The sequence below is a fragment of the Neovison vison genome, chromosome 1, assembly GCF_020171115.1.
Source record: "Neovison vison isolate M4711 chromosome 1, ASM_NN_V1, whole genome shotgun sequence".
Taxonomy (NCBI): domain Eukaryota; kingdom Metazoa; phylum Chordata; class Mammalia; order Carnivora; family Mustelidae; genus Neogale; species Neogale vison.
In genome coordinates, this window is record NC_058091.1 from 178,986,803 (window position 1) to 179,112,243 (window position 125,441).

At 41.4% G+C, this 125,441-nt stretch overlaps 1 protein-coding gene across 4 annotated transcripts; it reads right to left on the minus strand.

Moving 5' to 3' along the window:
• Nucleotides 1-16,542: 16,542 nt before the first annotated feature.
• CEP120 (centrosomal protein 120) lies at nt 16,543-97,309 on the minus strand. 4 transcript variants are annotated; one of them, XM_044263841.1, is made up of 21 exons: nt 97,208-97,307; nt 96,874-96,951; nt 92,925-93,081; nt 91,254-91,368; nt 88,194-88,335; nt 70,447-70,595; nt 65,749-65,946; nt 64,701-64,928; nt 63,220-63,436; nt 61,958-62,135; nt 58,569-58,718; nt 57,653-57,835; nt 55,397-55,493; nt 55,144-55,296; nt 54,553-54,642; nt 46,852-46,944; nt 45,252-45,413; nt 41,655-41,777; nt 35,235-35,333; nt 21,349-21,494; nt 16,543-18,340 (listed from the first exon to the last, which is right to left on the minus strand). In XM_044263841.1, the coding sequence occupies exons 2-21, from the start codon at nt 96,920-96,922 to the stop codon at nt 18,106-18,108; spliced, it is 2,964 nt and encodes a 987-aa protein (XP_044119776.1). In that variant the 5' UTR covers nt 96,923-96,951; nt 97,208-97,307; the 3' UTR covers nt 16,543-18,105. The 4 variants fall into 4 exon arrangements, with proteins under 4 accessions (XP_044119776.1, XP_044119794.1, XP_044119785.1 ...); XM_044263859.1 differs by having other exon boundaries at nt 96,874-96,954; XM_044263850.1 differs by lacking the exon at nt 97,208-97,307 and adding an exon at nt 97,039-97,098.
• Nucleotides 97,310-125,441: the final 28,132 nt, after the last annotated feature.

The window sequence follows — 125,441 nt, forward strand, 5'->3', positions numbered from 1 at the left end:
TTCTGACCTGCAAAGTTCCTGTTGAAAAAATCAGCTGATTGTCTTCTGGGGTTTCCCTTGTACTTTTCTTTTTTATTTGACAGAGAGACAGACAGAGACAGAGGTGTGTAAGGGCAGAGGGAGAGGGGAAGAGAGAATATCAAGCAGTTTCCACACTGAGATCATGACCTGAGCCGAAGGCAGAGGCTTAACCCTGAGCCACACAGGTGCCCTGACATTTTATTTTTTAAAGGACTTATTTAACCACTTGAGAGAGAGAGAGAGAGAGGGAGAGAGACTGACCAAGAGAGCACAAGCAGGAGTAGAGGTAGAGAAAGAGGGAAGCAGACCCCCTACAGAGTGGGGACCCTGACTTGGGGCTCGATCCCAGTACCTGGGGATCACAACTTGAGCTGATGGCAGATGCTTAATCATCTGAGCCACCCAGATGCCCCTTTAATCGTAGACATTTTAAATCTGAAATATGGTTTGGACCTCCTTGGGTTCATCTTACTTGTACTTTCATGCTTCTTGAACACGGATGTCTATTTCTTTCCTCAAGTTAAATAAGTTTTCAGCTATTATTTCTTAAAATAAGTTTTATGCCCCGTTCTCTCTCTGTTCTCCTGGAATTCCTATAATGTGAATGTTTGATATTGTCCAAGAGACTCCTAACCCATTCCGTGCGATTTTCCCCCCTCTTTTCTATAAGCTATGGTGCTTTCCATTACCCTATCTCCCAGATTGGTGATCCATTTTCGTGTATCCTTTGTTGAGTCTGTCTAGTGTATTTTTCATTTTCCATAGTATATTGTAGTCTTCAGCTTTTATTGGTTCTTTTTAATATTTTTTAAATCTCTTTTTGGAAGTCATTCTCTCCGGTTCGTCCAGTCTTCTCTCCAGCCTGGTAAGCATCTTCATGACCGTTACCGTGAACTCTGTACTAAGTAGATTGGTTATCTCTGTCCCTTTTAGGTCTTTTTCTGAGCCTTTGTCTTGTCTATTTTTTTTTTTTTTTTGGCCCACATTCTTGTCTCCTCATTTTGCTTGACTTTCTGTGCTTATTTCTATGAATTAGAAAAGACAGATACTTTCCTAAACTTGGAGGAGTGACCCTGTATATGGTGGTCCCCTGTCTAGACTGTGTATGCCTGGTGGCTTTGACTGGCTGGTCGGAGCTGTGGCTGGTGGGAACTGGGGGTCCTGGGACAGTCCATGTGGGGTTGTCCTAGTGGGATGATTGCACCTATGATGGACATGGGCCAGGGCCTTCCTGGGGCTCTCTGCACAAAGGACACTCTGGCAGGACAGTTGAAGCTGACGTGGGAGCAAATTGGGGTGCCCCAGGATGGTCCTCTCAGGGAGCACCCTGGCAGTGGGAGTGGAGCAGAGGTGAGCCCGGGCTGGGGTGTCTTGGAGTGCTCTGTGGAGGGGGTACCATAGTAAGTTATCTGGATTATTCTGGGGTACTTGGTGCCTATGTCACCTTGGCAAGATAGCTAGAGCTGTAGTGAGCCCTGACCAGGGTGTTCCAGTGTGTACCATGCTGAGGTCAGGTTGGCAGATGGGATGGCTTGGGCTGGTGTGGGCTAAAGACCTGGGACTCACCCAGGTGGAGGGGGCAAGCAAGATATGGGGCTTACCAACTCCTCTGATCCAGAGAGATTTCCAACACTTCCCCTGCCATTTGGCAGGGTCTTGGTGTGGTTCTTGGATATTCCAGTTACCCTTTTAAACCATGGGGTATTTTTTTGCTCTGCCCCAGGGCAGCCAAATATGCTCAGTGTCTCTCTGTACTATCCCCTCCCCACTGCAGTTGGCAGCATCGAGGTGAGTGTTCTCCCCGTTACTGTGTCTCCATCTCTCCTGCTATTCTCTCTGGGGTCTCTCTTTTGTTTTTCAGAAGCTGTTCAGTGACTCTTCAGTTCTTCCTCAGGAGGATTTTCTCTATAATAAATGGGTGTACATTTGGTGCGTTGGTGGAAGAGGTAAACTTTTCCTTTGCATTTTGATAGAAATTTTAGATTCAGTTTTTCAATTTCAGCAACAAAAAACACGATGGGATTTTGGTAAGGGTTTCACTAAACCTATACATCAATTTGGGGAAAGTAATACCTTAGCAATATTGACTCTTTTGACCTATGAATACCCTGTGTCTTTACTTACTTAGGTTGTCTCCACAGTGTTTTAGAGATGTATGTGTGTAGGTCTTTGGCATTTTTGTCCCATTTAGACCTAAATGTTGCATATTTAAATGCTTTGGGATTGATTGTTGGCAGTACACAGAAATACAACTGATGTTTGTGTATTTTACATGTTGATCTTGTTGAGTTTTTCAACTTTGCCAAATGGACTTGTGAATCCTTAGATTCTGTTGGGTATTTTTTAGGTGATCAATTATGTGATCTGTAAATAGATACCCAGTCTTTGAAATTTGGATGACTTTCTTTTTCTTCCCAGTTTCATTGAGTTATAATTGACAAAATTGTATGTATGTCATGTACAGTGTAATGATTTGATAGATACAAACATTGTGAAGTGATTACCATAATGAAGTAACAATATCCTTCACCTCAGTTACCGAGTGTGTGTGTGTGTGTGTGTGTGTGTGTGTAAGAATGTGGATGATACACTATTTGAGCAAATTTTTAGTATACAGTACAGTATTACCAAGTATAGTTGCCATGCAGTGCATTGTATCCTGAGAGATTATTCATCTTCAAATTAAGTTTGACCCTTAGAACATCTCTCCATTTCGCCTAACCCCCAGTCCCTGCTGACATTCTGTTGTTTCTTGTGTGTGTGCACATGTGTGTGTGTGTGTGTGTTTACTGTTTTTTCTTTTCTTTCCTTTTTTTTTTATTATGTTATGTTGGTCACCATTCAGTAAAGCATTAATTTTTGAAGTGTGTTCCAGGAGTCATTGTTTGCAGGTAACACCCAGTGCTCTATGCAATCTGTGCCCTCCATAATACCTACCACCAGGCTCACCCAACCCCCACCCTCTTCCCCTCCAAAACCCTCAGTTTGTTTCTTGGAGTCCACAAGAAGAGGTGAATCCAGAACAGGAGGAATCTCATGATTCCTCTTCCCCACTGATTCTCCCCCTTCATTTTCCCTTCCTTCTCCTACTGTCCTCCATGCTCCTTATGCTCCACAAATAAGTGAAACCATATGATAATTGACTTTCTCTGCCTGACTTATTTCACTCAGCATAATCTTGTCCATTCTCATCAATGTTGATGCAAAAATTGGGTATTCATCCTTTCTGATGGCTGAGTAATATTCCATTGCATATGTGGACCAAATCTTTATCTATTTTTCTGTCAAAGGACATCTCAGCTCTTTCTATGGTTTGGCTATTGTGGACATTGCTGCTATGAACATTGGGGTGCATTATGACCTTTCTTTTCACTACATCTGTATCTTTGGGGTAAATACCCAGTAGTGCAATTGCAGGGTCATAGGGTAGCTCTATTTTTAATTTTTTGAGGAACCTCCACACTATTTTCCAAAGTGGCTGCACTGACTTGCACTGACTTGCATTCCCACCAACAATGTAAGAGGGTTCCCCTTTCTCCATATCCTCTTTAACATTTGTTTCCTGCCTTGTCAATTTTTGCCATCCTGACTGGTGTAAGGTGGTATCTCAATGTGGTTTTGATTTGAATCTCCCTGATGGCTAATGATGATGAGGATTTTTTCATGTGTCTGTTAGCCATTTGTATGTGTTCATTGTAGAAGTGTCTGTTCCTGTCTTCTGCCCATTTTTTGACATGATTATCTGTTTTGTGTGTGTTGCGTTTGAGAAAATCATCATAGATCTTGGATATCAGCTCTTTGTCTATAGTGTCATTTGTGAATAACTTCTCCCATTCCATGGGTTGCCTCTTTGTTTTGTTGACTGTTTACCTTGCTGTGCGGAAGCTTTTGATCTTGATGAAGTCCCAAAAGTTCATTTTCACATTTGTTTCCCTTGCCTTTGGAGACTTGTCTTGAAAGAAGTTGCTGAGGGTGATGTTGAAGAGGTTACTGCCTGTGTTCTTCTCTACGATTTTGATAGATCCTGTCTCACATTGAGGTCTTTCATCCATTTTGAGTTTATCTTTGTGTTTGGTGTAAGAGAATGGTCGAGTTTCATTCTTCTCTATATAGCTGCCAATTTTCCCAGCACCATTTATTGAAGAGACTGCTTTTTTTCATTGGAGGTTTTTTTCCTGCTTTGTCAAAGTTTTTTGACCATAGAGCTGAGGGTCCATATCAGGGCCTCTATTCTGTTCCATTTGTCTATGTGTCTGTTTTTGTGCCAGTACCATGCTGTCTTGGTGCTTGGTGATCACAGCTTTGTAATATAGCTTAAAATCAGGCAACATGATGCCTCCTGCTTTGTTTTTCTTTTTCAACATTTCCTTTGCAATTCAGGGTCTCTTCTGGTTCCATACACATTTTAGGATTGTTTGTTTCAGCACTTTGAAAAATGCTGGGGGAATTTTGATCGGAATGGCATTGAAAGTATAGATTGCTCTAGGCAGTATAGACATTTTAACAATGTTTATTCTTCCAATCCATGAGCATGGAATATTTTCCCATCATTCTGTGTCTTCTTCGATTTCTTTCATGAGTATTCTGTAGTTACTCGAGTACAGATCCTTTACCTCATTGATGAAGTTTATTCCAAGGTATCTTATAGTTTTTGATGCTACTGTAAATGGTACCAATTCTCTAATTTCTCTGTCTACGGTTACATTGTTAGTGTATAGGAAAGGAAAGAAACTGATTTCTGTGCATTCTTTTTGTATCCTGCCACATTACTGAATTACTGTATGAGTTCTAGTAATTTGGGAGTGGAATCTTGTGGGTTTTCCACATAAAGTATCATGTGCTCTGTGAAGAGAGAGAGTTTGACTTCTTCTTTGCCAATCTGGACACCTTTTATTTCTTTTTGTTGTCTGATTGCCATTGCTAGGACTTCTAGTACAGTGTTGAACAATAGTGGCAAGAATGGGCAACCTTGTCCTGTTCCTGATCTTAAGGGAAAGGCTTTCAACTTTTCCCATTGAGACTGATATTCACTGTAGGGTTTTCATAAATGGATTTTTCTGAAGCTGAGGGATGTTCCCTCTATCCATATACTCTGAAGTGTTTTAATGAGGAAAGGATCCTGTTTTTGTCAAGTGCTTTCTTTGCATCCATTGAGAGGACCATGTGGTTCTTGTCTTATTAATGTGTTCTATCACATTAGTTGATTTGGGAATGTTGAACTACCCTTGCATCCCAGGAATAAATTGGAATCGAGCCCCGCATTGGGCTCTCTGCTCAGCGGGAAGCCTGCTTCCTCCTCTTGCTCTCTGCCTGACTCTCTGCCTACTTGTGATCTCTGGCAAATAAATAAAGTCTTTTAAAAAATTTTTTTAAAAAGAATCCTCAACTGCATATTCTTCTCATTTAGTGCCCTAAATATGTCTTGCCAGCCCTTTCTGGTTTGCGAGGTCTCTGTGGACAGGTCTGATGTTATTCTGATGTTCCTCCCTCTGTACGTAAGGAATCTCTTCCCATAATTGCCCTTAAGATGGTTTCCCCGGTTTTAAGATTTGCAAGCTTTACTACTACATGCTTGGGTGCTAGTCTCTTCTCCTTGATCTTGGGAGGGGGCCCTCTCTGCCTCTAGAAGACGAATGCTTGCTTTAGTCCCCAGATTAAGGAAATTCTCAGCCCTATTTGCTCATATATTTCTTCTCGTCCTCTCTCTCTCCACTCCCTTATGGATCCTAATAATTCTAACATTGGAACATTTCATGGCGTCATTGATTTCCCTAATTCTGTTTTCATGGCTTCTAAGCTGTTTATTCCAGGCCTCCTCCTGATCCTTCTTTTCTATCAGCTTGTCTTCTAGATCACTAATTTGTTCTTCTTCCTTCTTTACCCTAGCTGTATCTAGATTAGGTTGGCTCTCACTGATAGCATTTTTCAGTTCTGCCAGATCAGCTCTCACTTCTACCCTTAGAGAATCCATGTTGCCATTAATGGTTTTCTGCATCCTAGCTATTATCTGCATAACTGCTACCCTGAAGTCTATTCCGACATCTTGCTCATATCCATATCCATTAGTTCTGTGGCAGAGGTCACAGTCTCTGAGTCTTTCCTAGGTTGGGGGTTCCTCCTCTGAGTCATTCTGTTGAGGGGTGGTTGAGGGAATTTACAGAGTCCAGATTATTGACCACGATCCAAGCAAGATGCACCTGTTTTATAGGGACCTTAGGGTTGTTGGCCTCTTGTTCTTCCAGCCTGTCTACTGGGGGAGGGGCCTTTTGCATGATTACTCAGGCAACCCTGTTAGGGCAGAATTGCCCTGTACCCTATGTGTGTGTGTTGGGGTGGGGGGTGGGCTCAGTGAAAACCGGTTTTGAGGGGCTTTTGTTCTGTGGCTTTCTGCATCTCTCCCAAGAGTCTAAGCTGAAGTGACCATATCCAAACCTCTGTCTCAGAACGGAGATAGCAGTCTGGTCTCCAGAGAGCCCTCCAGGCCACACTGACTCCGTTTCTGTCTGTGCTGCTAAACACCGGAGCGTCCTGGGTTGTGTGCCCCAGAGTGGCACTTCCAGCCCTCATTTCCAGATCTAGGCACACCTCTGCCCTTTGTGCTTTTAAGACTATCAGCCACCCCCAGTTTGGACGTGCACCCCAGCAGCTCCAGGTTTCGGTCTGGGGGCTGCCCTAAAGTCCTTTCCCCACCACTATCGGTCTGCAAGTCTGTTCCCAGGCCCCAGCGCAGGAAGCTTTTGCCTTCCCAGTGCAAGATCACAGAGGATCCCCCCTCTTCCATTTATCTTCCAATATCTGTCTGTAGAATTATGGCTCCCACTTCATACCTCAAGGCCAAACGCCGGAGATATTCTGTTTGTAGAGATCTGGATAGATCTTACAGCACAGGCTGGTTTCGTGGGTGTTCAGAGTGGTCTGCTAGATATCCAGCTCAATTCAGCAGACTGGCTGGAATAGAGTCCTTTATTCTTCCACCATCTTTGTCCCTCTGTTGATTCTGTTGTTTCTGTGAGTTCAAATTTTTTATGATTCCAGATATAAGTGATCCCATAGCATTTATACTTTTTATGGCTGAGTAACTCCAACGTGTGTGTGTGCATATGCTTATATTTATATTTATATTTATATTCTGTTTACCTTTATTCATTTGTTGACAGGCACTTAGATTGTTTTCATTTTGGATATTGTGAATAATGTTGCAGTGAACATGGGAGTGCAGTATCTCTGTAAGATACTACTTTTTTCCTTTTGATGAACACCCAGAAGTGGGATTGGCAGATCACAGGATAGATGTATTTTTAACAGCTCTTGTGACAATCATAGAATTTTTGTCCTTCCTTTTGTTAATGTGGTATATCACGTTTATTTATATACGTGATATTTATATTTATTTATGTATATATTTATATATTATATATTATTTATATATGTGATATCCTAGCATTCCAGAGATAAATCCCACTTGACTGTGGAGTATGGTCCTTATAATATGGTGTTGAATTTGGTCTGCTAGTCTTTTGTTGACAATTTTTGCATCTAGGTTCATCAGAGATATTGGCTTGCAATTTTCTTGTGGTATCTTTGTTTTTGCTGTCAGGGTTAAAGCTGGCCTTTTATAAAATGAATTTGGAAGTGTTCTATTTTGGAGGAGTTTGAGCAAGACTGGTATTAATTCTTCTTTAAATGTTCTGTAGAATTTGCAAGTGAAAACATCTGGTTTCAGACTTCAGTTTTTTGGCAGGTTTTTGATTACTGATTCAATATCCTGTTCATATTTTCTATTTGTTCATGATTTAGTCTTGGTAGGTTTTATTTTTCTAGAAATGTATCCACGCCTAGGTTATCCAATTTGTTGGCAATAATTGTTCAGTAGTAATCTGTTGTGGTGAACAACAGATTACTGAATCCTTTGTGCAGAATCAGTTGTAATGCTGCTTCTTTCATTCCTGATTTTATTTGGGTCTTTTCTTGCTTTTCATAGTTTAAGTGTCTGTCAGTTTTATCGTTTTTTAAAAAACAGCTCTTAATTTCATTGATCTTTTTTGTCTTTTTACTCTCTATTTCTGCTTGCTCTTTGTTCCTGCCTTCTGCTAACTTTGGCCTACTCTTTCTTCTTTTTCTAGTTCCTTGAGATACAAAGTTAGTTCATTTCTTTGAGATCCTTATTTAATGCAGGTTTCTACTGCTATAAATTGCCATCTTAAAACTCTTTGAGCTCCATCCCATACACTTTGGTGTGTTGTTTTTCCATTTATATCTCATTTCTTATTTCCCTTTTGACTTATTTTTTGATCCATTGAATGTTTGGGAATGTGTTTAATTGCTACATTATTTGCAATATTAACCAACTTTCTTCCTGATGGTGATTTCTAGTTTATACTCTTGTGGTTGGAGAAGATACTTGATATGATTTTGGTCTTCTTAAGACTCATTTTGACCTAACATATGATCTATCATGGAGACTGTTCTGTGTGTGCTTGGGTAGAATGTGTGTCCTGTTCCTGTTGAATGGTAGGTTATTAATAAGTCTGTTAGCTCCATTTGGTCTGTGGTGTAGTTCAAGTACAACGTTTCATTACTGATCTTCTGTCCAGGTGATAGACCCATTGTTAACGATATTGAGGTCCCTTATTTTTGCATTGCTGTCTAATTATGCCTTCAACTCTACTAATATTTGCTCAGTATATTTAGGTGCTCCAATATTGAGTAAATATATACTTAATATTCCTATATCTTCTTGACAAATTGACCTCTTTTTTCATTAAATAATGACCTTCTTTCTTTAATTACAGTATTTGACTTAAAGCCTATTTTGTCTGATAGCATTACAACTACCACCTGATCTCTTTTGGTTTACATTTGTATGAAATATCTTTTTCAGTCTCTTCATTTTCAACCTATTTGTATCCTTAAAACTGAAGACAGGCTCTTGAGGACAGCCTATAGTTGGATGTCTTTGGGCCGCCCCCATTCAGCCATTTTATGTCTTTTGATAGAATTTAATCCATTTGCATTTGAAGTAATTATAGAAATAAATTAACTGTCTTGTTAGTTGTTATCTGGCTGTTTTTATAGTTTCCTTGTTCCTCTGTGATCTGATGATCTTCTGTAGCGATATGCCCTAATTTCTTTTTCCTTACCTTGTGTGTAAGTACTGTAGGTTTTCGCTTTGACACAGAGCTTACACAGAATATCTTACAACAGTCTGTTTTAAATTGATAACAACTTGACTTTGATCAGATACAAAAACCCTATCCTTTTCCTCCCCCCACATGTTGTTTCTGAAGTCACAATTTATATCATTTTACACAGTGTATCCATTAATAAATTATCATACCTATAATTACTTTTTTAACTTTTGTCTTTTAACTTTTATACTAGAGTTAAATTCTTCACACACCCCTTCACACACCCCTACTAAGATATTGAAATACTTTGCTCCTGGCTCTCTGGATGCCTCAGCTACATCAATCTCCCTAGATGGGAGCCTGGGTGGCTCAGTGGGTTAAAGCCTCTGCCTTCAGCTCAGGTCATGATCCCAGGGTCCTGGGATTGAGCCCCGCATCCGGCTCTCTGCTCAGCAGGGAGCCTGCTTCCTCCTCTCTCTCTCTACCTGCCTCTCTGCCTACTTGTGATCTCTGCCAAATAAATAAATAAAATCTTTAAAAAAAATTTTTTTTAAAAATCTCCCTAGAGATCCTTCGTATGTGGTTATTCTACTTGTGGGCTCTACAGTGTTGCTGTAGGTTTCTAATTGGACTCTTCGAGTCCTCCCAGGGTGATTTTCATTCATGGACTCTCGTTTACTTTTTTTTTTTTTTTGTGGTGGGGAATGAAGACTGGTCTGATTCTGCCATCTTCTTCTCTTCTGCCTTATCAAACTGGTTATGAACCTCCCATATAATATCGAATGGAGATACTGAGAACAGATGCTGTTTTTGTTATTCATCTTAGGGAAATTCCTCACCTTTTATCATGAACTATGTTACCTGCAGGATTTTTATAGATTTTTTTTTTTTTTTAAATAGATGTTCTGTATCAGGTTGAGGAAGTTCCCTTCTTAGTTTCCTGGGCTCCTTTATCAGGAATGAATGTCAGTTTCTGATAAATATTTTTCTCACTTGATGACCATTTTCATTTGTACCCCAAACTGCCTATCACCGTGTTCTATACAAAGGTTTGGACCCTATGGATTTGAAGGCCATCTTAGATTCTGAGTTTGCCATGTTCCAGCCCCGCCCCCCCCCATTTCAGAGCACACGCTTATAAACTGGTTGTGTTTTTTCCATTTTTCTCCCAAGTTAACTTGGCACTTTCAATGTGACTAGGAGCTAAGTGGAGGGAGTTTATGACTAAGCTGAGCAGGTGTTTCCAACAGGCTTGATATTACTCTTAGTATCAAAAAACTCTGACTCAATCTGAGAAAAGTCTCTTTTGACCTAAACAGGCCTTACTAGAGCTTTTTTTTTTTTTTTTAAAGATTTTATTTATTTATTTGAGAGAGAGAGAGACAGTGAGAGAGAGCACGAGCGAGGAGAAGGTCAGAGAGCGAAGCAGACTCCCCATGGAGCTGGGAGCCCGATGCGGGACTCGATCCCGGGACTCCAGGATCACGCCCTGAGCCTAAGGCAGTCGTCCAACCAACTGAGCCACCCAGGCGTCCCCTTACTAGAGCTTTGACTAATAGTCCTGCACTAAGAATCTTTTTCGTTACCTTGGATGGCTAGGATGCAAAGTAATCACAGGAAAGGTACAATATAAGTATAGACAAGAGATGAGAAGAAAAAGGGCAGAAATGGTCTTTTGTTCACTCTTTGCTGTTGGTTTGTAAGAGAAGAGAGGCCCACTATCACCTACCTCCATTCGCTGATAACGGTGGGTGTAATTTCTAAGATACTATAATAGGAAGTGCAGCATGAGTGATTTATATATGACTAAAGAGAATCCCATACTAAACAAAGGAGTTCCAGTTGATACATATGTAAACACAATATTATATAAATATAAAAATTATAAATGTATATAATCATGATGAATACCTCAGTTCACTGATCTCAGTAGAATGGGCAGCTTACTCTCTCTCATCTGGTAGGACATGCCCGAGGGATTGGTCAGTGAATGCACACACTGGAGGGCACATTACAATGACCGGGTGAATGCCGCAAGTTTCAAGTGGGGCTTCAGGCAGCAACAGACTAGGCTGACATCTGCTCCTCCTGCGTATGTGGGCCGCTAGATTCACAGACACCTTGTCGATCGGGACAGTGACAATAAGGTTCAAACCGTAAGAGCCGACGAATAGCAAAACCAAATGGCACCTTACAGCCTTTAGGAAGGGAAAAGGTGGATTGAAGGACAAAACTGGGGTGTGGGCTATTCTTTCTACTCTCTCTCTTTCTCCTTTTCTTTTTTGTGGGTTTCTAAAAGAATGTTTGGAACACACATTTTGCGCATCATTTGTTCCTGGTAAACACGCGCACAGAGGGAGAAGGGAGAGGAGTGTGAGTTGAGAACAGAGCGACTGATGGAAGGCCACATGTGGGCGGGCCGGTACAGTTTTTATCAGCAGAGTGAGTCTGTGGGCTACATTACTTCTGAAGACTATTTATGAAACGATTTCCTATTTGGTACCTTCATTTTCTTCGTGCAGATTTGACAGATTTCAGCTGGTTACCTAAATAAACATCTGTCAGAGACCAAGACAAGACCATTAAGCTCATCTGCCGACAATGGAGCTAAGTCAGGACTGAAATTTCCTTCCTCGAGGCCACAATAAGGTGAAGACGCCACACACTGACTGGCTCGTCCAACCTAAACAGCATCAAGACAGGTGCTCAGTATTTACGCCCCAAGTTCTTGATTTGCCGTACTTTCTTCAGGGCATCAGATTTTTTACAAAATCTAACTGAACTCAAGGAGGACAGTACCAGGTCTTGCCTGGCAACCCAGAATTTCTATCAGGTGAACAGATGGAAATGTCAGCGACCCAATGCTGCCTTTTCAGGTTACAGAAAGAAGTCCTAGCAAGGGGACGCCTGGGTGGCTCAGTTGGTTAAGCAGCTGCCTTCGGCTCAGGTCATGATCCCAGCGTTCTGGGATCGAGTCCCACATCGGGCTCCTTGCTCGGCAGGGAGCCTGCTTCTCCCTCTGCCTCTGCCTGCCTCTCTGTCTGCCTGTGCTCGCTCTCTCTCCCTCTCTCTCTGACAAATAAATAAATAAAATCTTTAAAAAAAAAAAAAAGAAGTCCTAGCAAGGGAACCAGTTCTTGGATGCCTTAATCCTGTTCAGTCTATTCACTAAGGGGAGAATTTGCTTAAAATACTGCAAACCTACCAGGCACAGACTTTCTTGGTGTTGGGTTGGCATTCACTAAAATTTACAATAATGTCCAAGTAAGATTTTGCGGTAATACTTCTTTTTCTCTAGCCAAGTTTTAATATAAAATATTTAGGACAACTCAGCATTCATCCAATGCATCTGCATGCTTTCAACTAGTTAACATGTTACTCAAGAAAAGGAGTGTGCTGTCCAACTATTAGATGGGTTATTTGGAAAAGAAAAAATATTTGTCTATGAATTTGTGGCTGAAATGTTTCCAAGAAGAAATTATAAATGAGCCTTATTTTAGTTCTCTCCTGTTATGAATGACAGGTTTAACATTCTTAGAAACCTTAAGAATATAATGACTACATCTTTAAAAGCCTCTGGGGATCCTTGCACATTAGTGTATCAGTCAGTAAATTATTTATCTATAAATTAATCTTTCTAAACAGATTTCCACCGCCCTTTAATTTGAAAGCTAAACTTCTGAGTCTCCACTTCAGCAACTTTATATCTGAAGAGCCTCCATCTGTAAAAACATTTCTAATGAAAACATGAAGACAACCCCCAGAGAAGCAAATAAAATGAGATTTAAGTATATAGCAGCCTTTCTACAGTTACATTCCTAACAAGAGTGGATTTGACCTTGATGCCAAATCAAGGTTATATAATAGAATCTGTGAACACTCTGGGTCTTTTGGTTTATGTGAAAAATGCAGGTGCTTACGCTATACTGTCTGAATTTCCCACGTACACCAAGAGAGAGAGGTTACATCTTGGTTTCCCTGAGTCACAGAAGCCAAGGGGAGAAAAGAGGAAGAAGCAAGGGTAAGCAGTGCTCCAGAGCGGGCAGCAGAAAAGGGAATGTGGGAAAGTCTGGGCTCCAGAGCCTGTTACAGTTGCCAAAACACAAGTATCAAGGATGAGTTTACATTTTCACATCGTACCATATGAACAATTATTCAGGCAGACCATCCAGCGCTCCCACACAAATCACTTCATCACTTGGTAGGACCACCAACCGACAGTAAGACTATGAAGCCTACTTTCGGCAACTTGAAACCCACTGTGGAAAATTCTCTATCCACTTTATGTCCACAGTCTGGACTATCTGCTCAATGACACAGCGCTGGTCATGGATTTTGTCCGTCTGGGTTTTTGTTGTTGTTCAACAACAAGACCTTAATTTTATAAAGCACGGGTATGTTAGGCAAGTTTCAAGGTTCCTGCAATTCACCTCCAGAAGTCAGGAATGAAAAAGTAGCCACTAATTTTCAGGAACTCTGGTTTTGTTAACAAAGGTCCAACAAACATCTAATGAAGTGATTGATCCGTTCCTACTGTCAGGGAATGAGAAGATAGGATCTTCCAGAAAGTCTTGACAGGCAAAAAAAGCAAGCTTTTTTAAATTTGTGGTAAAACACATGCACATAAAGTTATAACCATTTTAAGTGCCTAATTTACCGGCATTAAATACTTTCACAGGGCTGTGCAACCATTTCCACTATCCCTGATCTGGAACTTTTTCATCATCCTCAACAAATTCTGTCCCCACTCAGCACTCACTCATTCTCACTCCCCACCCCAGCCCCTGGTCATTGGTACTCATTCCATCTCCAAGCATTTGACAATATTTATTTAGTTAGTTATTTAGTACTTATTCGTCGGAGAGAGCACAGCAGGGATTGGGGCAGGGAGCCCGATGTGGGGCGCAATCCCAGAACCCTAGGATCATGACCCGAACTCAGGGCAGATGCTTAATGACTGAAGCGCCCCAAAAGTGCAGGTGCCCCAAAGCACAATTTATTTTAATTTTTTATTATTTTTTTTATAAACATAGAATATATTTTTATCCCCAGGGGTACAGGTCTGTGAATCGCCAGGTTTACACACTTCACAGCACTCACCAAAGCACATACCCTCCCCAATGTCCATAATCCCACCCCCCTTCTCCCAACCACCCTCCCCCCAGCAACCCTGTTTGTTTTGTGAGATTAAGAGTCACTTATGGTTTGTCTCCCTCCCAATCCCATCTTGTTTCATTTATTCTTCTCCTACCCCCTTAAGCCCCCATGTTGCATCACCACTTCCTCATATCAGGGAGATCATATGATAGTTGTCTTTCTCCGATTGACTTATTTCGCTAAGCATGATACCCTCTAGTTCCATCCACATCATCACAAATGGCAAGATTTCATTTCTTTTGATGGCTGCATAGTATTCCATTGTGTGTATATATATACCACATCTTCCTTATCCATCTGTTGATGGACATCTAGGTTCTTTCCATAGTTTGGCTATTGTGGACATTCCAAAGCACAATTTTTAAAGGCAGGACAGTGCAACAAAGGCAGCTTCAACTTCAGTAGGACCTGGGTGGTAAGGTCAAGAGAGCCTGTTTTCCTAGCATCTCCATCATCGTTAATTTTTTATGTCTTTGGACCGAGAGACCATACATGATAGACCATACATGAGAGACCTTATGAATCCACCAACTACTGAGTGCCCACACGTGGCAGGCACTATTTCAGTCCTGGCACGTGGCAGAAAGGGAACTAGACCTATTCTCTGTCCTCCCTGACCTGCTCTGTGGTCACCCATGCTTCTCATTATTGCCGACCTCGGCAGAACATGGGGATGGCTTGCGATGCAGGGAAGGTTCCGGGGCCTGACACTTGTACCAGTCATCACTGCCAGCAGCATGGGAATGCTCGGAGATGGTACAGCAGAACATTTTTCACCTCTCGCTGTTCATGCTCATCGCGGCCTTGGTCAGGAATGGAGAGTCAGAGTCGAGCTATGTTTAACTTGACACATTACACCCTTAGTGTGGCCTTCTACATCTCCATATCCCTTCATTCAACACGTAATAAAACGTTGTATACCATAGGAACTGCTGCTTATGGAGAATTACTTCAGGCTTTCTCTTATTTCTGGTTTTAAATAGAGAATCTGGGATGTCATTTATATGAAATGTCCAGAATCGCCAAAGCCACAGAAACAGAAAGCAGGTTAGCGGTCACCAGGCTGGGCAGAGGGGAGAATGGGGACTGACATCCCTACAGAGCTTCCTTTGAGCATGACAAAAGGGCTTTAGAATTACATAGTGGTGATGGCTGTAGGACATCTGTAGGATGAGAATATACTAAATATACTAGAATATACTAAAACCCCCTGAACTGTATTCTTTGAAAAGGTGGGCGCCTGAGTGGCTCAGTGGGTTAATGCCTTTGCCTTCAGCTCAGGTCATGATCCCAGGGTCCTGGGATTGAGCCCCGCATTGGGCTCCCTGCTCAGTGGGGATCCTGCTTCCTCCTCTCTCTCTGCCTGCCTCTCTGCCTGCTTGTGATCTCTGTCAAATTAAAAAAAAAAGGGGGGGGGTAGGTTTTATCGTTGTGAATTTTATCGATAAAAGCAGTCAAGTCAGCTATTCCATGAATGTGGACACAATGGCAGTGAGAGGCCAGACTGTAAAATTCTGCTCGGAGCTAGCAGAGGACTGGTCTTCGGACTGGAAGAACAAGAGGTATGTTTTGTGAACTGATACCTGACATTCATGCTGGGCAGCAGTGGACAGAGCAGTAGGTGGTCCAACCAAATTGTTCTCTCCCCCAGATGTTTCTGTGGTGCCCCAATCCGTCCTTAAGTCACACTCAGACTCCCCCATCTGCAGGTCTGCAGGTCTGGTCTAAATCACGGGCTGCAGCAGTAAAAGAGCTCTCCAGGTCTCCAGACCCTGCACAGCCCTGACTTGGCCCATACCAGGCACAGCCCTGCTGCCCCTTTCCCACGTAGCAGGCACCAGCCTCAGACGTGGAAACTGGGCTTCCTCTGTGTCAAGGAACCCCAGACATCTTGGAGGGGAATTTTGTTTCACAGAGAAATACACGACAAGAGGTCTGCCGTTCGGTGTGGTAATGAGGAAGCCACCTCCCTCAGCGCACACCCCCCTTCCTTCACCTACTGTGCAGACACTCAGCTTTCCGACCCTGGGAGGGTCATCAAATGACCCTTATGCACGAATTGGCTGTTGCTGAAAAGACTGCAAAAGGTGGCGCAATTTCAGATGTTCCCCAGTGCCAGACCTATGAAAGCACGGGTAATGTACGCCCCTAAAAACCCAGCCCACAGAGCGACAGGAGGCGCCGATCACGGGCCTGCTCTGTGGAGGCACAGAAGAGACTGCTGGGGCACTCCGTGTTCGCAGGATTCTGGTTTTTATTGCTGAAGCTACAGAGCCAGAAGCTGGCTTTACAGAGGGCGAAGTGAACCACACACCGGAGGAGAAAAGTCCTTTTCGTTTCTCTAAATCTGAGGCCCCCTCTAGTGTCGGAGGACAGTCAGGCGCCGCACACCAACCCCCCGAAGGCCCAGGGGCTGGATTTCACCAGCGCCCTCCTGCAACAGAAATGCCTGGTTCCACGCGTGTGGCCCCTGTGGCCGGAGAATCAGTGAGAGAAATGTCTAACCATAACGAAGTTCACATTCCTGCTGGGAGTCAGAGTCGTTAGTCTCTCATTCAGTCATTTTGGTCTCTGTCATTGTACTGCTGGGGTGTTTTTTAGAAGATTAATACTTTGTTATTAAGGAAACAAAACAAAACATAGACTGCAGCCGGGGCTTTGCTCTCCCCCCAAAAATACACCTTCTTGAAAACAATAGAAAATTTTCTTGTTTCCAGCCTATTCTGCTTTTAGGGAAGTACTTGGTAAACACTATATATTTCCTAAAATCTACTTAAATGTATTATATCTGGGAATCAGAAATTGCAAACTACTTCTATTTTAAGACTCGCATAATCTGTGAATTGGCTAACAGACTCTGGAAAAGGAGGTGGAAAGTGCTGCCCTAAGGGCCAAGACGGGCTATGAAGCCGAGCCGTGTAGGAATTCTCAGAAGTTCGCAGGGGAGGGCACTCCAGAGCGAACCCCCAGTGACTGCATCTAGTGTACTTTAACATCCAACTGATCAAAATTAGGGGAGTAAAAAATAGTTGTTTCTCCCTCTTCTTTCTCAGCAGAAGCCTTTGTATCTGTTATATTACAGAGGGTTTGGGTTTTCAAGAAATCAAAATACAATCTGGGGCATGGATGGGCAGACAAGTATCTTTTTAAACTGTGACTTGCATCTTCCTAAAAGTTAGGAGCACAGTGAAAATTTGGAAATTCAATGGGTGTGGAAACCAGCTTATTCTGTATTAACTTTATTTAAATAAATGCCTAGGTTGTCATTCAATAGAGCCTAGCGCTTCTCTGCATTGATCTTGCTTTCTGTTTTCAAACTTGTCCAATATTACAAGTTAAAAACACAGGCTGTCTAAAGTAAAATAAAATTGTTTACAATTGGCCTCAACTTTCAAGATAGCCATATTCAAATGAATAGGATGCAGCATTTTTAAAGTGCAACATATACTCTTTCGGCTCAATGTGAAAAATTATACAACTGGAAATTACTGCAGTCATTTCTCTAAGGACAAATCTCAGGAAAAGCTGCTGGGAAAGTTAGCCAGGAAATTATAAATTATGAGAAACACTGAAAAGTCATTTAAAATGAGTATATAAAATGCAATTACAAATAAAACCAGAGTGGGAGAGGTAGCATAAAGTAAATAAAATCAAATAAATACTGTACAGTAACATACAAAATTTTGCTTATAAAAAATTGAAAATTGGTTTTAAAATATCCATTTTCCCTTCTTTCGAGGGTTTTACAATGAAATTAATATTCAGGCCCAGAGTCTCTGTAAAGATTTTCCAAATGGTATTAGTTACTGGCATTGTTTTTTGCCAAAACCTCTCTGATCTGTCGGTCTAGTTCACTTATTATTCGATCCTCGTGATTATACACACCCGTCCTCATCAAAGTATCCCTTTCTTCTATGAGTCGAGTCAAATAATCATCCAAACCCTCTTCCAGGGCATTGCCACGCGGGCTGTCCAGTTTTCCGCTCGCAATCTCTCTGGAATCCTGGTACTGTTTCTGTTCTTGTTGCCTTAACCTGAGAAGTCAAGAACAGACGCCACTCTAAGCAGGCAATAAATGCTGTTTTGGGTTTTGAATTTTTTTTTTTTTTTAAGTTAACAAAACACCGTTTCAAAAAACGATTTAATGGGAAATTATGCCTGTAGCATTATTTTCAGGAAGATAACAAAAACCAGTATTCCACTTGGCCAGCCAGAGTGAACATGCTCATAAAAGACAGTTTTGAAAACAATACTTGTTTTTCTAATTATAAAATATGTAAGAACTGTAGCAGTTCTAGAAATGTGAAATTCTAGAAAAAGGAAAGGAAATCACGATGATCTTATCTAAAGATAACCAATCTAAGTAATAATTTTCTGTATTTCTTTTCAATTAAAAATGTGTATGTCTTAAATATTTTTCTAAGAAGCCGATGATAGGATATAGGCAAGGCTGTGTACTACTTTTTTCCACTTACTGATAAAATGTTTTCCTGCATCTTTTAGAGTCTTCTAAAGGGCTTCACAACATTCTCTCACTTGGATGTATTCTTATTTAATCACCCTTTATTGCTGGCCTTTAAGTCGTTGGTAAATCCTTTTGGTTGTTTTAAACAAAATTTTCCCAAGTCATTCAAGCAATACCTCTATGTACCCTACAGTGCTAGGTGTTGGGGATAGCGTTTCGATGCGAATGCCTGGTTTAGACAGCATGTACATTTGAAGATCTTGTATGTTTGTGATGCCTCATCTAGAGGTCAGAGAAGGGACAGCAGGTACCAGCCTGGGACTTGGGTGTTTCCAGTGGAATACTGTTAATCGCGTGACCTTGCGAATGTATACTTTGTATACTTTCCTAAGTGAGAGTAATACCAACTTGGACAGTGGAGTAGGTTTTTAATTGAGAATGTACAATTAAGAGAGAACTTTATACTCCCTTATGCAAGTGGCTATAAAAATGTTTTAATTTGCAACTACTAGATTTTATCTTTATAAAGATGGTGCTGTGACAGTCATGTCACACCACTGGTCGTGGCCCCATGCATCTGCCCAGGCCCCCTCACATCAGTGGTCTGCTCCTGCCTTTCCCATCACTTAGGGCAATCAGGTCTGCCCTGTAATTTATACAGAAGACTCTGCTTTTATTTCTAATGTACTTAGTGGCTTAAGTTCTCAAGATTCAAATGTGCTTGATCTGCAAATTTGATGGCCAGATGGCTTACTGGTATTTCGGCCACCAAAAGAGTGCTTAGCGAACAGCAGAGGCTTAATACCTATATGCTAAAATAAAGTAAAACAAACAAACAAAAGTATATGACTGCAAAGGTCATTTATAACATCCTCCCTGTTTGTAACACATTGCATACTAATTATCTGCTGAATAAAAGGAAAGAGTCAAAACTGACCCCTGTCGCATGGTACTTGACCTTTTCCAAAGGACACGTATACAGCAGTATTGTAAATGCGGTTATTTACTTCAGCTCTGAAATGACCTGATAGTGACTGCAGATGTCAAACGTATGTGCTCTGAACTGAATTTTGTGTCCCGAAAAGTAAGAGGCTGAAGCTCTAACCATAATGTGATGCTATCTGCCAAATGGGTGTTTGGGAGATGATGCAGTTTGGATGAGATCCTGAAGGCAGGGACCTTATTAGAAGCGACACAAGGGAAATTGCTCCCTCTCCCACAGTGTGAGGCAGATGTGAATAAGCCAGTGGGTCCTCACAGAAACTAACCATACTGGTACTTGATCTTGAACTTGCAGCCTCTTGAACTATGAGAAAATGAATTTGTTGTTGAAGCCACCCAATCTACGGTGAAGGCAGTCTACATTAAGAGAGTAGGCTTTGGGGGCGCCTGGGTGGCTCAGTGGGTTAAGCCGCTGCCTTCGGCTCAGGTCATGATCTCAGGGTCCTGGGATCGAGCCCCACATCTGGCTCTCTGGTCAGCAGGGAGCCTGCTTCCCTCTCTCTCTCTCTGCCTGCCTCTCCGTCTACTTGTGGTTTCTCTCTGTTAAATAAATAAATAAAATCTTAAAAAAAAAAAAAAAGAGAGTAGGCTTTGCTGGAACAAAAATACTAGTGTCTTCACAAACTAAGTTAAAAAGCCTTCCCCCAAAACCCCTCCAAAAAGATTTGTTCTTATGTTGTTTTCTAACGATGGCCTTTCTAACATGAAGAGCTGCTGAAATTGTCACTAAGATGAACATGACATTACAGAGAGGCCTGGTGTTGAATGATAATTAAAAATACAGCCACAGGGCCAACTGACTACCAACTGTAGTCAGTTAAGCGCTGGACTCTTGGTTTCAGCTCAGGTCACAATCACATTCCAGTCCTGCCTCGGGCTCTCTACTCTGCGGGGAGTCAGCTTGAGGCTGTTTCCTCTGCCTCTTCCCCAACCTGTGAGCATACTGGCTCTCCCCCTCTCTCTCTCTCTAATAAATAAAGTCTTAAAAAATACACATAGCCATAGAATCACATTTCCATGCTGGCTCTATGATCTACTAGCTATGTGACCTTGGAAAGGGTACGTAAATTTTTAATCAGCAGGTTCCTCATCTCTAAATGGGGTATCTTCCTCAAAAAGTTGTTTTTAAGAGGAAAAAAAAAAAATGAGCAACGAAAGCACTTAGCATAGCTCCTGGCATACAGTAAGGGCTTAATAAGTAAGGGCTATTTTATTTATATTAATAATATAACTAGATTTGAAGTGTCTATTGTTATTAAAAATTCAGTATAATCAATTACCTTGAAGTAGTAACAACAATCCTACATTAGTCACACAAAAATAAAATTTAAAGTGCTAAGTACGAACAGGAACAAACCAGCTAAATACAGCTACATTCATGGCAATAAACGTGAGCAGAACGGTCTTTTGGGTAGACTTGTGGTTGTGGCAGCCCACGTACTACAGCTGACACGGGAAGTCCTTTATTTTGGACAGCCCTGGCCCCATGGCTAATGAAGAGGTTTTCCTACTGGAACTCCCATTTCTGTATGAGGGGCAAAAAAAAAAAAAAAAGGAATTTTTTGGTTATTGTACCTGTTTAATTCATTTCTGATATCCAGCAATTCCTGTCTCTCGGTCTTCACGGTATCTTTTTCCTCAGCAGCCAGGTAGCGTAGTCGCATTTGTTCGAGCTCTTCTTGCTGTTTTTTTAGATGTGCCATTTGACTTTCTTGCTCCCTCTGGAAAGAAAGAAACAAGCCAGAACTTGAATGTGAGGAGTAAATATATTTCATATGACTCTGGCTTGAGATCATAATCCTATCTGACAGGACCCATGATACAGCCATGTGGGCTCATTCCGAATCACACTGTCTAGAAAAGGCCAAGTTCTCCTCAGAAGTCCCGTCTTTGGGTGCCTGGGTGGCTCAGTGGGTCAAGCCTCTACCTTCAGCTCAGGTCATGATCTCAGGGTCCTGGGATCAAGCCCCACATCGGGCTCTCTGCTCAGTGGGTAGCCTGCTTCCCCGTCTCTCTGCCTGCCTCTCTGCCTACTTGTGATCTCTTTCTGTGTCAGATAAATACATAAAATCTTAAAAAAAAGTCCCTTCTTCTTGCGGTCAGCCACAGTCATTCAAGGCCCAGTCAGTACTGAGGTTAGCTAAATACCATAAGAGAACCCAAGATGAAGGAGGGAAGAGTCTTCTGGCAACACAGTGAGTTGCCAAGGGACCGGTGGTAAAAGCATCTAAGAAATGGTAAATTATACAAAGATAAGATACACCGTGAAAACCCAGATGAATGGTCTCTCCACTGGTCACTAAGTTCACGTCCGCCTCAGGTCAGAGTATGCCTTGCCCCTCCTTTCTCTAAGTTCACACAAGAATCTCTGCACACAGGACAGAATGTCTTGGAATAAACTGGGCGAGCTTCCCCAGAATGGCTGGCCCATGACTGAATCAGCCGGTCTCAGGAACGGACGGGTCTGGTACTGCAGGCGGGGCTGTAAACCCCCACCATCAAACAGTTAGCTCAGAGTTCTTTGTACAGATTGCTGTAGGGACGTTTCGTTTGAGGATTGCCATTACTACATAGTATCACGTTAGATGAATATACAACCTGTTCATTCCGCTGCTAAGGGACATGTGGGTTGGTCTGTAGTTTCGTTCTCGAACACTGATGTAAATACTATCGTACACGTCTACAGGCCTATGTTGGTATGCCTTTCTATTGGGGAGATACCTAGGACTTAAACGGAAGGGCCACAGGGTAGGAGAATTTCCGTATTAATAAGTATTGTCCAACAGTTTTCAAAGTAGCAGTACTAATTTATACTTTCCTGTGAGCACTCCAGTGCTCCATATTCTTAGCATAATGTGATTTTTTTTTTTTTCATTTAAACCATTCTGATAGGTTTATGTAGTGGCATCTCGCTGTAAATTTTCCATTGTTTTCCAAGACTAATGAGGTTGAACATGGTTTAGTTTTTTTTTTTTTAAAGATTTTATTTATTTGACAGAGAGAAATCACAAGTAGGCAGAGAGGCAGGCAGAGAGAGAGAGAGAGAGGAGAAAGCAGGTTCCCTGCGGAGCAGAGAGCCCGACGTGGGGCTCGATCCCAGAACCCTGGGATCATGACCTAAGCCAAAGGCAGATGCTTTAACCCACTGAGCCACCCAAGCGCCCCTAACATGGTTTAGTATTTTAATGGCATTCTTCTTTGGTAAAGTTCCTGTTACCATCTGGCGCTTAGGTCTACTTGGTTATGCATTTTTCCTTACTGATATATTCATTGTACCTTGTATATACAGGGGTTAAGTCTTTTGTTGGTTATTTAAATTGCAAATATTTTCCACTAGTTTTGTCTTGCATTTTTTATTCCTGTAATGGTGTTTCTGACTTAATGTTAACATAGTCCAAATTTATCTATTCTATTCTAGCTAGTGCCTTCTATGTCCAATTTAAGGAAGTTTTTGCCTGCCTTAGTCTTAAAGACACTTTTGTATGAAGATGCTGTTTTGTAGCATCTTGAAGCTTCATTTAGATCAATAATTCATATGCACTGGGTTTTGAGTATGTGTGAGGTCAAGTTTCTCCCCCACCCCACCCCCTGCCAAAGAACTCCAACTGACATGGCAACATCTACTTAAAAAATGTCCTCTCCTCCTGCTTGGCAGTAACCACACTCACACACCACTTCTGTCCATATATGTATGGGTTTGTCAATGGGCTCTCTAACCTGATCTATTTCTCTACCCTTGCATTAAATCATATAGCCTTAATACTGTAACTTTTAAAATAATGAATCTTGATAAGGGACAGTCTAAGTCTTCCACATTTTTATATCAATTTCCGTTTCTGTGGCTGAAAAAAAAAAAAAGGCTCCTGGGATTGGATTATGATTACACTTAATCTTCAGACCACCTTGGCCAAACCATTATCTTCACAATATTGATTCTTAAATCAGCGAACAACATTTACTTCTTCAATTATTTAGGTCTTCTTTAATTTCACTGAGTATTTTATACTTTTTATATAGTAAGGGTAACAACTTTCTTAGAATATGCCTCTGGGTATTTCTTCTTTCTGGATGTTATAGTACATGGCAGAGATTTTAAAGTCTCCTTTTCTAACTGGCTCTAGTATAGAGAATTAACTTTGACATTTATATACTGAATTGGTTTCCAGCAAACTTGCTAAACTAATTCTACTTGGTCATCTGTAGATACTTTCTGGTTTTCTAAGTGTAAGTGTCATCTACAAATAACAGCAGTTTTATTTTCACCTTTCCATCTAATAGACCCTCCTGATTTTTTCTCCCTTGTATTTTTTTAAGGTAGTAAACTCCCATGTTTGCTTTTAATTTTTAAAATTTTTTTTTATTTTTAAAGATTTTATTTATTTGACAGACAGAGATCACAAGCAGGCAGAGAGGGAGGCAGAGAGAGGAGGAAGCAGGCTCTCCCAAGGAGAGAGCCTGATGCGTGGCTCGATCCCAGGACCCTGAGATCATGACCTGAGCAAAAGGCAGAGGCTTAACCCACTGAGCCACCCAGGCGCCCCCATGTTTGCTTTTATTTAATAAACTCTGTTGTGATTGTTTTAAGTGGTTTATCAGTGTTCTTGAAACGGTCCCATTTATTTTGTTCTTAAATGTTCTTGTTGATTTGGGGATCAAGAGTATGCTAGTCTCATTTTAAAAAAGAAGTGTTTGGGGCGCCTGGGTGGCTCAGTGGGTTAAGCCGCTGCCTTCGGCTCAGGTCATGATCTCAAGGTCCTGGGATCAAGTCCCACATTGGGGGGGGGTCTCTGCTCAGCAGGGAGCCTGCTTCCTCCTCTCTCTCTGCCTGCCTCTCTGCCTCCTTATAATCTCTCTGTCAAATAAATAAATAAAAATCTTAAAAAAAAAAAAAAAGAAGTGTTCGGACTTTCTACTTTCTGAAACAGTTTGTCTATGATTAGTGGTATTTCTTTCTAATGTTTTTACTAAAATTCAAATGTGAAGCCATCTAGGTCTAGAACCTTTATGTGAAAGTTTTTCATTATAGATTCAATTCAATTTCCTTAATAACTACCCAATTAATATTTTGTTTCTTCTTGTGTCAGCTTTGTAAGTTCTGTTTCTCAAAGTTTACAGAAAAATTGTATTACGATTCTCTTATTTCTTTTAGTGACTATGGGATCAATAGCCCTGTGTCACTCTTTTCTATTCTTGATGCTGGAACTTAGAGCATACTCTTTTTGTCCTTGAATAGTCTGCCACGAAGGAGGTCTTTTTAAGAAAGAACTTTTCATTTTTTTTATTTTGTTGTATATTTTCACCCTATTTCATGAATTTTTATTCATCCCTTTCTTCTAGCTGCCTTAATTTCTTACTCTTACTAACCATCTGAAAGGGGTATTTTAAAAATAATTTTTTTGGGACACCTGGGTGGCTCAGTTGGTTGAACGACTGCCTCCGGCTCAGGGCGTGATCCTGGAGTCCCGGGATCGAGTCCCACATCAGGCTCCCAGCTCCATGGGGAGTCTTTTTCGCTCTCTGACCTTCTCCTCGCTCATTCTCTCTCTCACTGTCTCTCTCTCTCAGATAAATAAAATAAAATCTTTAAAAATAATTTTTTTGCTTTTATTTTTTAAGTGTACTCAAGGTTATAAAATTTCCCACTAAGCACAGCTTGCATTAAATGTCCTGTCTTGATATGCTGTTATTTTTTGGTTCAAAATGTTTTCTAATGTCACTTGTGGTTTTCAGTTTAGCTATAGGTAATCAGAAGTATATTACTTAATTTTCAATCATTTGGGGATATTAACTTTTTGTTATTAATTTTTAGCTTAATCTCACTGTGGACAGAAAATACTCTCAATTACAACCATATGAAATTTGTTGAGAATAGTGTGATCTTGCATGTGAGCAATGTGGCTAAATGTCCTGTGGGCACTAGAATATGTGTATTTTAGACTTCTCTCATGAAATAATTCTATATATACACCAACAGTTGTACTGATTAAATCTTCTAAATCATTACTGATTTTGTTTGCTCTATCACGTCCCAGGAGAGTTATACTAAAATGTACCATTTTTATGAATTTGTCTATTTCTCCTTTTATGTTTTTTTTTAATAGTAAAGTTTATTGAGCAATAGTAGAAAGCTCCCAAAGAGGGAGGGGACCCGAGAGGGTTGCCCCCTTTTAGTGCTCTTGATTTTTTACTTCGTATACATTTGTGGCTGTTGGCAGGTGCATACACAGGTGGAACTGTTGTCATCTTCCAGGTGAACTGACCCTTTGATGATGAGGAACACTACCTACAATAATATCTCTTGCTTTCAAGTCTTTGCCTGACAAAAGTAGTGCTAGACTGGCTTTCTCGTGATTAGGATTAATGTGTAAAATACTTTTCCTTTTTCAAATTTATCCATTCTATATCTTGACATTTAAGCCACATCCCTTCTAAGTAGCATACTGCCGTTGTTTTTAATTTTTCATGTAGCAGTTGTCTCTAATGACAGTATTTCGTCCATTTATATTTAAAGCAACTAGTCATATAATTGGTTTAAATCTTTACATGTTAGGATGCTGTATTTCTTCCATATTTTTTATGTTATTCTCTGCTCTGGTCTTTTCTTAGATTAATCCTTTGTCTTTCCACCCCCACCCCCCAATCAGCTTCTTAGTCATTTTTACTTTTTTTTTTTTTAAGATTTTATTTATTTATTTGACAGACTGAGATCTCGAGTAGGCAGAGAAGCAGGCAGAGAGAGAGAGAGGAGGAAGCAGGCTTCCCACTGAGCAGAGAGCCCAATGCGGAGCTGGATCCCAGAACCCCAGGATCATGACCTGAGCTGAAGGCAGAGGCTTTAACCCACTGAGCCACCCAGGCGCCCCATAATTCTACATATATTTTAAACCCAACAAAGCCTGTGAGGGTTGTTTCCTACAATCAACAACTATTTCTATTTAGTCAGATATTTCTTTCCATTTCTTTTTATTCTCCTGTTTACGTTCTGGGATCATTTTCCTTCTGCCTGAAGAAAACCCAATATTTTTACTTGAGGTCTGTGACAACGTCTCACAATTTTTGTTAGTCTGAAAAGTCCTATGTCACTGTTATTTATGAAGAACACTTTCACTGCATAAAGAAATTGAGGTTAGCAGTTATTTTCTTTCAGTACTTCAAGGATGGTATTCTCATGAATTTCTGCACTGCTGCTGTGAAGTCATCTGTCTGACTGTTGTTCCCGTGAAGGCCATGACTTCCTCTACCCCCATTCCTTATGGTTGTGCTTTTTCTGGGCAATTTTACTATGATGAATCCAGGTATGATTTACTTAGTATTTATTCTGCTTAGAGTTCATAAATACTCTTCTATCTATAAACCGATACCTTTTTTTACTTTGAGAATTCTCACCTAGTATCTCTTCAAATACTGCTTTCTCTCCCATTCTGTTGTCTTCTGAGGGCTTGCTAGAGGCTTAATATTTGTGTCTCTCAAAATGCATACAGGTTTCCCACCTTTTTGAAAGTTGGTATTATACGGCTTCATTGTTCCAAAAAACCTACGTTAGTACCGGCTTTGACTAAACAAATCCAAAGAAGAGTCTGACTACTACTGAAAAAGCCATTACCATACATGTAGGTCTTTTGTAAAAGCCAAATGGAAAAACACCAACTGGGGAAAAGTTGGGGATACTCTCTGCTTTGTGCCATCTCAACTTCCAACAAGTTTCTCAGGAACTCTCTACTTCTGGATAGCTGGGGAAATGTGCCTAATGAAACCCAATTCCCATTTTGAGCTGTTAGGGGATGGGGCCTTTGGGAGGTGATTAGGTCGTGAAGGCGAGCCCTCATAAATGGGATCGCTGCCCCTATAAAAGAGGTCCAGGGAAGCTCCCGGGGGCCTCCACATGAGGACACAGCAAAAAGGTGGTCATTAATGAACTGGGAAGCAGGCTCTCACCAAATGTAGAGCCTGACATGCCAGCACCGTGATCTTGGCCTTCCAGCCTCCACAGCTGTAGAAACCAAACTGTTGTTTAAGTCTGTGATATTCTGTTACGGCGCCCAAACAGACTAAGACAGGGGCACAGATACACACAAATGGAAGTCGGTCTCATATAGTCGATCCCATGTGATGCTCATGTTCTTGGCTACATTTTCCATCCTTTTAAGCCCTCTTTCAGGTTGGATGCTTTTTATTGACTTCGGTTGATATATTCCTGGTTCTGCTCTAACCAATATGCTATTAATTCATCCACTGAAATCTTCCATTGCACTTAAAGTACTTCTCAGTACTAGAATTTCTGTATCATTCAAGATTCCAATTCTCCATCATATCACCTACTTCCTACCACAAGTCTAATTTGAAATAACTATCACTGCTGTAATTTGAAAATCTGGATTACTTGTTGCCTTACTTCTACCTAAAAAGCCATTCCCCGGTGATACCACACAAGTGGTTAATAAAGAAATGAAAACAGGGACGCCTGAGTGGCTCAGTTGGTTAAGCAGCTGCCTTCAGCTCAGGTCATGGTCCTGGGGTCCTGGGATCGAGTCCCACATCGGGCTGCTTGCTCCACGGGGAGCCTGCTTCTCCCTCGGACTCTGCCTGCGCTCGCTCTCGCTCACGCTCTCTCTCTGACAAATAAATAGATAAAATCTTAAAAAAAAAAAAAAAAGAAATGAAAACAATGCTCCAAAGAAGTAATCAGGGATATGAAAATTGAAGCCACAAAGTGATACTATTTCAGACTCACCAAACTGGAAAAAATTAACACGTTATAATAGCCAAGGGCTGGACATGGTATGGAGAATAACAATTAGCACACTTGGGAACTGAAAAGTTGTACCACCACTTTGGAAAGTAATTTGGCCATATTTAGCAGAAGAAACCAGTGAACCCTATTACCAGAAACTCTACTTTTTGGTATAAATACGAGAACAACTCGGGAACATACAAAAATTTTCAGTGTTGTCTTATTCTAAGTTAAAAAAATAAAATCACTGAAAAAGGACTCGATAAATGGTGCGATATTTCATATTTTTTAAGCAATAAAAATTAACTACAGCTAAATCTTAAAAGCAATTCTAAGTCATATAAGGTAGACAACAAAATGATTCCATCTATATAACGTTTAAAAACACACTAAAGAAAAGCAAAGGAAAAATAGCTACCAAATTTAGGCAAGTAGTTGGTCCCCTCTGGAGGGGACACAGTTGAAAGAAGGCACATGGAGAGCTTCCAAAGCCCTGACAATGCTGTTTCTTAAAATATAAAGTTGGAGTTGGGGTGTCTAAGAATCATCATCTTTTCTTTAAGTCCCCTCTTTGGACTGTTAAAAAACAAAGGACAAGAAAGCTCGACCAAAATATACCAAACTCTTAACACTGGCTAAGGAGGGGATATTCTTCTTCTGTGTTAGGCAGTGTTGCATAATTTGCATTATGGTGATTTCGTTCTTCTGTGTTATGCAGTGTTGCAAAATTTGCATTTGTTTACAATAAGCAAGCATAGTTACAAGCAGAAAAAAAAAAAAAAAAAACTAAAGCCAATTATATGATACGAGCTTTACCTACAAAACTGTCATTTTACGAAACTGGAAACATTCTAGTTCTAAAACACTAAAGAAAAGCCTTTAAATGCCTTGCATTTTTCTTCAGGTCTGTGGCATTAATAATCATCGCACATGCACGCACAAAAATTAGAGGTTAGAGCAAGAAATCCTCTCTGTTGCCAGGTGCTCTGGGTTAAAGGCTCCTCCATCAAATGAGTATAATCTTTATTTTGCCTTAGCTGCCTATAAATCCAGAGAGGAGATGTAAACATGCATACACTAGACTAAACAGCGGCTAAAAAGTGGCCACTACTGACTCTCCCACTCACACATACCATGTAAGTCTGTGGGAAAAACTTACAACGAAACTAAGGAACTCAAGTCAAGTTTTCTGAAAATAACCCAGAGCTGACAAGTCAGTAGGAGGGCCTGGATGGTTTCAAGACACAGTTTTTAACCAAGACTTGGACCTCCAACTGTTTTCTTAAACAAAGATTTACATCCCCTCCTTGGCTAAATTACTTATAAATTAATCAAATTAATTACCCCGAGTGGATAAGCAGGAGGCTGGACAAGATAGTGCTGATGTCAGCCAATGAAGTCTGTGTTGTTTTAACTAAATACATCAGAGCTTAGTTTTAAACAGATCTACTGGGCACAAATATGGTAAGAAACCCACACCCTACCCCCAAATCTTCGTTCTGTTTCCTGTCCTGGGAACAAACGTACCTAGTGTTAATGGAGCTGACATAATGAAAATGTTAAATTTTCTCCAGCACCAAATTCACACCTCTTAATGATTTTTTTTTTTAAAGTAGTGGCTTTCATGCTACCTAGACAATTATTTTATAAGGTGACAAGAAATGCTTTTAAGTAAACATATTATTTATAAAACAAAAGTTAAAGCCACAACCTTCAGTATCTGTAGAACAACGAAACTCGAGTGTTTGAGTTTAAAAATAGCTGTAGAGTGTATCTTGGTGGACCTGTGGGAAAAAGAAACTAAATTCCCCCTTAACTGTCTAACAATCAGAATTCTTTAAAGATACGTGCTACACCCTGTAGGAAAGACATCAGATCCAGAATGTCTGGGGCTCATTTCCTTGTTTTCTAAGTTCAGACCCATTTTACATTCCATTTTACAGCTGTTGTCTCCCCCGTTTGCAAAGACCAACAACAGCAACACAAAATTGCAGCTTAGAAACACAGATTTTTATGGGTGTGAGGCAATAGAAAAGATTTTTTCCCCCCTAAATCATTAGAGGAGTATGATTTTTTTAATTCACAAATTGACTACACTGGGTCACCTTTGAGTAATGGAAATCTGTTTAAACATTGTTTTGGCAAAAGGCACCAAGCATTAGATCTTATTTCCAAGCTTTACCAGCTGGGTTTTGTCATTAACATTTATTAACAATCTAAGATATGGCTTTCCCCGTCTAATCCGTACTACACAAATGTTTTGTATGGCCCTCCAGAGGATTTTGCTGTGACAAATTACTGGCAGAGATTAGAGCCCCGTGGCTATTCACCAGAGGCAATGTAAAATTAACATGGTACTAATCCAATTTAAACAAGAAGTTGCACAAACAATCATCTGAACAAAAGCAGAGAGAGGATTCCAATTTTATATTCAAACACAATAAATGTGTTCTTAATAAAAAGTTCTAAAAAATTGTATTTTCACACATACAAATTGTGCTTAGTTGAAGTTATTAATTTTAATCCTGCAAAAACAGTGAGTGGCAGAGCACAGTTCAGTCTGGCTCTTGCCTTTCTTCCTAAGTGCCGAACCTCGAAAGTTGTCTGCAGACCATCAATGATTCCTGCTGACCTCAAAGTTTGTTTACAGTGTTGTTTCCAAAGCAGAAAGTTTGTGGGCTAAGGAAGAGAATTAGTCTGCAAGGAAGATCACTGCACTCCAAGAATGAGATTTTTTTTTTTTTTGGAGCAAATAGTTCCGAGGTAAACCAGCCATGTAGGGCTGTTCTGTCTTAACATAGACACTAAGTCAGAGCAGCGTCTGACTTTTTTTTTTTTTTTTTTTTTTTAATTTATTTGACAGACACAGATCACAAGTAGGCAGAGAGAGGAGGAAGCAGGCTCCCCGCTGAGCAAAAAGCCCGTTGCGGGGCTCGATCCCAGGACCCTGAGATCATGACCTGAGGCGAAGGCAGAGGCCCCAAACCACTGAACCACCCAGGCACCCAGCATCTGACTTTTGTGACAATAACTTCTCTGGAGGAATAAACTGCCAGAATTACTTTGCCAGTGGTTTTTAGGCAAGAGGGTAGAAAAGATGGAGGGATAAAGTGTAACCAGAAAAGAAGGCATTAAATAGGAGGAGCCAGAAAGAGCCAAAGTGTACAAGGATGCCTATGATAAGAAGGAGGGGCAAGGGGGTGGCAGCCTTTCCCTGACAATCCCAATGAAATTCCATTTCAGTACTTAGGGTATTTGCTTTGAAGAAGCAAAAGTCATCCCTAGTCAACAGCTAACCCTTTTCTACCTTTTCATTACGGATTTAGCCCTTCTCGGAGTCTCTGAGCCTTCACTATGTAACTTTCCTTCAGCTACAGGCAGGGTCCTTCCACGTCTTCTCAGTCTACTCACAGTTTTAAGACTGGAAATGACTGCAAATCTAATCGTGGTATTGCAAACACTGTCTTTAAAACATTTCCCCCTTAGCTTTGAAGGACAAAATACAATGGTAAGCCCATTGTCTTCGTACTTTTCTAACAATGTTGTATTATTTTGGCTCACTTCATTCGCATTTTTCACCACCTGGCAAGACCCTGGGGAACGATCAGGGCTCCCAGCTGGACATGGGACTCCACAGGGAAGAGCGCCGCTCAGTGGGGAGCAGTCACTCCTGGGCAAGGGGCACCACAGGCTCCCGGGAATGACATGCTGACAGAGCCACAGCTTCCGTGCACTCTCATCTCTTCATACCCAAACTTTAGGAAGTTCTACAGCCTACCTGGTATATCTGCACTTCAGGATTTTTTTTTTCCTTCTACACAGTTTTCTAAAGAACATCTATAAAGCTACCATATCAATATAAAGTACTGTTACTACTCAAAACTATAACCTGCCCACTTGCCTATTTCTATTATTATATAATCACATCCACCGCTTTTGGAGACTTAAAAATCTAAAATTGTTGAGTAGAACACTGTAATCACAAACCCCTCCAATATTTTTCCCAAAATACCCAAACCTAGCAACCAATTAGGTCCCCAATGACTAAAACTAAGAATGCTCCAGGTTTAGAGCTCATCTCCTTGTAAGAGTTCCCAGGTAGTGGGCATATCCTACAACCAAGCCTTTATTAAATGCTGTATGAGCCACTCGTTCAATTCTCAGAAAAACTTGTGATGAGAGATTAGTCTCCTCATTGGTACGGTGAAAAATCAAGAAGTAGAGCCCAGATTCCGCTCACCTCTTAGGACTCCAGGCCATGTTCTAAACCAACCCTGTGTGCTGCCTCTGAGAGAATTTGAATCCTGTTACCTCTAATAGCTACTCTCAACACATTACTTCCTGTTCCCAATTCCTTGGGACTCCTCCTTCTCATACCGCATGGAACCTAAGGACCTTGAGCTTCCTCCTGTCCAAAGTCCCTGAATTCTCACCATCAGAGCTCTTCTATCTAACATTTTCCTGGCTGGGATGTGCCAAACTGTGACCAGTACCTCAGTCCTTGGTCAGAAATCTCTAAAGCCTTCCCTGGGTCCCTTTGTTCTTCCTGAAATTCTTTTACTATTTGGCTTCTAGGGAATAAAAAGCTGACATTAGGGCCCCGGGGTGGCTCAGTGGGTTAAAGCCTCTGCCTTCAGCTCAGGTCATGATCCCAGGGTCCTGGGGTCGAGCCCCACATCGGGCTCTCTGCCTGGCAGGGAGCCTGCTTCCTCCTCTCTCTCTCTGCCTGCCTCTCTGCCTACCTGTGATCTCTGTCTGTCAAGAAATAAATAAAATCTTAAAAAAAAAAACAAAAACTGACATTATAAAGGGAAAAAAGCCTGGACTCCAGTCCTCAGTCTCTTTATGAGCAGGTGCACCTGACTTGACCTCTAAGTCTCAGTGTCTTTCCTCTGGAAAACAGAAATAAAATGACCTGCTCCGGAAGGATCTTGGTTAGAATGGAATGACAAGTGAGGGGCTAGAAATCAGGATCACTCTCTTTCCAGCTGCTGCCTCCAGGATCAGCTCTCATCTGTCCACTGCAAACCCAAGAATGCTCAGTTCTGCCTGCCCCAGCTTCAGTTCCCACCCCTGTAAGGGAGTCCTTGCTCTGTTCTTCAGCCACGGCATTCTCCCCACGTCGGATCCGCATTTCTGATTGCTCGCTGAATGTCCCTCTGCACGAGTTACAGTGCCCAACGTTGTAAGTCCTTTCTCCTTCTCGTCTTAAATTTCCAGACTGTAAGGCTTAAGTCTTGGACATCATCTTTGACTTTCTACTCCACGTTAAAAATCAAGTAGATGGTGCTATACAGCATCTACCAAAACTATGTGTGTTTTTGTTTTTTTACATGAGTCTGCATGTCATGTTCCCACTGACGTTCCAGTCCTTCTAGCCTCAAATGACTGCTATGAGGGGTCCTCCTCTTGGGGTTCAAGTACAGCCTCTGCTTTCCAATTTGATCCTGTTCGCCATAATCATTTTGGCATTTTTATTTCCAACATTTCCCTCACTACTCTCCTCAATCACTACCCACTCACCAGAGCTGTATCTCACATACCTCCCCTTCCATAAGCCCCTTCTTAAGTGCTGTAAAACAGATGTACTTCCCCTCCTGACTACTCTGGATGGTTCTTCTCAGGGCTCTTAAATATATATGTTATACTTGTAATTTTCTTCCCTACTAGCAAATTGCAAGCTCCCTGAGGGAAAGACTTAAGTTTTACCTACATCAATCAATCTAGGGCAGTACCTTGAATACAGGAGGCCCCCAGTTACACTCATCTATCTTTAGTCCTGCGAACTTTCATAGTCATTCTGTACAATCTCAACTCTTCTAGGAGCTACGTTAAGGCAAACTGTACTATTAATTCTTCTACGGTCTTGGACATAATTCTCTTTGAGGGCAGGAAGTGATGGGTACGATACCATGAATTTGTTTAATAGCATTTAATGGTCATGGAGACAGATTAAAAAGAATACAAATTTGAAAGGCACAAGTGCCAATTTTCCTTCAGAATAAAACTGACTGTTAAAGAAAAGGCAGAAGTTAGAATAAAGCTAACCATTATTGATCCTTAGAAGTGTCAGGTCAAGTAGGTTGAATTCCAAAAAACTTGCTCATATTTTACCTGACCTTCATCATCTGAGGAAATTACACCCCAAAATGAGATTAATTTCTCCTGAGGCTTACGGCATTTGTTACCAAAGGGGAGGGGGAAGGTAACCTAATAAGAATTCAGGAAACCACTATCACCTTTTAAATTCTTGTAAAATTACGCAAAAAATTGTCTCTGATTCCTTTTCTTCACTGAATATAAATGACTATGAATTCTAGGAATAACATTTAAAATAAGCTGTTCAGTTGCAGGACATGTTAAATTTTTAAAGTTATTCTTAAAGTTCTCTTCTGAAAGATACTTTCAGTGGAAGGAATTTCTACTAAGAGAAAAAAAAAATGGCCATTTTAGAAGTGAAAGTAAAATAAATTATTCCCACTTTCTTCCAGGGAGGATAGCTGGCTATTACTTAAAACAAAACAAAACAAAAAACCCTAAAAGTTTTTTTTTTTTAATTAAGAAAAAGCTCTTTAAAAAAGCCCCTAACCTCCTAATGTCAGAAATAGCCCTGACAACTGAAATGAACACATCCGAACATAAGAGATATTGCCAAATACGCATACTTGTAAAGAATCAAGGGGAAAAAGACATAAAACGACCAATCCATCACCAGCTATCAACTACATACCTGTTTAAGTCTGGCAAGTTCTTTCAAAGCTCGTCCCCACTGCTGCTTGTAATGCAGTTTAGACTTAGTTGCAGATTCCAACTTCCTTTCAAGTTCAACCTGACAGTGATTAAAATCGTATCAAGTGAAACACTATACCACTGTGTACAATCACTGAAAGATAATATATACAAAGAGTCTGGCTTAAGAAAAGAGTTTATACAGTGTAACATACGACATCATCTAAAACTGTTATATAATTTACTATAAATATTATGGCACATGAACATTTTCTTGTTTAAAATATAGTCGTATTTTTACTGCCTAACAGCCTATACTAAAAGGAACTGAATCAGTCTTAACCTCCAGACAGTTACTATAAATGTATTAAAACGTGTAGAGAGTGCAAAACACATTCATTTTTTACAAAAAGCAGTGCTTACTGTTAGCATTCCAATTCAGCTGGCACTCTCAATCTGAGAAACCAACTTACTCCTTTTGGAGGCCTCTCATGACATGGAACTTGGTCTTAAAACAAAAAAAGCTAGTAGAGATACTTTTATATTTCGGCAAAAATCAGAAAATGTCGAAAACAGTGAAATGTTTTATCAGAGAAGTTTACGATGCGAGAGTACAAAGTGAAAAATATTTTAAGAATGTTAAAATAAACCCAAGAGTAGGAAAAATAATGCTCCTACTAATACTCATCTAACTCTTATTTTCTGTTTTCCCTCAAATATATAAAGAAAAACATGAAAGTGATTCCATTAAAAAAATGGTTATTTATACTTGCAGCAGGCAATCTGTTGTGCATGAACTCAAGCCAACTTGGCTAAGTTCTGGAATGTACTCTCTCAGTGTTTCAAACCAAGTACCAAACAAATTCATGAAGCCAACAGACAGTTTTACTATTTAAGTGATAATGTAATAATATGCCTGAATTACAGTAAAATACTGTGACTCTAAACGGGTCTAAGTTTTTTTATATCAAGTCTAGTTTTTCCCATACACACAGCTCCTTGTGTTTTGCAGGAAAACAAACCCAAAGGCACTCTCCCAAAATTCAAACTCCAGAAAACTTTTGTTTTATCTTCATGTAAGGAAAAGCTGATTGCCAAATTCCCTTCACAAAAGACCAGAACATTCTCTGCAGTAATATATGACTTCATGGAGTCAAGGTTTTTTCGGCTTTACAAATCCCTGGTGCTTGGATTTAAAGGTGTTGACATTTCACAACTAGACTTACATGTCCTAAGTTGAATAATACTGTGAGATTATCAAAGATGATCTCTTCTACTTATGCCCTCCAGATTTATCCATATTACTTGGTAATTTAACAATAGGGTGTCAGTCAGTGGAATAGCAAAAATCTTTTTATGGCTCTGAGATAAAAGGGTCTTTTTTTTTTTTAAAGGGTAGTATTTAATTATGAATTTTAAAAGTATTAATCATGTCCATGGGTCATGGAGAAGGTGTAGTAGTCTGGATGGGACCAAGGAGGAGAGTCAGGACTGGAGTGAAACCAGAGGGGTCACATAAACCCAGGGGATTGACTCAACAGAAAAAGCGGGATAAGGTTTTATCAGTTTTGCCATGAGTCTCAAAATAATTCCCATTTGAGTAGCTATTCATGCTTAAATAAAAAATTATAGTTATCAAATTTCAGGTTGAAACCTCACTTTTCTGAGTTCATTCCTTTGGCCCAATCAATTATTCCTACCTTTATTTTAAGAATATAGGAGCCTCTGTGATTCTAAAGAAAACGTACCAACCCAAATCCCAGAAACATGCACCCGAGTGAAGATCTGATCTACTTCCAGGACACTCACAGACCTCAAGCTAAGACGTCTCACTGTGAGTAGACGGGAGGCTTGAGCTAGCCCGTACACGTAGATCCTGAGCCCAGTTACAGACCTCTGGTGTGCAAGCTCACTTCAGGACCTGGAGTCGGCTGAGAGGCTAGCATGGCAGTAAGCACAGAGCCGTGCTCATGGCTGCTCCCATCTGCCTGTCTCTCTGCCCACAGCTCGCATCCCCTACAAGACAGAGGGCACTGCCTTCATCACTGCTGCTCTACTCCCTCGTTTGAGTCTGTCACAGACCAACGATTTAGATTTCTTCCTGGAAAACCTTGGTGGTTTTATTCTTCTACTTTCCTACTGCCATTTCCTTAGCCCAAGTTCTTTTCCTCTTCTCTGGTTTCTTTAGCCTGAATCTTTTCTATCTACATGCCCCACTGTCCTCTCTGCTAAGAAGAATCGACCATCACTGCAACTTGCCTATAGTCTGAAGCCTGTTCTCCTCTGTCTAGGTTTCACGGTGTTCCAGAATTGCACCTCTGTCCTCTTGCTGAACCTATCTCCTGGGTTTTCCTCAACAGAAGACCCTCTCCTCCTGCCCTCTGGTCCATGTCCTATACATCACCTCCCCTGCCCCACTAACTTCCTGAGCCGGTTACTTTTCTACTCTAACTTAAAACTTGAAGCTGTCTTAAAACTGTTTCTAAATTGCCAAGAGTTTCTATCACATTCCCTGGTAGTTGATTACACACAATCACTTAAGGCTGAGTCATCTCCCTAATTTCTTTACGAACTCTTTCAAAGTGAGGTCCCAAAGGATAATGTGTTTTTTCCCTTCATGTTTCCCTCTACCTTAAGACACGAGTAGACAGGCAGTAGCTACCAAATAATCTTAAGAAAATTTCAGCATTGGGGTGCCTGGATGGCTCAGTGGGTTAAGCCTCTGCCTTCGGCTTGGGTCATGATCCCAGGATCCTGGAATCGAGCCCCACATCAGGCTCTCTGCTCAGCGGGGAGCCTGCTTCTCCCTCTCTCTCTCTGCCTGCCTCTCTGCCTACTTGTGATCTGTCTGTCAAATAAATAAATAAATAAAAATCTTTAAAAAAAATTTTTAGCATTTATTTTTAACTTCAGTTTGCCCTACTAAATTGTTTTCCATATTTTATTTAAAAACTGGATTATTTTTAAGCCATTGAGGAGACTCCTACCAAAAAGCAAATCATAAACTGACTTCTTACATAACAAAAGGAATCAGGATTGTATTTGGTAAAACTGTATCTTAACTTAATGTTACACCATTTCATGAAAATAGAAATACTTCTTTTACACTGAAGAGAACGGGCAATCAGAAATAAAAAGCTCTCAGTCAGACATAACCAGAAAATTATATGGAGAACTAGATACTTTTTCACTTATGCCTTCCTTTTTGTGCTTTTAGGTCTTTGTAATTATGTAGAAATAACAAATAGGATTCTGCCCTCTTCTGGCTCCAAAAAAAATTTACCAAGAATTTTCACAAGAGCAGAGAAGGCTTGTTTTACTGAACACTTATATATGCTGGGTGAATTTGTTAGGTCTGGTGCTCTGGCAGGTGAACTAGTAATTTCTTCCCTCTTGCTCTTAACTTAGTGTAACACGGTTTACACTTGTATGTTGAGTGATTTTTACCCTTTCGCTATAAGTACAGTTGGAAAAAGAGATTCTGAAAATCACTTAAATGTGTTTCTAAGGTGGAAAATGTCAGGTTTATATTTGGAAAAGATAGTGCTTCTGTTCTAATTTTGAGATAGATAGTGTCTAAAGGGAAAAATGAAAATCCTGACACCTACGTAACAGGGCCTGTGAGAAGGACTGAGAAGCCATGCATGTCACTTGTCCTTGGCAGGTACCACAGAATTCAGAGTGGTCAACATGGAAGTAGCTGAACACTTGGTTTATCAAGAGGGGTTAAGGAGGTCTAGCTGCAGTCAAATTCACTGACAGACAAATGAACAGGCCACCAAATCCAGTGGAAAATTGCAAAGAGTGTCCTGATATGTAAGAAGCAGCATCAACCAGGCTGAGCAGTCAAACTCACGCTGGGTAAGAAAAGGAATACAGCACACCGACGTGGACAGGCCATGAAAACATTTACTGAGTTTGGAAACAGCAGCAAAAACTGTTTAATTAATGTCCACTTCTACTAAAAAACTTGTCTCCAACTTTTCTATGTATTCTCTTTTTCTGCCTCTTAAACAGTGGCTCTATTTCCCAAGAGAAACTCTTTCATGGTCCACTACTCCCCTACTCTGTAAAAGCTGAATTTGTTTTTAATTGCTTATCCTCAATCTAAAAATATGTGTAGATTTTCCTTCTGCCATGTAAGATTTTTTTCACCATTGTGAAGCCCTTGGTTTAGATTGTTTTTTCCTGTGCCCAACTTTTCAATAAGCCCCACCAATCTGGCTTCTCCAAAGTTAGTGATTTCTTACCTGTCAAACCCATGGCCTTCATTCACCATGCTTGACTTGCCCTTCATGAGGGATGATTCTCAAAAGTCCTCTACTACTGATTCTCAAAAGTCCTCCTCTCCTGGCACCGCACTGGACTGTTTTTATTACTCCTCTCAATCTTTTTAGCCTCCTTCTCCCTCACCTTCTGTCCCTGAGGCTGCACGTCCCAGAAGTGTTCAGGGGTCCTTCCTCAGCATGCCTGAGCCCACTGCATCTGCATTATGGTGTTTACTTGATGCCACTGACTCCCCAATCTGTAAGTCTAGTTCTTTTCTCTCTTCCTACTATACTCCCCATTCTTTAACCACTCCATCCACTGTTCCACTTCCCTTCTTCTGCTAGCATCTCAAACGTAGTATGTCTAGAACCATAATTCTCTACAACTTCCACCTCCTCAAAGATCTTCCTGAAAATTCTTCACTTCTATTAACATCCATGAAGCCAACCTGATAAACCTGATTGTCATCTCTGACTTTCCTTACCAGATGAAATACAAATTCTTTAACTTACTATCTAAGGTCTTCCCCTGCCATAGAACCAAAAATTAAAATTCCCAGCGTTCTCTTAGCAGTCCTATTTTTATTTTGAAAATACGACAGTAATGATTAGGTTCTAATAAAGCTATTACCAAAATACTAACAGACTTTCTAACCTTGCTCCTTTGCTTGCATACCTCTTTCCTGGAATATCCTTCCCTACACATTCACCCATTAAGAGGTCATATGTCCTTTAGGTTCCACACTTCATGTGCAAATTTCACTAGAAGTAGCTTTGTCTCCCCTTTACATTCACAGCTTTTAGTAAGACAAAGTCAGACAGTAGGAGCCATCATCTTCCTTTCCACTGTTATGACCACCTAGGCTAAGTTCCCTGCCTCTCTGTATGACTTGCCGTTTAAGTAACTCTATCCTGAATGTTTTTTAATCATTCAGAACAGGATTTACACAGTGTCAGCGTACATCTTTGCTGGATAATGAAAAATCAGTTCTGTCCATCAGGATCCTGCCAGGAAACCAGAAACCACTCTAGGTCTTCCAAAGAGATTATCTTAATACAGGCAACTGGTGAGACAGGTGAAAAGCAGAAATGCGAGAAGGGATGAGCCCCCGCCCCATCCCCTACCCCCCCACCCCATGATGAGCTGCAGCAGCCAGTCCCACCTCTCCCAAGTAGGAGGGACTACAGAAGGAAGGAGCAGGAGTAGTAGTTTTTCCTACCCAGAACCTAGACACAGGGGTTGTCCGTGAGCTAGAGCCCCAGTGGGGATAGTCCAGGGCAAGCTGAGAGAAGGCCTGGCTGTTGGGAGAGGAAACTATAAAGTACACCTACTACCTGAGAAAATATGAAAAGCCCAGGGACTACCCTGGCAACTTCCCAACTTCCATCCTGCCCCCTAGTAGCTTTTAACTTCCACAGATTATTTTCTTCTTTATAACCTGTGCCATTTTCTTATGTAGGCTGTATCTTTTTAATAATGCCCAGAGAACATCTAATGATAAAATGCAAGAGCCTATACTGTCAAACTTAAATTGGCTGTTGGACCTTACAAATTTTTTAATGCCTAGAACCAGAATATACTTCCTGTTCCCTCTATATAAATAGAGGGAGGACCTGGATTCCAACCACAGGAAACAGAAGAGGATGGACGTCCCCCCTCGAGGAGGACATCATCCTAGAGGAGTGTGGGCTCGAAATGAATCCTCCTGTCGGAGAGTAATACACAGAGAGCATTCCCAACAGCAAGACTGGCACCAGAACTGGGGGATACAGAAATCTAGGGACAGGGCCATGATGGCACCAAAAGTAGCAAGAGCGGAGAGTTTTGCGACAGGCCATGCTGTGCTCCCCTGGTTCTTGTTCCTACTCTGAAACCTGTTCTGTAGCCTTCCTCAAAGTTTCGGAGATTCCTTTATTCCTACCATTAGTCACTTCTGTTGTTTGCAACAAACAATTCAGATCAGTACAAGCTAGAACTGAGAAAACTGAGAAAAGCCAAGAAATTCAGGTACTGACAATGTCACAGCTCTAGAATTCTGTTCTTAGTTGACATCAGAACACTACAGTGATATATTATTATATTTTATATTCAAATAATACTTACTGACTTTATAAATTATTAGAATATAATTGCCATGATCTGACATGGGTACCTTTTCCAAGGTGAGAAGATTTATTTCAGACTGTAGACGAATTTCTGGTTTGTTGCTTTGCTGATCCTTGAACTGAAGAAACTCTTTTTCCAAAATCTTATACTTATTTTCAGCATCATTAAGCTGTATTTAACAAAGGAAAAAGTACAGCCATTAAAAAATACCAGTATGCTAAGTTCAATACTACCAAATTCAACAGGGTCATTTTTCCCTTATGCTAAAACATGTTTATAGCAGAAAATTCAGGAAATCCCTAAACTATAATAAGGCAAATTAACAACATATAAAAGCTTTTTGAGAGTATGAAATTTGTTATAAAACCAGTATCACCAGAACATTTTTGGTAAATTTTAGATGGCAAATGAAATTCACTTTACAAGAACACCAATACTACTAGGAGGGCACATATAAGAACATATTGTGCATTATATATATATACTAGCTAATTATGGATGAAAACATAAACTTTTAGTGTGGCATTTATTTTACTTATTATTTGAAGTTAAAAGAACTTCGTAATTCAAATACTATTACAACTTTAGTCATTTCAAGATGATTTGCCCCAATCCCTTCATTTTTGTGGGCCGGGAAGTAGCAGAGACCTAAGTAGTGTCGAATGTCTTCATCCCCTAGAATAATGCTCTGAGGAGAGCAGGCAAATACTCTGTTAAATTAAAAAAGCAAGACCATGGGGTGCTCAGTGGGTTAAGCCTCTGCCTTCAGCTCAGGTCATGATCCCAGGGTCCTGGGGTCGAGCCCCACATCGGGCTCTCTGCCTGGCAGGGAGCCTGCTTCTCTCTCTTTCTCTGCCTGCCTCTCTGCCTACTTGTGATCTCTCTCTCTGTCAAATAAATAAATAAAACCTTTAAAAAAAAGTTAAAAAAAAAAAAAAGCAAGACCACCTGGACTCAAATCTATATATAACTCCCCTCTGACGAGTTTCAGAACTACCAACCCCCACCCCCCCTAAAAAAACAGGATATTAAAATGTTCTTTTTGATTTGATCTGGGTTTTTTTTTTAATGAAATGAAAATAAGCACTGCTAAAGATGCCTTCCAAAACTATGTCACACTATGACTATCAATTATTAGATAAACCCATTTATCTTCTCACTAAGACATAAGACTTAACTGAATTTGAAATACGGAGAAAACTGACAGAAATGGAAATTCAATTATCAATAACAAATTCTTATTTCATGCCAGTCAATACAAATCGTTCTAATTAGGATTTATCTAGCATCTAGGTATTAAGGTATTCTGTTACCTGAAAATTCTTCATATGACTGAAGTTTACCTCTGCATATCTGAACTTTCATTTTTAAACTTGAATCAGAACCTTTCTCAAGCATCTCCATCACACCTATTTCTGTTTTAAACAAAAGCTAACAGACTTGATATTTGTTATTTTTTCCAGCATTCAGAGAACTCATCAATTACTGTGGCTCCAATCAGGTGGTACAAAAGTAAGCTATGAGGCATAAGGGCCTCTTTCTCTAGTGCTAAGTGGTCCCTAAACACAGACGGAGTTGTGCGACTTGCTTTTCTATACAGGCACAGACACTTGACCACCTTTCACTGACAGGGTGTCTTTTTGTCCTTTCTACCTGTTTCGTTAGAACCGTGTGTTGAGTATATGGAACCTGGTTCTGAATCAGGGCCTAGCATGTTTTCTTTTATATGAATTGTGAAATGTTCCCAGGCAAGGGCTGAGCACTTTCAGCTCCCAGACACGTGTGCTGCCCCACAGCTCCCTCCCCACCTCCCCGCTAGATTTTCCCCAGGTCTCAGACTATGTTTTAGGGGAGTGCTTGGGGTAATTTTTCCAAAATACCAGTTTGTGCCAGAAAGGTTCTTCCCACAAAGATGTGAGCTAATTACGTCTGTCTGGGACAAGATAGGAACGGTTTTTTTAAAAAGATCCCCTGATGAGTCTAAGACACATTAGAAGCCTCGATCTTCCTGCAAAGTGGGAGAGGCACTACCCGTGAATCCTAGTCACAACTGCCCACTTACCTAACTCCATCTTTTATATTTTAAGTGAGGCCTCTATAACAATCACATTTGTATTTACAATTGCCTAAACAATGGGACTTTAATTGGCCCTGAACAGCTATGGAAACTATTCTTTATGCCAGAATTTACCGAAGAAGTCTGGAGGCATTCACTGTGCATATTTAACCTATGCTGAAATTTCTGAAGAAAGAGAAGCTGAATTTTTAACAGCTTGATCCTGCTTTTTTTTTTTTCAGCAAACATTAAGCCCCTATTATGTTCTGAAGACTGGCTGGACTCCAGGCATACAGATACAAACCTAAAGAATTTTATGGAGCTAATCATTTGACCCTGATCAAACTATCATGCTAATGAAAATAAAAACAAACTGCTCTAACATCTAATAAAAACTCGACCGAGACTTAGAGAATAAGGATCAGGGAAGATGGCTCTAGGGAAGTGCGCTATAAACCCAAGGAGGAGTGTAGCTCACAAGGCTAAGAGAAGTAGCAGACACCGAGATGCTCTGCGGAAGGCAAGCACAATCGGCCTGAAGACCGAAGGACACCCAGTGTGGCTGGAGAGCCTCCAGCAGAAGTAAAGGACTGGGAGAAGTGGTGAGAGAGGTAGGCTGGGTCCCCAGGGATGCAGAGGTTTGTAGGGCAAGCTTATCACTCTGATCTTTATCCTAGAGCAGGAAGATGACACTGGAGGATGTCGGTGGAGGAGGTCAGGCTTCCCAAGTTTCAAAATTATCACACTAGCTGCAAAAGGAAGACCAGAGCAGAGGAGTCCGTGACTGCAGTGTATGGACAGGGGCGTGAGGGTGGGTTTCCCACGCTTTTAAGAGATCCAAGTACAGAGGCCAAAGAGCGATTAGATATATGGTTCTGGAACGCAAAGCAAAGGGCTGGTACATAAATGTGAAAGTCCCCACGGTGCACAGTGTCTCTGAAGCCACAGGCACGAATAAGACTGTTCAGTACCAACTGAAGCCTGGGCCAGGAGGACATCCAACACTGACTGGCTAGAATAAGGGAAAAGAAGCCCACGGAGGATCTGGAGGGGTGGCCAGCAAAGCAGAGGCAGACCAAGAGACCAATGGTGCGCATGGTGAGGGAAGACAACATACCAACACCAGGACAACAGCGAGGAAGCCACGAGGAAGTGTGAGTCAGAGGACAGGAGTCAGAGGAGAGGTGGCTTCGCAGCACCTGGGCTGACACCTGGCTGCAGCGACAGGGCCACAGAGGGGAGTGGGAGAGGCAGGCAGGGGAATGTAAGGTGACAGAGCACAGACCGTTTGTTCCCCAAGCCTGGCTCGCAACTGAACCAGGTCCAGGGGCACATGAACAATGTACTGGCCCCCACGAAATTTACCAGAAATAACAATCTGGAGTGAAACTTAGTTCCTTCTCATGTCAACAATGGTAAAGGAAGGAACATTATCCCAGTGTCATCTTTTGCTTTGATTTAGGAAGACAAGCTCTGACTTAAAGTATATCTGAATCCCGCCGCAATCAATATGATCAACAGTCGGATTGACTGTGTATCTTTCTAACTTTTCAACGACTACAGCTAAGCTCTGAGCACTGCTCCCACCTGCTGCTGCAGTCGGAGTTTGTCCTCTTCGAGCTGTCTCATCTTCAACCTCTCGAGTTCAACTTGATGCACACAATCCTCTTTGGCTCTCCGGATAGAGTCCTGAAGTTCTTGCAGGTTGCGTTCACGTTCTAATTTCAGTTCCTTTCTTTCTCTTTGAACCTGACAACAGATGCATCCGTCAGAGGTTGGCTTGCTCTGGGCTACATGACACTTGTCCAATACTCTCTTATCCTTATATACAATGTTCGAATATGTACAAATTTATCTCCATGTCCTTTTCCATTATTAGAATTAATGTTTAAACATACTGAAATGCCAAATTTTAATCCATCATCATTTAATTCTAATATAAAAAGTACTTCCAAAACTCCATACATGACTTGCAAAAAACTCAACCAAAAAGGCCCTAATCACTTAAAATTCCTATTTGAATAAAACTCACTGTATTACCTAAGCAAATATGCCCAAGTTTCTTTTCTTCTTTAGCGATTTCTTATATTCTGAGGGTGCCTGGGTGGCTCAGTCGGTTAAGCATCTGACTCAGTCTAAGATTCTTTCTTCCTCTTCCTCTACCCGTTTTTATTTTCACACACTCTTTATCAAATAAATACAAAATCTTTAAAAAAAAACCAGGGCACCTGGGTGGCTCTGCCTTCAGCTCAAGTCATGATCTCAGGGTCCTGAGATCAAGTCCTCCATCGGGTTCTCTGCTCAGCGGGGAGCCTGCTTCCCTCTCTCTCTCTGCCTGCCTCTCTGCTTACTTGTGATCTCTCTCTGTGTGTCAAATAAATAAATAAAATCTTAAAAAAAAAAAAAAAAAAACAAATGGGGCTGCCTGGCTGGCTCAGTCAGTTAAGCAACTGACGTTCAATCTCAACTCAGGTGTTGATTTGCGGGCAAAGACTAGCAAAACGTGGAGCCCACCGAAAACAAACATTCTGCCTAGTAACACAGAAAGTGACTCAGCCTTAGTATTGATGTTTGACCTTAAATATATCAGTTTCCAAATCATTTTAGAAATTCCAGAAAATATATGAGGACAAAGTCAGGGAGATATGCTGAGAAAAATTTTGAGAAACACGTGTGGTTAGGGAAGGGGCATATAAATTTAATGTGGAAGAAATTCTAATTATTTTGAAACTTCTGTAGTAATTTAAATAAATACTTTGGGTAAAATTCAGTAAGACCTAACAAAATGGCTAGGTAGGCATAGCACTAACAGAAGTTTTCATCCATCCTTTGGAGCTAACCTTTAATGGTCAACAAAGAGGGGTATTCCCTTCTTACTGAGAACAAGGGCAGAAGGCTGGGCCACCGAGCTTGTACTACATTTTCTCTATGTGGGAAACTTCACCAAAAGTCTCTACCATTGCAGATGTCAGCCAAAGCTGGCTGAGTAACAACATTTCTGATAAATACTTTGTTATCTACTCCTCCCATTCTGACCTCTTATTGAATAGCACTTTTCTCGATGGAGAAAACGCCCACAAGACCATTTCCATGAAATGGATTTCGTACGAACACAAAGGAAAAGTAATAGCATGTACCTAGAGTGCAGATTCTGGAAAATGAAGACATAAGACAGGAATACAGTTACCTCCGATTCTGCAAGGACAAGCTGCTGCTCTCGCTTCTCTAAGTCAATTAGGGTTTTTTGAAGTTTTCCTTCTAGAACAGTATATTCAGCCACCTACAGTACAATAAAAGAAAAATTACCTTTTCCCCCAAATCAAAACATAAACAAAGCCAACACTGCATACATTTTAACATACTGAAACATATGATGTGGGAACAGGAAAATCATGAATTATATCCACCAATTCAAAGCAGAAATTCTTGCTAGTACTCTACGGAAGGAAGCCCCTCTAGCTTCTGCTTGGCTATCTCAAGAGACATTCAGTTTCCTGAGGAAGCTCGTTCTCCCACTGGACAATTAGACTGCCAGTAAAATCCTATGTTCAGTCAACATCCAGTTCCTTAAAAATCTGCCTTGGTCACTATGCCAGTATTTCTCTGATGCCCCCTTCATCACTTATGCTCCTTCCCTAGAACTACTTCTGTTGCTAGGTCAGCTCATCAGTTTCAAGTCCATCCTCCTCATGGTTCAGATCCAACTCTTCCCTGCAGTTCCAATAACTGACCTCATGATTAGCCTCGTACCCTGGCTGCCGTAGGCCTGCTGTCTTGCTGTGAGTCCCGTTCATAGTAAGAGGTGTGCTAGTACAGCCTACACAGCATGTAGGACTCTTGACAGTTTCCTGTCCTTCATTTCTGACTGATCATTTTCACTAGGACTTTCTGAACCTCACCAATTAGTCTCCACAGCCCAGGCCACATATTAATCTTTTTCCCATAGTCAACAGGAACTCAGTTTTACTCTCCCGAACCTTACTTGTAATCCTTAGAAGAAAAAAATATCTGTCTTCACATATTTGAATCTGGTGATAGCCATCGTATATCCTCTTAGTCTTTTTCTTCTCCAAGATAAACACAAGTTTTAGCAATTATTCACATATGACCATTTTCACATCTAGTATCTTGGATTTAATCTAGAGTCTAGATTGTAGACTAGGTCTTTTCAAAAAAAAATGTGGTACCCGATGTGATCTCACTACTTCAGAAGCCAAAGAATGTTCCCCGCCAGCGACAAGAACAGCAAGTACATTACCTTGGTCTAAATTCACATGTGCTATTTCAGGATCCTAATCACACCATTTGCTATGTCGGAGAAATTCCCCCAAGGCTTTTGTTTTTAAACCTGGGATAACTATACCCACACACCTATTGTCCAGAAGATTGCTGTGACTACAGAATTTGACATCTGTCCTCATTAAACTTTATTTCAGTGACTTGGGCCCAACATACCAACCAATCATGATCACTTACGTAAGAATTCTGTTAATTCTACCACCTACTTTTGGTTTATCTAAAAAACAAAACAAAACAAACAAAAAACCAACTAAGTGTGCCCTACCTCCTTATAAAGTCATACAGAGACAGGGAAACAGGATGGTGAGTCAGAATTCCAATGTTCTGCCCCTGGCAACGCAAATGCGTGAGTTCCCAGAGCTCTGTCTCAGGAGGTGTCCTTTCCTGCTACATGACCTCTGCAGATGACCTGAGGCACCTACCATCATGTATATGAAGAACTCCCAAATCCAGACTGCCAAGTCAAAACCCCCTCCAGAGATTCAGACCTCGAATCTACTGCATATGTCATTACTCCCTAGATATCTCAAACTCAAAAATGTTTAAAAACTGGAAATCACCATTATTTAAATAACGAGTTTTTATGGCAAACCTAGCAGGTATGGGTAAAATAAAGTCCTGTGGTACTTATATTCTGAGGGAAGACCCAACTACGAACAAGGAAGTGGATATTTAAGGTAATCTGAAGTAAATGCCAGGATAAAAATAAGAAGAATGAGTGTCTAGTTGGTGGCCAGGAGCAAAGGAAGAAGGCTTATTTCTGAAAGATTATCCTGAACAGAGACCAGAAAGTACTTCTAACAAAAGGACATTCCATAGATCCTGAGGTGGGGGAAGGCCAGGTTGTTAAGAACAAATTGTAGCAGCAGGCTGACAGAAATCAGGTCACAGAGGCAGCCAGGAGGTAGATCACATAAGGCCTTGAGGCCTTGTAGGACCCAGTAAACCATGGGAGTTTTACTCTATGTGCCAGGAGGAGCATCACAGGTTTTTAAGTCAAGGAGTGCATTGTCTGACTTTTCTGGTACAGAAGTGAGCTACCGGGGTCAGGAAAGAGGAAGGGATACTGAGTTAAGAAGTAAGAAGTAACCAGTCATCTGTGAGACACATAAAGTCATAAAGGAGGGAGCTCAAAGTGGTTTGTTTCCACGATACATATTCAACGTGGAGCCATGAGGATTTGCTAATAAACTAGATGTGGAATCAGAGAGTCAAGGATAGCTTGCCTGTAGCCTGAGGAGCAGAGTAAAAGGTGTCACCATTTATTTATTAAGAGGTGGAATCAACAGGAACAAACTTTTATACAGGAGGGAGATACAGAGCTTGTTTTTAGGCAGGTTACATTTGAGTTGCTTATGAGACAGTCAATGGACAGTGTCAACAGCCAAGTGCAGAGTCCAGGGAAGACACAGGGGATGCAAGCAGGTAAAAGTTATATATAACACATGTGTATTATGTACACTACACATACTTGTACCTAACTTGTATAGGACAGTCAGAAAGTAGATGACATCACCTGAAGAAATGTAAAAACAGAAAAGAGATTCAAGGACTGGGCCTTGGGGCAAGCCAATAAACCCAGCAGAGGCTGAAGGGAAAAATGACCCAGCACAAAAGTGGGGGAGACGGGTGAATTCAGTAGACAGGAGGAGAGGTCAAGCAGAGAAGTGTTTTAGAAAGGGCAAGACCAAACTGGGTGAGGATGAGGGAGGGTTGGTTGAGTATTGTTCTGGAGAGGGAATAGAGTCATCAGGGAAAGCAGGAGGAGTGGAGGGTAGCCGTGAGTATTCCTTAAGTCTTCAGATCGTAAACCTCGTTAATGCCTTTTCTTTAACTCCCATTCCGCTTTTCTCCACCACCTTATCACAGCACTGACTTTTGGGCCTTCATCTCCTTTTATATCTATTATTACCTCCCTGGTCTTCCTGACTTGAGCTTTACCCTCCTCTACTCTCTGCCCACTAGACTTCCACCAAAATAACTGTCTGAAAATGAAAATCTCATTTCCTTGTTCTCTTACATAAAAGTCTTCATTTAAAAAAGTAAGTTTCTCAAATTTCTACCTTTCCCAAGCTGGGTTACCAGCTGAACCACAGAACATAACAAATGATTCAAGTAAGTATTTTCTCTGTCTCTGAAAATGGCACACGACTCTACAACACACAGAAGCACAGGCTAAAATTAATCCATCAGCAACCTTGGATGCTGGCAGGCATTAGGCCTTAATTCTCTCAGGAAACCCTGGCTGAGAAAGTCTGCCGCATCAAGTATAACCTCCTCAAAATGGAACAGAAGAGAATTTATATTCCATAAACCTCTCTATACCTTATTTCTTGATAGAAATATACCCTCTCCTCTCTCCTTCCCACATCAAACTACATACAGTTTTCTTAACGCCAAGCCAATTTCAAACTTCTTTATTTGGAATGTCCCTTGAGTCCACCTAGTAGTATCTGCTAATCTGTATCAAAGTGAAAGCATTATCTTATCCATGAAATACTTCCTCACATTATTCCCTTATGTAGAACTGAGGTCTTCCTTCTTTGTGGGTACACGATAGCAATCTTTTGCTATCTGATGGAAGTCATGCAGAAGACAGAAGAAACATGATGTCAGCTATGTAGAAGGCAGGACAAGACCAGAGTATCATACTCATACAGCATTAGTTTAAGACACATTTATTACTTAACAATCACTGGGTTTAGCTCATCAGTCTGTACAACCAGGTCTTTAGCAATACACTGGATTCTGGAAATACAGATTTGGAATATTTCACTTTTCCCACAAGGCCTCAAGGCCCCAAGTGGATAGTAGATAGGTCATTATGTTATCTGTTTCAAGGTTAACTAACCCTTCATTTATTTGGGGGGAAAGTTTATGTATAACTCCAGAGAATAATAAATTATTTTATCAAACAGAAAAATTTCCACTAAAATAATCTGCTCCTTCTCAGGGAACAAAATAATCCCTCCAAAATGGTCCCAGAAGATGACCACAAAACATTAACTGATAGACTAATAAACCCAATCACCCACAGGGATATATACAATTAGATGCCTATCATAAGCTTAAAATATTAATTTGTTATTATGAAATACTGGTGTCTTGCAGATCTGACTCCATGTAGTTTTATTTACTACCTATACTCCTTCACCACTACATCCTGAATTGGTGGGCTATTAGCTAATTAGCATCTTTTTGGTAAGGCAAGATGGAAGTTCCTTATAATAAGCAGATGAGTTCCATTTTCCTATTAACTAGTTATTTTGTGCCAAAGAGCAGAAATAAGAAGAAATTTAAGTGGCTGCATAATATGTTCCACCAATATTACCCAGACTCCTTCAGATGAACTTTCTAAGTACTGAAAGAGTTATACACTGAAGAAAACAGGTAAATAAAGTGAAAATGAATGAACAGAAAAGGCTCATACATTTTAGACCTAGAATAGTATAGTGAGATTCTCAGAGAATTCAGCTTGAAAAGGTTTCATCCTTTTCCAGGATGAAAAAATTGTTTTTTTCTCCCCTAATGGACTCAATTTTACAGTAATTTATCAAGTTTTAGAAAACAGATCTCATCTGAGTTGACCATATGCTTGTAAGATGGAACACACCCTACACTAGATGACTTGTTACTGTCCGGTGTATTTCAGTCGAAATACAATGGCAACATCCAATGTACTTTTTGAAGGGACTAATTCAAATAAACAGCTCAGCCACTTACTAGACAAATATCATATTCCATTTTCTGAGCAGAGCTCTTACTAACTAGTCAGAAGCTTGTCAATTCAAGCTGAAATGGTAGGAGAAATTGTATATATGGGAAGCCAATTGAGAAGATTAAAAAGCAAAATTACAACCAACCAAAAATGACTTTTTTTCAATTCATTACATAAAAACTAATTTTTCTTTCTTTCCTTATTTTTTTTGGGGGGGGGGCACTAGAAAGCTCAATTAGGGCACAAGCTGGATTTGTCAAAATTATTAACTAAAAAATGTCTCAAGATTTGACTTTTGCAAACCTCAACCCTGGAAAATTCTTCAACAGCATTTAAAAAATGGTTCAACAATAAACTCGCCTTGGGGTGCCTGGGCTGCTCAGTGGGTTAAAGCCTCTGCCTTCAGCTCAGGTCATGATCTCAGGGTCCTGGGATCGAGCCCAACATCGGGCTCTCTGCTTAGCGGGGAGCCTGGTTCCCTCTCTCTCTCTGCTTGCCTGTCTGCCTGCTTGTGAGCTCTCTCTGTCAAATAAATAAATAAATAATCTTTAATCTTTAAATAAATAAAAAATCTTAAAAAAAATTTTTTTTAATTTTTTTATTTATTTATTTGTCAGAGAGAGAGAGAGAGGGATAGAGAGTGAGCACAGGCAGACAGAATGGCAGGCAGAGGCAGAGGGAGAAGCAGGCTCCCTGCTGAGCAAGGAGCCCGATGCGGGACTCGATCCCAGGACGCTGGGATCATGACCTGAGCCGAAGGCAGCTACTCAACCAACTGAGCCACCCAGGCGTCCCTAAAAAATCTTTTAAAAACAAAAAAAAACAAAGAAACTCTAATAAACTCGTCTTGCCTTAAAAGCTAAATGAAAAATTCAAAAACTTTAAATATTATATGGCTCACTCAGATGCAATTCATAAAGGATACTTGAGAACTATAAATGCTACTTAATATAAAAGTCATATTTAATACAAATACACACATACTGTAAAGTTTGTGTGAGGGCCTCTGACTTTTTAATTTCGGTTATTTGCATATTAAAGAACAGATGCTTTAAAGTAGTCCTATTATCTTTTTCTTATAACTCACTAGTTTTTCACATTTTTAATGGTTGAGAATTAAGGGAGATAAAGTTCAGTTACTTTAAAGTCAAAGGCTTGGGGGCCTTCTGCTCAGTCTACCCACAGAAGACTAACTGTCCTGACCTCCCCCAAATACAACTGGAACAACCCACACAAAACAACTGCTTTCACACTCTGAAGAATGGGCGGCCCGGGACCATCATCCCTGACAGAGCAGAAAAAAATGAGGCCCTAAAAGGAACTCTAGTGCACTTCCTAGAGGCATTTTCCAGACACTAGCTCAGAGAAGGGGGGACCCAGCAGAGCCTCACAATCTGGCTGAGTTGAGGCAACAAATAGGTGAGTGAAGAGACAGAGAGGTGAGTCAAGCTCATGAGGGAGGAGGGAGATGCAGAGAAAGTGAGCCCCAGAGATGTGCAGAGTAGTCTACAACCCCGCAAGGCTGGGACATTACCACTGGAGAGCTGTAGGATGAAGCATTCCCAGAGCTCGGACAGGTCTGAGAGGAGCGTGCGTTCCTACCTGTCTGAGGGGAGAGATGCTGTAACACACCAGGCATCTACATAATCCTATGGAGCCCAAGCAGAATGGGGTGTTCTCAACTCACCCTAGCCAAACTAAACTTGAAGGATCCTACTCATCCCAAGTAACATCACGTCACGACAAGATCCATCAACTGACAACGTAAAGTTCACAATTTCTGGTATCTAACAAAAAATTATCCATCATGCTAAGGAGAAAATGTAACCTATGACCAGGTGAAAAAAACAACAGAAAGGGACCTCAAAATGATACAGATGTTGGAATAAGTAGATAATATATTATAAAAATATTATAGATACTAAAAAGGAAAACATGACCATGAGGAAAAGTGGAATATGTTTAAAAAAAAAAAGAAAAGAAAAAGGTCCTAATGGACCTTTCAAAGATGAAAAGTGCAGTATATGAAATGAAAAATTATGCTCAATTAGGTTCATGGCAATTTAGACCCTTCAGAAGAAAAGACAGGTGAACCTGATGTCCCAGCTATAAAAACACCCAAAATGAAGCACCGAGAGGAAAAAACTAAAAGCAGATTTAAACCCAAGCATAGAAAAAAAAAATAAAATAACAAACCCCTAGCATGTCCGTAATTACCCATTAAAAAAATGGTTGAAGTCAGAGAAGAAAATAAAGTAACTTCCAAAAACATTCTAGTCTGTACCCTGCTCCTGTCTCCTGGTCAAGTGTAGCAAACCATCCTGTCATTGGTGTCTTCTCCCATTTATAGATACATCATTAACCACTAATACAAAAGTTAAATTTCAGTATTTGCAACACGTCTAATTTTCAGGGTTTTTGTTTTACACAATAACTTGAGTGTGAATAGGTTAAGTATTGAACTTCTGCTTTCTGGATTAAGATCAGATGGTCTCATTTTCTTTTTAAAGATGTCATTTTTTCCAGAATTAAGTTCTTTAAAAGGGCTTCTAAGTTTCTGATTTTTTTTTAACAAATTATAACATTTATATATGCTTAAATGTCTTTTCTTTTTTCATACAGAAGTAGGCTTTTTTCCTACAGTATTCATTTTTTGGAAGAATAATACATTTGCAGGGTTCAAAATCAAAAAAGCACCTAACAGCTTAAGAGGAAGGCCTTCCTCCTACTCCTGACCCATTCATCCACTTTACCCAAGCCAATGTACAACCACTATAACTTCGATATTCCACAGATTTTCTTTAATGCATGTACCAGGTACTGTCGTTAATAGTTTCCCTTTCCACCTTTGATGTCTACAGATGCGATTACCTTTTTCTTTACAAGTGATTCTCTCTCTCGGTCTCTTTTCTTCCATTCCTCTGCAAGAGCCTGCATATGAGCCAATTCCTTCTGCTTTAGCTACAAGAGGAAGACAAAACAGTCCCAGCAAACACGTCAGTATTTCCAGCACACAAATCAGCTGTTCTGTGGTAAAGAATTAATACTGTTTACCACTATGTTTCTTCCAGGATTCTTTTATTTCTAAACTAAACAAAGGGAAGGCCTGAGGCAAGGAATGCCCATATGAGAATAAAGCTAACGTAAGACCTGTTCGCTCTCTTGTTTCCAGAAGGATGATTCCAGGCTCCAGGAGGGAACGCTACACGAGGGCCTGAAACTAAAGGAAACGTTCAAGTACTCAAGCTTTGCCTTCTAACCTTCAGTCCGAATCCTGCCCCAGAGTCACGGAGAAAGTTTAGGAGAATTCTGCGTAGCTTCTGCCCAGTTGTCATTTATGGAGTACTTTTTTATTGTTTTTCTGTAAGAGTAAAGCATTCTGGATATGGTAGGGTACCCAATGGACAGAGGGAGAAAAGCCTTACGGAGAAGAAAAGCAATGTAGTCAGTAGATAAAGTCACCTGATTTTCAAAAATGTCTTCCTGCATCTCTTTCCACATTTCCAGCTCCAGAGCAGCTTTGTATTCTAAGGTTTCTCGAGGCTCTGTCTGGACTTCTGAAGGACAAGGTGCCGGAGGAACGGAAGGTGGCTTTTGCTGCATAGCAGATAAACCCTGACATCGGAACGAAAATGAAATGAATCCCACACGCTCACACCCGCAGTGCAAAGAGATCCACCGTAAGAAGTCAGGTTTCATTTTCAGGGATACTGACCTGAGACGAATCAGAGACAAGGATCTCACGCACTTTTACGAGTCCATAATCTTCGAGAGTTACTGTGTAAGAAAGATCCATTATCCTGTTGTTTGACCTACAGATGGATCAGAAATATCTTAAAATTCATGGAAACCCTTTCCCATTATTTCTTCGTTTATTTCCTCAATGCTATACAGTGACTCGGTCACATTTCTTAAACCTGACACTCTCGCTACTCCAACTGCAGTTAAGTTCTCTGGGCTTCAATCAAGACCTTCCACATACAGGATCGCTCTTGAGCATAAACACTCTAATTAGCACATACCCACATTTATTTTAAAATGACCTCTAACACTGTAGATGTAGAAAAATGTAAAAACCTAATGTTGGTAGGTAATCATTACTGAGCTTTCATTTCCTTCCTCTCTTCCGTTTTCTGCATGTGCAGAGGGACATGCACTCATGACGTTAAGATCAAACCATTCTGTCCCTCTCTCCATTTCCACCTGGAGCACTTTTCTGAGGTCATCAACATTAACTCAGTGTATGCTTTAATACCAATACAATATCCTAATGAATTTACATAGTAAAATTAAGAAAAAAACACTTCCCCTCATCTTGATTATATAAAGATTATTCTGAATTCTTATTCTACCTTTTCCCTTGGACGAAGCACTTGTACATAAATCTTTTACTGGATGGGAGTGTTGCTTCAGGATAATTCCTGAAAATTTGTTAATCATATGTAATTATTACAATGAGGATTTCTCTATCAGAGAACTACTAGGAGCATTTACAAAACTGTTAGAGGAGAATACAATCTTGGCTACAAGAAATGTAGCTTTGTCTAAATCTATCTGTTCCATAAATCCTTGGTCAAACACAACTTCAGTGAATGGAACCCACACATGCAAACCTTTAATAATCAATTTTTACATTTTCTTCTAATCTCATAGCCTTTAGAAGACATGAATAAAGCAAAATTAAGCACTGTCTTACCTAAGTGTCCTAAAACTTTTCTGTCTACAGAGCAGGGCAATAAAAATTAATGTTTATAACCCACAGATTTAAAAGAACTCGTAATGATCTGATTATTTTCATGATTTTCTACTTATGTGACCAAACCATGGTTATTATTTTTTTTTTTTTAAGATTTTTTTTATTTGGGATGCGTGGGTGGTTCAGTGGGTCAAGCCTCTGCCTTCAGCTCAGGTCATGATCTCGGGTTCCTGAGATCAAGCCCCGCATCGGGCTCTCTGCTCCATGGGGAGCCTACTTCCCCCTCTCTCTCTCTGCCTGCCTCTCAGCCTACTTGTGCTCTCTCCCTGTCAAATAAGTAAATAAATAAAATCTTTTGGAAAAAAAATTTTGTTTATTTGACAGAGCTGGAGAAGGAACACAAGCAGGGGTAGTGTGAGAGGGAGCAGCAGGCTCCCTGCTGAGCAAGAAGCCCGATGCAAGGCTCCACCCCAGGATTCCCGGATCATGACCTGAGCCGAAGGCAGGCACTTAAACAACTGAGTCACCCAGGTGTCCCAAGAATGGTATTTTTAGAAGAATTTTCAGTTCAGCAGAATAACTGACACTGTAAAATACCTGTTCCCAGATCCTCCAAATAAGTCAGTTTTATTCAACTCTTCACTCCCTGGAAGTGAGTAGAGGTGGCAAAGAGTAAGGGAAGGGATTTCAACATTACTTTTAGGACCACAGCTTTTTACTGATACTGATTTCTTTCTAAATTCTGATTATGCTTCAAAAATCCAGGTATGTGATGTATAATGTTCAAGTTTATTTAAACTTCTGTTGCTAAATTTAAAGAGCTCAAAAGATGTCTTTTGTGGAAGACATGTGAACTTCAGTTTTTCACTGTGGTAATAAAGCCCAGGGCAGAAAAACAATACTCTTCTTAAAGTGCCAAACATTTGTAACATTCTCAGCAATTAGAATTAAAGCAGAAGTTGAAATATTGTCAAGTAGAACAACAGTCACTCCCAATACAAGACAATGTAACAATGCATCATAAATTTGACCTTGACTTACCAAAAAAAAAGGCCAGAATTTACAATTGTCAGGCTTAAGGCGGGTGGGAAATACTTAAGAGTCTGAATGTTAACAGTATCACAGGGTATGGTGGTACCTGAAAGCTACAGAGGGCTAGATAGCAAAGGAGAATATAGCCCCCATATGAGAACAAAAATGACAGGAAAGGACAAGGCTGTAGCCAGCTAATGAGAAGAAAAGGCAAGGGAAGGCCAGTTCTGGGAAATCCATTACCCCTGTGCGGCTATGAAAGGCACACTTTCACTGTAAGTCTGACGCCAACACTGTTCACCACTGGAACCTAAAAAGCGAGTTTTTTCTGAAGACAGGACGTTAGAAAGCTGGATTCTGGCGATCCCCAGAAGTAAATCTTTACTCATTTTATCCTTGTGCCATAATTCAATCAGCAATGGAATCCTAAGGGAAAGAGAAACCAGTTTTCATAACTATCAGTTCTGAACTAAGTAAGGCACGGACATCTTTGAGTTTCCTGAATGTATTCAGAGATGGTTTGTTACCTGGATCAGAAAGGCTCAATTCCATAGATAACAAACAGAAAATACTATCACATTTTCAACATCTCTTTCTATGCAATAAAGAAAACCCTTCAAATATCATTCTTTTCTTCCTCCTTCTCTTTAAATTAATATGCAAATTTGAATGGCAATACCCTGAGAAACAAGACATTTCTGATCTCACTTTTCTTCACAAATCCAATTCAGACGGCTGGATTAACACCTCCATTTTATACAGATGACAAATCAGAAAAAGCAAGCAATACACTACAGTCAACTGGTGAAGCAAGAATAAAAAGTAAATAGCTTGCTCGTATTTATCTTCACATATTAAGAAAAAAACAAGAATACTTTTCAGAGTTTCTTCTTTACTCATAGACTGTATTAACACAGGTCTTCCATGCAAATCAAGACAAATAAGATATGAAAATCTACAAAGAGCCTCCATAACTACATTAAAACTTGACAGCAGAAGGACAAACGTCACCAACCTTCTTAGCACATTTCTAGGGTTTTTTTTCTAGGTTTTCAAACGTACTGATTGATGTGAGTCTAAAACTCTAGGAATTCCTCTTGTTAACAGGGTATCAATTTTCCAGAGTGACTTCAGAGCATATGCACCATATGCGTATTACCTTAAGAAGGTATCCTGCAGCTGATGAGGGAGAGTTGCAAAATCAAATGCGCAGTAAGACTGTGGAAGAAAAACCTCCATGTTTTTGCGAACTTCTATGGGAGGATTAGTCATAATGGGAGCTGCACTACCAAAGAATGGATAGGAGTACCTAGAAAGTAAGAAAAACAAAGTCCTATGATACACTTGACAGATAAAACTTAGTCTGTTTTTTAAAAATATACTATGAATATAATGAACAAATACAATTTTTAAAATTGGTAGATGGTACAAATACATGATGGTTTTAGTCCTAACACCAACTTTAAAATACTGCCAATACTGTCAGTGTTGACATAGAAACTATAGCAGTTCTAGAGAAAAGCATTCTGTGTACAGCAGTAGTTCCCAAAGCTGCTTTACAAGTGATCCTAGAATGACCTTCTGGGGAAGAATTCTGGTATTTTGAAGGCAATGACACCATATAAGGAAGAGCTCATCATTTTGATACATTCTAAGTAAGACTAAGATTTAGGAAGGACAATGAGGCCACTAAACAAAGACCAAGCTTCTATTTGTTTAGGAGTTCCTTGAGGGCACAGGGTCCCATGTTTTTTTATCTGTGCCGTCCCAGGAACAAATAAGCAGTTTGGGGCACATAATAAACATTCAAGAAATACCTGCTGAATTTAATTTCAAAACTTATTTTCTTTATCAATAATCTCTTGATGTTTATGGACTAAAAAAACTCCTAGTCAGCGCCAAAAGGGTGCACCCATGGCATTCTGTCTTTGAAAATCAAGGATGAAAGCAGATGAGTCAATGAGTACCAAGTCTTTCTTCCTGTCATCGCAGAAGCCGCACCAGATTAAATGGGAGGCTGCCTGACTACTGCAGAACTTACTTTGTATTGACAACGTAATGCTCACTTAAATTTCATCTTCTACCTTGTTATCCATTAGGAAAACTAGGGCTTAAAGCCTACTAGTGAAAACTCCTTCTCCTACAACTAAGAATCCTGTGCCCGCACTCACTTCATATATAATTACACATCACTGAAATCAGGTCATCTCACAAATCCCATTATGCAGTTGCCAACTACAGTTTCATGATAGTTCATGAGAGCACGACACCATAAGATTTCTCAAACTCAAAGGTAAAGTGTTTTTTAAAAAGCCATAAAATGACTTCCAAGACAGAACCAATGACCCTTATCATCAAGTGAATTCCATGCAGGGTGTGTAAGTGAATCTTAACTGTACCACTGGTTTATGGTACTCTCGCCCTTTTCTTTGCCAACTGGACTTCTGGCCTCCCTCATGTGTTAACCTCTTTCTCAATGTGTCTTCTTCACGAGGCTGAGCACTTTGTTTATATGACCCATAAACCCCTAACATCAGGCACACAGGTATTCATGATTCAACGATGGCCCACAGGACAGGACTGAACCACAAAAACTAAGACGAGTGCCTACTAAGTGGGCTGGTTCAAGGCTTCCCCCTCACAGCTTCTAATTTCAGATTATCAGTATTTCTATGCTCTAGCTAACAACATCTCTAAGCACCCTGAGGTCACAGTCTCTACTAGCAGCAGTAAAGAGATCTCAGTTAGAAAACTAGAGGGAAAAAGACAAAAAGGTAAAGTAGAAAGTCAATAATAATTCTATTTCTAAAAACCATTTTAAGGGATGTTTTAGAAACCCTCTGAGAAAAGCTCTATTTGTGAGATAAGCCTTTTTTTTTTTTTTTTTTTTGGCCCTCCATTTTCATAATGATTCTCGGCCTCTAACAAGAGGCAAAAAGCAAAACAAGCTGTGACAGAGAGACACCTGTTCTGTGAATTCACAATCAGACTCAGTGTTGCGTCCCTTTGATTCTGTCCGTTATTCACACCAAAGTCCAGAGGATTTTGGAAATAGCCTGATAAAAATCTAACAACTGAAAAATGAGATACAAGTATGAGTTAATTTATGCATCGGCAAAGCAGGTATGCCTTAGTACCATCAGGTAGCACTGTGTAGTGGTGGACATTTCTGCCAACGGCAATCCCAAATGACAGAAAAGATTTTCACATTTTAAAAACATAAGGAGCAACAACTTTATTAGAAATGCTAATGCTTGGGCGCCTGGGTGGCTCAGTGGGTTAAGCCGCTGCCTTCGGCTCAGGTCATGATCTCAGGGTCCTGGGATCGAGTCCCGCATCGGGCTCTCTGCTCAGCAGGGGGCCTGCTTCCCTTCCCCTCTCTCTGCCTGCCTCTCTGCCTACTGTGATCTCTCTCTGTCAAATAAATAAATAAAATCTAAAAAAAAAAAAGAAAAAGAAAAAAGAAATGCTAATGCTTGCTCCAAAGACATGTATAAGGAAAAACTAAATACTCCAAACTGAAACACATTATTGTATTACATTTAATATAAATTTCAGCCAGGAAGTTGATGAAAATTTATTATTATTAAAAACAAGCTAGTGAGGGCGCCTGGGTGGCTCAGTGGGTTCAAGCCTCTGCCTTCAGCTCAGGTCATGATCCCAGGGTCCTGGGATTGAGCCCCACATCAGCCTGCTTCTCCCTTTCCCTCTGCCTGCCTGCCTGCCACTCTACCTGCTTGTGCTCTCTCACTATCTCTCTCTCTGTGTCAAATAAATAAATAAAATCTAAAAAAAAGATAAAATAAACCAAGCTAGTAAGACCGTTTAACTGACTAAAATATATACGTAGTTCAATTTTGTACATGGAACGGGGTGAACACATTCCACTTGTGCTTCTGTAAGTATGGTTCTTACAGTCTCAGTTACCAAGTGTAGGTATTAGACTACAACCTCCCATTATAATAAAATTTTATAGAAAAGTCAGATACTGGGGCACCTGGGTGGCTCAGTGGGTAAATGCCTCTGCCTTTGGCTCAGGTCATGATCCCAGGGTCCTGGGACCAAGCCCTGCATGGGGCTCTCCGCTCAGTGGGGAGCCTGCTTCCTCCTCTCTCTCTGCCTGCCTCTCTGCCTACTTGTGATCACTGTCAATAAATAAATAAAAAATCTTTAAAAAAAAAAAAAGAAAAGAAAAGAAAAAGAAAAGTCAGATACTATACTTCCCTTATTTTGACCTATGGTCCCTTTTCTAGAAACAACCCCTTTTAAGCTCAAGAGTCACTTGGTTGTTTTTTTGTTTTTTTTTTTTTTTAACAAAGAAGCCTGAATCAACTGTCATCAATACCTACAATTAGTATTAGCTCTCCTACCACCAATGCCACCCTGGTTTAAGTTCAGTCATTATGAAAGAGCCTGGCCTCCTTTTCAGTTCAGGGGTTTAACAATTGTTTGAATGTCTCTGGTGAGAGTTGTCCTGCTGCAATTCCCAAAGAGAGGAAAGGTACTGCTCTTCAGAAAATAATACTTGGGGACAAAATCAGATCACACCTTAATATACAGTTGATTGGAAAACCAACTTCCAAATCATGGATACTCCTTAAGTCTATTGAAAAGCAAAAATGATGTGATGTCGCCGGCACAGCAATCTTCTGTCCTGAGGCTGTTTCTGAAGCATGGGATGCGGGCACTGGCTGGGCCACAGAAGCAGGTATGGAAGGACCAATGGCTAGAATGAACACAAAAATTCCAAAGAAAAAATTCCACTTGGTAACCGTTTCTCTTAAGTTATTTACATCGCTTACAGATATCTCCCTTTACATGAAGTATGGCACTTTTTAAAAAAGATACCTCATTTACCTTCAAGCAAGGAATTTGGTCACTTGCCTCTGTGAACATATGAACTGAGCCATCAACTTCTTAAAGTAACTTACCCAAAACAAGAGAGGCTTTCAATCCCATCTTAGAACCATGTAAAAAAGAGCTTATTCTTCACACAGCATGCAAAACATAAAAGCATATGCTACTGTCTACTGTTGCAGGGATGTATGCCTTCAGCCTGGCAGACACCAACTTCTTTCCAAGAGGCAGTGACACTTAATATTTGAAGGGCTATACTTGAGGCTTAGGGCAGATAACAACGACATCACTTTTTAAGAAGTAGCTTTGGCTATTTTAGGCACATATGTTGTAGTCTAACAGAAAGAGCCATCTAGTGCAATCCTATTACAGACCAGAGAGGTTTAGCAAGTGGTTCAAGTCCTACAGCTATTCGGTGACCAAGTGAGAAGCTCCACCTTAACCCTTCACTGCTAATCCGCCACTACTCTAATTACTTTCACTATGAAATCCAACTGCAGACCTTCATGCAGCAGATGGGAAAAGTTTTTAAAACCAGGTAAAACCATTCCGAGTCTCTCCCTTAACTGTACAATCAAACAATGAGTGTAATAATTACTGCCGTAGGCAATAAGCTCTTCTCCCTCAAATTCCAATGAATTCACAATGTTTAAGTGTTTACTAGTTAAAAATATGTTCAAAAGAACTACTTTCTGTAATTTCTTCTGAATAAACTATTGCTTCTAAAATAAAAGTAATAGAAAAATTCTCTTACCTTTTAGCAAATTCTATGATAAAGTTATAAACTCAATTTAAATCTAATCTGATCTTTTTTTTTTTTTTACATCACCAAGCATCATTGGCTCTTTAAAAAAAAAGCTCACCATTTACTTACAAACCGTGAAAACTCTCTTAATCATTAATTAGATGGCTATAAATGTACACCTAGAATATCTACAGAAAGAACATCTTACCCTTCGGATTTGGTTTTGTGTCCTTATCATACTGTAAGCTTTCCGCTTCACTTCCTGTTGCATCATCTTTTGTGGGAGGTGATGGGTTTTGAGGTGGAACAGGGGACACACTTGGTGACTTTGGCCCAGTGAGTGTCTTCTCTTTTATAGGAGTTAAAACTTGCTTCTTTGAATGCTGTAGTTCATGTTCATTCTGGGTCTTTAACTCAATTAAAGACTAAAAACAATTTTTAAATAAAGTATAATTTGCAAAGCACTTTCCTTCATAATTAAGCAAAAAACGTGACGTTGTTTTTTTTTAAATATAAGCTTCCTTTCCCAGTTTGGATATTCCTAGTCTATTTTTCTTCATAATTTGCAAATTTTCTTATAGCATCTAGGACCAGAAAAAGGAAGATGAACAGGAAGGAAATATGATATCCAGAGCTGAGTACCAAAATGCATCCTAACTGGTAAGAAGGGATATTTGATATAACAAGTCAGGCCAGGTGTCCCTGGGAATCGTTATTACCAAGGCAATGAACACAATGGAGGCCTGTTACTCAAACAAAAACATATCTAAATTGATTTTCTTCCTCTCCTTTGTTCAACTTTCTTCTAAAGATATATACATACATGTACACACACACACACGTATATGCACATACTTAAACTCTCGCTTCAGTTTTTCTACCTTCAACTCATAACCTACCTAAAGATCAGTTCCTCAAAAGAACAGTACCCTAAAGCTGATTATATAGAATCAAAAAATGTTTTTACATCTGAACAAATACCGATCTCTGTTGCCTAAAGACAGTATGAGGACCATAAAGCACCAATGAACGAAGAATTTTGTCTTGGCTCCAGCAGTCAACTGAAACCATTACCATCAACACAGATTCCCAGAAACTAGGTCTAACGACATTCTCTTTCCCAGGAGTTCCTTTTCTGGCAGTGACTGACCAGGAGCTGGGGCTGGGGAGAATGGTTCCTACTACATGAGAAGACAGTATGGGGGCACCTAGGAGTCTGCTTGAGATTTTCTCGTTTTGCACCCTCCTCTCTAAAAATAAGTAAATCTTTAAAAAAAAAAAAAAAAAGAGCAGAGGGCATCTGGGTGGCTCAGTCAGTTAAGTGTCTGCCTTTAGCTCAGGTCATGATCTCCAGGTTTTGGGATCAAGCCCTGCACTGGGTTCCCTGCTCAGCGGGGAGTCTGCATTTTGCTCTCCCTCTGCCTCTCCCTCCTGTTCGTGCTCTCTCTCTAATAAATAAAATCCTTAAGAAAACAAAACAAAACTGCACACATGGACTCTATAAATACTTAATGAAGCAGAGTTGGGAAGCTACGGTACTTTTCAGAAAGGAAGTTATCGTATAACGTAGGCCACTAATTAATAATAACAGTTTCCTACGCAAGGTAGCTCTCTGGAAGTTCAGCTTTTAGGAGCAGTCCCGAGTGACACCGCAAAAGCTGGAGGAGGGGCTGGAGGGTCACCACTTGCCTGGGCGTCTATGCCTTCTCTCTGCAGAGCCACAGACACGCCAACAGTCGGGGCTAGCTCCACAGGAATAGGCGCAAGCTTTTGTTTGGCTCGGTTTGGAGGGTCAAGAATAAAAGCACCCTCGACTGTGACTGGGCGCTGGTTGATTTCTGTACTCCCTTTTTTCAGGAGTCCAGTTAAGGGTACCTCTGTACTTCCAAGTGACTGGTCTCCACAGCAAAGATGGATCTAATGTGAAAGAGAAAAATCAAAAGAGGCTTAATATTCTCTCCCGTCTCCTAAACACAGAAACTTAGTTAAGGGCGCCTGGGTGGCTCAGTCAGTGAGCATCCAACTCTTGGTTTTGGCTCAGGTCATCTCAGGGTCATGGGATCGAGCCCCACATCCAGCTCTGCACTCACGCTCAGCACGGAGTCTGTTTGACTAACAGATTCTTATACTTGATGGTTGACATTGTTGATAAGGCACAAAGTTTACTAAGAACTCAATAATAGGGGCGCCTGGGTGGCTCAGTGGGTTAAAGCCTCTGCCTTCAGCTCAGGTCACGATCCCAGAGTCCTGGGATCAAGCCCCACATCGGGCTCTCTGCTCAGCAGGAAGCCTGCTTCCTCCTCTCTCTCTGCCTGCTTCTCTGCCTACTTGTGATCTCTGTCAAATAAATAAACAAAATCTTTAAAAAAAAAAACTCAATAATAAAGCCATTTGCCTCCATTTTTTTCTCTCAATACTATATACTCATAAATTACCACCCTTCTCTCTTTTAGGAGTTATGGTTACTTTAATATTTTACTATGCTATTTCACAAACTGTATCATGAATACATGCATGTAAACAGAAAACTAATCCTTCAAGCATTTTGTTTCTATTTCCATTTCAACATTAATTTAAACACAGTTCTAAAAAGATAAGTAAGTTAGTGGATCCCACCCTATTTGGCAACTATTTGTGTTCCCTCTCTCACTGTCTCTCTGTGTCAAAATAAATAAACAAGCAAACAAATAAATAATAAAACTAAACTAAAATAAAAGCAACTTTCTGCAATACTTACCTGTAGTTTAGACTGAAGAGCCAGGTAAACACGAAGAATTTCTATGCTGCTACGTATTCGAACAGATGCTCTCTCTGGCTCAAAGTTTGGGTTGATTAAATCATTGAAGGGTTCATTTGTAACATCATTTCCCAGCAAAGAATAGTAAAAGAAAAATTCAGGCTGTCTTTCTGGAAGCTTCATGGTACATGGAATTAACTAAACATTCAAGGAAAAAGAAGAGAGTATTAATTTGTAAACCATGCATGTCTTTAAGATATCTGCTTGAAGATCTATCTTAAAGACAAACTTTAAGATCTCTGCTAAAATAAGATATCTGATTTTTTTTTAAACTTCTAAGTCTACAATTATTCACTCAGAATTCCTACATCTCTGAAAAATTACAACCAAATGATCGGTTTAATCTTTCAAGGCTTACTTCAGAAAAGCCCAGAGACTAAAACATTTTTAGAGACTTGTTGTTTTCAAGTTTACTTTTCATTCAACTGACCTATGAATGAGTACATGGAAGTTCTTTTAGAAGGAAGTGGTCAAGTATTTTAAACTGAGCTTTCTTTATTTCCATTTACCTTATTTCATCTTATTCTCACTCTCCCACCCTCTTCATTCCTAAGAGAAGGGTTTTAAACAACTGTAATCCAGACTATTAAATGTAACACCTTAGCCCAGGCCTTCACAAAAACATTTTCTAGCCAATCTGTCCAAACTGGGAAAACTATAAACTAATAGTTGGAAAAAGACACTTGCTTTAATGGGAGTGTTACTTCGCAAAGTTTGTACTTTCATAGCCACGCATGGCAAAGACGTGGATTCTTGGACAATACAATATGGAGTCATCTAACAGACCAAGTGCTCACTAGCACACTGTTAAAAAGACAGTGGTTGGGGCGCCTGGGTGGCTCAGTGGGTTAAGCCGCTGCCTTCGGCTCAGGTCATGATCTCAGGGTCCTGGGATCGAGTCCCGCATCAGGCTCTCTGCTCAGCAGGGAGCCTGCTTCCTCCTCTCTCTCTCTCTGCCTGCCTCTCTGTCTACTTGTGATCTCTCTCTGTCAAATAAATAAATAAAATCTTTAAAAAAAAAAAAAAAAGACAGTGGTTGTGTTCATCGATGGGTTTTGAATATATCCTAGTGATCATACAACAGGGCTGTTAAATAACTATATCCTGATAGGCCAAGTGGAGTTACAGGACAGCTTGTAGAGTTCGTGACAATAAAAGAATTAACCACTTAGAATAAAACAGCCCCACATTCAATAGTCACTGGTCTTGTGTGAAATAACACAGTAGATACTCAACGACTCTTGTTTCATATATATTTTTGTATGTGAAGTAAATGCTTACTTGAACCCCATACATTCAACTGTACTTGAGTAGGTTTTAGTCTATCTAGAGAGAGCCAGCACTTCTATACCTACAGTTGTTAAGAGCAGATTCTGGATTAAGCCCCCAATTCTGGTTCCATCCATGGGTTACTGTGAAGCTTTGGACTTCACAGTACTACTAACTACTCTATCGCTCTGTACCTCCGTTTCTTTTAGGCTTGTTGGAAGGACTGGAAGAAAGATACTGGTTCCATAGGACAACTCCACCACACAGCACAGAGTCAGCTGTGCACAACTGAGCTGTGCTCAGGAAAAGCCCTGAGGCAAAAATATAGTATCCTTACCAGTGACTATTTCAGAGTTTAAGTAGACAAGACTTTTGTTTCTTCTATCATCAGAAAGCAAAAAAAAAAATCTTAAGAACTAAAGATAGCCCTTAAATATTTCACAGTATATTTAATTTTAAGTTAATTCCCACTAAGAAAAGATTCTTTCAAAAATCCTTTAACAGGGGCGCCTGGGTGGTTCAGTGGGTTAAAGCCTCTGCTTTCGGCTCAGGTCATGATCCCAGGGTCCTGGGATCGAGCCCCACATCGGGCTCTCTGCTCGGCCTGCTTCCTCCTCTCTCTCTCTGTCAGCCTCTCTGCCTACTTGTGATCTCTGTCTGTCAAATAAATGGATAAATCTTTAAAAAAAAAAAAAATCCTTTAACATCTTTGTATTTGGAAGGTAATTTTTTTTAACCTTCGACATTCAATATTAAGAAAACCACCCAGTCCTCCTGCTCCTAACTCATTCCTCCGTTCGCAACAGGACAGCACATGTCCTGAGTCACTGAGGAGCACCTGAAAAGGTATTATTTCTTACCTTTATTTGTTGCTTGGTGCTTTCTCACACTACATTTCTCACTAGCTTGAGGAAAAAACTAAATGGCTAATTTATAAAACCCTTGGCTTGTCTATACATAATGAAAAAAGGAAACAATATCAAAAGATAACTAGATTACTGGGTTCAATTTTTTGTGTTTTTTCATTATTGTAAAATACATGTAACAGAAAATGTGCCATTTTAACGGTTACAAAGCATGCACCTCAGTAACACTGAGTACATTCATAAGGCAGTGCGTGCACTGGTCACATCTGGTTCCAGAACGCTCTCATCATTCCCAGGACAAATACCGTACCCATGAAGTAAAAGCTTGTTGAGAGTAGTCTCATTAGTAGTCTCCATTCCCCCTCTCCTCCGGCCCCAGAAAAGCACCCATCTGCTTTGGGTCTCTATGGATTCACCTATGCTAGTCTATTTCATATAAATGCAAGCACACATCAGGTGGCCTTGTGTGTCCAGCTTCTTTCATTTGGCATGCGTTCAAAGTCTGCCTACACTGCAGCACCTGTCAGCACCCTGTTCCATTATAGTCGCGTAATATTCCATTGTATGGACATGCATTTGGTTTATCCATTCATCCAGTGGCGGACAGCTGGGTTGTTTCCACCTTTTGGAAACTGTGAATACTGCTTACTACATTGCTGTGCACGTTTTCATTTTTACACCTGCTTTCAGTTCTTTTGATTCACACCTAGCATTGACATTGCTGGATTCCACGCTAGTTTGGTTTACTCTTGAGAGAAAACTGTTTGGCTTCCTTTTTAGCAGAGGAGCCAATGGTTAGTTATCAATCTGGTTTTTGAGTTTTTAAAAACTAAACGGAGTGACTGGTCCCAGTAAGTCATCTTGTATTACGAAGAGCTGTTTTAGTTATGGATTCGATAAGTCAATTACTCTCAACAAGCTTTTACTGTACAAATGTAGCTTCACACATACAAACTACATGACAGTCATTTTGGTTATATTATCTCATCCCTCATCCTTATATGGAAAGTTGGTATTATCGCCACTCGACTTCTGAGAAAACTCAAGCCTCAGAAAGGTTACAGTGCCTAAACTGGAGGAGCCAGCTAGTAAGCAGTGAGTAGGCCGAGAGAACGCAAGCCCCATAACAATCCATCTTACTCCAAAACCGTGTAAGAGGGAAGAGAGCATAATACTGGAACAAGAGAATAAGGGAAGTGACTCCATGTCCAGAAATACGCAGGCCCTTTACTTAGCTATAAAACCTTCCTAAGAAATGGTTTCCTGGGGACGCCTGGGTGGCGCAGTTGGTTAAACGACGGCCTCCAGCTCAGGGCGTGATCCTGGAGTCCCGGGATCGAGTCCCACATCGGGCTCCCAGCTCCATGGGGAGTCTGCTTCGCTCTCTGACCTTCTCCTCGCTCATTCTCTCTCTCACTGTCTCTCTCTCTCAAATAAATAAAATAAAAAAAAAAAAAAAATTTAAAAAAAAAAAAAAAAAAAAAAGAAATGGTTTCCTGATCTTGAAAATGAAAATAATAATCCCCTAAAGTTGTGGGAGGATTAAACACAGTAGTTAGCATAATCCCTGGTCCACAGAAAAGGACACACAGTAAAGGATGAGGAACAATTATGCCACCCAGAAGAGTTGAAAAAAATTAAAGTGGTAATGTAAAATGCCTTTGCATCTACTTAATAACACAGTAAAAATAGAACAGCCTCAGTATCTAACATGTACCCTGATGTGGTTAATGAAGGCAGTGACATCGGACCTTCCCCCAGCAGGAACGGCATATTAAGATGGAGCAATTCATAAGCAAGGCTTTATGAAGAAAAAGAGAGAAACTGATGGAGAGAGCCAAAAGCATGAATATGGAATGAAAAATTTTAAATATTTCCTGAGAAAAAGCATTACCTGACACTCTTCCAAGACATGTACATATATATGGTCACTATCAGGTATTTCACTTATAAATGTGGACCTTGTGGGAGCTTTGTACCTCTGAGGAAATTAACAGTACAGTAAAAATTGAAGTCATAAGCCATTTTCTCTATTTTCGAAATTATTATTTCAGCTGCTATATAGACCAATATAATGTTGAGAAAGTGGGCTGGATCTTGAGAAAAACGATGGAAGGACAGCTCATTTTGGAAGGAGGCAACGTTGGCATGGGTCGTGAGTGTCCCTGCTCTCCTTGCTGAGGGCACCGAGACCACCAGGCCCAGAGCACTCTCCCCCAGGCTACTTCCCCGGGTTGCTTGTACAGCTGGCAACCTTGAGGGATTAAGTATGTTCCTGGAGAGAGACCAGGACTGTTTACATTGCCAGTGGTCTATCTCCCAAGTTCTGTGCTCCTCAGCTGTGGAGCTGTTACTTCTCCTTCTGCCAGTCCCCCTGCTTGTGCTTGCGTGCAGTCTCTCTCTGACAAATAAATAAAATCTTAAAAAACATAAATAATAAAAATAAAAGAAAAATCAATGTTTTCGGATCATTGTGAATCCCTCATCAGAGGGAATGTCTCACCTGCTCCAACTGGGTGGCGAAGGCTATGGTCACCGACATAATGAAGAAGTCAGAGCAGTACTCTGCTGGGCCGATCTGATGGTAGCCTCCCTCCTCATTTAGCACCACCACGATGTCCTTGGGGTCAAGTCCAGACAGGCTGGCAGGTACTTTATGGGGAAAACCACAATGCAACTACATTACAGTTTGCCATATACCACGGTAAGATTTTGAAAGCCGGTTATGCTTTGTATTTTGCTGGAGAGTTTTCATGGATACACTCAGTACCTCAGTAAATTTCTCTTTTCTTTTTCTTTCTTTCTTTTTTAAATACTCTCTCCCAAGAAACCATTTTTAACCACCATTTTCCTTCTAGTCTGAAATACGGTAACATTTTAAAAATGAAAAAACTGCAGAGAAGAGACCCCATAGGTTTCCCAAAGGAAGTGAATCTTTTTTTTTTTTTAATATTTTATTTATTTACTTGACAGAGATCACAAGTAGGCAAAGAGTCAGGAAGAGAGAGAGGAGGAAGCAGGCTACCCACTGTGCAGAGAGCCCAATGTGGGGCTCGATCCCAGGACCCCAAGACCAAGACCTGAGCCGAAGGCAGAAGCTCTAACCCACTGAGCCACCCAGACGCCCCAGGTAGTGAATCTAATTTTTTTTTTTTTTTAAGATTTTATTTTATTTGACAGAGAGAGATCACAAGTAGGCAGAGAGGCAGGCAGAGAGAGAGGAGGAAGCAGGCTCCCTGCCGAGCAGAGAGCCCGATGCGGGACTCGATCCCAGGACCCCGAGATCATGACCCGAGCCGAAGGCAGCGGCCCAACCCACTGAGCCCCCCAGGCGCCCCCCAGGTAGTGAATCTAAACCACGGACTGAACCATCAGCCCAGCGTGGCTAAGAAGAGAAAGGGCAATGAACGGAGAATAAGGGAGTAGGAAACAGTGTTCCAGGCAGAAGGAACCGGAATACACAGCCTGGGAAGAAAAAGCACGCGGTGGGAGAGGTGGGGGGGTGGCAGGGGTGGCATGCTGGCTCACAAGGTGAGGATGTCGGGGTCGAGGCCCAGTGAAAGACTCCCTACACGCCACACTCTAATGCTGGGGTCATTTTCCAAGATTAAGAGGAGAGCATGAAACAATTTTGGGAAGAGAAGTGATATAATGCATACCTCAGAGATATGCATCCCCCATCAATAAGCAATCCTCTCCAGATTCCTATTTTGCAGCCTGAGAAATTGTACCTTTGGCTTGAAAAGGAGCTTAAAACCAAACGGTTCCCCCAAACAGTCAGGCAGCTGGAAAGACAGCTCGGACTCTAATAGGGGGAAGGCAGCATGCAGGGTTACCCCTGAAGAAATGAACTTCCTACAGCACTGGCTAAACATAGCCAAACAGTTAAGCACACAGATGCTCCAGTAACACAGACTGAGGTTCCAATCCCAATTCTGCCACTTACCAGTTTTATGGAGAACCTGTAGGATTTCTTCCTGTTTCCATTTTTTGCTCTGCAAAGCTTTTATAATGTTGTTTAGAAGATCAAATTAAATAATCAAGTAAAGCATCTGACAATCACTTTAATTAAAGACATCCACAAAACAGTAATGTCAGCAGAGCTTAAAAATGAGAAGAGTAACTATGACAGGTCTCCTAGTGCCAAGGAGTTACAGGCACAAGTTAAAGTTCAAGGGACGAGAACAAGGATAAACCTCCTATAAAACTGGAAGGACTAAAGGTGTCAGTATGAATGTACATGGTTCACTAAATGTACGGATAAACAGATATAAAGGCATGTGTACCCATGTTCATGTATGTGTGTTTATGTATACCTACATAAACCAAATCCCTCACTTTTTTCATTAGAAGGCCCTGGCAGCAGAACACCCCAATAGCAATAGGCATACCTTGCACCTAGACTCTTTCTTGTAAGGAAGCAGGGCTCCCTGAACAAACAGCTGAATCCAGGCCTAGACAGGAAAGGACATCAGCCTGTACCATCTTCCTATGCCAGAAACCAAGAGAAAGTGCAAAGAATTATGGAGACAGGCTAAAGGAAACAAGCAGCTTGAAGGGGATATTTTAACACATTAAAAAAAAAACAAACAGTAAATTGAAGGTTTAAGGAATGAGTACTTTGGCAATTTCTTAATAATGAGTCACAAAATATCAATTCCCTAAGAAAATAGTAATTTACAGTTGAGAACAGATACACACTACACCTTAATCAAGTGATCAAAATGAGAATCATTTTATCATCAGTAATGAAGCAAATCCAAATTACATGCCACCTGCAAAGATGAAATGAGAACAACAGAGCGTCACATCCATGATATTCATGTCAAAGATGTACAACCTTCATCTATTAACAGACAAACTGAAACGGTGCAGGGGGACAGGCTCACCTGCACCCAGTCATGGGACTACAGAAAGGTTCCCTTCTCCCCACACCTTCCCTCTATGTTACAAAAGGCTTATTTTCTTTTTACCCAGTATATCGTTACAAGGCATATTAAAAAGCAAAACAAAACAAAAAACTAGGTTTCTATCTCAGGAAAACAGAAAAAACGGCAGCAAATTTTTGCAAATTAAGTTCAAAGCCAGCAGAGGGAGAGAAATAATTAAAAACTAGAGCTTCAATCAATGAAATAGAAACAGGAAATCAATGAAGAAAATCACAGAAACCAAAAGCTAGCTCTCCAAAAAATCTATCAAACCATTAAGCATTTTGCCAATGTAACTAAGAGAAAAGGAGAGAAAACACAAATTATTATCAGAAATAAAAGAGACATCTCTACAGATTCCACGGACATTAAAAGGATACTCAGGGGGGGGAGGGGCAAGATGGCGGAGAAGTAGAGACCCTGTTTCAACTGGAGCCCTAAAGTGAGCTAATTATTTACCAGAACACCCTGAAAACCATGAAATCAGCCTGAGACGTAGGATTATACACTTCTGGATCTCTACAGGGGCAGAAGACACCAGAGAGAGGTAAAGCAGAGTGGGAATGCTCAGACTGATACTGGAGGATAAGCAGACAGGGGAGGGAGCCACCAGAAGCGACCCATTGAAAGGAATACCCCATACGAAAGTGCCCTGTGGTTGGGAACCAGCATTAACTTGGAATCTGGTTAAAAGCACTCAAAAAAAGCAAAAGATCTTAAGGGGCAACTGGTGGAATCAGGCAGTCATGGGCACGGGCCTAGGCCCACGGACCCAGGATGGCCACCGCCAGCAACCACCAGTGCCAGAGAGAGTGCGGCGGAGGCTCCAGTTTCTGGTCACCGAGCTCCCCAGTGTTGTGTAGCTCACCACCGCTAGGCTGGACGCACTCCCGCCCCCACAAGAAGGAGTCTGGTGACGGCGCCAGCCCACACTCCCTAGAAGTACAGCCTTTTGCGCTCTGCACGTACTATGCAAACGGGGTCTGACCCACTCCCCAGCCTGGGCCTGAAGGAACTCAGCACGACCTCTGGTCAGGATCCCTTGGCAGCAACCTGGGCAACCATCAAGTCTGGACCCCAGAATCAGTCCCAGCAAAGACAGCCAACGGAAGCTGACTCCCTGGACCAATATCGCTTGCAGCTTTAGAGGCACACGGGTGCAGAGACAAGCGGGAGCTTTGGGTGACCCCTGAGACAGTGGCTGGGGACTTGCACTGCCTGCACTGAGGTTGCACGGTTCATGGAGTTTGCGGAGGGGAGTCTGTGTGCTCTGAACCATCCAGAAGGGAGCAGACTGAGGCTTCTCTCTGAGATGGAGGTCTGGGTGCAGTTCCGCCTTCCACTAAACTTAAAAGCCACTAAAAACCAAAACCTCCAGAGAACAAGAGCCTGAAAAACCAGTTTCCACAGAACCTAGCCCCTTGATAGGGGACAGGAGGACTCAACCCACAAATCTGACTGAAAAACAATGCGGCAGTCCTCTCTCCCAGAAGACAAGCCAAAAGAACTGGAAGACGACCACTACAGGGTCCCCATAAAACTGTAAAACCCCAATATCAGGGAAAACAATTATGTTAAGCTCCTGGTATTGCCCTAAAACCTGCACATTTCACAGATACAACTTTTAATTTTTAATTCATTCTCACTATTCTTGTTCTTTTTAATTTTTTAACCTACTTACCATTTCAACCGGAGGATTAATACAACATATTCCATAATAACCTTTTACTTGAACTTTTTTTCATACACGTACCGTGTTTTTTCCTTTTCTATTTTTAACATACATATACATATACATATAAGCTTAATAGTAATCCTCTTTCACTAACCAATACTACCCCTATATATAAACCAGTTTTAATCTCCCTTCATCTCTAGAAAGTTGAGTCCTTTAACAAAGTTATCAAGATACACCCAGGAAAAATTCCTCACCCACATCAAGGATTTATAACCACCCTCCCATCTTTTTCTTCTGCCAGTGTTTCTGTGTATTTGTTTTTGTTCTGGTATTATATAAATCTTATCCTTGGGGATCATTTTGGCTGGGTTCTTTTTTTTTTTTTTTTTTTTCATTTACTTTTGTCGGTCCTTTTGTCTGTCTGTTTTTGTTTGTAAACCTATAAATCTTATCTTTGGGGCCCATTCTGGCTGGGTCTTCTCTTTTTTTTCCCCTCTCTCTTTCTCTTTCTCACTCTCTTTTTTTCTTTTTTCTTTCTTTTTGGTAGTGACTCCTGATTGCTCAGAACCATTCCAGAGTGCACCTTGCCTGGATCATGACTGATATATTCAGCGATACATCCCCTCAACCACCTCGCACCAAAATGATTAGGAGGAGGAACACCCAACAGAGGAAAAATTCAGAGACTGTGCCCTCTCCATGAGAATTACTGGATAAGGACACAATTCAGGGTTAGAATTATCTAGGCAAAGGCTAGGTTGGAGAAAATCATTAGTGACAATACAGACTATCTAATGGCAGAAGTGAAAACCGCCTGGGAAGAAGTTAAAAATACTATCAATGAGATCCAATCTAATCTAAATACTCTAACAGCTAGGGTAACCAAGGCAAAAGATCTAGAGGACAAATTGACAGGAAAAAAGGATCAGAAGGAGCCCTGGAAGAACACCTCAGGAGCCATGAAAACAGAATTAGGGAAATAAATGACCCTATGAAACGGGCCAACGTCAGAATTATTGGGATCGTGATAAGGTGGAGAAAGAGAGAAGACTAGAAGATAGAGCTGAACAAATTTTGGATGAAAATTTTCCCAATCTGGGGAATGGAACCCACGTTTGTGTCCTAGAGGCTCAAAGATCACCCCACAAGATAACCACTCTAGAAAGACCGCGAGGCACTTGATTGTGAGACTGACGAATCGTAATTTTAGACAACTGCTTCTGAGGGCAGCTATGGGGAAGATTCCTTACGTACAGAGGAAGGTCTATCAGAATAACGTCAGACCTGTCCACAGAAATCTGGCAAGCCAGAAAGGAATGGCAAGACATATTCGGGACACTAGATGAGAAAAGCGTCCAGCCAAGAATACTTTATCTAGCAAGACTGACATTCAAAATGGATGGAGAGATAAAGAGCTTCCAAGACCTGCAGAGTTTAAAAAAGTATGTGACCACCAAGTGAGCACTACAAGTAATACTAAGGTGGGGGGGGGCTATAAAAGAAGAAAGAACCCAAGACTGACTTAGAACAGAAATTTACAGAGACAATCTACAGAAACAAGGACTTCACAGGGAACATGAGGTCAATAAAAACGTGTCTTTCAATAATCACTCTCAATGTGAATGGCCTAAACACTCCCATAAAACAGCACAGGGTTGCAGATTGGATAAAACGACAGAACCCGACCATATGCTGTCTACAAGAGACATGTTTGGCTAAAGATACATCTAGACTGGAAGTAAAGAAATGGAGAAGCATCTTTCATGCCAATGGGCCTCAAAAGAAAGCTGGGTAATGATTCTCATATCAGATCAATTAGATTTTAAACTAAAGACTATAGTCAAGAGATAAAGAAGGGCGCTAAAACATTCTTAAAGGGTCTATCCACCAAGAAGATCTAACAATTGTAAATATTTATGCCCCCAATATAGGAGCAGCCAATTACATAAAACAACTGTTAATCAAGATAAAGAGTCACATTGATATGAATACATTAACAGAAGGGGATCTTAACATGCCACTTTCAGTAATGGACAGATCACCCAAGCACAAAATCAATAAAGAAACAAGAGCATTAAATGACACATTGGACCAGATGGACCTCATAGATATATACAGAACATTCTACCCTAAAAAAACAGAATACTCATTCTTCTCCAGTACACACGGAACCTTCTCCAGAATAGATCACACACTGGGTCACAAATCAGGACTCAACTGATATCAAAAAGACTGAGATAATTCCCTGCATATTCTCAGACCACAAAGCTTTGAAACTGGAACTCAACCACAAGAAAAGGTTTGGAAGGAATTCAAACACCTGGAAGCTAAAGACCACCTTGCTTAAGAATGTTCGGATCAACCAGGAAATCAAAGAAGAACTTAAACAATTCATGGAAACCAATGAGAATGAAGACACATCGGTCCAAAACCTATGGGATATGGCAAAGGTGGTCCAAAGGGGGAATACATAGCCATCCAACCTCACTCAGAAAAAATTGAAAAATCCAAAATGTACCAGCTCTCTTTACACCTTAGAGAACTGGAAAATCAATAAAAAATTAAGCCAACCACACACACAAGAAGGGAAATAATCAGGATTAGAGCAGAGATTAGTGAGATAGAAACTAGAGATACAGTAGATAGATCAATGAACCTGGAAGTTGGTTTTTTGAAAGAATCAGTAAGATCGATAAACCACTGGAATGAATCCAAAAGAAAAGAGAGAAGGACCCAAATTAATAAAATTATGAATGAAAAGGGAGATCATGACTAATACCAAGGAAATAGAAATAATCATCAGAAATTATTATGAACAGCTATATGCCAATATGTTAAGCAACCCAGACGAAATGGATGCATTCCTGGAAACCTATAATCTCCCAAAACTGAATCAGGAAGAAACAGACAACCTAAATAGACCAGTATCTAGAAACAAGATTGAAGCTATGATTAAAAACCTGCCCAAATACAAGAGTCCAGGACCTGACAGATTCCCAGAATTCTACCAAACATTCAAAGAAGAAACAATCCTATTCTCCTGAACCTGTTTCAGAAAAAAAAACAGAAACAGAAGGAAAACTTCCAGACTCTTTATGAAGCCAGCACTACCCTGATCCCCACATCAGGCAAAGATCCCATCAAAGAGGAGAATTTCAGACCAATATCCCTGATGAATACGGATGCCAAGGTTCTCAACAAGATCCTAGCTAAGGGGCGCCTGGGTGGCTCAGTTCGGCTCAGGTCATGGTCTCAGGGTCCTGGGATCGAGCCCCGCATCAGGCTCTCTGCTCAGCAGGGTGCCTGCTTCCTCCTCTCTCTCTGCTACTTGTGATCTCTCTCTCAAATAAATAAATAAAATCTTAAAAAAAAAAAAAGATCCTAGCTAAAAGGACCCAACAGTACATTGAAAAGATTATCCGGGGCACATGGGTGGCTAAGTGAGTTAATGCCTCTGCCTTCAGCTCAGGTCATGATCCCAAGGTCCTGGGACTGAGCCTCGAGTCGGGCTCTCTGCTCGGTGGGGAGCCTGCTTCCCTCTCTCTGCCTGCCTCTCTGCCTACTTGTGATCTGTCTGTCAAATAAATAAATAAAATCTTTAAAAATAAATAAATAAAAATAAAAAGATTATCCACCATGACCAGGTGGGATTTATCCATGGATTTATCCATGTGGGATGCAGGGTGGTTCAACATTCACAAGTCGATGTGATAGAAAAAAAATCAATAAGAGAGGAGAGAAGAACCACATGGTCCTCTCAACTGATGCAGAAAAAGCATCTGACAAGATACAGAATTCGTTCCTAATTAAAATGCTTCAAAGTGGGGCACCTGGGTGGTTCAGTGGGTTAAAGCCTCTGCCTTCAGCTCATGCCATGATCTCAGGGTCCTGGGATTGAGCCCCACATCGGGCTCTCTGCTCCACAGGGAGACTGCTTCCCTTCCTCTCTCTCTGCCTGCCTCTCTGCCTACTGTGATCTCTGTCAAATAAACAAATAAAATCTTTTTAAAAATAAAATAAATAAAATGCTTCAAAATATAAGGATAGATGAAACATTCCTCGACTTCATAAAATCTATGAAAAACCCACAGTGAATATCATCCTCAATGGGGGAAAGCAGACAGCCTTCGCTTTGAGATCAGGATCATGACAAGGTTGCTCAACATAGTACTTTAAGTCCTAGCAACAGCAATCAGACAACAAAAAGAAATAAAAGGTGTTCAAAGTGGCAAAGAAGTAGTCAAACACTCTCTCTTCGCAGATGACATGATACTTTATATGGAAAACCCAAAGATTCCACCCCCAAACTACTAGAACTCATACAGCAATTCAGTAATGTGGCAGGATACAAAATCAATCCACAGAAATCAGTTGCTTTCTTATACACTAACAATGAAAATACAGAAAGGGAAATTAGAGAATCAATTCCATTTACTATACCACCAAGAACCATAAGATACCTGGGAATAAACCTAACCAACAAAGTACAGGACGTGTACTCGAGGAATTGCAGAACACTCACAAAAGAAATTTAAGACTCAAAAAGATGGAAGAGCATTCCATGCTCACGGATCAAAAGAATAAACATTGTTAAAATGTCTATACAGCCTAGAGCCATCTATACTTTCAATGTCATCCCGATCAAAATTCCACCAGCATTTTTCAAAGAGCTGGAACAAACAATCCTAAAATGTGTATGGAACCAGAAGAGACCCCAAATTGCTAAGGAAATGTTGAAAAAAGAAAAGCAAAATTGGGGGCATCACGTTGCCTGATTTCAAGCTTTACTACAAAGCTGTGATCAAGACAGCATGGTAGTAGCACAAAAACAGACACAGACCAGTGGCACAGAGTAGAGAGTCCAGATATGGACCCACAACTCTATAATCAAATGATCTTCGACAAAGCAGGAGAAAACATCCAGTGGAAAAAAGACAGTCTCGTCAATAAAATTGAACAGGTAGGTATAGAAGAATGAAACTCGACCATTCTCTTAAACCATACACAAAGATAAACTCAAAATGGAAGACCTCAATGTGAGGCAGGAAACAATCAAAATCCTAAAGAAGAACATAGGCAGTAACCTCTTCGACATCAGCCACAGCAACTTCTTTCAAGACATGTCCCCAAAGGCAAAGCAAACAAAAGCACAAATGAAATGGACTTCATCAACATCAGAAGTTTCTGCACAGCAAAGGAAACAATCAACAAAAGAAAGAGGCAACCCATGGAATGGGAGAAGATACTCACAAATGACACTAAAGACAAAGGGCTAATATCCAAGATCTATAAAGAACTCAAACTCAACACACACAAAATAGATAATCACATCAAAAAATGGGCAGAAGACATGAACAGATGCTTCTCCAAAGAAAACATGCAAATGGTTAATGGACACATGAAAAAATGGTCATCATCATTAGCCATCAAATCAAACACATTGAGGGGCGCCTGGGTGGCTCAGTGGTTTAAGCCTCTGCCTTCAGCTCAGGTCATGATCTCAGGGTCCTGGGATCGAGCCCCGCATCGGGCTCTCTGCTCAGCAAGGAGCCTGCTTCCCCCTCGCTCTCTGCCTGCCTCTCTGCCTACTTGTGATCTCTCTCTGTCTATCAAATAAATAAATAAAAATCTAAAAAAAAAAAAATCAAACACATTGAGATACCACTTTATACCAGTTAGAATGGCCAAAATTAACAAGACAGTAAACAATGAGTGTTGGGGAGAATGTGGACAAAGGGGAACCCTCTTACACTGTGGGTGGGAATGCAAGTTGCTGCAGCCACTTTGGAAAACAGTGTGGAGATTCCTTAAGAAAGTAAAAAGAGAGCTATCCTATAACCCTGCAATTGCACTACTGGGTATTTGCCCCAAAGATGCAGATGTAGTGAAAAGAAGGGCCATCTGTACCCCAGTGTTCATAGCAATGGCCACAGTAACCAAACTGTGGAAAGAACCAACATGCCCTTCAACAGATGAATGGATAAAGAAGATATGGTCCATATATATAGTGGAGTATTATGCCTCCATCAGAAAGGATGAATACCCAACTTTTGTATCAACATGGACTGGACTGGAAGAGATTATGCTGAGTGAAATAAGTCTAGCAGAAAGAGTCAATTATCATACGATTTCACTTACTTGCGGAGCATAAGGAATAACACGGAGGACATTGGGAGATGGAGAGAAGTGAGCTGGGGGAAAACAGAGGCGGAGACCTATCAAGAGAGACTGTGAATCCTGAGAAACAAACTGAGGGTTTGGGAAGGGAGGAGGATGGGGGGTTGGGTGAACCTGGTGGTGGGTATTACAGAGGGCATGTATTGCATGGAGCACTGGGTGCGGTGCATTAACAATGAATTTTGGAACACTGCAAAAAGTAAAATAAAATTTAACAAAAAAGGATACTGAAGGACAACGGTGAAAACCTTATATACACAAACCTGATAACCTCTATGAAATGGATTAATTCCCTTAAAAGACAAAGTCTGCAAAACCTCACACAATCTGAATAGGCCTGTATCTTTTAATGAAATTCAATCAATAACTTTACAAAACAGAAAGCAGCAGACCCTGATGACTTCACTGGTGAATACTAGCCAACATTCTAGGAAGATAAACAAATTCTCTCTCATCGTTCTCAGATGACAGAAGCAGAGGTAATAATTCCTGACTCAGTCTATGAGGCCATCATTACCTTGACTTCAAAACCAGACCAAGACATTACATACACACACACACACACACACACACACACAAACCAGACCACTATCTATCATTAATACACATGTACAAACTCTCAACAAAATAACAGATGACTGAATTCATGGATTCAGTCATTTATCTATGGATATAAAGAACTACGTACCACACTTGGAGGAAGCATGATGGCAGAGAAGTAGGAAACTGAAATATCATTAGGTCCCATGAGTTCAGCTAAATACTTACCAAACCATTCAAACACCTACAAACTCAACAGGAGATAGAAGAGAAGAAGAGCAGCAATTCTAGGAATAGAAAATCAACCACTTTCCAGAAGACAGATGTACAGAGGAGTGAATCTAAAGCAACCTACAGGAAGACAGACCGTGGGGGGAGGGGCCGGCTCCCGACAAGCGGCAGAGCAGCAGAGCACAAAATCAGAACTTTGAGAAGTCTGCTCCACTGAGGAACATCATTCCAGAGGCTAAGCGGGGGTGGAGCCCTTGTGGGGACAGTGTGGTCTCAGGTCCTGCTGGGTCACAAAAAGACCAGGGGTGTGTGAATGTGGCAGAGCTCCCAGGTATCACAGCGGGGAAGCCAACTACAGAGAGAGACAAGCAGTGGGCTCTCAGCTCAAGGCTACCTTAAACCATGATCTGAGACACAGCAGGGCCACTGCTCTTCGAGCAGGGACCCCACAAGTGGCAGATCTGAAGAGACCCTCTCCTTCTTCCTCCAGGAGGAACAGCGTGAGAGAGTGTGATAAGAATCTGCTGGGTTTGGAGACTCCAAATGGGGCCATGCGCCAGAGACAGAAATGCTCAGTCACAGGCCGGGTAAGCACAGCTAGAGACCAGGGAGAGGGGAGGGACTGACCTTATCACTGACGGCACACTCAGGAACGGGGCCCTGAGCTCTCTGCTCCTACCAGCTGGAGATTGGGAAGCCACCATTTTCATGCCCCTCCTCCAAAGCTGTATGGAACGCTTTCAGAGAATAAAAGCTCCTAGAGTGAACCAGTGCAGATTACATAGCCCGGACCCTGGCAAGGCTGGTACAATTCCACCTCAGGCAAAGAAATTTGAGAATCACAGCAACAGGACCCTCCCCCAGAAGATCAGCAAGAACATCCAGCTAAGACCAAGTTCACCAATCAACAAGAACTGTGGGGGCACCTGGGTGGCTCAGTGGGTTAAAGCCTCTGCCTTCCGCTTGGGTCATGATCTCAGGGTCCTGGGACTGAGCCCCACATCGGGCTCTCTGCTCAATGGAGAGCCTGCCTCCCCCTCTCTCTCTCCGCCTGCCTGTCTTCCTACTTGTGACTTCTCTGTCAAATAAATAAAATCTTAAAAAAAAAAAAAAAAAAGAAAAAGGAAAAAAAAGAACTGCGGAACTCCAGAGCTAGGGAAAAACAATGAATAGAATTCATGGCTTTTCCCCCCATGATCCAGCAAAGTTAAATTTTCTTTTAATTCTTTCTTTAATTCTTTTTGTCTTATTCTTTTTTTTTTAACTTTTCCTCTTTCCTTTTTTAACATTTTTAAACTATCAATGTTTTTTAAAAATCTTCTTAAATTGTCATTGTTATAGTCATATTTTATCCCTTCATTGTATTTAACCTTATTTTTGTATACATAGGTTTTTTTTCCTTTAAAATTTTGGGATATAATTTCTTCTAATAGATCAAAATATACTCTAAATGTAGTGCATGAGCTTTTTTCTAGTCTCCAGCCTGATCACATTCTCTCTTTTTTTCCCCTTTTCCAACAAACTTATTAATTCTTTTAGAATCTTTTTTTCATTTTCATTTTTTACACTCATATTCCATCCCTTCATTGTGTTTACCCTTATTTTTTTTTTAAGATTTTATTTATTTATTTGACAGAGAGAGATTACAAGTAGGCAGAGAGGCAGGCAGAGAGAGAGGAGGAAGCAGGCTCCCCGCTGAGCAGAGAGCCTGATACGGGACTCGATCCCAGGACCCTGAGATCATGACCTGAGCCGAAGGCAGCAGCTTAACCCACTGAGCCACCCAGGCGCCCCTACCCTTATTTTTTAATATACAGAAGTTTTTCTTTCTTTAAAACTTTGGGAGGTAGTTTCTTTCTTTCTTTTTTTTTTTTAGATTTTATTTATTTATTTGACAGATAGACATCACAAGTAGAGAGAGAGGCAGGCAGAGAGAGAGGAGGAAGCAGGCTCCCTGCTGAGCAGAGATGTGGGGCTCAATCCCAGGACCCTGGGATCATGACCCAAGTCGAAGGCAGAGGCTTTAACCCACTGAGCCATCCAGGTGACCAGGAGGTAGTTTCTTCTAAGAGACCAGAATAAACTCAAAATCAAGTGGGTGGCCCTGTTCTACTCACCAGTCTAATAGGCAATTAGACGAGAGATGACAAGCAACAGCAAAGAAATACAAACAACTATAAAAACATCTTAAAAGCAACTATATACCAGCAAGTTTCACAATCTGAAAGGAATGGATGCATTCCTAGAGACAAATAAATTACCAAACTTGAACCAGGAAGAAATAGAAAACCTGAACAGACCCATAACCAGTAAGGAGATTGAAGTAATCATCAAAAATCCCCCAAAAAACAAGAGCCCGGGGTTAGAAGGCTTCCCAGGGGAATTCTATCAAACATTTAAAGAATTAATACCTGTTCTCCTGAAACTGTTTCAAAAAATGGAAGGAAAACTTCCAAACGCATTTTATGAGGCCAGAATTACCATGATCCCAAAACCAGACAAAGACCCCATCAAAAAGGAGAATTACAGACCAATATCCTTGATGAACACGAATGTGAAAATTCTCACCATAATAGTAGCCAATAAGATCCAATAGTACATTAAAAGGATTATTCAAGGGGGCGCCTGGGTGGCTCAGTGGGTTAAAGCCTCTGCCTTCGGCTCAGGTCATGATCCCAGGGACCTGGGATCAAGCCCCACATCAAGCTTTCTGCTCAGCTGGGAGCCTTCCTCCTCATCTCTCCCTCTGCCTGCCTCTCTGTCTACTTGTCTGTCAAATAAATAAAATCTTTAAAAAATAATAAAAATAAAAATAAGTAAATAAAAGGATTATTCACCGTGACCAAGTGGGATTTATTCCTGGGCTGCAAGGTTGGTTCAACATCTGAAAATCAATCAGTGTGGTACAATACATTAATAAAAGAAAGAACAAGAACCATATGATACTCTCAATAGATGCTGAAAAAGCATTTCACAAAGTACAGCATCCTTTCTTGATCAAAACTCTTCAAAATGTAGGGAGAAGGCACATACCTCAATATCATCAAAACCATCTATGAAAAACCCACAGCGAATATCATTCTTAATGGGGGAAAACAGAGCTTTCCCCCTAAGGTCAGGAATACAGCAGGGATGTCCACTATCACCACTGCTATTCAGCACAGTAGTAGAAGTCCTAGCCTTGGCAATCAGACAACAACAACAAAAAAAAATAAAAGGCATCCGAATTGGCAAAAAAGTCAAACTCTTACTCTTTGCAGATTATATTATACTTTATGTGGAAAACCCAAGACTCCACTCCAAAAATGCTAGAACTCATACAGGAATTCAGGTGAGTGTCAGGATATAAAATCAATGCATAGAAATCAGTTGCATTTCTAAACACCAACAGCATGACAGAAGAAAGAGAAATTGAGTCGATCCCATTTACAACTGCACCCAAAACCATAAGATGCCTAGGAATAAACCTAACCAAAGAGGCAAAGAATCTGTACACAGAAAACTATAAAGTACTCATGAAAGAAATTGAGGAAATTCATGAAAATGAAATGAGGAAGACTCATGAAAGAAATTCCAATTCCAAAGAAATGGAAAAGCATTTATTCCATGTTCATGGATTCAAAGAACAAATACTGTGAAAATGTCTATGCTACCTAAACCAATCTACACATTTAACACAATCCCTATCAAAATACCATCAATTTTTTTTGAAAGAAGTGGAACAAATAATCCTAAAATTTATATGGAACCAGAAAAAAACCTGAATAACCAGAGGAATGTTGAAAAAGAAAACCAAAGTTGGTGGCATCACAATTCCAGACTTCAAGCTCTATTACAAAGCTGTAATCATCAAGACAGTATGGTATTGGCACAAAAACAGACATAGATCAATGGAAGAGAGAGCCCCAAAATGGACCCTCAACTCATGGTCAACTAATCTTCAACAAAGCAGCAAAGAATGTCCAATGGAAAAAAGACAGTCTCTTCAACAAATGGTGTTGAGAAAATTGGCCAGCCACATGCAGAAGAATGAAACTAGACCATCTCCTTACACCACACACAAAAATAGATTCTAAATGGATGAAAGACCTCAATGTGAGACAGGAATCCATCAAAATCCTTGAGAAGAACAAAGGCAGCAACCTCTTTGACCTCAGTCACAGCAACTTCTTCCCAGAAACATCGCAAGGGAAGGCAAGGGAAGCAAGGGCAAAAATGAACTAGTGGGACTTCATTAAGATCACAAGCTTTTGCACAGTAAAGGAAACAGTCAACAAAACCAAAAGAAAACTGACAGAATGGAGAAGATATTTGCAAATGACATATGAGATAAAGGGCTAATATCCAAAATCTATAAAGAACTTATCAAACTCAACACCCAAAGAACAAATAATCCAATCAAGAAATGGGCAGAAGACATGAACAGACATTTCTGCAAGGAAGACATCCATATGGTCAACAGACACATGAAAAAGTGCTCCACTTCACTCAGCATCAGGGAAATACAAATCAAAACCATAGTGAAATACCACCTCACACTGGTCAGAATGGCTAACATTAACCAGTCAGGAAAAGACAGATGTTGGAGAGAATGCAGAGAAAGGGGAACCCTCCTACACTGTTGGTGGGAATGCAAGCTGGTGCAGCCACTCTGGGGAACAGCATGGAGGTTCCTCAAAAAGTTGAAAACAGGGCTACCCTACCACCCAGCAATCACACTACTGGGTATTTACCCTAAGGATACAAATGTAGTGATCCGAAGAGGCAAATGCACCTGAATGTTTATAGCAGCAATGTCCACAACAGCCAAACGATGGAAAGAGCCTAGATGTCCACCAACAGATGAATGGATAAAAAGATGTGGTGTATATATATACACAATGGAATAGTATGCAGCCATCAAAAGAAATGAAATCCTGCTATTTGCAATGACATGGATGGAACTAGAAGGTATTGTGCTGAACAAAATAAGTCAATCTGAGAAAGTTAATTACCATATGATCTCTCTGATATGAAGAATTTGAGAGGCAGGGTAGGGGCTTATGGGGGTAAAAATGAAACAAGATGGGATCTGGAGGGAGACAAACCATAAGAGACTCTTAATCTCACAAAACAAACTGAAGGTTGCTGGGGAGTGGGGATGGGATAGGGTGGTGGGGTTATGGTCATTTGGGAGGGTATATGCTATGGTGAGTGCTGTGAAATGTATAAGCCTGATGATTCACAGACTTGTACCCTGGGGCAAATAATACATTATATGTTAATTTAAAAAAAAAGAAAGAAAGACAGAAATGTGAACCACAACCAAATGCAATTTTGCTCAGGTATGCAAAGCTAGTTCAACACTGGAAAATCTGTTACTCTGATCCCTCACATCACCAGGCTAAAGAAACCACAGGATGGCATCAAAAGATGCAGAAAAAGCCCGTGACAAAATCCAACACTCAGTACTGATAAAACACCCTAAGCAAACTACAAATAAAGAGGAACTTCCTCAACTTGATGAAAAATGGCCACAAAAAACCTACAGGAACAAGGTAAGGATATCCCCTTTCCTTAGTGTTTCTTCGCATCATACTGCAAGTCCCGGCTAATAAGGTTAAGATAAACAAAGGAAACAAAGGCATGCTGAGTGGGAGTACAGACATAAAACCGTCTTTGTCACCAGATAATGCAAAATATATTCCTAGCAGAATCATATCTATAAATACACAGAGAACAAACTGATGGCTGCCAGGGCGAGGGGGAGGGCAAACTGCATAAAGGAGAGTGGGAGGTAGAGGCTTCCAGTTATGGCACGAGTCAGTCATGGGGACAAAAGGTACAGCACAGGGAATACAGTGATGGGATTGTAATAGGCTTATATGGCGACAGAAGGTATCCACACTTATGAGCACCGTGTAAGAAACAGACTTGTCAAACCACTGTATTGTACACTTGAAACTAATAGGATATTTATGTCAACTATCCTACAATTAAACAAAACAACACAACAGTGTTTGCCAGTTTGGCAGGAGGGAGAAGCAGAGCAGACAATTTTCAGAGCAGTGAAAGTCTTCTGTAGGATACTACAATTGCAGATGGGTGTCATTACACATTTGTCTAAACTCATAAACTATAATACAAACACCATAAGTAAATCCTAGCATCAACTATGGACTTTGGGGGATTGTTAATGTCGGTTCATCGATTTTACCAAGTGTTTCCCTCTGGTAAGGGATGGTGACAGTGGGGGGCTGCGTGATAGGGAGATCGGGGAATGCGGCAACACTCTGAATTTATACTCAATCTGCTGTGAACCTCAAAATGCTCTATAAGATAGAGTTTATTTAGTTAAAAAAAATATGAAGGTGCTGTTAATAGGTGAGGGAAAAGAGAACAGTGTGTGTTTTTGGCTTTCCTACACTCATCCTAGGAGAAAATTTTCCTATCGATTTTTAAGAAAACAAAATTCTGCTTTCTTCTGTTATATACCACATAAAAGAAACTCTCGTTCTATTCCTTGGTTTTGTAAACAAGAGCTTAGAGCAGCGAGGGTTGCATGTTTAATAATCTTAAAACGTGTGTGATGCACTACAGTAAAATCAGTCCACTCCCGAGTGTGTTTTCCTATCAAGCCACTCAGCCACTCACCATTCCTCAAGTCCCAGTCCCCAGTTACTTTTTGGAGAATGACTGTAGAGATGATGCACAAACCTTTTCCATCTCGAGGGGGGGCTCCTTTGGCTTTAAAACTATCCACTGGGGCCTTTGTATCTGTTTCCAAAGCAATGCCTATCTGTATCTCAGTCTTGAACTTGGTGTATTTATTGCTCAACAACTGGTACCATTTTGGAGCCTGGAGAGTAAAACAAAACAAAACCACTTTAATCATTAATAGGCAATCAACAAGAGTGGGCAGCATTCTATTAGGTTCCTAATATACCCCCTGTCCTTCCTCAGTACTTTCTCCTCTTTTAAAATATTTTTCATTTTCCTCCAAAGACTTTAATCCTGCTTAGGAAGCTAACTGAACTTCCTCTTGGAAAAAAAAAAAATAAGTAGTTTCGACTACCAATTTTCCATTTCCCTAAACCCTCATTTTTCATTTTCTCTGCTGCCTGATCCCATCTCTGCTTTGTTCTGCATGTATCAAATGAGGCAAAAGGAAAGCTAGTGGTAACAAAAAAACACTAACAAAATACTAAAGCAGAGACTTGAGGCAGAGGGCTGGGTTACAAACCATGCACTTGATGGAAACACAAAGGCTTTCTCACAGAATCAAGGATCCTTGATTATTCTAGTACTGGTGAGCAGTCTATAACTCAAGTCAGCCAGCACCATCACGGCCCAGGACCTCCTGTTTCATTCCTGCAGGAGCACCACCGTCATTCACGGAAAGACGCTCCTACTTTGACCACTGTTACATAAAGCCATAGAAGCGGGTGCTATTACAGATCAAAAGCAAAAGCTGCTGTTGTGTATCAAGTTACACGTGACACGTAAAAGAGGACTAACTAGGCCACAGCCTTTAAAAATTCCACACCCAAGGTTTGTTAAAAGCAAAAAACTCAAGAGTCTTGTGCTGTATTTTTTATGATGGATATTTTATCATTTTAAGTATGAGCCTGAGGAAAGAGTTTCAGCAACTCAAAATTTATGACCTATTTTTCTGTTACATAACTTAGAATAACAAATCTGGGTTTTTCTGTGTTGATGTTCATTTATGGACAATTTATTTTGAACTTCATATATTCTACTCACCAATTCAAATATTTCTGCTAATAAACAGGAGAGAATAAGCAAGACAACATCCGGGTTTCCTAAAACTCTTAATTTTGAAACATTTCTCCTTAACGATGATAGAGATAAAAAACCACTGTGAGGACAAAGTGTCCTCTAGTACCAGGAGTGGGGCCAGGGTGGGGGAGAAGAGAATGCCAAGAGCATTTACGGGCATGACCTCCTCTCAGGTATCCTCCCCCTAAGAGAATTCACTTTCTCTGTAACCAAAGTCACTGCACAAGTGTCTAGATCAAGTAGTAAAGCTAGTTAAGTAAAATATCAGGGGCACAATCATGGTTGCCGGGCTAAGACTCGAGAGAGAAAACTTTTTTCAGAAGTGGGTGCAAAGAACTGAGGAGGAGTATCCAAAGAGAAAGAAGACACAGATTCTTTTTTCTTTTTTCTTTTTTTTAAGATTTTATTTATTTATTTGAGAGAGAATGAGTGAGAGAGAGCATGAGAGAGGAGAAGGTCAGAGGGAGAAGGGACTCCCCAAGGAGCTGGGAGCCCGATGCGGGACTCGATCCTGGAAGTCCGGGATCATGACCTGAGCCCAAGGCAGTTGCTCAACCGAGCCACCCAGGCGCCCGAGACATTCTTTTTTAAAACATTTTAAAATTTCAGGGGCACCTGGGTGGCTCAGTGGGTTAAGCCACTGCCTTCGGCTCAGGTCATGATCTCAGAGTCCTGGGATCGAGCCCTACGTCGGGCTCTCTGCTCAGCAGGGAGCCTGCTTCCTCCTCTCTCTCTGCCTGCCTCTCTGTCTGCTTGTGGTCTCCATCTGTCAAATAAATAAATAAAATCTTTAAAAAAAAAAAAAAACATTTTAAAATTTCAGTTTTTTCTCAAGGATTCCAAATTCAGGCTAAGCTAACTGGCCCATTTGTAAATATCATGGCTACCGCAGCAAAAATGTTGGTAACAGATCCATTTTCTTCACAGAATCCTAATCTAGGATTCCAGTCAAGAATAAAGGTCTTTGGGGCGCCTGGGTGGCTCAGTGGGTTAAAGCCTCTGCCTTTAACTCAGGTCATGATCCCAGAGTCCTGGGATCGAGCCCCGCATTGGGCTCTCTGCTCAGCAGGGAGCCTGCTTCCTCCTCTCTCTCTGCCTGCCTCTCCGCCTACTTGTGATCTCCGTCAAATAAATAAATAAAATATCAAAAAAAAAAAAAAAGAATAAAGGACTTCAAAAGACAAATGTGTATTTACCTTCTTATCTTAAGAAAGTTGTGACAAAAGAAGGTTATCAACAAAAGCTGAAAGGAAGCACTTCCCAAGTCAGTGACATAAGAGATTTTAAGAAGATGGAAGAGACATTTTCAGTAACAGAAAGCACTGAGCTAGGAATCAAGACCCTGAATTCTTTTTCGGGGGGGTGGGGGGGGCAAGTGAAGGCAGGGTGGTGCGGGGAGGCAGCTGTTTCAGTCATCTGAGAGCACTTCACGTGCTCTGACAGCTCCAGGAGAAACACAAGGAGCAGGACCCGGAGAACACAATCAGAAGGCTACCACCACAGCCACATTAGAAAAGCACGGTGGCTACGGCCGCAACGGCCATGGTGAGAATGGAGAAGAGTAGCTGGATCAGGAAGTGGGGCTGGAGGCCTGAAACCCAATGGAAAGGGCTACAGAGGTTGAAGGGGGGGTGGGGTGGAGAAGACTCCCGGCCTTCTAGGCTGCACGCCTGGAAGAGGAATAGGGAGCACTCACTACAGGAGGCTTACCACTAAAAGCAGAGCTTGGCAGGTAACTGAGCGCTGAGCTCCCGGTAACAGCAACATGACCAAACGTTTGAGCTCAGAAAGAACATTCTTTGAGAAAGACAGTTCTAGGTCAAAGAAGGGACCGAAACCTAAGAAGTGCTCTACTGGCTCCAACCCCCCCTTTCCCCGACCATTCAGGTTCATTATTCCACCGCCTTTTCAGCAATCTGGTATCTACTAAAAATCGTCAACTAACAGAATCGGTAAGAAAACATCCAAGGCTACTACCTGCTTTGTTTCTTGAGCAGTCCTTAAGTCTAGAACAATGTAACCTATAGTCTCCTTGGCTGAAGATACAGGATCCAAGGCAAAACACTGTAGTTTGATAGGAGTACGCTGCAACCTGTAAGGTAACAACTTACATTAGAAATAACGTAGCTCCTGCTTAATTCTGAAATGATGTTCTGTTAGCTTTGAAAAAGCTGGTCACTACTATAAAGTATATCATAATTTTGTTGAATAACACTGTATTTTCTGAAAAATTCAACTGACATCAATGATTAGTTATGCCTATTTATCTTTATACCAAGTAATATTCAAAACCACGTCAAAAATCTTGGTCTCTCTCATTGGAGATGGTCTACGACAGTGTTTTTCAAGCTTCTGTAATATGCAGAACTCTTTTCAAGTGAAAAACTACCATGAATCCTCAAGACTGATTTCAAAATATTTTCCTTTTACTGTCACATACACACATAAAACTACAAATATATGTATGGGCCTAAAGCTCTTTTTGACTAAAATAATGAAACAACCTTAGGAATTAACTGCCATAAAAATCACAAACTATTCCAGAAGTCATTAAAAACACAATTCAGATCTTCTCTAAGACCTGATTACCCTTCCACATGCCCCAAATAAATCCATGGACTCATTTAGCCATAGGAAAAAACAAATTTCTTCTGACATTCATTTTTTTTTTTTTTAAAGATTTCATTTGTTCACTTGACAGATAGAGGTCACAAGTAGGCAGAGAAAGAGGAGGAAGCAGGCTCCCCGCCGAGCAGAGAGACCCATGCAGGGCTCGATCCCAGGACCCAAGGATCATGACCTGAGCTGAAGGCAGTGGCTTAACCCACTGAGCCACCCAGGTGCCCCTGACATTCATTTTTTAACTCTGCAATTTTATTTGCTCTAGTCCTAAGTCACAGCAATGAATGATTTTGTGTTTCCCAGAAAAACAAAAACAACAACAAAAAATATTTTCCATGCCTTTTAAAATACAAGTATCTGTCCTCTTGCCTGTTTCTAATCATCTGGGTCCATGAAATAAGACGTTCTAACTTTAAGCCTGTTTTATGTACTGATACCAAGTTTTTTATGTCTAAAATCAAGTATAAAAATAAATAAATAAATAAAATCAAGTATAAAACTAAGTAGAAGGGGGTCTCTTCTATAATTACTATATACGTATCTCTATATATCGCTAGCAAACCAGGTCAAGAGTATAATAAATGAAGTGGAAGAAATTACAAGGAATTCCAACCCTTATTTAATACTGGGTAAGCATCATCACAGCCCTTCTAGAATAGTTACTTCTCTTCTAGAGTATCTATTCTCTCAGAAATTGGGGCAGTTGCAGGGGGGCAGTGAGGTGCAGAGGTTAGTAAGGTACCCTCCAGAGCTCAAGTGGCTGGGCTCTAGTGCTATCCAGCTGACAAGTGACTTTGCTTCTTGGGCCTCAGTTTTCTCACCTGAACTGGGGGGAAATCCTAACACCCGCTTCATAGGTTGTTCCGATGCTCAAGTGAATTATTATGGCCAAGTACTCTGAAAAATCTCCTGGCATGTGACAAAAGCACTAAACATTATTATTATTGTTACTGTAGTAAGATAAATATTTATTCACCTCTAGGAGCCCAGAGAAACCAAGCAGAAGGAATGGAGAGTAAGAGTCACCTGTGCTGATGGAGGGCTTTCCTGTCGATCTCCCAGGCTAACTCGGTAGCAAATTCTGGCTGGTCGGTGTGCTCCACAGGGTCAGTAGCCAACTGCTCTCCATCAAACTTTGCCTCCACTACAAGCAGATGCTTTGGACGCTTGGGGAAATGGCGACCTGGAATAAAAGACCACACAGGTGAATCAAGAGCATACAAAAATCAAACATCATCTTTTAGCACGTGGTTTAAAAACTCATCTGCATCAGGCTGACTTAACATATTCCACTACCTACCTACTAATACGTACTCAGACGTACAAATTCATGATCCTTAAGAAAGGGATTGAACTGAACACTACAAGTTGTAAATTAGTGCTTCTCAAAGGTTAACGTGCATGAATCATCTGGGGACCCTATTAAAATATAGATTCTGGTTCCCTAGGTCTATGATGGGCCTGAGAGGCTGCATTTCCCATGTGATGTCAATGCTGTTGTCCTTGGTTCACCCTTGGAGCAGCAATGATTTCAGTGACATTTAGAATTAAACAATTTAAAAAATGTGATTCCACCAATTTTAGATATTACTATACCGGCTGTTAATATAGAAAAGTGAAGTCATCCAGAGAGTCAGGAAATAACCAAATAAGCAATCACCCATCAACCTTCATGTTAATTTACCTCTTAACATGGTTGAGAATACTCAACAAACCAGCCAGAGAAAAGCAGTCACATGTATTCATTCATTCATTCAAATCTCAAGGACAATTTTGTAAATTATTGAATTTGGTACTGCCTGACTCTGTTCTTTCACTGGTTACTGAAGGCCCAGCACGTCCAGCAAAAAGAGTGAAACGGTACTCGCCCTCAAGAAATTGAGGGTCTAGGGGAGAGAGACAAACTGAAGACACTGCAAACAGGAAGCTGAAGAACTGAAGCACAAGAATCTTATCGTCCACCTGTTCACAAGTTTGGTGAGACGAGCATTGACGCCTATTAAATAAATACATCCCAGCTACTACTCACCCTGGCACAAACTACTTCGTATGCAAGGGCTCCGAGAGATCTTGATTGCCATCCTGTGACCTTCCACCTGAAGCTCTCATTGGAAACTCCCCGCTTAGCAGTCCTACCACATAGCACATGGCTCTCCCAACCAGCTATCACAGAGGCCACTCTCTGACATCATTTTGAGCTGCTCTAAAAGATCACCAGCTTCCCCAAATGAAATCCATCGGTATCAAAAACAAAAATAGGGACGCCTGGGTGGCTCGGTGGGTTAAAGCCTCTGCCTTCGGCTCAGGTCATGATCTCAGGGTCCTGGGATCCAGTCCTGCATCGGGCTCTCTGCTCAGCAGGGAGCCTGCTTCCCTTCTTCTCTCTCTGCCTACTTATGATCTCTGTCAAATAAACAAATAAAATATTTAAAAAATAAAAAAAACAAAAAAGAGAAACAAAACAACAACAAAAAACCTTTATTTTCAGTCCCTCTACCCTAACTATAAGCTCCAACTGGCCTGACAAAAGAATGTGTACTAGGGGCGCCTGGGTGGCTCAGTGGGTTAAGCCGCTGCCTTCGGCTCAGGTCATGATCTCAGGGTCCTGGGATGGAGCCCCGAATCCGGACTCTCTGCTCAGCAGGGAGCCTGCTTCCTCCTCTCTCGCTGCCTGCCTCTCTGCCTGCTTGTGATCTCTATCTGTCAAACAAATAAATAAAATCTTTAAAAAGAAAAAAAAAAAAAGAAAAACTGCAGGTAGCTCAATATAACTGAAGAGCTGGGAACAGGGCAGGAGAGGAGAGCAAACTGAAAGGCAGGCAAGCAGTGTGTCATAAAAGGCCATGAATCCTGTTCTAAAAAGTACAGACGTTATCCTTTAGGACACTGAAGGATTTTAAGACAATTAGATTTGCATTTCAAAAAATCACCCTAGAGAGTAATGTGAGCAACAGAGATTCTCTGAAAAGGAAAAAAAAAAAAACCATTCACCAAACAGACTACTGAAAATGTAACTATTAGACCCTCAACACAGGATGCTCAAAGTGGAGAAATTTTCATTCAGACGTTTACATGAAACCCCTGGTATTATTCTAAAAATAAAGCCAACAAAACTCGGGGACCATTTGGAAGGTGCAGATGGAGAAGGAACCCAGGTAGGTGAGGACTCTCAGGTTCTGGGCTTGAGGCAACAACACGGAGTCGATGCATGGAAACACAAACAAAAGGAGACAGTCTGCAGGGAGGCCCACCCTCCAGGGTCAGCCATATTTGTGGCAACACCTAACTGACTTCCCTAAAGCCAGGTTCCCTTCCCTGCACAGTCCCTGCGAAATTTGCAAATGACGCTCTCCTGCTTAGGAATATGGGCAGACTCTCTCTTTTTTAGAACATTCCATCTAAACTCCTTGGCTTTCAAAATCCTCCAAGGTCTATTCACTCCAATTACGCAAGCTTATTTTACCAGAATATTCCTCAGTGTTCGCCTCCCTTGACCCTGGGCATCCTGAAGGCCTCTCCACCATTCTATCCACCACACTTGCTCCATCATTGGCCTGGGTTATCTAACCCCCAGCAAGGACTTTCTTCCATCCTTACTTACCGCTCTCAGTGCTGAAGCCATCCATCATCCCCACTCACCCCCAAAAACCTATGTTTACGGCCCACATCCAGTATTTTTAACATTAGAAAGCATCCCAACATAAGGTGCCCTGCAGATCAATCTGATCTCCCCAAGAAGACAGAAGCCTGCAAGTTGGAAACGACAGAGTGCCTTTTATTTTTGGTTTGCAGCCATGCTACAGGGCGCAAGAACCAAGTCCAAAAGCTTTTATTAACCAAATTACAAGGGGGATTCAATCCTCGTCTTTTAACAACGAGTAATGGAACAGTGAAAAATGCCCCAGCACTTTACAGTCTCTGGTCAGCCTTCTGTCCCACAATTACAACTCATTCCCTCTCATCTCCCCAAAAGTGAGTGGTAAGCCTCACAAAATACCTCCACTGGTGGTTTTTAAAAAAAAAACACCAGCCATTGCTCTGGCCCACTCAAGGCGACTGTTGTCACAATATGTAACTTGTACTCAATCTCCCTCCCAAATCCTATGCCCCCCCCCTTTCTGCCACCTACTCCCCAACCACAGGAAATTTAAGCCCTCGCAGGATATGCCTTGCTTTTCCATACCTTAAGTGCTCCTTGCTCTTCTCTTTGTATGGAAAGCCCTCCCTTCCTTTTTTTTTTTTTTTTTTTCCTTGAGGCAGACCTCATCATCCCTTAAGACCCAAATCAATGTCACCTCCGCTGGGAAACCAGTCCCCAGAGCTGGTCTTTCCTTCTTCCACGCCCTGACGAATTACCCACATTTCCCCATGCTCTCCCCTGAGTTTTTAGGGCTAGGGATCTTGCTTCCTTCCATTCCCAGCACGGGGCCTGACCCTCAAGAGGGCCTCCGATGAACAAATGCCACTGATCCAAGCAACCGCACTTCAAGCAAGGCACGTCCGGTGGACCGTCTGGACAACTCCTGTCTTCTAAGTCCCCTACCAAGACTCGTAAAGGGAACGGGAGGCCCGCCGTACTTCAGACCGCAGGAACTCTGTCCCGCGACCCGAAGCCAAGTTCTCACCCATGGGGTCACCGGGAGGCCGCTGAACAGAACGTGCTTTGCAGGCACACTCCGCTCACATATAAAAGTCATCGACAAGCTGCCTCTGATGGAAATCGTTTTTCCTACATTCTCTGGGGGTTCCGGCTCCTCACGCTAAATACCACGTATCCCTAATAGCTGTCGCGCTCCCTTGGGGAGGTTTTTAAAATCAATCGCCTCACAGACCTGACTAGCTCCATCTATGAACACGTCCGGGGAGTGCGGGGAGCACGAAAGCAACGATTCTTAAGGTTAACCAAGCCTCGGTCGCACGCCACGGTCACAGCTCGGCAAGCAGCAGCTGCAGAAGCCAGCGCCGCGCCGCTCACCTTCTAGGATGGACACGACGATGAGCAGTTGGTCGGACTTGGAGACCATGGTCGCGCTGCGCGGCCCGCAGGCGGGGTCTGCTTAGGGGAAGAAGGACCCGGGTGAGATGCGGCAGGCCCGCGACCACCAGCAGGGCTCCCACCGCCCGCCCGGGGGCTTCCGACCTCGGGAACCCGCTCCGCGGCCCGGGCCTGCCGCCGCCTGCAGCGCGCCGGACAACCCGGCCCCGGGCCGCCAGCCCAGCCCTCGCCCTGCTCCGACTGAAAGCAAAGGCAAAGGTTGCTCGGTCGCCCGGCCCGTCCGCAGGGAGAGGCGAACCCGCCGCCGGAAAACCTTTTGCCGCCTGCGTTGCAGCTTTTCAAACGCCCGGGCAGCCGCCGCGGCATCCGCCGCGCCTCGCTTCCGCCTAGCAACCAGGCCCGCAGGCCCAGTGTCGGGGGAAAGCTGGAGGACAAAGGGTGATAGAGACCAGGGCAGTGGCGGATAGAACGCCCCTCCTTTCGCTTCGCCTCCTGCCCTTTTATGCTATGTTCCAGAGCCCTAGGGAGAAGACGAGGCCATTGCCTCACAGCGCCCCCTGCTAGCGGGACGGGGGAAGGCGGGAGCGTTGGCGGGACCCGACTGCGCAGGCGCACTACTGCGGCCGACGCTTCCTGCAGGGCGCCTACGAGGAGCGTGGATGTGGTGTATTCTCGGTTTTTTCACCCCCAGACGCAACCTGGGAAATACAGCAGTGGAGATGGAGAACTCTCGCGCGCGCACACACAGACACACACACATACCCCCTCCGTTCAGATCCCCAGCGTCACGACTGCTTAAAATTAAGTCTGAACTGAAAAATCCCTAACTAGGACGCGCACCGCCCCGCAAACGTTCACGTTTTGGAAAACAAGTAGCGTCAATACGGTAATTACTGTAACTGCTGGCGGTGACGTAAGCTCGCGGAGAATTTCCTGTACTTGAGAATTTACCCTGAAACAAAAACATTGTCACGTGGACAGGGAAATTAAAAGTATAGGTTCTACGGCCCCCTGACGAGAGGGTAACTAATTAGCACAATCAAGATCCAAATTAAACAAAGCATATCCCCCCCTCGCCCCGCCCCGCCCCGCCCCGCAACCTTCAGGCTTTATTTTACGACCGATTAGGAATCCTCTGGAGGTTATAAACTTGAAACTGAACCCGGTGTGGGGTGGAGGGGGTGAGTAAAGAGGAAAAAAACAATCCCCACCCCACCCCCATTGGGTTGGCCTAAAAGGACAGGAGAAGAATATGCACTTTGGGTTAGATGACTTCAAAGAAGACCCTTTCCGTCCCCTTCCGAGCTCCCTGAAATGAGGCATTATGCAATATAAAACCAAAGTAATGATCTACTTTGGATTCATCGTTGAACAATGCATTCTTTTGTGTAAGATGTCAAACAGATTCAAAAGTAGATAGAATGATACAGTGAACCAGCAAATACCCAAAACATGGCTTCAACGATTATGATTGAAGACCCATCTTCATCTGCTCCTTGAATTTGGAGGAAGTCTTTAACATCGTACCAGCTCATCTCTTTAAATATGTACCTCTATGGGTGCCTGGTGGCTCAGTGGGTTAAAGCCTCTGCCTTCTGCTCCGGTCATGATCTCAGGGTCCTGGGATGGAACCGCATCAGGCTCTCTGCTCAGTGGGGAGCCTGCTTCCCAGTCTCTGCCTACTTGTGATCTCTCTGTCAAATGAATAAATAAAGTCTTTTAAATAAATAAATATGTAAATATGTAACTCTAAAACATAGTATATCTTCCTCAACCTCAATTGCGTAAAAAATTTAAAAAACAATTCCTTAGGGGCGCCTGAGTGGCTCAGTGAGTTAAAGCCTCTGCCTTAGGCTGGGGTCATGATCTCAGGGTCCTGGGATCGAGCTCCTCCGCATCCTGCTCTCTGCTCAGAGGGGAGCCTGCTTCCTCCTCTCTCTCTTTGCCTGCCTCTCTGTCTACTTGTGATCTCTGTCTGTCAAATAAATAAATAAAATCTTTTTTTTTTAAATCTAATACTTAAAAAAAATTCCTTAAAACCTTTAAGTGCACACTCTTCAAATTTCCCTGATGATCTAATAATTACTTTTCAGTTGCTTCGTTCAAATCAGGATTCAAAGAGGTTCCAAAACACAGTGTATTTGGTTGATCTGTCTTTTGTGTCTATTCATGTAGAGGTACTCACTTCCATTTTTTTCTCCCTCGAAACTCTTCATTAAAGAAATTGATCATTTACCCTGTGGAGTTTACCACAGTCTAAATTTTGTTGATACCAAAACAATGTTATTATTGAACACCTCACCTGTTGAGCAGTCTAATGAAGATGTCCAGTCCAGATTGACAATACTCGAGAGCAGCAAACAGATCAACAACAATGAGCCAAATACAAGCTTATTATGGTGTAAACACTATTTAGCTTAAACCCTAGACAAAAGGAGCCAATCTCCAAAGCAAAGAATGATTCTGGAAGTCAGAGTTTGGGACCTAAATCTACTATTTATATGTTAGGTGACCTTAGGCAAGTCACTAGCCCTCTGAGCTTAAATTTCAGCTATACAATAGTAGTATACATAATTTCTTAGTTCCGGACTTAAGCGTAGCAAAGGGTATTTATTTATTATCTTTTTACATGAACAGTAACAGACCTTAAGTTACTAGATGTACAAGAACTAGGAGATTGCCATCAAGATGTCTCATTGTTTTGTTTTAGGATATTTCAGGCTGAAAAGCTATATTGTAAACCATCACTGAATGTCAGAAAATAATCTCAAATCAGAAAAGAAAACTCTGACAAACCGTTAAAATTAACCAAGAAACTCTTTCACATAGTAAAATTTTCATACAGTTCCTTTTATCTGGACTCTTTCCAGCAACATTTATGGCCCAAGACAGGAAGGATCAGGAGCCCTGCCTCTGTCCCTTCCCTCTTCCTCCCCCTTCTCACCCCACAAACACACGCACATACACAGTCACACACACACACATGCACTTATTACAATTTCAGACAAGCTACCAGAAGTAACAACATGAACACAGTAACTGAACACCTGTGATGTCTAAGAGCATGGTCCAGACCCTGACCTTTCAGACCCTGATGTCCCTCCTTCAGGCAGAGGGAGGGAGAGTAGAGGCAGTAACTTCTACTCACTCAGCATCCGCATGACTTGACTTCCAGCCCAGCATCTGATATCATTAAACCTGGCAATGAATTTGGGTGCCCTTACTGCCCTGAAGAAGGGTCACGAATGTCTATAGCAAGAGAGGCAGGGCAGCCCAGGAGTGAAGAGCCTTACCGACCTGTGTCCCAAGTTCTACTTTGTGACCTGGCCACGTCTGTTTTCTCTGAACCTCCGTTTTCCCTTTGTAAAACAGGGTAATAGTAAAATCTTTAAAAAAAAAAAAAAAAAAAGAATTTTAGGGACGCCTGGGTGGCTCAGTTGGTTGGACGACTGCCTTCAGCTCAGGTCATGATCCCAGAGTCCTGGGATCGGGTCCCACACCGGGCTCCCAGCTCCATGCGGAGTCTGCTTCTCCCTCTGACCTTCTCCTTGCTCATGCTCTCTCTCTCTCAAATAAATAAATAAAATCTTAAAAAAAAAAAAAAAAAAAAAAACAGGGATAATAGGTGTTCGTGAAGATTCATTGGCATTACTTCAGGGAGAGGCCCCAGTCATGATGAAATCTCTGAACGCGGTAGCCATTTTGATTGTTGATTTGGACAGATATATCATTGTGTCATTTGTTTTTTGTTTTTTTTTTTCTTCTGGTCCTGCAAAGAAAACCAGCTTTTTTATACTCCCTCAGTTTGGCCTATATTTATGTTCTAAGGGTGATGTAGTCCTGAAACAGTTTCTCTCCCTAACTCTTAGGAAAGGCCACAGCAGGGTGCTCCAAAGTCACACACTCGTTCAGGTCAGGCAGGTGCTAGTAACCAGTGTCAGGTGCACAGAAGCAGAGCCTGGTGCCTGCCCAAAGAGCAGCCCTTCCCAGCCCAGCTGCTTATGGCCAGGTAATAAAAGCCAGGCTTTCTAAATTTCCATAAGAAGCTAGAATGATAGAAATCAAGAGTCAGACACTTAACCAATGGAGCCACCCAGGTGCCTCCCTCATCTGATTTTATTTTTAAGATTTTATTTATTTATTTGACAGAGATCACAAGTAGACAAAGAGGCAGGCAGAGATAGAGAGGGAAGCAGGCTCCCTGCAGAGCAGAGAGCCTGATGTGGGGCTCGATCCCAGGGCCCTGGGATCATGACCTGAGCTGAAGTCAGAGCCTTTAACCCACTGAGCCACCCAGGTACCCCCTTCATCTGATTTTTAAATGCCAGTTATTGTGGCACCTGTTGTCTGACTCTTTTTTTTTTTTTTAAGATTTTATTTATTTGAGAGAGAGAGAGAGCATGAAAGGGGCGAGGGGCAGAGGGAGAAGCCGGCTCCCTGATGAGCAGAGGGCCTGATGTGGGACTTGATTCTGGGACTCCAGGATCATGACCTGAGCCGAAGGCAGTTACTTAACCAACTGAGCCACCCAGGTGCCCTGTTGTCTGACTCTTGATTTCAGCTCCGGTCATGATCTCAGGGTCCCTAGATGGAATCTGCCTTCTGTCTCAGCAAGGAGTCCGCTTCTCCCTATGCCCCTCCCCACTGCTTGTTCTCTTTTTCTCTCTGTCTCAAATAAATAAATAAAATCTTTAACAACAATAAATGCTGGTTATTAATTTCAGCTAAAAAACAAATGAACAACAGCAACAGCATTACAGGAGCCAACCAAAACTTCTTCCAATCACACTTCCGTTACTTCTGGCATTAATTCAGGAAGGTGGTTCTAATGGGTATTCCTGAAGGGCAGAGAAAGGACAAGAGTTGGGAAAGGAGACAAGATCACCTCCAAGTGGGAAGGAGAGGACTGAAGGACAGTGTGCTGGGGACCCCCATTGCACTCCTTCGCAGAACCTTCAGAAAGGGCAGAAGCGGGGGCGCCTGGGTGGCTCAGTGGGTTAAGCCGCTGCCTTCGGCTCAGGTCATGATCTCAGGGTCCTGGGATCGAGTCCCGCATTGGACTCTCTGCTCAGCAGGGAGCCTGCTTCCCCTCTCTCTCTCTCTGCCTCTCCATCTACTTGTGATCTCTCTGTCAAATAAATAAATAAAATCTTTAAAAAAAAAAAAAAAAAAAAGAAAGGGCAGAAGCGGAGATTAGCCCTGTGGGATCCCCAGGAAATGGAGACCGTAGCCCCCCATTTATCACCCTTGGCACAAGTTTTTATGCCCCTAAATTGACACAGAATCAGAAGACTCACTAGATAAGTCAGGAGACCGCAGAGGCTTGGATGATAGACTACTTATCAGTTAAGAGGAAGGGCAAAACCTCCTAAACCCTCCACAAATATTTGCTTCATGTAAGAACCCAAACACCTTTGCACAACATTTTGTGCGTGCCGTGGGGAACCCCAGGAGCGACTGAGACGGACTTTCTGCCTGACAGGAGAAGCTTGCAGTCAAATGTAAGCATCTGAAGAAGAGCAACGTTCCTTGCTCTCCCTTCTTTGTGGAGTAAGCTTCTGGAAGTTTCTTTAGGCTGAGACGGGGTCTGAGGTACCGAGGGGCTCTGTCTCTGAGGCGAGGCACAGAGCAGAGGGTGGGAGAGTGCCTCCTACTCCACAGAGAACAGACAGAGCTAGAGATATTGCTGTAACTGTGGGTAAGGCCTGTAGGCCAACCGAATTTGCTTTAGAAGGAGGACGCCATGGGGCACCTGGGTGGCTCAGTGGGTTAAGCCGCTGCCTTCGGCTCGGGTCATGATCTCAGGGTCCTGGGATCGAGCCCCGCATCGGGCTCTCTGCTCGGCGGGGAGCCTGCTTCCTCCTCTCTCTCTGCCTGCCTCTCTGCCTACATGTAATCTGTCTGTCAAATAAATAAACAAAATCTTTAAAAAAAAAAAAAAAAAGAAGGAGGAGGCCATGAGTAGAGCAACTGCATACTAGAAGGAGCAGCCTTTTGAGAGGACTTCTTTTTATTTTGTTTTTATTATTTTATTTATTTTTTTTATTTTTAAAGTAGGCTCCAGGCCCGGCATGGAGCCCAACACGGGGTTTGAACTCACAACCCTGAGAGCAAGATCTGAGCTGAGGTCAAATTCAGACCCTCAACCGACTGAGCCACCCAGGCTCCTTGAAAGGACTTCATTTTAGGGGTAAAGGATGCAACAGATGTTCTATGCTGGGATGAAAGCCCAATCACTGGGACACGGTGTCATTGAGAGACACTCTATGACATGATGGGACTTTGATTCACCTATTATGTGATGTCTCCTGTGTGTCAATTTCTTTCCCCTCTGAAAAGCTTCCTTTTGAAACCTGGAAGCCAATGGTGGAGGAAAAGCTGGAGTCTGCCTATTCAGCTGTCTAGAGGAGACATTCTCCAGGCTTCTAGGGTTTTAGCCCACAGAAGTCTGACCCCATCGAACGGTAACATGGTCTTCCTCACTGTGAGATATCTCTGGTATAAGGGTTTTGGTTCATGATGAAATTACAAGGACACCCAAAGGGTGGAAAACCATGTCCTCCCTGTCTGTGTTACGACCACCATCAACAACCAGAAATTACAACAACAAACATTACCCATCTCCCCCACCCTTCCGCCCCCCATCAAATGAATTTGGAGAAAGGCTCTAAACATATGGCCTGGATTCAGAGAAGACAGAAGGCTCCCTCAGCGTCTCACCCACATCCCTGAGCGATAGCACAAGCAGCGCCCACAGCCAGCAGCCAGCACGCTTAGTCACCTCATTTCCCAAGTGGTATAGCAAAGCTGATATCCCTTGGCAGTTGCCTAAATCACTAAACTGCCCTTCCTAAATTACTGTATGTGTTTTCACTGCCACCATAGAATTTTTCATTTGCAAAAACGTGTCCACTTCCAGGCAGAGTCTACTCAGTGTAACAGGTAACAGTATGTTGGATGGGGACTTTGTTGCCTTGGAGATGTCACCCATGATTCAAAGGATGACAAAGAGGTTGTCGTGTCTCCTTCATTGTGAGGGGCACCCAAAACGATTAAGACCCAGAAGCCTTTCCTGGGCCAATTATCTCCTGGGCTTTGAGGAGGTGACCACCTGGTTCAGCACGACCATTCCCTGAATAGCCACCTAACACTATGTTCAAACATGGCAGGCTAAGGAGTGGTTAGCGATAAGCCTGAGGGCCGTCCTGTTGTAGAGAGTGAAAGTGCTCCCCCTCCTCAACCCAGGCCAAGTACAAAGGAGTGAGTCAACAGGAATTTCTCACAAAGGTGTGTGGGCATGCTAATTAGCAGCTCACTATAGATACTTAAGTAGGAAAAGAGAAAGAGAAAGAGGCTGTGAGTCTATATGGTTATGACAGAGAGAGAGAGAGAGAGAAGCCTACTTTGTCTTTTGTTGTGTCAAAAATGTGTGCGATTCCCATGGATGAAAAGAATATGGTGGTAGGTCCCGTTCCTTGAGCCATTCTGGTGTCTAAGAAGCCAAGTCACTAGGTGAGGAGGCTGTAGCCTTGAGAAGCTATGGGGTCAATTCCAATATGGGAATTGATCTGGTTCCAGAAGAGTTGAGCAGGAGGAATCAAAAATGACTGAGTGAGGGTAGGTCTTTCAGAATACAACACATTGCACTGGGAAGCTCCCCTATGCCACCCCCACCAAAGTTGCCACTAGATGCAATTCCCATGTGTGTCCCAAGAGAAACAGCATTTATCGGGGAGTCACTCGCAGGACATCAGAGACAGATCTTGAACAAAGAAAGCGCGACAGATGAGAGAGGACCACAGCTGCATCTGCGAAGTCAGGGATATTTGCTGCTGTTCCCCATCTTGGATCCCAATTCTTTGGAGGAGTAAGGGTCTCCAAAGAAAGGGAGGACAGAGGGTGAAAAAGTGGATCCCATTTCTTGCCCCATTCAGATACCATAGGTGGAAACTTTATTAAACAGGGAAAATGGGAAGAGACGAGATTTCAAACAGATATGAGGTGACCTTTTAAAATGGATTAAATTGGACTAAACTGATATTTTAAGAGCTAGAAGTAATCAGAAACTTCTGATCAAGCTGTCATTAAGGGATGGGGGGAGACTCTGTGGAGCACAATTAGAAGCAGTAACTAGAGAAAAATGGAACCATTTTATATCTGTACCTTGACTGGGATCCAAGTGCAGAATCTTAATTCAAGTTCAGGTCATGGTCCGAGGATCCTGGACTCCTTGCTCAGCGGTGAGTCTGCTTCTTTCTCACCCTCTCCCTTTCCCTCTGCTCCTCCCCCTGCTCGCTCTCTCTCTCTCAAATAAATAAATAAAATCTTCTAAAAAATGACAGAAATTTTAAAAAATAATAATATCCTATCAAGTCTTCCAATCTTCCCAGTGACCCTGTGGAAAGAAAAGCATCTCTGCTTTTCATTACTTTTTAATACATGAGACGATGTAAAGTTGGATAACTGGAACAATTAGATAATAACGAGAGGCCAGGTGGTCTGACAGTTTGTGTTAAGCGACCCTGATGATTTCGAAGAGGGGTGCACACGTTGACCTGAGCCCATGGAGCCATGCTAGGAAACGAGTAGAAATTCCCATTTCCTATCAGAGAACAGCAGTTAGTCAATAGTAAAAAAAACATGAAGCTATATGGATACAATGGACATTTTTGCATGACTTAAAAAGAAAAAACTTAATCCTTCAAAGAAATTCATTTTGGATCACATCTTCAGCCTTTTCCCTACACAGACTCCATTAGTATCAACCCTCTGCTCCAGCTAAGGGGTCATTTGATGGACTGGCTGAAAAGTTCATTACTGACATTCTTGAGCCAGATTCGCTTTACTATTCACGATACTGAAAGGGATAAAGACAATATCTAAAGGGAAGGAATGTCTTACTTCCGCATAGGGCTCTAAGGGCTTGGAGAAGATTGAATTTGTTTCCCTAATCATGCATTGAAGTCATTGTTATTTCAAGATGGTGGGAAGTTCTCAGGAAAGCTGACTTGAATATTCTAATTACTTCAGATGTAAATGGTTGGATGGTTAGCTGTGAGGTACTCTTGTGTGATACCAGAAAGTTAGTATACTCTAGAAATTGTTAGGAAATTTTAAGAAAGATTTTATTTATTTATTTTGAGAGAGAGAGAGAGCACAAATGGGGGGGATAGGTGCAAAGGGAGAGGGAGGAGCAAGGAGCAAGGATGCCAACGTGGGGCTCGATCCCAGGACCTAAGACCCTGACCGGAGCCAAAGCCAGACACTTAACTGACGGAGCCACCCAGGCGCCCCAAATTGTTACAAATTTTTACCATAAAATGATGAATGTCCCAGACAAGGGTTGATTACAAGGTAAGAAGCAGTGATTTCTTTTTTTTTTTTTTTTAACTTTTAGCCAAAAGTCTGCAATGCCAGCATTAACTATTCAGCATTAACTGGATTATTCTACCATTAACCAGAAATATGTAATCTTCCAAAAATCAGGAATAGCAAATTCCAGTAGACTAGAGAACATGTCTATTTTGTTCATTACTATATTCCTAGTGCCTAGAAGAGTGTCTTCAGTAAATTTGTAGCAGAGGCTCAAGAAATTCTCGTTAAATAAATTAAGCCAAACTTACAACAATGTTAGAATTGTATCTGTGCCACTGATGGATAGTCACAGAGATATAATCTTACACGGATAGAGAACCAAGGTGAATATGGAATTGGCACAGATTAAGAAATGTAGCTATGAGGGGCGCCTGGGTGGCTCCGTGGGTTAAAGCCTCTGCCTTCGGCTTGGGTCATGGGCATTTCGAGGCCCGAATCAGGCTCTCTGTTCGGCAGGGAGCCTGCTTCCCCCCTCTCTCTCTGCCTGCCTCTCTACCTGCTTGTCATCTCTGTTAACTAAATAAATAAAATCTTTAAAAAAGAAAGAAAGAAAGAAAGAAAGAAAGAAATGTAGCTACGAGACTGTCTTGTTCAAATTGTACCAGCCATTCTCTGATGCATTAGGAAACACTTCTTAGTCTATTTGATTTCAGAAACTTTCTACGAGAATGAGAAGAAGTGATTTATTGGACTAGAGGAGAAAAGAAAGATTTATGGCCTTACTTTGGGACAAATTTGAAGGTTAAGAAGCTCTATAAACAGGGGCGGCTGGGTGGCTCAGTAGGTTAAAGCCTCTGCCTTCCGCTCAGGTCATGATCCCAGGGTCCTGGGATCGAGCCCCGCATCAGGCTCTCTGCTACGCAGGGAGCCTGCTTCCTCCTCTCTCTGCCTGCCTCTCTGCTTACTTGTGATTTCTCTCTGTCAAATAAATAAATAAAATCTTTAAAAAAAAAAAAAAAGAAGAAGAAGCTCTATAAACAGATAATTTTAGGGCACCTGGGTGGCTCAGTGGATTAAGCCACTGCCTTCAGCTCAGGTCATGATTTCAGGGTCCTGGGATTGAGTCCCGCATTGGGCTTTCTGCTCAGGGGGAGCCTGCTTCCCCTTCTCTCTCTGCCTACTTGTGATCTCTGTCTGTCAAATTAAAAACAAAACAAAACAAAAACAGATAATTTTACACAAATATCAAGTTAACCTTGAAAAATGTAATTATTGTATAAGTGTCAAGAAGAGAAAGAGGAAAAACTGAAGGAGAGTAAAGGAAAAAAGAAACTAAATATGAAACTTGTATATTTCATTAGCATTCTCATTGACAGTGCTACAGGAATCTGATAAATGAAGAGGATTACTTCATCACGGAGTGAGAAGGATACTTAAAATGACAAAGAAAGAATTTTTTTTTAAGATTTTATTTTTATTTATTTTTCAGAGAGAGAGAGCACACAGGCAGGCAGAGTGGCAGGCAGAGAGGCAGAGGGAGAAGCAGGCTTCCTGCCGAGCAAGGAGCCCAGTGTGGGACTTGATCCCAGGACACTGGGATCATGACCCGAGCCGAAGGCAGCCGCTTAACTGACTGACCCACCCAGGCGTCCCAAGAAATATTTTTAAAAATCTAGACTTTTGCAGAATTTAAGCCAATGCTCAGAGAGGCAATGAGAAGTATCTTCCAAGTGTGTTTGCACAAATATGTATTCACCAGCCATTTCTCATAATTTTTACTTAGATAAAATTTGCATCATACCAAGATATGGGATGTTATAGTTTTGTCCACCACCATCCAGACAATGTTTACTAACAAACCAGTTTCTGTTATCTCCATCAAGAAATATGAATACACCAAAAGGATATCTATTCAGCCGAGTAAAGATAAAAAGACATTGTATTACTTGTTCATTATTCTTTTCTTTTTTTTTTTTTTAAAGATTTTATTTATTTATTTGACAGGCAGAGATTACAAGCAGGCAGAGAGGCAGGCAGAGAGAGAGGAGGAAGCAGGCTCCCTGTGGAGCAGAGAGCCCTATGCGGGGCTTGATCCCAGGACCTTGGGATCATGACCTGAGCCGAAGGCAGAGGCTTTAACCCACTGAGCCACCAAGGCGCCCCTCTTTTTTTTTTTTTAAGATTTTATTTATTTATTTGACAGACAGAGATCACAAGCAGGCAGAGAGGCAGGCGCGGGGTGGGGAAGCAGGCTCCCCACTGAGCAGAGAGCCCGACGACGCGGGACTTGATCCCAGGACCCCGGGATCATGACCCGAGCCGAAGGCAGAGGCTTTAACCCACTGAGCCACCCAGGGGCCCCTCATTATTCTTTTCTTATTGGGAATTTTAACACTATTTGGATACATTGCAACCCAAATCCTTGTTTAAATTAACAATTCAGTTGGCTAATAGCACAAATGCCAACAAAGTATAATCTATTAATTAAGTTCCATGAGATAGGGACCTTATCCACAGGGTCTGGAATAAGTAGATGGCACACAATAGATTTTCAGTAAATATTTATAACACAAATGGCAAAACTATGACGGATTTTAGCCAGTAGATGGACTTTAAACCTGGCATGTGATATATTTGACTAATACCCTCTATTATAAAGTAAAAATATAAGGATATTAAACATTTTAATAATTTTATAATATAAAATTTATATAATATAAAATGTTATATTATTTTTTTTAGATTTGGCCAGCGGCTTTCTACCTTGGTCAAACTCTTAAGCTTCAGGTTTTTAAATGTAGATATCGAAAGTTTTCAAGGACTTTCTCTTATTTCGTAATTGGACCAAAACAGAACCATCAGCTCCATCAGATTCCCAGGGGGTTCTTTAAATTTCAAAAATATCCAAATTCACATTGCTGTCTATCTTGGAAAATATTCTCACTGAACTTAATCAGAAGGATTAAATAAATTTATCATATATCTATGTTCTGCCAAATTCACTGTTTCTTTTTTTTAAGTAAGCTTTTAAGTTTTAGGAAAAGTGATCAGATACTCCACTTTCCTTCCATTTTCTAAGCATTAAATATCAAATGACCCAATTATCATGCTATCCAAATAGTTAACTTAACCACTTCTGAGACGGAGAGCCTTGGGAGTACTTATCTTACACACGTGCTGGGGTTTCTTTTCTTCTTGTCCTTTCCCTAAAGCGTTTCTGCCCAGATCAATTAACTTTCTCCTGACCCAGGATGGTCCTCATGTGTGTGGGTGCCTCGTGTTATCATTTTGATATGAAAAGGTAGAACTTCATAGCCATTCCTCAGATGCATTCACCTCAAATCCATTTAAATCAAGCAACATGCTTCAATCTGATACCGGGAGTGAGACAAAATTATTCTATACGTTTTTTTTCTCCCAGTCCTCTTAGATTAATGTTGGCTCTATCCAAAGATAATAATGTATCCAGTCGTGTTATTCACTTTGGTTAAAATTTCACTCATTGAGATATTTTGTTTACAGATCCTACCCCCCAAAGTCTTTTTGTATTAAAATGTGTTTGATTATTTTTTTTTTTTTTGTAAATAGAACCCCCAAATAGTCTCAGGTTAGCTGTTTGGACCCTATTGGATACACCTTTCCATTTTAAAGTCTCAAACATGAACTTCCACACACAAACAAACAAACAAAAAAAAATAGAGTTAATTTAATACATTTCCCCTAATGCATTTCTCTTCCAGCATCGCTCTTTCTTTTTCCCACTTTCTTGTGTCAGCAAAATAGAAATCAGTTTAAGTCTAGACGGTCAATATCCAGCCAGCCTGAATACTTTTTTTCCTCTGTGGCCACATACTATTATGATGTGTAAGAATGTACGAATCTAGCAAATTAAATATAAGTAAATAATGGAGGATGGATACCAAAGTGCCTATGTGCCTTGCAGTCTGCAGCATAGATACTGAGTTCAATGGAGAAAAGAAAATGGAAACCTCAAAACAAGCATCTTTGAAGGACAGAAGATTTCCTATGAAAAGGGAGCATAGCATTTCCACAATGATTCTGGCACCTAAGTAACCTTCAAAAACACACATTTTCAATGCAGTTACATTTCTTCTAGAGAAGAATCCTGTAGATTACCTGGCATCTGGGTTTGGGTTTATGGTTTTTGGTTTTAAGTTTTTTTGTTTGCTTGGGTTTTTTGGTTTTTTTGTTTTGTTTTGTTTTGTTTTTTCCTATCACCTGTCCTTCCCACACACTTAAAGGTACGGATTACTTAGACAAGCAATTTATGGAACAAAACATGAAATGATTTTACCAAAGACGGAAAAAGTTGAGTTTTTTTTTTAATTTGACCTTTTATATTTACAGTTTTGTTATTTTAGAATATTTCAATAAACTTAAAGGGATGAATGGATTATCTGAAAAAGACATCCCTTTAAAAAAAACCGTAAGGATTGGGTACCTGGGTGGCTAAATGGGTTAAAGCCTCTGCTTTTGGCTCAGGTCATGATCCCAGAGTCCTGGGATCAAGCCCCGCATCAGGCTCTCTGCTCAGCAAGGAGCCTGCTTCCCTTCCTCTCTCTCTGCCTGCCTCTCTGCCTACTTGTGATCTCTGTCAGTCAAATAAAAAAATAAAATCTTTAAAAAAAACAAAACATAAGGATTATTCTTGTGATAGTATAAATGGTTATTGAAATCTCTCTGCTATATAATTCTTCAACTTGATGATCTGATACATGAATTATTCACTAAGAAATGTATCTTAATCACTTATCAGCACCAATATTTTAAGATTAGATCTCAAGGACATTATAGGTAAAAACATAATTTAAGCACAAATCCTATTATTGAGATTTGCTTCACAATCATCGGCATTCTGTGATTGCTAAAAGCCCTCATCTCTTCTAACCAACTGTATTATTATGCTGTATTTAATGGAAACTTTCGGTATTAATATTTAAGATGCTATCTAAGGGGATTAACTTAAATCGATAGTTAGAGACCGAAGCAGATTCTCTTTCCCTATTCGTCCCAATCTATAAAGTAAAACTCCGTTCACACTAGAATCATGAGCCTCTATTTTGAGGAATTTTTCAATATTACTTACATTTTATCAGTATTAGTGTGCTTTCAGCTGTGAGGAATAGAAAAGTCCCTCCTACCCCGCTGGTTACAGACGAAGGCCATGGTTGCCACTGGGGCTTGAGCAGCAGGAAGGGTATCAGGGTGGGTGGGGGCCCAGCTCCTGTGAGTTCCTCATCTGGGTTCTTCAATTAGAATTGTTTCATTTTCGCATCCGCTTCCTTCACTGTGGAGAACGTGAAATAGTCCTGTACTTCACGGCTACACAAAACGACTTTCAGAGAAAGAACTTGTCTCTCCTAGGGATTTTCACCTAACAGGGACAACGTTTCTTTCTAACCAGCTAAATAAAGTCCATTGGCTAACCTTGGCTCTTGCTCATTCCTGAACAATCCCGTGGCTGAGGAAACGCCACAGTTGACGTGCCCAGGTCCTAGTCCTCCCAAACCAGTCACTGTCACAAGCGTTTGAGATGACCTTTATTATTATTATTATTATTAAAAAAAAAAATTATGTCCCGTTAGCCACTGCGTAGTACATTGTTAGTTTTTGATGTAGTGTTCAATGATTCATTAGTTAAGTAGAACACCCTTCAAATCACCCAGGCTTAGCTCTGAGTCTGGAGATGAAGTCACCTTGCCCTGAAGCATCTGGGTTTGGGAGACACAACAGAAAGGACGAAGTGAGGAAGGGTGAAGGGAGAATGCTAACAGTGTTTAGCAGAAGACAGCCAAGCTTTTTTTTTTTTTTTTTAATAGGTGATGTTGATCTACTAAATATTCAATAAAAGCCAACAAAATACTATAAAGCAGTAATTCTCAAAGTTGGGAGGGGGATATCAGAAGCAACTAGAAATAATTTTATCCAAGTAAAATCACTCCCCATTCTGATTTGCATCTGTATGAGGCTCTCTTGCCTGCCTTCTGGAAAATTAATTACACTTTGGAACCATGTTGGTTCTGCTAGATGATAGGGGTTCAAAAGACTGAGAACTGCTGCCACGGAAAAAGCTTTATGATACGGGGGTAGGGGGCAAATAAAATGATGTATCTGGTTATTGTTATTGTATCTTGCTGTCTGCCTCTTTTTACTTGTCCTTCGCTTTCACAAACCCTGTGATCAAACCTATGACAATTTTTTCATCTCTTTGAGGAAGAAAGAAAGATTTCACCTAACCTGGTGTTAAGAAAGTCAGGCAAGTTGTTTGGTGGTGTTGACCTTATATCTCACCTAAGACCGTGTCTCTTGGTAGAAAATGGCTCAAAACTAGCTATGGCGTTTCCATCCCTTTCTCAGCAGAGAGTGAAAAGAATTTCTCGAAGAGCCCCCAGACCAGCAGTGGTTCGGTCATGCTTAGAGGGTAGAGTCTTCATCTTGGAAACATTTGAATAGAACAGTTTGTTCGTTTGTTACTCTCCACCATGTGGTCTGTTTGAAAGTTAATAGTATTTTGATAATTTTAAACAAATTAAAAATGAAATGCAGAAGATTGAGAACATGTAGAAAAAAGTATAAAGAAAACAATTAAAAACCCTTATCTGTTCAGCTAAAGAACCATTAATAACATTATGGCATACTTTTCCAATTACATATGAATCAATTGTTACAGATAATGTATGTATACATAGAGTGCTTAAAAAAAAAAAAAGTAGGGGTGCCTAGGTGGCTCAGTGGGTTAAAGCCTCTGCTTCAGCTCAGATCATGATCCCAGGGTCCTGGGATCGAGCGCCGCATCGGGCTCTCTGCTCAGCAAAGAGCCTGCTTCCTCCTCTCTCTCTGCCTGCCTGTCTGCCTACTTGTGATCTCTGTCTGTCAAATAAATAAATAAAATCTTTAAAAGAAAAAAAAAAGTAGTACATTACCAGAAATGCTGTTTTGTAAACTGTTCTCTTTGTTTAAAATGCATTTCCCCCATGGATTAATAATTCTTCTAAAACCATCATATATAAGATTATTTAACCAATCTTAACTGGGGGAAATATCTTACTCTTGCAGATAAAACATTTCACAAAGCTAGGAGGCCTCAAACACAGTCATAAACCAAGCTCCTTCTTGAACAACCTGAGTCCTAAAATTAGTGTTAAATCAGAAATCTGGTAGGGAAGTGAGGAACGAAACCACAAATTGTAAAACAAAAATGTGGCATAGAGACAGAACAAGCTTGGAAAAGAATGATGAGTCGAATATAGGCTGGGATTTCCTGGAAGTCTCCAGATCCAAGCCAGAAACGTTGCTTTGTCTACACGTGTCTGCTTTCAGCTTCTGTAATAAGCTGCTCCTTTACCAAGAGGAGGGCTGGATGTCAATGCTGGAACTGAAGTAAAAGGAATAAGAAGATCTAGAGGGGGAACCCAAGATTCTTTTGGATCCTGGGTATGGGAGTTTTCAGAAGAACAGCTGGGGAAGAAAGCTGTGCCCCACTATCTCCATCACTCTGGGGGAGGGGAGCAGGACCCTGGAAACCAGCGTTGACCACCACACTGACAATGGTAACTCTGGGTTGGATCTAGAAGTGCCTTTGTTCTAAGGTAGCGTCCCCTCATGGACAATTCAAAAACCGAAGACCACTATCTCTGCTTACCTTAATATGGGCGAGCGGCCTCTCTAAGACTTTTGATCCTTTGTAAACCACCTTCCTGATCTTTCCATCTGTGCCTATAGCGAGCACCATCATTAATATTTTTCCCTCAACTGAGTCTTTTCTTAACTTAAAGACTTCATGTTACATTTAAAAAAAAAAAATCATGAATTTAGTGGGAGAACAGAATCACCACAAATGGAATAGTGGGTGACCTCACGAATCCAGTGAAAACCAACACGCTACAAAAATAGGATTTAGTTAGGGATGGGCGCTGCAGCTTGCCAAAGGCTCTTGAGCCTGAGGCCTGATTTCTGTTTGTTTAGGAAAAGGGGGGTAGGCGGGGGAAGCCATGGGTAGGGAGGACTCAGCAAGTGTTAAAAACATTACCAACAAACTCCCACTGCCAGATGACTTCCTCAGAACCCAAAGGAATGCGGTCACTTTCACTATGTGATTCAACGTTATTTATACCATCTAGCTTCCTGTCTGGTGGGGTACACCCCTCTCTAGCAAACACTGCTGGAGGCAGCTGCCCTCCTCTGTGAAGCGGTAGGGAAAATATCCCCATGCCACCGGTAGGCCAAGTTTAGGAGGTTTTAGGAGTTGAGGACTTAGCATAAAATCCTGTCTACTCTGTAACTGAAAGACAGATTGGCTAGAGATGCTCTCCTATCTTGTAAACGTTCCTGTTACTCCCTGTCATGTGTCCTCACCCCGCCCACCCCCAAATTCATAGGTTGGAAGCCCTCACCCCCAGTATTTCAGAATGTGATTGTATTTGGAGATAGGGCTTATAAAGAGGTAATTAAGTTACAGTGAGGTCTTTACAGTGAACCCTACACCAATATAACTGGTGTGCTTATAAGAAGAGAGAATTGGGACCCACACGGAGCCAGACACACAGGCGCACGTAATGGAAGATGGTGTGAAGACACAGAGAGACAATGGCCACTTATCAGCTAGGAGAGAGGCCTCGGAAGAAACCAAGCATGCCAACACCTTGATCTTGGATGTCCAGTCTCCAGGACTATGAGAAAAGAAACTGCTGCTATTCAAGCCACCTAGTCTGTGGTACTCTGTTCTGGCAGACCTCGTAGGCTAAGGCATCTTCTGATTGGAGCAAAGTTTGAAAGAGATTTCATACAACTGCTGCGGCTTGTTTCCTGGAATATGACAAAAGTAGTGCTATCTAGAACACACATGGAGACCATCTGGATTTGGTTCTCTGGGTGGTGATGGGTATCTGGGGCTACTAAAGGGAATTCTGTATTGGGGGCCAACCAAGGATGTATATTCAAGTCAAGTGATTAAAAGCAATCCTGTAGGGGTGCCTGGATGGCTCAGTTGATTAAGCTCAGGTCATCATCTCCGGGTCCTCAGATCAAGCCCCACATTGGGCTCCCTGCTGAGCAGGGAATCTGCTTCTCCCTCTGCCCCTCCTCGCTGCTTGTGTGTGCTCTCACTCTCAAATAAATAAAATCTTAAAAAAAAAAAAAAAAAAAGGCAGGGGCACCTGGGTGGCTCAGTAGGTTAAAGCCTCTGCCTTCGGCTCAGGTCATGATCCCAGGGGCCTGGGATCAAGCCCCACATCAGGCTCTCTGCTCCTCGGGGAACCTGCTTCCTCCTCTCTCTCTTCCTGCCTCTCTGTCTACTGTGATCTCTGTCTATCAAATAAATAAATAAAATCTTTAAAAAAAAATAAAAGCAATCCTGAATATTGTTGATGGCATGAGGTGTGTGCTTCAAGGGAGGAAACCATCTCAGGCTAAAATGGCGCCATGAGTCTGACTGATGGTGTTCTCAGAGGTGTGGCCCTTGTCACAAGAGGTAATTGGAAGGTATTCCAAAATATGGGCCCCATAAGTGAGATAGGCATTATCTCTATTAACTAATAACCATCTATTCTGGTGTACAAATTTTACAAGTCTGACTGTCCACCAGATGTATCTGAGTGAGACCCAGTCTGGCCACGCCAAGGGCAAGCCTGACTCCTGAGGAGGGCAGCGAGACTTTGATACAGAGTATGGACCCTCCCTCCAGGCACGTTTCCCTCTAGCTTCCCGTACAGTGGAAGGGAGGAGCCGGATGACAGAATAGTCAGTAATAAAAATCAAAGATTATTTTATCAAAGATTTTCTGGACTCTGTTTCTTCAACCTGCAAGCGTGCAGGATAGTAGACTGTCCGTGAGATGCTGCTGTGTGAATGAGGGGGAAACACCTGACTCAGCAATGCCACTTCCCCAGGAGGTATATATACCTGCCTCAGAACATATCACACAGATGTGATCATTTTCGCCATTTGTATTTTTTTTTTAAAGATTTTATTTATTTGTCAGAGAGAGAGAGGGAGAGAGAGCGAGCACAGGCAGACAGAATGGCAGGCAGAGGCAGAGGGAGGAGCAGGCTCCCTGCCAAGCAAGGAGCCCGATGTGGGACTCGATCCCAGGACGCTGGGATCATGACCTGAGCCGAAGGCAGCTGCTTAACCAACTGAGCCACCCAGGCGTCCCTCACCATTTGTATTTTTAACTTTTTAAATCTTTTTTTTTTTTAAAGATTTTATTTATTTATTTGACAGAGAGAGATCACAAGTAGGCAGAGAGGCAGGCAGAGAGAGAGGAGGAAGCAGGATCCCTGCTGAGCAGAGAGCCCGATGCGGGACTCGATCCCAGGACCCTGAGATCATGACCTGAGCCGAAGGCAGAGGCTTAATCCACTGAGCCACCCAGGCGCCCTGTATTTTTAACTTTTGTTTGGGACCCTCCTGCTAATCCCCATTGAGATCCAGAATTTTTCAGTTGACTACTTTATCCTCAGCATCTTCCAGGGTGTGTGACACATAGTCTATGCTCAATTAGCACTTTTCGAAGCAATGATAAGAGCCAAGGGCATAGATTGTGAAGCGAGAGCATCTAGATGGAAATCTCAACCAGGTCATTCAAGTCGGTCTGTGACCTTGGGAAAGACTCTTCTCAAGCCACAGTTTCTTTCTTTTTTTTTTTTTTTTTTTTTTAAGATTTTATTTATTTATTTGACAGACGGAGATCACAGAGAAGCAGGCAGAGAGAGAAGAGGAAGCAGGCTCCCTGCTGAGCAGAGAGCCTGATGCGGGACTCGATCCCAGGACCCTGGGATCATAACCTGAGCCGAAGGCAGAGGCTTTAACCCACTGAGCCACCCAGGCGCCCCATCAAGCCACAGTTTCTTTATTGTAAAATGGTTGGAGGGAAACCTACTTCACAGTGCCGTTTTAAGAAATCAGTATAGCATAGCACCTGGCATGTAACTGCCTAATAAATATTAATATCATTATAATTATTCTAATATAACAGAAAAACTGAATCCATTTAATTGACAGAGAATGGAGTGTTTGGCCAAAGTAGATCGTACAAATCATTGGTTTCACTACTTTTTTTTTCTTTTTTCCCGTGTGTCCTGTAGATTTTTATTTTAAAAAAATCCTGAATTCCTTCGGCACCTAGGTGGCTTAGTGGGTTAAGCCTCTGTCTTCAGCTCAGGTCATGATCTCAGTGTCCTGGGATTGAGCCCCCACATCCAACTCCCTGTTCAGCAGGGAACCTGCTTCTCCCTTTCTCTCTGCCCTTCCTCCCCACTCATGATCACCCTCTCTCTCTGTCTCTCTTTCAAATAAATCATAAAAAAGTTTTTAAACAAAATCCTGACAGCCAAAACGCATTTAGAAATTCTCAGAATATTATACTGTAGAAGTTATAAGAATCAGTCTACTTTTTTTATTTTAGAATTTTGGTGTTCAAATCTAGTCAGCATATTTTGTTTGTAATTAATGCATAACTCAATATATAGACTATTGCATGTAATTACAGAAAGTAGTCTCTTATAGCATACAATGCATTTCAATGTTTTTACGATTATTTTGTATGTAATGAAACATTCCATATCTTTATCCATTATGAAATGTCCATAAAGAATAAGGACGTTCATGCAAATCATTACAAAAACTTCAGATTATAACTGATTTATATAAGCGTCTAAATGAAACCCTTCTGTAACAAAAAGAGAGGCAAGCAGTAAATGTCTTGTAATCGGCTGTTATCTAGAAGCCCGTGTGGGCGTGTGGGTGTATATTTCAGGAACATAAGACACTCTTGGGTCCTCTGAATATAAAGGGTTGTACTTACAAAGAGAGGCTAACAAAACTCGAAGTTCCAGTTTAGCCTCAGAGATATGTCTAACGACAGCCTCTCATGCAAGAACAAATCGCTGATGGCCAAATGGCCACTTAGATTGTTGATTTTGCAGAAAAAAATAAAGCTTTTTCATCATGTGTTCTTACCTACGACTCAAACTGTTGCAAAATGCTGTGTTTATATTGTTGATTATTTATCGTGTCTGGGACCAAAATTGATTTTCCCTTTTTTTTTTTAAGATTTTATTTATTTATTTGATAGACAGAGATCACAAGTAGGCAGAGAGGCAGGCAGAGAGAGAGGAGGAAGCAGGTTCCCCACCGAGTATAGAGCCCGATGCGGGGCTCGATCCCAGGACCCTGAGACCATGACCTGAGCAGAAGGCAGAGGCTTCAACCCACTGAGCCACTCAGGCCCCCCCAAAATTGATTTTCCACCATGGTAGGGAAAGCCCACAGATGTGCATGCACACGCGCGCACACACACACACACACAATACACACCAAATACATAATGACCTATTTTGTAGGAGATTCACTATACTCTCTGAAGATTATTAAATGTGGCTTTCTTCAATTCTTTTGAAATCCATCCTGTCTCCCAGAATTCTTTGACGGAATTTATATTCTTCGAGGCACAATCATAAGTAAACTGTGTCACACAACCATAGATGCCTTTAGCTCATTGGCCCAAAGACTTGCAAAGCAATCTATAAAGAGATACTTGTTTTATATGGTGTGAGGGAATACAAGAAAAGTATGAGATAAATCCCTGCCCAAAAGGAGTTGTCAATCTGATTAGGAAATAAGATAGCCTTATAAAACCAGCAGTGACCCTGTGAACAAGACAGGATTTGCACATTCACACATTTTGTATTTTATTCTGATTTTATACAAATATTTTCCCCCTTCCCCTTTAAAAGACAGAGTTAAAGGAAGAAAAAAAATCACACTTTCATTTTTCATCTGGCATTACTGGTGGCTTGACCCCATGAATGATGCCATGCTTTTCAAGGATCTATCTTTGAACGTCTAGTGGGTCAGAGCCATACCATTGAGTGAAGAGCTCATTCTTTCCACTGAAAGGGGTGAAAACAGAGCTAGATTAAGTAAGATGCTCCTTCTCTCCTCGAGATAGGGTCTAAGAAATTCTCGTGTAGATCTGTTTCTCGATGACCTAGAATTTAAACCAGACTCTACTCCCTGTTTCTATTTGAGAAACCTGCATACATTGTATTACACCCCACGTATCTTATTCTTCTATTTTTTGACTCCTGTCTGCAAGCCTGGAGGGGTGGATTTTAAGGCTCAGAATAAGAAAATTTCATCTGTCTCTACGTTGCATTCTTTAGAGCCCCTGGCACAACGCAGAACCCTGAGACTCAGCTAAGCAGACGCCTCAATTGACCGTGCTCCTCAGGAATCACTGGAGGAGCATTCATTTAGGGTGGTTTGCTCTCCCGACAGTATGAGATGTGATCCTGCTAATTAAAGCCTAAGTGGGGACACAGGTGGCTACATTATTTTCACAAAGGCAGCATCCCATTGTCCCCATTTACTTCTTGAGTTTCAGGTTCTTTTGTGGAAATGAGACAGAAAGTAGACACTGCATCCTACCATTTTAGAGAGCTAGACTAGAACTCACAGGGATGGTAGCCTGAAAGTGTGCAGATACAGACCTAGATTGGTTTTTCCATTCTTTGGTTTGCCTTGATTTGCACTGCTCCTGACGAACCGAGTTCCTTAGATAATGATTATTAGAAATTATTTTTTGGGGGTGCCTGGGTGGTTCAGCAGGTTAAGCCTCTGCCTTCAGCTCAGGTCATAATCTCGGGGTCCTGGGATCGAGTCCCGCATCGGGCTCTCTGCTCGGCGGGGAGCCTGCTTCTCCCTCTCTCTCTGCCTGGCTCTCAGTCTACTTGTGATCTCTCTCTGTCAAATAAATAAATAAAATCTTTAAAAAAAAATTATTTTTTGCAGCTCGTTTGAACTCTCTCCTGAGTGAAACAAAGCCTTTTAAAGCATTTTGTCCTAGCAATGTCTTTTTTTTTTTTATACTCTTAGCAGAATTCTAGTAGGTTGCCTGTACATGTAGGGATAACATTTTTACATTCGTAGCTTCCCAATAGAAATGTCGAAGAAGCAGCTCCTTTAGAAATTCAATAAATTCATTTCGCTTAATCTAATATATAGTGAGATCTTCAGTCAGCCAGAAAAATATTCTTTAATAGAAATACGGGTAAAGGATAAAACTATTACAAATGGCCAATAGGCAAATGAAAATAGCTTTTACTTTAAACTTAAAGAAATGTAAATAAATACAACACTGACACAGAGTTTCTCACCTCTAAGAACTTTTCAAAAAATCTTTCAATGCCCATGGCTGGGGATCTGGAGAGAACATGCCATCTCTTTTGTAATGTTGATGGGATTTGGATAGGTACAAATCTCTTGGAAGGCAGTCTGGCAAAATAGATCAACATCAAAAAATTACATAAGCTTTAACTTGATAATTATATTACTAACAATATATCTCAGGAAGACAGTAAAGTAAATCCTCAAGAATATTTTATGGAAACATCACACCAAATCCTTAGAATAGTCCAATGGTTCATCAATAAGAGGTTTGTAAGATAAATTAGGATAGAGTCATACATCAGAATACCCATGCAGCCATTAAAGAAAGCAATCATAATTAATTGCATGTGTATTTAACACGGAAAGATGTACAGAAGACCATGCAGATTTTAAAAACAGATTACAATACAACATATATAGTATTATCCTAATTTTATAAGCTATATATATCGAGAGATACTTGGAAGTACGTTACTCAAAATACGAAGAGCAGTTACCTCCAGGTGCTGAAATCTGGCATGGTTTTTGTCATAGTCTTAATATTTTTCTGCATTCTTAAAATGATTACATTGAACATGTCTTATGTTTGTGTTTGAACCAAAAAGCAGACGCTCTTTCCTCACTTTCAGGAAAAATCATTTTTTGTATTAATGACAATGGTACTTTTTTTTAAAATGGAAAACACCTCAGTTCCTTCACACTCTGTAGAGGCACATGCATTTTAGAATTATGTAGTTAATCTTAGTACATCAGTGTGAGTCTTTTATGTCTGAAGCTTTGTCTGACTAAGAGTAACCAGTAAAACAGGTGGGGTAGGTGGGGTAGACCATCTGTTCCTCCTCTTAGAGATTTTTTTTCAGAGGATGGAAAAGGATTTAAAATATATTCTCATTGGCTGAAGAGCTAGAAAAAGAAAATTAATACCTTTCTTACAATCCAGCATTACCTTCTGTTGCTTTTCTCAGGGAACATGTATTTAGAAACAACCAACAATGCTGTATGTGAAGTTTTGCAAATGCAGACTTTGACTCGGGCCAAAGTTTACTTGCTAAAAAGATGTTAATTAATAGCTTAGGGTAAGGTGAAAACAGCCATGAGTGACTAAATTCTTTCCAGACAGTCCCACTTGTGATTAAAGGTTTATTTTGTACTAGAAAGGTTTGGGGGGGGGGGGGGTCTCTTGAGTGGAGCAGAGAAAAATCTCTATTTGTTCTCCTAGCTTTATCCTTTCCTCCCACTGCCTCGAGAGAAAATTACAGCAAGTAATTCACAGAGGGATGATTTTTGTTTTTTTAAAGGGGTCACACAATAGCTCTCTTATTTGGGGGGTGGGAGGGTGGTCATTAACGTGTACAACCGTTTTGGAAGACAGATTGGCAAGTTCACACAAAACTCAACGTACTCTTACCATGTGACCCTGCAAACATTCTCCTTGGTATTATATGAATGGTTTAAACTCTTAAAAACGGTATTTACCCAAATGAGTTAAAAACTGCCACAGAAATGTTTATAGCAGCTTTGTTTATTACTGCCAAAATTTGGAAGGAACCAAGATGTCCTTCAGTAGGTGAATGGATAAACAGACTGTGGGACGTCCACATAACGGCAAAAATAAATGGGCTTTCAAGATACAAAAAATCTTTTTTTTTAATATATTTTATTTATTTATTTGACAGACAGAGATCACAAGCAGGCAGAGAGGCAGGCAGAGAGAGAGGGGGAAGCAGGCTCCCTGCGGAGCAGAGAGCCCAATGCGGGGCTCGATCCCAGGACCCTGGGACCATGACCTGAGCCGAAGGCAGAGGCTTTAACCCACTGAGCCACCCAGGTGCCCCCAAGATACGAAAAATCTTAAGTGCACATTGCTAAGCGGAGGAAGCCAATGTGGAAAGGCTGAGCATTATATAATTCCCACAATGTGAGAATTTTCTGGAAAAATGAGACAATGGAGATTGAGAAAAGTCAGCAGTTGCAGGGGGTTTGTTCGGAAGGAGAGGAAGAAGGGACAAAGAGGTGGGTGGAGCACAAGGGATTTTGACAGCAGTGAACTCTTCTGCATGATACTTTGATGGTCAATACACGTCCTCAGCCGTTCTTCCAAACTCATAGAATGCACAACACAGAGAAGTGAGGCCAGATGTGAACTATGGACTTTAGTTATTAACAATAATGTATCAAGACTGGCTCAACACCTGTACCACACTAATGCCGGATACTAATAACAGGAGAAACCACAGAGGTGGGAAACAAGGAGAAGCAGTACTTGTGAATTCTTTGGACTTTCCGCTCAAATTTTCCACAAACCAGTAACTTCTCTAAAATATAAAAATCAGTCGTGGGCGCCTGGGTGGCTCAGTGGGTTAAGCTGCTGCCTTCGGCTCAGGTCATGATCTCAGGGTCCTGGGATCGAGTTCCGCATCGGGCACTCTGTTCAGTGGGAGGCCTGCTTCCTCCTCTCTCTCTCTGCCTGCCTCTCTGCCTACTTGTGATCTCTCTCTGTCAAATGAATAAATAAAAAATCTTAAAAAAAAAATCAATCGTGATTTTAAAAAGTCATTCAAGACTTTCAGGGGCTCCTGGGTGGCTCAGTGGGGTGCCTTCGGCTCAGGTCATGATCCCGGGGTCCTGGGATGGAGCCCCGCATCGGGCTCTCTGCTCAGCGGGGAGCCTGCTTCCCTTCCTCTCTCTCTGCCTGCCTCTCTGCCTACTTGTGATCTGTCAAATCAATAAAATTTTTTAAAAAAGTCATTCAAGACTTTTATGTGAACATCCAAATCTATCACAGAGCCCTGCAGAGTGTCTATAGCTTTGCTCTCAACGTCACTGCCTGTCTGGGTATCTGGCTTCATGCGCTACAGTGTACAGCACACCGTATGAATGGTAGAATGAGTATCACAATGGGCATGTCCATGCATCGTACATGTGCAAACTATTACGTCATTGTATCGCATGATATATTACAATATTCTCGTCTAAACCCATATTTTCAAACACTTCTGCCCTGAATTACGTTCAAAATAGTGTAGTTGCCGTTTCTTGTATTCATCTCAGAGATTTCTCGGAATGGCAAAGATGACCTCGACGATCCACAGTGTGACATCGCTGTGTCCGGATGACGATGTAGTCTGAACAGGGAGCGCATACCCTGGTTTTGTAGTTAGGCATTTTGTGCTTTCAAGATGACTTGGCTGAAAACTCCAGTAGCCGTGAAAACGCACCAGGCAAAAGTCCTGGTGCAGTGTGCATAGTTGATGGGCAGCTCAGCATTCTGGAGGCACCTCAGTGTACAAGCTGAGGACACGCTTGCGCTGGGCTGTCCCCAGCCCGTGACTAAGCACAGAGGGCTTGCTAGGGCACACTGCTTGCTGCTGGACACGAGACTCATCTACAAGGCAATAGCTACTCCAAGACTCCCCCATGGGCTGGCCAAAACTCCCTTAGACCCGTACGCTCTGAGACTTCTTCTCAATCCTCTTCCCTTTGCTTCACCTTTCACAGGGGTTAGACCTACATTGCAGTCTGCTCTGTCTGTCTCTCTCTCTCTCACCTTATTCCTACTTCCTCCCCTTTATCCTGCATGAATAAATTTCCTGCTTGTCTCATCCCATCTCAGTATCTGCTTCTCAGAGGACCTGAACAAACACAACGGCCAATCTCTAACACATGGCTACTTTTATCTTTTGAAGCATAGTAAGTCAGTGAAAATTTATAAAGCTTGCACCTCCTCATTTATGAATTAAACTCTGATATCCAGAAATTGCAAAACTCTTAGTGAAGGAAACCACATAGTCTATGTAATTTTAAATCAGAGGACTATCAGTTTAATTGTATATTATTTGTCACTCAGGTCCCAAGTAGACATTGTGTCTTGGGAACTCACGTATTTGTTTCTCTCATAGGTATGAAGAACAAGAGTAAAAGACAAATTTCAATATAACACGGGTTGCTTAGTGAGCGTCACTGTTTTCTTACTTATGTGCCATCTTACTCTTTTCTTTTAAAAATTTTATTTATTTTACAGAGAGAGAGAGCGAGAGCATAAGCAGAGGGAGTAGCAGGAAGAGGGAGAGAGAGAGAAGCAGACTCCTTCCTGAGCAGAGAGTCCAATGTGGGACTCGATCCCAGGACCCAGGATCATGACCTGAGCCGAAGGCAGATATACAACAACAGAGCCATCCAGGTGCCCCTTTACTCTTTTCATACAAAGGCAAAATTCTCTTCACTTAAAAAGTCATACATTTTCAAAAATTTTTAAAAACCTCTTTATTTTGAAATAATTATAGATTCAAAGCAAGTTGTAAAAAAAAAAATAGTACAGAGAGATGCCATACTACCTTCATACAGCTTCCTCCAATAATCAAGTTTAACATTGTCTTTTATGCATAATAAAATATTTCAAGCTCTAGTTCAATGGTCAGTTTATTTTTCATGAGGCAAAATGGATATCTTTCAATAATTTTAACAACCTGCTGGAATTCAGTCTAACTACCCAGTGGTATTTCGCTGATGTGGATCCTGGAGAATACGTTTAAACAGAGACTATTGGGCTTCTCTAAAATTTTGAATTCACTAGGTTTCCGTCAGCCCTAGAAGTTGCAGTTCTAACAAATTTCCAGAAGGGGCGCCTGGGTGGCTCAGTTATTAAGCGTCTGCCTTGGGCTCAGGTCATGATCCCGGGGTCCTGGAATCAATGCATCAGCATCCGGATCCCCACTCAGCGGCAAGCCTGCTTCTCCTTCTCCCACTCCCCCTGTCTGCATTCCCTCTCTTGGTGCCTCTCTCTGTGTCAAATAAATAAAACCTAAAAAAAGAAAAATTTCCAGCAGATGCTGGATAATGGTGATGGTAGTTATGGCAGCCCAGGCTTCTCTCTCTGAGTACCGAAGGATGAAAACCACAGACACCACAGCTAACACCACATGTTCAGAAAGTAAGTGGAGCAATCCTGAGCTATCCGAGAGTGAAAACACAACCGGTGAAACTAGCTGTTTTATTATCTGTCAATGTGTGACAGAGAAGATTGGGAAACAACCAAGTCCGGC

Bases quoted from the DNA above. Each gene is read 5' to 3' on its own strand.
- CEP120 (XM_044263841.1), bottom strand. From the start codon at position 96,922: ATGGTCTCCAAGTCCGACCAACTGCTCATCGTCGTGTCCATCCTAGAA. The intron at 64,929-65,748 runs GTAAGTATTGCA...CTTTCACATTAG, and splicing joins CTCTTCAGTCTAAACTACAG to ATCCATCTTTGCTGTGGAGA. The intron at 21,495-35,234 runs GTATGTAGTTGA...CTTTCTTTCCAG, and splicing joins AACTTGCCAGACTTAAACAG to AGGGAGCAAGAAAGTCAAAT.